Here is a 142,297-nt window from a genome sequence, read left to right on the forward strand (position 1 = left end):
TTTCACTGCTCCATATTGTAAAACTCGTTTTGTGCAACATCAACTTATGAGCTTTTTAAAACTATAAACTGATTTATAGTAGGATTGTGTAAGTATTGTGAAAATTCGTTTGCCAGGATACTTAATATAACTTTAACTTAATTCCACAACTAGTTTTCTTACAAAGTAAACAGGAAAACAAACAAAGCCAAAAAGTCAAATCAGTATTTCTTGAGATGATCCTTCGCTTACGAACCAACAGCAGTGGTACACTTTGTTTTTGATGTCATGCTACAGAATGAATTTGCCTCCTGACAGAACATCTGGTAAGCACAAAAGAGCCACATTCTTTCATATAATACATTCTTCAATTATTCAGTACAGGCCAAAAGTTTGGACACATTTTCCTATTCATTTGAATGAGAAGGTGTGTCCAAACTTTTGGCCTGTTCTGTAAAAATAGTTGCTTTTGATTCACTTCTCTTGGCGCTACTTGTAAAACCTCTTAGGGTTGTAATATATAACTCCCCGGACTACACTTCAGTAATATATCTCTATTTAACATTCAATCTGACTATTTATCAACGTTGATATGGCAGCATTGAACAACAAATGGCTTTAATGAGGCTTTAATAGCTCATTTGAAATGGAGCGTAGAGCAAACCGATGAGCCTTATCTGAACTAAAATAAGAACCAGATGAAATGCCACAGTCCAAAAGCAAAATATCCATTTAAATTCATTTATTTGGTCTTTTTAAACTCCACTGGCGTATCTCAGCTGATGAGGAAACAATGAATAGGGATGGCACTTCAGTTGTCTTGTGGTTTGTTTTTTATGTTTGGTATTTTTCATGATAAAATAACTTTTTCTGTGTTCTATTTATGTCACAGAGGACTTTTCATACAACTTGATTTCTTTTTTTCTTTTTCTTTGGAGCCATCTGTGTGTGGAGATAGTTAAACACCAAATTTTCAAACCAGTCATATATAAACACAATGACATACTGGACATGCATTGACAATACAGTTTCCTTGGCTAAATATTAAGCAACAAAATTTTACATCTGCACAGCATAAAAGGAAATGACGATGACTTAATCAAAGGGGGAAAATTGCAATTTGCAATTCATCCCTTTTCTTCATAACTTTCATTGTCTCATTCTTCTTCCACCATAATTCAGTTGTTTATAAGAGTTATTAAATAAAGAACCTGTTGAAAAGCGACTAAAAGAAAAAAACGAAAAGTGTCATACAGACAAAAATTATCTATTGGGTGCACCAGTGGAACAGTGGGTAGAGCGCATACCCCACAAACAGGTGGCTACAAGGGCCTCAGTGGGAACGCCAGTTCAGTTCCAGCAATTGGCATTTGTCACTCATGTCCTTCTCCCCTCTTGCTCCCATTTCCTGTCACACTTCAAGCTGTCCTATCCAAGAAAGGCCAAAAAAGGAGAACAGTCTAGTTGATGTCTGTGAAGTAAAGTGACAAAAAGTCTGATTTAACAGTATCAAAATCCTGCAGCATATTGGCTCAGGTTCATAATAAGTCACCATGTACATGTGGGTGAGAGTGTACAGAGCAAAATGTAACAAACACATGCGAAAAATACAGGTTTGTTCATTATATCAGAACATAAAATATGGAAATGTAGACATCAGTTTGAAGCCAGTGTTGAACAGGAGGATATAGCTCCTGCTGCTGCTGCCTGCTGAGTCTTTTTCTTTTATGTTTTTAGTGTTAGAATTCATTCGCATTTGCATTTTTCATTCTATAAAATGTTCACGTTTTCACATAACGCAAATGGAAAAAGCCCAGTTTACACAGTGATTTTTACCACTTGACAACCAGAATAATGCTGGAAGGAAAAGGTTGTCAAAATGTAATTTGTGAGCAAACTATTTATTAGGCTATCCGACTTAATTATTGGTTAAATCATGATTTGTGTGAGCCATTATAATTCAATAGACCATTTCCTAATCAGCTTTGTTAATTGATTTAAAAAATTAGCTGCATTTATAGGAACATTTTACAAGACTACACATTAACCCTATTATGACCTGTAAAGTTGACTTCACATTTGCATGTTCATGAAATAAAATTGCAGGTTGGAGTTTGATCTTTAGGTTTCAAACACACATTTGTTTTTTTCCCAGATTAAATCAAAAAGCTGGTTTCCATCCACAGACGTCTGACTGCTGTTCAGCCCAAGACGGATTCTCTGCTTTCATTGAGACTGAAACCATTAATCATTGAGGAATTGTATTACTAAAGACTAACTATTCTAACCTTATATATCCACTGTGAGCCTCCTCAGGGTGGCAAGAAGATGAAAAGTATGCCGGTTTTCATTCTTGAATCCATTTCCTTCATCCTTTTCTGTTGTTCCTGTATTGCCATCACCTGAAATACTATCAAATGTCCGGCTATAGAAGCATACAAGCAAGGGAGGAACTGTAGCTCATCCGGCACAAAAGGTCTGTTGCTGGCTCCATGTCTGGCTCTGCCTCTCTGGCCTTGTAGAGCAAGACACTGAGGGGAAAAGGAAAACTTTGGCCAAAAGAGTCTCACCATTGTCATTTTTACAAAATTTGGAGCAGACAGCTCAGGGATTGTTGCTCTTGTTCCACCTGGAAACCAAAGTCAGTGCTAGTGCGACTGTCTTGTCAGAGCCAAAGGAGCAGTTATTGGCCCCCGACCTGCAATTTACCAAGAAAGTTCCTGGTTCTCTCAGGCATAGCGGGGATCTGCAGCCGTCAGCGACATCCGCTGAAGGTAGGCTGGCTGCTGGTAGCAGGGAGCCCATGACATCTTCATGAATATTGTGGATGAAGTGAGGCTTTTGCGGTCTTTTTTGATGTTGTGTCTTCCCTGCCAGCGACAGAGCAGGACCTCCAACTGCTCTCTGAAAAAGCTGGTGGTCAAGGTGTAAATGATGGGGTTTAAGGCGCTGTTGATTGGAAGGATGAAAATGACCACCCAGCTGGAGATGCTTTCTATAGGAGACCAGCAAAAAAGTAAAATAGGGCACTGGTGTGAGGATGATTTAGTGATTATGGACATGTTAAATTGATTTTTGTTCAATGTCTAAGATGTAGCCTTAAACACCAAGCACTGCTTCATCTCTTACCAGGTATCTCCACCTTCAACAATGAGAGGATTTTCACCAAAAATATAGGAATCCAGCAGAGGGCATCAGAAAACACGATGAAAAAGAACCTGTTGGCCACAGCCACGTCTCTGTGCAGCCGGCTCCTCAGGTCTGTTGCATTGATGCCTGTTTTATAGATGGAGCAGAACATGCTGGAGTAGGAGAGGACGATCACCAGGAACGCCACCAGGTTCAGACCTGCAGAAATGCACATGCTGCTCACACACATGAATGCAGGAGTAGAAGAAGCATTCAGACTTTAAAAAGTACTAATATCAGTTACTTTGCAGCAAAACATTCAGTGTGTCTATGCCACAAGCAGGAAGGTATGCAGGTCCTTACACAGACTGATGAATACTACATAGACGCATCTTTTCAAGTAAATTCACAGAACCTTCATCTCGACTGTCAGATGATGTCAATGCTCACTGTTGCCAGGCTTCCACTGATGAGAACACTGAGTAATAAGAAGTGAGAGTGAGGATGTATTGGTGATAGAGTTATGGTTGTTGCTGTGGAATAGCCCAGACAGTGCAGTTGGTTTGCGTGTGCTAACATTGTGTAGCAATACCAGTTAAAACAAGATCCGTTCCAAAAAAATAAACCTGCATTGCTTTGACCTGCACATTATTAAGTGAAGTTTTAATTGTTATGATAAGATACTGTATGACTTATTGGTGCATTTGAAACTGCGGGGTGTGCAAAATTTTATATAACTACTACATACCAAGTATTGACAGTATTTATTTTTTTTTTTTACTTTTTTACTTTACTTACTGAAAAGTGCAGAGACACAAAAGTAGTTCTCTTTACTGGTGCAGGACAGCATGCAGCATGCAGCATGCATGCTCCAGTGCTTAGGTCCAGGGCTTACTGCTGCCATCAGTAGATAATTTTTCTATCATGCACTCTGCATTTCATCACCTCTGGTCTCTTGTCTGCCATCCCAGTCAATCCTATTCAAAACTCTACGCAGATTGCCAGCAAGAGAAGAATAACTGACTGCTCATTCATCTCTTCCTAGTTTTCCTTACAATGACATTATCCCAGCACCACCATCAGGTCACTGCTTCAGCAGATGCCCCAGATGTTTGCTTGTGCCTACCTATAAAGTCTGTGCACATGTGGGAGAGTGAGCAACAGGTCACTGACTGCAGTTCACTCTGGCCGCCTGTCAATAGCGTGTTTCCTGAATATTATATATACCTTTGATTTCTGAAATCTGCACCGACAATGAAATAAGCTCTATGGGAAGAAAAAAAAAAATTTTGTTTTCTTAAATTTACCCAGAAAAATCCCTGTGGAATATCCTTGGGCAGTGGGTTTTTCTTGCCTGCCAGAGTGCAGGGGGAAGCAGACTCCATTACGTCCATAATAATTTCCAAACACGTCCTCATTCATTAAGGGCACAGCAGCAATAATGAAGCCCAGTAGCCAGATAGAGGCCAGGACCACCTAGCAGTGGAATGACAAACATGTTGTTAGAACCTCCAGCTGGGGACTCTTCAAAACCATTAAAAAATGATTGAAGCAAATTGATGACTCATTTAAATTCCACTCTTTCTCTGACATTTAATTAGCTGGAGCACACCAAGTTCAGTCTAGCTGTCTCCTTTTGACTGACGTGAGATGGTCTCGGCTCAACCTCCATCTGGACTCTATGAAAAAGCAGACAGTAGGTGGCAGAGCCTCCTCACAGAGCAGACAAACCCCTCTTCACTCTGATGGATGCCTGGTTTTTCAAGCAAAAAGGCTACACAGTTGGATTTGGCTGAAAATGCTCAACTCTTTGATGCAGCGCCTGAAGTACCCAAGCAGCAATGATGATTCTGCTGGAGGGCTAATCCCATAACAAACATTGAGTTTGATGATGACAAAAATAACAGAAATATAGTAAATTAAGAGGAGGCTGGGTTATGAGAGAGGGAGCAGCCAAAGTAAATGAAACATATTTTACTTCTAAAACTACTTTGTGCTTAGCTTCTTAAAAGTTGAAGTAAGCCAAAAGAAAACCAGGACATTTATTAAAAGGTAAATTTAAAAAAAATTAACTGCTGTTGAAATGAGTCTTCTTTAATCTTTTAATCTGCATTTTAATAAAGCGTTCTAAATGAAATGTTTTGATTTGTTAGTGAGGTGTTTCCATTCATCACAGTTTAGTAGAATATGTGTGTGAGTAAAACTGTGCATGGCGCACACAGCGAGGTTTACAGACTTTAAATCTGTGGAATTAATCATGAAACTGTCACTGCTTCTTGCCAATTCAGCATAGTATCATGAGCAGAAAAGGGTGACAGTCAAGTTCTCCCAGGAGGAAACTAGGATTAGTGCCTGTAAGTGAGTACTGGGCTGACAAAATGCTGCAGCAGTGGCTGTGGTGGAATCAGTGAAAAAGCAGGTTCAGCAGAATTTAAGAGCTCAAAAAGAAAACAAACGGGTTTGAAAGATAAAATGAACACATATTACTGCATTCAGAAAAGGATCACATGTGTTTCAGTGTGCACGCACATTTGTATATGTTGGGTGATGAAGGGAGGTTGCTTTATATTGAGTTGGTTCTGAGGAGAGCCAGGCCAGGAAGCTAACGGCCTTTCAGCGGGGTGTCACTGTTGTGCCACCCATAAAACTTCACATGCATAAACTTTAAATGCTCAGCTCTTTCAGACAGCCCTGCAAAAATCCCAGCAACAACGAATCCCATAACAAACATTGCTGTCAGTGATGTGAAAAAATAACAGAAATATAGCACATCAAGAGGAGCCTAGGGTTATGATGCAGCAGTAAAAGCAAATGAAACAGCTGTTATGCCTGAAATAACACAACAGTACGTTCATATATCAATCGTCTGTTATTTTGATGTGCATTTAAAACATGTGCAGTCTGTAATATTTTTCATCTTTATGTGATTAACTTTTTCAATATTTGACCAGAATTTAATGTTCATGTTGCAACATGAGGTCAAAAAATGTACAACTTTTTATTTATCTTTTAATCTCCATCTTGATTCAGATTTCTTCCAAACTCGTTGATTTCACACAGTTTACTGAGAGCATATTTGCCTCAGCTGTACTCCAGATGATTCTGCCACGCCTTTCACATTGAATTTAGCATTTGCATTTTTGCATTTATCCAAACATAATGCTGATGAAGCAAAGGATCGCTGACTACAAACTGAGATACTGTACCTCCACACATTAAGCAGCCTTTCTCACTCCACCTTGATGCAATTAGGATCAACTCTGCAGGTAATGTGTCCTTCTCTAAATGCAGCTACCGCTATATTTTGAGTGTTTTATACACTTAGCATAATAGCGCATTTCCTTTGTAAAGACAAACTACAACAGCAGTTTGTCATAAAATCATGTTACACACCAAGGAATAACTTGGGTCCTGCATATTTGTGAGGAAATGAGACTGGGAGACTATTGAGAGCACAGCTCACCCCAGTCTGAAGTTTTCCGGGGCGCAGGTTGCTGAAGGGAAAGACGATCACCAGGAACTTTTCCATAGTCAGGTAGGTCAGGAGGAGAACAGACACCTGAGAGAAAAAACAAATTGATCCAGAGATGGGCAGAGACTGTTTTCATACCCTGAAGATTGCTTTTCCTTGAGCTAATATGAGGATTGAAACTTCACATAAACCACTGCCTCAGCTTGAGTTTGGTTTAATGCTCCTTTCTGTTAGTCAGTAGATTCCCAATGTGTATAAATGAACTGTCAATTGTTGGTGTATTTAGGTGCTTTTGAGTCAGCTATTAGAATCAATCTCTTCAATGCCCAAAACAAATCAACGTTTATTGTTTATTGTCTATTGTCTGAAAAAATTATAGCTTGCGAATGTTCATTTTAATTAGTATAATGAAGGTAAATTATAAAAAAAAACACTGCTATGGTCCATTAATTATGGCACAGAAGAATATTTGTCTCATTTATAAGATGAAGGACTCAGGTGCACAGACTTACTCTAAAAGCTGTACATGACCTACTGTAAGCTTTAAATCTGTCAAACAGAGGCCTGGTGTTAGATCGGTACTGGGCTGCCAGATTCTCTGATGATAGATTTCTGGAAAATGAATTGACACTCACTAGGGACATTCAACCAAATACTAGTTGGCCTGTATGTATAATTTTGACCTCTATAATTTAGAGGAAACCCAAATTTCAATTCAAACTAGATGTACATTGTCTAATCATTCCATGACATTCATTCCCGTGATGAGTGTATGTAAACTTTTGACCACAGCTGTGTGATACCTCTGAGGAGAGCATAGCCAGGAATCCAATGGTCCGACACTCTACACTCTCCATCCAGAGGAGGGCGTTACGATTGTACTGTCCACGAAACTTTACATCAAACACTCCAACGAAAAACAGGTACACACCCATGAGGCAGTCTGCACCTGGACCACAAGAGAACACAAAAGAATCCATTTAAAGAGAGTAGTGCTCTGCCTGGGTTTGGACGTGGTGCAGTTCATCTGTCAGATGGTGGCACGTCCTGCAGCCAGGACCTGAAAATGTTTCATGCAACTGACAGTGTAAAGCTACTCACAGCAGAGGACTTTTATGCAGGCAGCGTGCAGATTGTTCTCTGCTCTTATCAGTGACCTCATGCCGATGACCAAGAGGTTCCCAAAGCAGGTAATGAACGCCATGACCCAAACAGACACTCGCAGCACTATGTTAGCCAGCAGGTCCTCAAAGGACGAGATGCCGTCTGTGTTGGGCTTACAGGACCTGACATGAGGTGCATAAGAGCAGTACTGGAATGTCTTGAAGTATCTGTCAGAGAGGAGTAGATAGAAAGTGAGGCGACATCGTGGTTAGTTGGTCACAGAAGTGGGGACAGAGATAGTTGTGTGGGATTTTACATACATGTGGGAGAGGTTTCTCATTGGCAGGAACATCTTAGTTTGGATGTCCAGGATCTCTATCCCCTCCAGTGCCCTGTACAAAAACACAGAAGATATCATTACCGCAGACAGGCTGGAGCATACAGGGGAGTGTGTGTCTGTGTACTTACAGAGACTGGAGATGTGCCAGATGGTGGAAGTGAGTGGGGTGAATCAGGAGAAAGGGATTGTGGGAGATATTTCTGCAACAATACAATTGATATAATTCTCAAATGAATGTAGTGCAATAAAATGAATTAAAAAAAAAATCTAATGACTAATATTAAGGAAGAAAATAAAGTCCAAGAAGTACAAATTTGTAAATATATCCCAAAAGAGTAAATGTAGTTAGTTAACTTGGCAGGACGAATAAAAAAATGTCACATAATCCTGATATAAATGATACAACTCTGCACTGTCAAACTTTTAGGTACTCACAGTTTAAGGAGGGACTTGGAAAGGCTCTTAAAGGTGTTTTTTGGAAGCTCCCTGATCCTATTGCTGGAGAGATCACTACCCAAGATCAACGAGAGAAAAACAAAGAACTTAGATGAAAGCTAAATGCTGAAAAAGAACTAAACAAAGATTTACTTACACAGTGAATACTTCTTCAGTCTTCAAAACGTATTTCATTTATAGAGTTGACAGGCATTTTTTCTTTAATGAAATCAAATGAAGAAGCACTAATGATCATCATGAAGAAGAGAAATTATTTGACCATTTTATTACAAGTTTTTTTTTTTATCTTCCTATTCATCCATAACACACTGCATACAGTAAAACCAAGTCATTTGGCATCGCTGCATTGAATCATCTCATCTACCATGATGTTTGTTTTTTTTGCTAGCATGACTGCTGATATATTTGTTGGGAATCATTTTACATACATTTCAAATGTGTTTTCCAACATTTCATCATTTTAATCCAAGATCTTTATTGTTCCGACATTTAGTGCATTTCGGCTTCATCATATCTCACTTTCTAGTTTATTATTTATCCTATTTATTTACCTAACACCACACACATTTTTCTGCAAGTTAAAACCAAATCATTGCTTTTGTTTAACTTGCAGCAATGTGGAGGCAGCTTAATTTGATAAAATGGGGAAATAGAATTTACACAATTCTCTAATCCAGACCCAGTGTGGTTTCTCAAACAATTTGGAAATTAATTCATCCTTCCCACAAATTAATGTCAAACAACAGCACCATGCGTGTGATTAATCTCTTTCACATAAACAGATGTAAACCATCAATCACTGCAACATGTTTTCATGGCTAATCTAACTGTAGAGCTACAAAAATGTCTGCTGCTGCTTTAGAAATTAGCCAAATTTGAGAAAAATCCATTCACAGTCAGTAAGAAGCATAACAATAAATTTGTATTTCATTGTATTTCATTTCATGACATTTCAGCTTTCACTGAAACATAGGGACTGATTAAACCTCTTTTTATAATTAATTTTATGCGAACAAAAAGAGAGTGATATCAACAACCTGAGTACTACTCACAGTTCAGCCAGTTTCCACAGAGACTGGAAGGTGTTTTCAGGAACCTGGTGTATCCTGTTGTGCGTCAGTGATCTGAACAGGACAGAGCTGCTGTAAAAAAAACCATTCAGTGCTAAAAACTAGAGTTTGGATCCTTCGCAGTAGATTTGATTTGTTGCAGTATCTGAAACATACAGTATGGCTGATACAGTCACATAACCATCAAGCAACAGCAATGGATGCAGAGACAAATACTGGGCCTGTTAATATCAATTAAAGAGAAAAAGGTACTGTCATGTTACTTCTTGGCAGAAGGTTAAGATATTGACCTTCCTGCCATAGTCCTATTTACAGTCATCTTCTGTTTCTCTAAAAGAGACACGGCTACCATATTTTTCGTAAAACACACACACAGGTCAGTGTGTCTGAATGACATCCTGTTCCCTTAATTTGTTCCCAGTGAGAAAAGGCTTGCATCTAGTTCAAAAACCATTTCCTCTGCTTCCAGTGTTAGAAAAACGAGGCCTGTAAATGTTTCTGAGGATATTGTAACTGACTCACTCTACTGATCACTATGCTGATTTATATAGACACTGGAATTCAGGCTCGATGGACCTTTGAGATTAATGATAAAACAACAACACTGGGTGGCATGAGAACTGGGGGTGGAGTGTACTTAAGTCTTAATTCACGGGAATCAGACAGCTTGATGAGTAAGTCAGTCTTTTTTTTGCTTATTGTTACACAATCAACAGGTACAGATGTCAAAGAATGTTTTAAGGGACAACAGTCACGGTTAAAGCCAAAATAATTACGGCCCCCAAAGTCCAGATTAAAGGAAGTTACACAAATTAAAGCTTGTTCCAATAAATTATGTGACATTTCCCAGTTGGTCAAATGACAGATGGGTCATTTTGTATAGTGTGATTTATGAGCAGAAAGTCAGAGTGAGAGAGGATCAAATGAAAGGACCTTAGGCTGGACTCAAACCAGGCCACTGCAGTAAACACCGGACCACTGCGGCTTGGGCTCCTCCAGCCTACCAGAGTGCTCCAACATCAGGTTTATTCATTTAATGTGTCTCAACATACTGTAGTGTATCCTGTTTTATTGGTTCATGCTTTCGTGTTTTGTTGTTGCTGCCATATTTTCTTGAACTGTTTATACACCAGCATCACGATGAGGTCACAAACCACATGGGCTCACATCCTGTTGCTTTTCATCTCTCTACTTTCTTTCTGAATTTCCTGTCTATTTCTAATGGTCCTATAAAATATAGACAGAAAATATAACAACATAAATAACTTAAAAGAAAGGATAATGAGTTTTAACAATAGTAGCTTCAACTCTGTTTATGTTGAACTATATGCAATGTTTTTAATAGTGAGCCTGCAGGAGTCGCAGTCTGACGTATCCAATTTTTTATTAGAAGAATTGACGTGAAACACTTTCATGTTCACTTGAAGAAGAAAATCTCTTTGTTCTTGAAAACATTATGGTGTAAGCGATAGCAGACCCACTTTCACAGAGGGACCAGTTGTGCATCACAGAAAAGCAGCATTTTATCTTTTGGGCAACTTCAAAAGCTCCCAAAGAGGAACCGTAACTTATTTTTTTTACTCTTTGTGAAGTCTTTAAAGATATTATGTTTGAAACATTTGGGTTTTTAAGATATTTATAAGAAGGAGGACACTCACAAAACTTCAAGCTTGCTGCAGGTCTTCAGGATGGAGGAATTGAGAGTTTGAATCTGGTTTCCCTCAAAGTCCCTGAAATCAAGTATGAAAATAAGGAATGGGAAAATATTGTGTAGAGCTGACACACAGAACACACAGAAACACACACGGTATTCAATATTTAAACTTTTAATCTTCGGCAAATGAGCATAAAATTAGGAATAAAATATCTAATTTATGTGGTGTTTTCGTGTTCATCACAAAACAGAAAAGAAGCAGAGAGGGAAGGAAACATGGTGTGAGACATTGTTAGATTGTGGAATTGAATTGAGCGAAGTTTTTTTGAGTGCTGAGAGGCAGCACAATGCTGACAGAAAGATAGAGAAGCTACAGATTAAATGAAGTCATTACAATGTCAGACTCATCTTGCAGGTTCTCTTCAGTCCACTCTCACACCAAAAATAGCTGGTCGAGCTGACCGACCACGGTGACATCAGCCAAGGGCACTTCACCGCTCATGCAGGCAGGAGGGCCTCTCATCCCATATCCCATATTGTCAACTAGGCAGCCCCGTCACTTCCATCTGCCAGCCCTCATTGGTTTTTATGGCACAAACCACACATCTGTCTGTCTGCAAAATTCTTTAGGACATCTACTGAATCACACACATGCACTACACACCTGCACGCACACAAGCACACTGTCAGAGAAGACTCACAGCCAAACCAAGGCGGGCATGTGCTGACAGAAGCTCGGCTGAGGTAACTGCTGCAGGGAAGTGTCCACCATGGATCTGTGAGAGCAGCAGAACATTTTATTACCAAACTGAAATAAAGAGTAATGCAGCATTACAGAGCACAGCTGGGAGTCTGTCATTTAAGGCTCATAGACCTGGAAACAAGATCAAGCTCAACGAGTCATGAGGGTCATAATTTGAAAATTAGAATATTCAGTTAATAAAGGAATCAGGCACAAATAAATCAATTCAAAATTCAAACGTTCATGATTTTGAGATAAAAACAATGTAACTCACAGATATATGAGAGATTGGAGCCCAATGAACATGTCCTGGGACAAGCTGCTCAGTGGGTTATGATCCAGCACCCTGCCACCCACCCACCCACACACACACACACACACACACACACACACACACACACACACACACACACACACACACACACACACACACACACACACACAAACAAACACACAAAGCATTGAATAAAAATAATAATGTGGATTTACTTGTTTGTATGATAAATAGGAAACTACAGCAGGTCGGTATAATGTGATAGCGAAAACAGTGGAGCATATGAAAAATATAAATATATTTCCTGGAGTCAACATTTGTGTGTGTGTGTGTGTGTGTGTGTGACTCACAGCCACTCTAACTGATGGAGATCCCTGAACACACCAGGACTGAGGGATGATATTTGATTTTCGCTGAGGAACCTGATCCACACAGGGTACAAAAACAGACCTGCAGTCATAATTTTTTAAGTGAAAAACAGACGTGCTGCAGCAAATCATGTATCAGCTTCTTGCTGGTTTTATTTGTAAGGATAGGATATCTGTAAATGTCATTTTAATAAAAACACTGAAATAACTCAATAATAAAAAAAAGAATAAATTGCAGCCCTGGAACCGAGACCAGGACTTTTCTCACACTGGTTAAAACACAATAAAGTGACTGCAGTTATTTATATGTTACCTTCACAACTTACAATTTCCTTAAGTTGTGCAGGCCACTGAAGGCATGTTTGGATATGAACTGGAGACTGTTGTTCTGAAGAAACCTATAAAAAGAAAAAACAAACAAACAAAAGCTTTATGCTGGGATCATAATGAGGAAAAGATGCTTGGATTGTTCTTTCATGCGAAATAGTACCAGGTATTGGTGAATACAATCATCATTCACACACACACTTGACTTGTAAAAGTGATTAAAACTTCCTGTTAGAGAAATATCATAATTATTAACCAGTTCACGATCGTTTCTTTTTTAGACAACAGTGACAGGATAATAGATTCATTAGCGTATCTCTCCACATCGACACAAAGGGGACACTCATCTGAATCCACAAAATGTTTGCAATTGTGTGTGTGTGTGTAACCTCCTGTCGTTTAAAAACTATGAATATTCACGATTCTGCAGAAAGATCCAGGGAGCCATTTATCACAATCCACATTATTGAGCATTTTTAGCACCAGCAGACATGAACAAAACCCTCAAGAAAAAAAAGAAGAAAAGGTCTGGAGCTGCACTGAGAATGGCAGAATTCTTTCATCCATTTATGGATTAATTTCCATGATATGATCTATAGAAAAGAAAAGCAGAAAATTACTCACAGCCTCTGCAGTGCAGTGTATTCAGCAAAAACATAATCTGGCAGCCCTCGGATCTCATTGCTCCTCAGCGACCTGTAACGCATGAAATGCACATGTTAAAAAAACCTGACAGTAAATTTGTATAAACCTGGAGTACTGACATGCCCAAATAGGGACAGAAAGAATGAGAGGAGTGAAGGTCTGCAGCTTTACATACAGAAAACGGCCAACAAAACTCTACAGTTGCTGCTTTGTTCACAAATGGCTTTTAAAAGGCTCCTGCTGCCAAATCCCCCCAGGAACAGAAGCAACAAAAGAGTTTTATATTCAGGCATAAATATAAGAATGTGAACATATCAATACCAGCTATTCAGGAACAATCCCATTTAGCAGTTCTAAATTTTATGTACAGCAAATGTTCTCAAAGAAAACGTCTCCATCATCCATTTCTTCAAGAAACAGACGACGGAGACTGGTCACACAAACATAAAGGTGCAAAGACACACACACTCACATTCATTAAGAGGACACTTACAGCCAGGTAACATTTGAGGAGAGCAGAGGAACATCGTGCAGGTTGACGTCCACACACTCCACATCTGTCTGGATACAGTGACAAGTCTCCGGGTACTCCTGCAAAACTACACACACAGACACACACACACACACATTGTATCAATTGATTTTTAATGTAAATGCTGATTTTATTAGACTAATGATTCTATAAGACAACTGATGAGTCAAACCAATAATTATTGTTATAATAAAATTAATTTATGAATGAAAGAAGAACTCTGAGAAGCTAAAACAAATACAAAAAGATAGAAAAGGATGAATAATGAATTCAGAGGCTTCAGAGGCTGACTAAAAAAAATGAGCCTCACTTTGTGATGTAGAGGGACAGCTGGGTGGACCGGCGTCTACCGCTATAGAGAAACTCTCTTGGATAGGCCAATAATCTTCTAAACCGGAGATTGTAGGTTTGAGTCCCATCTGGGGTGAGCTTATTACTGTAACTGTAACAGACAGTGTGCCGAACACACACACACACTTACAACACTCATCGAGGAAGAGCTGGTCCAGTGGATTGGCATTCTGCAGTGTTCCACCAAATAAGTCTGCCCATCCGATGTTGTCCCCTGAAAACAGAGAGCAGAAGACGTGAGTGACTACCTGTACTGTGTCTGGCATAGATGGATTATTCTCTTCTGTTAAATTACTGCAGCACAGGTACAAATATCTTTGCGCCTTAAATTACTGTCTCGGAGAATACTTTTAATTATGGAAGCAGTTATTTTGGAAACAACAATTCACTCACATTTACAGAGATTTGATGAGCAGCAGAGTATCAAACACTATAGGAACTTCATTCTATATCTTCTAGTAAAGGTCATGTTATTAAAATCAATTCAGTCAAACTACACTCTACCTCGGGGCTATTTAATATATCTATTGCTAGACACACATCCTCTACACTGAACTAACGTTTGCTTAAGCAACTGTCACAAACAATTACATGACAGTAAGGTCAGACTTTGTATTGTTGCTAATTAATGTGTTGAATGAGTCTGATCAAACACTCCCATCAATGGTTTAGGCAACTCTCCATTTTAAACCTGTGCCCCACCAGGAACAGTGGAGCAGTCCACACTGTGTCGTCTCTGATATGGGTTAATAATAACACATTTTCTTGATACATTTGTCTCCGATCAGCTGTGTGTTTTGGGATTTTTGCCTCTGTGCCATGAGTCAGAGCTGACCGTAGCTGTCAAATGCATCTCTGAAAAGAAGCCATCGGGCTCTCCCTCTCAGTCAGCTATCACTCAAAGCCTCTGTGGAGCTGCAGAGGAGGCGGAAAAGAGAACACGGTCAAGAAACAGCATTGAAGAGTCACTGTTGATGAAGAGACAAATTGATGGAGGAATATTTCTCTTTGCCTTTTGTTTTATTTTCCTGTCTGCAGGAAATAATGTAAGAAACTGCCATTTACTGTATAAAATACCAATGCTGAAATGTGCCTTACATCGTTTAATTTGACGTGTAGCAGGTTGTGGTGAGCTCCCTAACAAGTGACGCCCTTATGCAACTCTGACCTAATGATTGTTGATGAATCCTTCCCTTCCTAAAGCTAACAGCACGGCCATCTACATTACTGCTGATTCTGCTCATCTACAATGGCAACAGATCATCAGCACTTTGGCCAAGGTTGTTTACTGCATTGGTGAAAATGCACCACTATTTTCACTGGTTGGAGATGGCTTTGGTGATGTCATTGGTGTACTGATCTGTGACACAAATTCAGCTTTAGCTCATTGGTGTAAAAGTGTTCCTCCTATTCAGAATCAGCACAACCTCAGCTAATTACACGTGTCATTGAATAAAGACTCTGTTCACCCTAAAATAGGTAACAGTTCATACAGCAAAAAAGAAAAAGACAACAAACAAAAAGAGCGTTTGCCCACCAGCAAATGTTATGTTTCGCAAAACACAATATGTTGTTGAAAAACATTTTTGGTTATCAGACAGATGATCTGTGTAGTCCATCTCTTTGTAAAGTTGCCCGATTGATGAGTTCACACGATCAGCGTTGGTACTTAATGTTTACCTGGTCATTTCATGACCTAAAAAGGTCTCATACATTTGGTGAGCAACAATGGTTTATCTGCTGCCTGATGATATTAAATGAGACTTTGTATCCTGATTGCTGAATAATTATTGTGACACTTATTGCTAAGGGATTGTTATTTTGGAGAACTGTATTAAGCTTCTTTACAATGAAAACAAAGGCTCATGTAAAATAATTTGTTAAAAATTTTCCTATTACTTATTTAGTGTAGCAGCAAGACAGCATAGTAGTTATCGTTGTTGTCCCACAAAAAGAAGGGCACAGGTTCGATTTCCAGGCCTGGCGCCTTTCTGTGGGTTCCCTCTGGGTACTCCGCTTTCCTTCCACCATCCAAAGACATCGTGCTTAACTCTAAACTGCCCGTAAGTGTGAGTGGTTGTTCGTCTCTGTCTGTCTCTGTGTGTTGGCCCTGTGTGGCCTCGTCCAGTGTGAGCTGGGATTAACCCTGACCCCCCCCACACACACATACACACAACAGGGAAACGGATAAGCGGTAGAAGATGAATGAATGATTGAAAGATCAGGCCTCTTTATAATAATTACCACAGCGCTGCTCGTCGGCTCCATTGGGACAGTCTTTGTGTCCGTTGCACTGTAAAGCCTGAGGAAGGCACTCACTCATGTTCCCACATGGAAACTGGCCGAGAGGGCATCCAGCTTCTTCGTCCCCCCTGCTGCTGAACACCACAGCTGAGGAAGAGATGGAGGAACTGAGTAAGTTTACAAAGACTGTTCTTAGATTATGCAAATTCCAGAAGGGCAACATTTTTAGTAAATAAGTGAGTAGTAAGGACATAAAAGTCAAAGTTCAGTTAAATCATTTAGGAAACTTCAACACTGAAAAATGGATGCTACACTGCACTCATTTCATCTGCGCTGTGGTGAAATTAAATATTAAGAATGAATGTCATTTTTCTGGCTTTCTGATGGATAACATAAATGCTTGGTTGGTAAATTAAGGTTCTGCTCTCCAGCACACTGGATTTGAAATTAAGAATACTGTATTAGCTTCAAGTGCTGATATTCAGCTCGACATATGGGCCGGGGAGTCCTCCAGTTTGCAAAGTTCACGTAAAAACAGTCAACAGTGAAAATCAACACTGTTCTGTAAAGTAAAATGGCGAGCAGAGCCTGAACGACATGCAGGTGGGAATGTGTAAGGAAGAGATTTAGTGTGCTAAATGAGAACACAGCATGCATAAAAATGACATTAAGATAAAAAGACAAGCTGCTCAGGAGGAGAGATTAAAGGAAGGCCACAGAGTCAAGAACATCCAAATTCATAAACCCTCAGACAAAAGCTTGAACTGTCTTAGAGCACAAACCAGACATTAAGATATCAGCCACTATCTCAAATGAGAAATATACACACCTATAGGAGGTGGTGTCATGACTGCATTTATATAATGATCCACTAATTATCTACAATTCAGACAGGTCACCAGGGCTGACTTACAGACAAACCACCAACATGTACATGTCTTTGCACTGGTGGAGGAAGCGGGAGTACCTGGAGGGAGCACGCAACATCCACCCAGAAACACCTTGGACGTGGAGTTTAAACCTAGACAGGAAACTCTCTGACAGATCTCAACAGTCATTGTGTGGCAGCGTTACAGTGTCTGAATACTCCATCTGAATTTGTTTTGAAAACTCTTCCTCCTCCCTGACACTAAAAAATGTCACTCTGATCATCGATCATCATCCAACAGATCTCTGTTCTTCCGCCACCACTGAACAAATGTGATGAAATAAAAACAGTTTGATATTTTATGACACTGAACAAAGCCCAAAAGTTTTTCTGGATCATTGATATTGTTCATATGTGTTTCAACTCTCTCAAGAAGCTCACCTGCATTATTTAGTTTTGGATCAAATTAACTCATAAGCACCCTGTGAAAGAAGAAACTTTGTTTGCTTTGATTCGTGTGAGGACAATGACCCCACATAATAACAACAATAATTAAAAAAAAAAGGTTATTAATATTAATAACAGTAATAATGTTCTAATTTGTATGTTGCACCTGCTGCATGTTTCCAGTAAAAGGCAGATCACAGCAAAGAAAATCAAAGGAACACAATTCACAGAAAATAGACACCGAATGATCATAAAACTGATGAAATTATATTATTTATCTCACCAAAGATAGAAAATTAAATTGAACACATTACGTGAAAATAGAAAGGAATAAAATATAAGAAAACAGAGTGTAAACTATAACCATCAACCATTATAATGTTAAAACAGGTAACTGATTTATTTTTAGAAAATTCTAAAAAGATTTTTTCACACATGATTGAAACAGACACTGATCGATCAAAACATTACAAGCTCTTGAAATGAGGAGGCTGATCAGTGTAAATAATCATATTAATGAAATAACAGATTAATTTACTGTTATATCGATCACCCTCCATTTGCCTTTACCTCTAATCTCAGTTTGGGTCCAGTGGATGAGCAGAATGATGACAGGTACGTCCATCCGGACACACAGAAGTTTTCCTGCACTCATTTTGCTCCTCTGAGATGGCTCAGACCGATCCAGATCAGGTTTCCCCTTGTGAAAACAGAAAAGTGGGTTCAGGTCCCAGTGGATCCGGTATTTTTGAGCATCCTTCACTCAAAAGGACCGGAAGGGGAACTGAGCCATCGGACGGATACGCTGAAGTCAAAGTCAAACAGAGCCAGTGCGTAAAACTACACTGCTCTCTGTAGAATCTGTGTAAGCCACCGTGCCCTCTCTCTCTCTTTCTCATCCCCACTGTCTCACACACACACACACACACACACTTTCAGGGACAGGCTTATGCACCAAGGCTCCCTCCACCTCCTCGCATTCTCTCCCTGTTTCCTCCAAACTTACTTTACCACCCTCAAAAACAAACACATTATTTCCGTATCACACATGCAGAGGTTCAGTCATTCACCCCAAGCAGAGCAGGATGTAAAAAAATCAGAGGATAACAGAAATGCTGGACCCACCTGGTGCGGTCCAGGCAGAGGGAGCACAGTTCAGATCAGTTCAGCTCATTGGACGTGAAGGGCAAATGGAAATGGAGCATAACTGTATATATTATGGCATTCAAAAAAATAGTTAATTTCTGCTAGTTGGCTTCTGTTCTCTGGCTTTGAAGTCACACAACAGCTCTTTTCCTTGGCTGTCTATGCAAATTTCATCAACTCCTATTGAATAAAAGCTTTTCTAGCCTTCAGAATATTTTGAGAAACCCCTGAACTGCTGTGTTACTTCCTGCCTGGTCTGACATATCTGTCGCACTGCACATCTCCAAGATTCAAGATTCTTTCCCTTCATTTTCTCTGGACTCCCAGGGAAAGTGTTTGACCCTGCTCCCATAATCATACATCATACTTATGTCATGAGGAATCCAATGCTATGTGAAATATGAATATGTATCATGCATTGTTTTTTGTTTTTTTAAATTGAAGATTAAGTGCAAGTGTGTTTTTTCCCTTCTTAATTATATTCAGGTATTTAAAGACCTTGTTTAAGGTTAGGAACAATTCAGTCTTTGTTTAATATTGAATAAAGGATACTGTTCAATAAAATTGCAAATTTAATATAATTAAAGCGTCAGTGAGCTGCACTTATAATTACATTTCCCTCAGAAAACAGATTAGTTTTATACATGAGAGGAATTACAAAGTGGTGGAATTGAGCAAGACTCTCCTGACTGTGTGCTGATTCTTAAAGTCACTTTGTGTGTGAGTATAAATGGCCACATTGGGTTGTCCAAAAATAAAAAACTATTCTTAATTAATGCAGTTCACTGACAGCAGTGGCTGCAGATAAATCTGACTGAAGTTTTGCATTGAAATTATTACATTGGTGCGACCTTAGCGAGCTCATTATCCAGCATGTCTGTGAAGTCTTTACTGCTGCACGACAATACACTTCTACAGTGCACCACAGCACAGTTTCTGATCTTGTGCAAAACGTGTCCATTGGCTTGGATCAAACACGAGACTTTCTAAAAACCTTCGCCTCAAAAGGTTTCCCTCTGTCCGTTAGTATTTTTATAGGCTGCGTGAACTTTTACGAGATCCTCTCTGTGATCCAGGAACAAGATAGTATCTTTTGTTAATGATTAGCTCAGCTGTGAAAAGTATTCTCTCGGCAGCGCAGCAGAGGAGGAACAGGATTGGGGGGAAGATCACGAATAAGGAATGGAGGACACGCTGCACTGATACTGTGATAATGAGACTCCTTGGTGGACTACATGAGAGCAGCGCAGAGCCAGCTTTTTGACACAGAACAACACACGGCGAAGCACTGCTCTTGGGAATGGTAGGTACTCCATGAGCTAATAGAGAAGAGCAAACACCCGAGTGATCTAACTTCTCCATCTGCTCATACACATGCCCTGCAGCTGTTTAGGAGATATGTCAGTGACAAATTAGGAAATTCAAGATTCAAAATCAATCTCGGAATAAGAAGCCTTTCAAATCTATCCAACGTGTTGGATTTCAGACTTAATCTGTGAAAGTTCCTCTTCATCATTGGTCTGTTTGACATCTGTCCAGGAGTCACTGAGGGCATTCAAGGTGACGACAAAACCCAGAAATGTAACATTTGCATGTTGTGTCCATTGTATCAGAGGTTTTAATTCATTCTTTTTTCATTGACCTGGTCTTGAGCCACTGTCAATGATTTTATCTGTGTTCTGTTTGACAGTTAATAAGCTGCTGATAATTATAATCTGTGACCTGAATTTTCTTATAAAATCCTTCAACATTGTTGCAAAGATTACTGCAAATACAAAGTGGGTGAATTTATTTGTCTCCCTCAGGAAACTCCCAGGTGTTTTTGCCACAACCACAATTGTCTTCTTCCTTTTCAACTTGTGAGAACTTTTTTTTCTGTTTTTCAGAAATTTTTCACTAATCAACTCAGTTCATAACTGCTTTTGTCAAACCAGAGAGGGCCTGTGCTTTCAATCATAGTCCATGTTCAAGACATTTCCTTCTTGTCTGCACTTTTGCACACTTTTGTCCCTGAAGTTCTCAGTAGGAGCAACACATCTGTGCGGCACTGGAGCCCTCTGGCCTTCCTGCCCACACAAAATGGTCATCGCCCCGTTGTAATGCAGTGCAGCCAAGAGAGCAGACAGATTAGCAATACTGAAGTACTTGGCACCAAGACTGGGAAACTCAGATGTGTGTCACTCTTGTCTGTCTTTTGTCTCATCAGTGGTTACAGGTGAAATCACCAAAATGCCCCTGTAGCTTCTTCTGTGGAGCTGAGCCTGCTGATCTACGCTGCAAGTTGCTGCTGGCACATTAACACTGTGATCCCAGCTCACATTGGGCGTGGGCGGGGTCACCCTGGACCAGTCCCCAGTCTATCACAGGGCCAACACAGCACAACACAACACACAGAGACCAACAACCACTCACACTCATATTCAGACCTACAGACAATTTACAGTCACCAGTTAACCCAAACATGATGTCTTTGGACGGTGGAAACCAACGCAAACACGGCGAGAATATGCAAACTCCACACAGAAAGGCTCCAGGCCCGGGACCCAAACCAGTGACCTGGTCTTGTTGTGGGGCAACAGCGCTAATTACTATGCTGCCATACTGCTTACCAGTTTCGACATTCAATAAAATGCTTCATGTTCACAATACCATGCAAACCCTGATACAGATGTGCTGATGAGAAGACCAAGCAAAGGCATGGCATTTGAAAGTGAAAATTGCTGGGGTTTGGAAAACACAGTGTGTGTGTGGAAAAAAAAAATGTTTTTTCCAAAACTGGAAGCGTCTTGTGTGTGTCCGTGAGTCTGAAAGAACTCAGAAATCTATAAAATCTCACTGCATTTCAGAGAATGGTGTGTGTAGATGTGACTGTACATTGAAGTGTGAGGGGAATATGGTGATCCAGGCTGTTACATTTAAACAAGAACAAACAGTGTAATTATAGGCCTGGCTGGAATTCCACTACATCCCTGCAGCTGCATCATAAAAACAAAGCTATTGAAGCATTTTATTACTGCCATTTTAATATCGAAGCTGCTGCAGTTATTATCTCTGGCACACAGCACATGTAAATGACACATCATATGTCAGCAGATACTGCTAACAAGTCAATCCTGCTGCTATGAATAATGTGACAGTGATGTAATTTATCTTTCTGCAAGAATGGATGTTGAATGTATAGCTATCTATCATAATCTGTCATCTGACAAGCACCAATTCATTCAAAGAGGGGTTATCACTGGGGGCGCTTGGCATCCTGTTGCTATAATAACTAATGCCACAGTAAGCACATGAAAAGAAAGAAAGTGCCACGTCTCTTATAATATCCCCCAACAGTGATATTGACCACATGGTATTCAATCAATGACCTATTGGCTTTCTTGTCAATCTCCAATCCCCTACACATTCAGACAAAAAGTCAAATTTTAGACCATTTCAGAGTGGTGATTAGATGGACTGAGGAATGATGTGACTCTGCGCTAGTCCTGACGAAATAACTGACTGCATCATTTTCTTTTATTTTAACTCTAATTAAAAAGTTCTTTTTTAAGCCTGCAACTTTGTCTCCAATGTATAACAAACCAATACCCAACCTTTTTTCATTTCATGCCTTCTTCTTCCATATTAAATGTCAACAGACATGGAAACAATTAAAGCAATTAATGTCTGCTAACATTTTTATCACTGCCATGCTCACGTACCACATGTACATTATACATCATATGAAAGACAGCGGAGCAAGTGAGGCCAGCTGCTATGAATAACGTGACAGTGATGTAAATGTTTTTTCTGCAGGAACTGGTGCTGAATATAAGTAAATATATGAAACCTTCCTGTTCCCCCTCAGCCTGTCACTGTCTTATGTTCCACCACACAAACATTTTTTTTTTAGCTAAAATGGATGGAGCCAATGTCCACTTCCCGTTTTCCACACACTCATAACAGACTGGATCACTGATTTATGACCACACCTGGCTCACTGATGGATGACTACACCTGGATCACTGATGGATGACCACATCTGGCTCACTGATGGATGACTACACCTGGATCACTGGCTCACTGATGGATGACCACACCTGGCTCACTGATGGATGACCACACCTGGATCACTGATTTATGAACACACCTGGATCACTGATGGATGACCACACCTGGATCACTGGATCACTGATGGATGACCACACCTGGATCACTGGATCACTGATGGATGACCACACCTGGATCACTGGATCACTGATGGATGTCCACACCTGGATCACTGATGGATCACTGATGGATGACCACACCTGGCTCACTGATGGATGAACAACCCTGGATCACTGATGGATCACTGATGGATGACCACACCTGGATCACTGATGGATGACTGATGGATGACCACACCTGGATCACTGGATCACTGATGGATGACCACACCTGGATCACTGATGGATGACCACACCTGGATCACTGGATCACTGATGGATGACCACACCTGAATCACTGATGGATCACTGATGGATCACTGATGGATGACCACACCTGGATCACTGGATCACTGATGGATGACCACACCTGGATCACTGGATCACTGATGGATGACCACACCTGGATCACTGATGGATCACTGATGGATCACTGATGGATGACCACACCTGGATCACTGATGGATCACTGATGGATGACCACACCTGGATCACTGATGGATCACTGATGGATGACCACACCTGGATCACTGATGGATCATTGATGGATGACCACACCTGGATCACGGCAGCATTATCCGGTTCCTTCGCTCCACAGATCTTCCCAGTGGTCACTCGTAATATTACAGAAATTCAGCCGCCAGAAAAAAGTGACACCTGTGAAACAGCAAAACAGGACACATTCTAAAGGAAACACAGGCTGGCATTAATATTTGCTTTTACTTTTTTATTACTCTGTGTGTTTGCTCCACTACCTGATTTCCATCTTCGCTTCCTCCAACACGGAGGAATTCAATTTTGAAAGTTCCGGCGGGGATTGAGAGTATGTTTGTTTTCGTAACTCAAGAACTCTAGGTATGGTGGTGGAGACCCCACCTAGAGATTAATAAAAGGAGACTAATTCCAACTCTGACAGAAAACCTGCCGACTCTGTTCGTCAGTCCCTCCGGTCTGTTTTAAATCCAGAAACGTTTTAACTAAATATTTAACGGCGGGGAACATTTCCGGGGACAGGTCAGGTGATACGTGACGTCACCGTCGGTCCGTTGCCGGGCCAACGCTTACCTTTTATAGATTTTGAAAATGGCTGATTGTTTAAAATGTTTTAATTGACTGAAAATCTAATTAACCGAGCTTTTTATGTACATCACATTATTTTCAGCATTGTCAAATATGAAATAGGTTTTATTATTCAACTAAATTCATATTTTATTCTTTTTAGTTCTTTTCAGGAAGCACAAAAATCATCAAATGCTCTCAAAAAACAGCTGCAAAATGGCATTTCATTGCAGGTTGGCCAGGTGTGGGCGCAATTACCTTTACAGCCACACTAACGGGCTCACATACCCCCCCCCCCCAAAAAAAAAGAAAGAAATTAAATCATAATTAAATCATAAACTATTGAAAATTGCAGTAGAGGTTCATTGACACATTTGGGCACAGAGAAACAGTATTTCATTCCAGAAACACAAACACAACAAGAAAAAAACAAAAAACTAAAATGTGAAGAAACTAAAATGCATAAAGAGCCCATTTCCTTTGTATATTCTGTATATTCTAATTCTAATATTCTGTAATGAACATAAAATACAACAAAATTTAATTATCCTTAATACTGTATACAATTTTGTAGGATTTATCTTGGCCTGGTCTGATCTCCTTTGCAAAGGCTTCCAATGTCCAAAATGACTAATCTGGATAAGTGAAATGAAATAAAATGGATAAATTATCAATACTGATCACATAGCAAACTTTCTCCCTTTAACACTTGTTTACCAAAATGTAAAACAGTCATTATAACAAATACAGAAACTCAATCTTTCTGAAAAAACTTAAACATCTTGGTTCGCTGTTTTACGATTTATTTGGGGTGTGGCGTGACAGTTGTGTCACTCCTGACCTCAGGTTGAATCAGTCTGCGCTTTCAGATGAAGTCCCTTTACCAGCTGTGAAACACAGAAAAGACCAAAAGCTCTTCATGATAACAGGAAGCTCTCCTACAGCTCTTTGGAAGTGTGACGTTAACACATCTTTAAATAATAATCAGATTTTAGTATCTAATTTCACTGACAACTCTTAAAAGTTATGGCTCAATTGAAGCTGCACCAACGCCTTTATTAGAGGGCAGGAGATCTTCAAAACAAGATGAAACATTCACTAACTGAGCGTTTTTGCTCTAACAGCTAATATGCAGGCTATTAAATCAAGATGAGTTAAACCGATAAAATAAAAACCGAAGAACATGGATAGTAATTCTCTGAAACACATTGCACACAGCACTCATTAGATTAATGCTGATATCAAAATATTGATTAATGCAGTTATTATATCTTGTGATAATGTGTCTTCCAGCTCTTTTGTTGGATGTTACAGCCATCATAGTTGGAGTTGATTGTGTGCTGAGCGCTCAAAGCTTATCTCCAGTGTGTTATACATACTGTACACGCACAGCTTTCTCTACAGTTCGTCTCGTGGGTGTGTGTCCTGCAGCCAGTGTTTGTAGACAGCCACAGGGTCTATGTTCCAGTGCTTGTGAAAGGAGATGGCCTGTTGCATGGAGAGCAGTGTCTCGGAGTAGTCATCTGGTCGGGCCTATAATATCAAAAACAAGTGCTTTGTTTTGTGTGTGTGTTCATTTATGTGTCGGCTAAATGATTCATGTTTCATCTATCCAGAGTATTCCCACTGCTGCAAACATTTAAACCTGTAAAATAGCCTTAGCTCGCTGATTTTGTTCTTATTCAGTTAATCTGGTCATTTCATGGTTTCCTCTCACAAATATACTGTGTCTGGGCATAGTACATGTATATGTGTTCATGTGTGTGTGTTGCTCTGTACCTGGTGGAACAGTGGATTGTGTGTTATGGGGACACCCAGGGAAGTGAAGCACCTGCCCAGCACCATGTCGTCAGGAGCATCATCACTGTAGCACCTGCAGCCACTGGAAAGTAACTTCGACACTGCCACCTTACTGAGAACCATCCTACACACACACACACACACACACACACACATTTATTTAAATTAAATTTATTTTGCGTCATTTGATTGAGTCGCTTCCTTCTGGACACCATACAAATAATCAATGCTTTGTTTCTGTATAGTCACATCCAAAAAGTGTTTCCTTTATTTTTTAAGTTTAAATGCAAGTCACCATCTTAGGATGTCCAACAATATAATAAAAAATGGATATGACATTCAAGATGATGATGTTATGGTGCCTGAAAAATGCTTCTATAATTCAAAATATTTAAAAAAAAAGGTCAGCTGCAATGAATCGATATGCAAACCATTCATACAGACTTATTTTTATTAGATAGATTTACATAGCAGATTTTAATGTTCCGCTCCTCCTGCAGCCTCACCCTCCTCCTCCTGTGGTGTAGCTGTATCCATTCTGAACCAAGTTGTAGCCGTATCTCTCCCCAAGGGTCACTGCTTCCTTTGGGTCATAGCATCGCAGCAGGCGTCGCAACCTGGGCAAACTGCAGGCAGACTTTTTTTACCTGGACATGCAAATGTTACTTTGCAGTGCAGCTGCTGCAAAATAGATCTGTATGTGTGTAAGGGTGTGTGCAGTATCTTTTAATTAATCCTGTAACAGAGATGCAACACAAGGGAAATAATTAGTCTTATTAGTCACCACTGCAACATTAATTGATTTGTCATGGCTGCATACGTTTGTTGTTCTGAGTTATATTCATCTTCTAGAAGAGGAAATAAAAGCTCCTCTCACAGGTACCTGATGAGAGTATCATCATCAACAATGAGAAGCCAATCAGCCTTCGGCACAGCATCACTCAGGAACCGGTGCAGGATGCCAAATGTCTTCCCACAGTGTCCTACAGGGACACAACATAAATCAGAAAGCGTACTAAACAACAAGCATATCATATTTGAAGTAATTTACATAACAATAAACCAAAAGTTCTGACTAGTGCACAGTTTTCATGTCCATTGAAAATAAATAAAAATCCAATCAAACATAAAATGATTTTAAAATCAAGTCAACAATGGACAAATTCAAATTTTGATCTGGTGAGTGGCTCTAAAATAAAAGTCTCCAAAGTCGTTAGGATGTGAACCAGAAATGTATGTACAAGATTTTGTGGAAAAATATCAGTTAAGAGCCGGTTCATTAATATCGTCACCCCAACATATCCTACATGTGTCCTGCAGCCGTCAGTAAACAGATCCGCTGACCTCTCTCAGTGTTGGCCACTCCCAGACTGATGGTGGGTATGGAGGCATCGGTGACATCGCTGTAATATTCCACATACCCCGCATCTTTCTCCCAGGTTGCCTTCACCACTGGTACTGTGAGGAGGAGGAGGAGGAGGTGGCTGATTAAAAATATAATTAAAACTATATCCAAGTTTTAACTCAAAGGGAAGAGTGTGATTAAATTGCTGCTGTCTGGTGAGAGAAAACAATCACGCTGTCTCTGAATGCTGGTTAATTATGTGTTTAAAATGAAAAGTACAATACCATGACTGTCAATCATAATCACAGGTAATTCGTTTTAACCCTAAAAAGTAGGAGTCAATTCTACATTAATTTCTTCTGACAACACAGTGAAAGCTTGTTACTTTATTCCAATAACATGAAATGAAAGGAACAGCTGATGAACAAATTCATCAGAGTGAATCACACACTGCTGTTTGAGCTTCTGATTTTGTTGATGGCTTTAATATATTCAGTCCATGACTAGTGGCTCATTTGGAGACTGAAAGCAGACATCAATGTTTTGGATAATTACACAAACTGTCAATTTAACCGGGTAGTTTGAGCCTGGCAGGCTAGCAGGGACTCACTGACCACCAGACTGTTAAGTCAGGAAACAAAACAGCAGTGATCAATTAAAATACTGCAGTGAAATTCTGAAGCTAAATTTACATAATATTTTTTGGTTTGGTTAATTAAAAGATGAATTTCTCTGGCAGAGGTCCAAGTTGAAAATAGAAAATGAAAGAAGGGCTTTTGAATAGTGGACTTGTAATCATTTATATTTACATGCAGTTTTTTTACTTAATTTTTTGACATTTTTAATTGATGAAACCGTATTTTTCAAACTGTTAAGTATGAGAAACACACACCTCGGTCAGAGTGGAATTTTTGACAAGTTTTCACAGCAACAAACACGTCTTCCTTCGGGAGGGGGGCTCCCTAAGAAGAGAGAAAAACAGAAGCAATGCCCACACGAACACGGTGGGATGGTCAGAATATGCAGAATGTGATGGACTCAAAATTGAGTCAGGATGGCAGAATGAGGCACTCTCAGTCTGGGCTCACAGCTCACAGCACTCTGTCAGTGTGCCACTTAGATTAGCTGCCTCCACACATCAATACTTTCTTTGCTACTGAAATCCCATTTCAGACACACACATATATACACTCATATATGTAAAAACATGAATAAGCCAAATTTATTTTTGCCTTCATCCCAGTCTAACGGCGTGAAGCTCCTGAAATAGAGTTGTACATACACAGTTGGGCAGGTAGGTTTTAAATGTCGTCACACAATTATCTCCTGGCTCTGTACAAAACTCTGGCACTGCTGTCAGCGCTGGGCCATTTCCTTCCTCCCAAATATACAAAGCAATCTGGAAAAACAGAAATAAAGACAAATGTAGGTCATAAGGACAGTGACAAAAGTATATTATGTAAAGTTTTTAGTTTTAAAAAAAGGACAGAAAAAAATGTCTGACTCTTGTGATGTGTCAAAGCAATTATTCTCAATCTGGGACAGAGACAGCAGCTCATTTTGGGTAAATGCATTTAGACCTTTCAATTGTACCAAAGGACTACAAAAGAAAAAAAAGAAATGAAGCTCTTGCAGTGGTGACGTAGTGGTGCCATCGATCATCATAATATGATCAGGAGGCTGCCTTAGAGAGGACACTGACGATGATGATAATGATGGTGACACATGAGCGTAAAACTCCTGTAAATAGTTTCAAAGCACCTCATGACTCAAGTCGATGGTGAAATCTGACTTGAGGTGCTCGTGTCGGATACGCTCAGCAAGTCTGAAATGCACAAAAGTGAAAGAAGTTGAAACAAACAGATGGCAGAGGAAGAGGAACCTTCCTACACTGTCAGTGGCTCAAACTACAACAGCGGGACAAAAAAATGAAAGTTCTGAGCATCCCTCTTATCCTCCTTTATATTTACAACAAACAAGTTGTTAGTAGTTCAGGTGTCACTAAACAGACAACAAAAAATTGCTTCTGCAAAAGATTTGAAATGCAAAGACAGATTTTATCCTTTGACCATGTTCAATAGCATAGAAACTTCGACTGCTGGCTTTTTATGAATTAACGGTATGTAATAGTTGTAATGTTGTGTACTTTGTTTCTCTTTCACACACCTGTGGAGCAGCGTTGCGCTAAGAGCCCAACCCGCTGCAGGGTCAGGGTAACCAAAGGAAGGGGGGTCCTCAGAGAAGGCATAATGGTGGATGATGGAGGCCTCGTTGTCATGGATACGCTTACCCAAAAACCATTCCTGTGCCTTTCAAAGATTAAAAAGCAACAAGAGGATATCACAAGAAGGTTAGTCAGTCGTTATCTTTGCCTCACTTTATGGTCCACATGTGACATTCAGACCACCTGAAGAGCTGAAGACCGAGTCATGTTGTGGTTTTTAGAAACGTTTGGGCAAATTACTGCAAATATTAAAGATCAGCAGGTCAGGAGCAGTCATTAGGCATCCGCTGATGGTTATTAACTGACTCTTCAAGCCTTCTGGTGATGCTCAACAACTATGGGCTCCTCTGAGAAACCAAGGGAGGATTTGAAAACAAATTAACAAATAAACAAATAATTAACAAATAGAAGATGAGGGAAATAGCTGGTTTCTGCAGCTTCAGGACCAAAACTAAATCTCAAAATCCATCACAGTGTCACACGTGTCCTGACCACTCAGCTTCTGGGTCAAACCTGTATTAGCAAAACATTTTAATACAACAGTGTAAAACCAGTGTTGTAGGGAATGTTGTGTTGTTTGCGCATCTCACCTCGTGCACTCGATATCTATGGAGGACCTGCAGAAGAGCAGCCAGTGAAACTCTGGTTTCTTCCTCTATGAAGAAAAACCAGGATGCTGACGGGCCGTAAGAGGCCGACAGACTGGAAAGATCCACAAGAAGCCAGACGCTTTATTACACCCCCACTTTCCCCACAGGAATCATTTATAGCTAGTTCCTACTACATTTCAGTGAGTTTGAGTTGTTGGTCATTGACCGTGTGTTTATCACTCACTGGGGAAGCGCAGGGAGGATGCTCCAGTCCCCGGCATACGCTGACAGCTCATGGAGAAGAAGAACAATAGGAACTCCCTGTGTGACACAAACGAAAAAAAAAACAATGAAACTACATGTGTTTCAATGGAAACTGCATGAAATACACCACACCATATTTACTTTAGTGTATTTCATTTATCCTAAAGCTTCTCTGTCACTCTCGCTCTCTCTGTGCATCCAAAAGTTAAAAGATGCAAAAGCAAAAAACATAAATAAATTAGTAAAATAAAGTTCTCGGGTCAAACAAGTATTTTGTGTACAAAGGCAAACAAAGTTATGAAGTCAAATATGTTTAAATAGGTTTAATATGTTCAGCCTCAACTGTAAGGTATTTGTTGTTTTAAATTAGGAAAATTGAACATTTTCACTATCGACATGGCATTTATGTTTGTGATATAATCTTTTTAGTTTAATATTGGCTTGAGGTTAAAACATTTAATGAATTTAGTATGGATATGACTATAATTTGGTGTAATACACACTCAATCCACATAAAAATTTTATGTATTTATTTATTTTATTTTTTTTCAGGGAATAAATCCAGCTTTTGTTGAATATGCATTTATTAAATCAGTCATGGCTCCCACATCAGACAGGACAACCACCGTTTGAAAGTAAGTTACTTCACTGAATTGAAGGAAATAATCTCACATCCACTGAACAAACCTGACAAAAGACACCACATGACAATCAGAGAACAAAGGCCCTTCTGGACAATAATGTCAATGTTTACCACTAGAGGGCCGGATCAAAGAGCGAGAGGAGACTGATGGAGCAGCCGAGACTCAGACACACTGCTGTGTATTTTAATTAAATCTAAAAAACAAACTTCAAATGTTTTTTTCTTTTCTTCAGAACTGTTCAACGATTTATATTCATGCAGAGAGATCACGTTTAAAATAAGAGCTCGACCAAATGTTATCATCAATCTGATCATTTTTAATTGGAAGGAAAACTCCGATTTTTCACCTCAGTGTAGTCCTGAAATTAAAGTCCACTTTGAGGGAAACTACAAATACACCAACTGCTCCTGGAAAATGGCTCTGATTATTATCATGTCAGTTGTGATGGATTTGTGCATAATTAGCAGAAGATGTTTTTAAGTTGGGCAGCAGAGGTTCGTCTCTTGGTTTCCTGGTGAAATGGGTCTCTAAATGGTCTTAAGATAAAAATGAGATGAAGAATGAGACAGTAAAAAAGAAAAAATAAAGTCCTGTTCCACACATTTATATTAATATATGTTGAGTGAAAGATTTGATCATTTTGATATTTAACTGAAACCATCAAAGGGGGAAAATTCTCTTTCGCCTCTTTGCTTGTTGACATCTGAAACACGACAAACGTGGTTTTTCTTCACCCTATATTATAAGTTTAGTATGTGGCTTTTAAATCCAAAATCAAATTTGGAAATTTTGTGGGGTAAAAAGTTCACCATTTCTCCAGGCTGGGAGTTGAAGTCTGAAGCAGAACACAAAGAGAGTACTAAAGCAGAGTACAAGTATCTGAGTTCTTTTCGACAGCGGCGGAGGAAATGTGATGAACACTAACACAACGAGCAGGACTCATGGCTGCATTACTGACAGACAGCCTTCTGAAAATGATAGATGCTCCGCTGACACTGACAAATGATCTGCTGAATACAACAGAACATGCTGGTGGGCGACAAGATCATGACAAGAAGCTGGGACTAAATTTTCTAACACCCTGCTGTGTGTACTTCTTGTTTTATCTGAATTCAGTCATGATTTTTGACAAGAATAGGCTCACAATAATAATTATTACTATCAAATCCACCATTCTTAGCACTTGTACAGGTACAGTTGTAATCATTATTATAGGCAAATACATGTCCGAAGTAAAAGTCAATATCTGCTTTTTCTACTTCGCCTGTATGACAAACAGTTTCATGACAATGCAGATCCTATTCCAAGCTGCAGAGCTTGAGATGAGCCATCTGAAACAGCAGCGTTATGTCAATATAACAAATCAGCCGCTGCATCAGTGAGCCATGACAGCGTAATGCAGAACACTCTATCTCTTCAGGGGACCCTTCATCATCAGTTTATCTCCGGGGACATCACCTGCCCATTTAAGAAGGAAAGGCACACACTTAAAAAGACCGCCCCCATTTCTTAACTATTTCTAGCTTTGTGTCTTTCTAGTGTCCTTGTCACCGGCTGCATGTGGTGTTACTCGCAGCACAATCATGTTGCACAGGTTCTGCAGCAGCTGCAGGATGGCAGGAGATTTGCTATGGCCGATGTCTATGGCTAATAAATACTCACTTCATGAGGGTGATACTCAGCTTTTGTTTAAACCGTTGGTTTAAAAGTGGGATCTTTTTGGATGCTGCAGTTTGTTTTGCTGTTGAACAGAGAGACATGTCTGTTTGGTGGCCTGATATCACTTGTATGAGCGTGGTTGAAGCTAGTCTGGTGAATACCTGCCCATAAAGCAGCAGAGGTGACTGCTCAGTTTCTCAGAAATTGCTGTGCTGTATAGCATCAGTCATGAGGAGCAGTACGTTCCTTGACCCATATTTCAACTCAGCTTTACAGCTTCAAACAGCAGCTGCTTCTCTGATAGCACGTATTTTTACCTTCCATCCTCACAGGTGCAAACTACTGAAGCTGATTCTCACAGTCTGTGGCTCCTACTCTATTTCTATATATCTTTATTTCTCTGCATCTGTCATTGCTGTGCTCCCCTTGTTTCTTTTGAGATAGCAGCAGCAGTCCCTCTTTTTGTTTTTACAACCATTGGATGTCAGAATTACTGCAGGGGGTCGTAAACGTTTCTCTGATATAACGGCAGCATATAAAACAAAGGAGCTTATGGCTTTTGCAAACATAACAGTCAGGGAGAAAGAAGCCTGGGGCAACTGTAAGTTCAGTTCTTGCCTCTGGCTGTTCATGCTCTGAACATATGTGTTTATGTTTTCACCCACGTCAGCCTGTTCACATTTTCTCTGAATTAGACAAAAAATTGTGAACTGATTTGCATTTGGTGTTTTGATGTTTTTGATCCTGGTCCAGGGAAGAACCTACAAATTTTGAGGACAGATCTGAATCATTCTCTGCATGTTTGTTTTTTCTTTCTCTGCAGTCTGGTGCATGTTTTTTGGCCGAGTGCCATTCTAGTTAAACATGTCTTATTCTTCTATTCCTGTTTGGCTCTTTGAGATCAGTCTGGACCAAAGCGGACTGACTGACTGGTAGACATCACGCCACCGAGACCTTTGCTGCTTCAGATCCTAAAAAGTGAAAAAGCCATGTGACACAGTGCTATTACTGTCATCATGAGTCTGAGCCACATGATGAAAGTCCACGTTTCTTCGCAGGTCCACTTCAGAGCCTGAGGGTGGACGGTTTTTCTCACAGCCTGCTCTAAGTGTTGTGTTGAGATGTGAGCAGGAGCCAAACCAGATGACTGTAACGAGGCTGGATGATCAGGCTGACGCAGCACCAGCACTGACATCTTGGAATAAAGCCACATACTGACAGCCCATAATGAGCCTTATGACACAAACCAAATGTTTAGCTTTCTCTCCATATTTTAAAGCAGGATGGGGAAAAATAGCCTGCTCGTGTACTATTGACACCATGACCATAGCTGAGTACAGAAGAATTATGGCACGACAAAAGCCTTTTAGGCATCAACAAGCAAACAATAAAACATCCGAACGCCATAAACAAGCTGTCAGCACATCAACAGGTTTTTAATCCACCTTGACTTTCTCTCCCAACACCTGGTTACATGTTGTTCAACAAAATGAAGCATAACCTGTCCTCTCTCCAAGCTGTTAGCTACAATCAAGATCAATCTGGCGACAATCAGTCCACCAGCACACATGCCGAGATGATTGTGTGTGAGGATGCATCCAAATGTGCTATTTACCAAAACTCAGCATATTCTAATCAGCACTTCCAAGAAATTGGAGGACCTATTCTCGCAGTATGAAAGTCAAATTTTATATTGATTTCTATTATTTAATATGAGCTCTCCACATTTCTGTTCCCCAAATGAAAATGATTCCCTCTGATGATTCCTTTTTATTCAGCATGTTTCTTGTGATATTGTGGATGACTCTTTCGACCACCAATAGCTTCCTTATTTATTTCTTTGTCTCTTGAAAAATTCTGTTATAAGTGTAAAAGGCCTTCAAATGTGATCAGATCTACATCAAAGTTACAATTCTGAATAAACACAATTTAAACGAGTGACATGCAAAGCATTTTATTGTTCCTGGCCACATTAAACAGAGCACAAGCAGAGGCAAATCAATGACACGTGTTTGGAGACGTGGGTTCATATATCTCCAAGTAAGCCTGTTCACTCATTTTATCCATCTCTACAACAAAATTCATCTTCACAGCTCCCCTGCAGGCTCATATTATTTAAAAATCTACAGTGGTAAAGTTTGTTTCCTCTCACCTCAGGTAGGACAGCTGTATGACAAGGAGGACACCTATTGGTATCAGAATAACAGCACAGTGATGTCAGAAGTTGGACCCCAAAAGTCACCAGGACACATGAGAATGAAGACGCAAGCAGCATCCTCACATTGTTGATACCAACACACTACATTGCCTTCACAAAGCAGGTACGCACAACCAAATCTGCCTGCAGTGGGTGCAGTTTTATAAATCCTGTACCTTTATTGAGGAATCATAAAGATTGTTTCACATCACAGCTGCTGACCATTTAACATACAAATCTCCAAAGTTGCTGATAGTAAGATATGCTGCATATACCAGCTGTGAAAAATTGGTATATAAACAAACCATGCATGTGTGGACACATGGAATATATTCCTCCTTTGAGCTACCCATTGCTGACAGCTAAACCCCGCAGCACCTTTCAATGTGTTACCTTTCCGAGTTCAGCTGCTTGCTGCAGAATCTCCACCTTCCTTTGAACACCTCGACGGGCGTGGTAGGAGTTTCTCTGACTCTGGATCACCAACACCACCTGCTCCAATCCTGACAAAGACACGCACAGAAAAGGCTGAGGACAATGACAAATTAGGAACAATCATTCAGGAACATTCAATGTAATATTTGTATTGTGCTCTATTTACATATTTTCTCCGAATATTTATCAAGAATACTGTAAATACTCTTGTTAAATTTTTATTTCAATGCAGTGAAACGTCAAAGGATTTATTTTAAAAATGATTTTGATTCTGACTATGGAAAAGCAAAGAGACCGGGAGAAATAAAAGAAATTAATCAGACATGAATATAATGATTCCTTTTACTATATTTATTTTGTGCAATTTACAATAAAGATGTCAGTGTTAGGGTCAAGATTTGAATTCACACACTCAACTATAAATGGCATGGGAATTAAAGCCCTGTTAACATGCACCACAACACTGCTTTACTTTCCTCTCTGACCATCTGTGATGGAGTCCCTCACTCACCATAAGAGCGCTGAGCAGTTTGCTCCTGGTGCTCTGCCGCCTGCGGAGAGTCACAGTTCATTTATTAGAGCTGACACAACCCGCTGGGCTGCATGACGGAGCATAATCACATCCAGAATCTGAGGCTGGCACTTACATGAGCACGACCTGAGTGTCCGTCTTCAGCAGAGGGGCCTGAAGGCAGAAAAATTATGTCATCCAAATGCATAACTGTGCTGATGTCATTTGGCCAATCAGTGAACTGACAGAAAATGTTAATAAGTAATGAGTGCGGGTCATTAGATTAGCACACTGGGTGTCTACATCCAGAAAACTGGGTCATTCCAAAGGGAACAAATGCATCCGTTCCTAAGTTTTAATTGAATAAAAAATAAATGAAAGTTGTTTTTTTTTTTTTTTAAACAGGAAAAATTTGGGAATTTTATCTGCTGATCAACACCTTCACTAGTGCACTTCATTTGATGATCTTGTGTGTGTTATTCCAGCACAACTTAACCCGCCTGACCCGATCAGACGCCTAATTGTTCAGATGTGGTTGATTTTCTTATTGTGGTTTCCCTTCAAGTGCGCACATTTGTAAACTAAGGAAGGAAAAGGAAAGGAAAACTAACCATCAATTTCACTACTGTACTGAATTTCAGGTCAGCTTCATGCCCTCCTCCTCTGAAGGCTTCTGGATTGAGCTACATGTGGACAGTTCTCAAGGTGCCACCAGGACATAAAAAATGTAAACTGAATAATATAATAACAATAATAATAATAATTACCTCTTCACTTCTGTTTACCCAAAAAAATCAGCTGCTCAATCTTCTAGCAATTAAATAATTATTTCCGTTTACGAGCTTCAAAATAAAACATTCCAATTTTTTCCAGCAGGATAAATACCCCAGTGGTGAGCTTAAATGTCTTTCCTGTGAAGGTTTCCTTTATCTGACATCTACAGATGTATTCCCAGCTCTAATCTACTTTTCCCATCCTTGTGCTAGATTTATAATATCTTACTTTGAAGGCCGGATCGTGGTGACTTCCCGTCTCTGACGCTGTGGATGCTACTTGATGTTAGCGGCTAAGCTAAAAGGGAATCGAACCCACTCACCGATCCACAGGAGCACAGCGGCCAGTGCACACCCGGTGACCACACTGCGGTGTGACATGACCTCCGCGGAAGTTTCCAATCACCGTCTTTTCATGGCTAATCGATAAAAGCAAAACGGGAAACAGTTGGTTAGCTTTAGCCGGGAGAGCCGGCGGACTGACGCTGACTGCCAGTGCGGGGCTGCAGCGACCTCCAGCGGACACGGACCGAGCAGGCTCCCGCCGGGACGACCCGGACACCCACACCGGCTCCGCAGTCCAGCTGAGCCACTAATGACTCACTGAAACCGACCGACACGAGCAGCAGACACCGGCACGGTCGTGATTCATACTTTATGGGTCAAATAAATAAAAATGCTTTCAAATGCGCCACCTTTGAAAATCCATCCACCGCCTTCCTCCCTCAAACTCAACCATCAGAGAGTCTGTGTTTTTAGACACAAACGAGAAAAACTGGAGAAACCTTGGAACCATTGGTGAAATGATTAATACTGAATCACCACACAGCACAACAACGACAGAAAAACTCATACTCTTATCTGCACACATACACTTTCAAGGTTAGCCGCATCTTTTTAATTCTCCTAATTCTTCTCCAGAGTAAACAGCATACATCTGGATTTCCTTCATCAGTGGACTGATAAATGGTCTTTTCTTATTTGCAGTACACTTATGAAGTAATGAAGGAAAATCAAATCTTCCTGTGGGTGAGACTGACCTTAAACCAACTCTGCAACACTTTCTGTCGTCGGCTGGTGTGACTTTTGCAAGATTATATAAAATAATTTCTAGTTTGGCACAAAGCAGAATGAAACAAATTTAAAACAAATGGTGGTGTAAGCTTGATGAACATACTGTGTTGAGGATGTAACGTGAGGAGAAAATGCATAAGAATGTCCTTGTCAGTACTCGTAAAAATGATAAATGATAAAAATGAAGACATGTAATGAAAAGTAAAGACAAAGTCTCTCGGGAAGATAATGCAGGAGTGGCTGATCAAATGGCTGTTTTGGTATTCTGAAAATGTAGGTTCAGTCCTGAGGGAACCTCATGATCTATAGGAGCTTATAACGGAGAGGAATCCAGACAAATGGGCTGAAGGCATGGCTTTTTGTCGAAGGCCAAGCAGACTGCTGGAAACATCCAGAGTAAATGAGTCAATAGTTTCCCGACCACAGAGGCTAAACATGGACTTCTTGGCCACACATATGAAACAGACTGTGCTGTGAAACCACAGTTGTGAGTGTTCACATTTTTCTGCAAAAAAAAGGGAACTGTGCAGAAAGAAAACCAGACAGGAACTGCACTCTATGGCAGCTCTAAGAAATGAGGAAAGTGTGTATTTGCAGAGGTACACACTGTTTTCTATCACTTAAACACAACAGGGCAAAGCAAGACGTTATCAAATGGCTATAGGCAAAGAACAAAAGAAAACAGATTATGATTTATACTTCATACTGTTTAGTCTGCAGAGGAAAGTATTCGTGGCCAACTGTGTCATTTACTGGAAAAAGGGAAAACAATATTTTGAGCAAACATTCTGTTTCAACAAAAGCGGTTGAAGCATTGAGACAATATCAGAAAGGTTGCTGATATGGAATGCAAACATGCAGAAAATTAATGACACTGCACCACAAAGACTCTCTGGTGATTCATACTTTACTGTTTCACATTAGCTGCTGTAACTTTCCTCTCTGAGTTCAGCAGTGATGTTTTTCCAATAAAAAGGCCAAGTGGTGCCTACAAGTGGCTTCGCATCAAGTTGGATGATCCACCTTCTTCTTCCTCTTCACTTCCACCTTTGCTAATTTATGAGTGTGATTGTTCTTTTACTTATGTTTGTGTTGTGTTCAGAGAGAGCCCTCCAGGCTCGACACGACCCTCTGTCTAGTTGTATTATTGTCAAACAACTTCTGGCTAAAGAAGTGATTGTATTTGCCTTCAAAGTAAACGCACAACGACTGTTATTTAGGAGGGCAAGAACAAAGGCTTAATGAAAAACATCTATTATAAATATTAAATATCACACAAAATAAGACCTGTGTACATATCAGAAACACCTGATTCATTTTTTAAATATTGTCCAACTTCATTTCTCTACTTTGTATTGTCTCCACATTATAAACAACAATTAATGCTGATTATTTTCACTATTAATTTATTAATTATTAGGTGGTTATATTAAAAATACAATTACCATTTCTACAGAGTCAGGGCTGGTTGTCTAAAATTAAAATTTACAAGAGACACAAACGTATTTTTAGAGTTTGTCCTTTTGTTTGGCTCCATAAATAAAACCCATTTTCTTTCAATCAATTCTTGACCTAATGAGAACAAGAGTCATTTATTTTAAATATTATTGTTATTATTAATTATTAATTTGCATTTAAATGATTTAAAATGCTTTACCACGATTTAGATTGGACAAAAGCAGAAAGTCCTCACATATCTGAGGATGAGTTTAGCTTTTATCATCTTGATTCATAATTTATGGTGTATTTGCTGCTTTGATGAGTTCAGTCAGTTTATTGTCGGCTGCATGATTGATGGCTGCACATACTTTTATTTTGTAAAGTGGAGAGCGGAAGTCTCCATGTGAACTCGTCTAGCTTGACTTCGGGTGTCGCTCTTAAAGATGGTGATCAGAGTCCAGCCAAAGTCAACTCAAGGAGGACTCACTGACACAATGACGCCCAACAAAGAGTCCCAGACCAGGACCAGGACCAGGATCCGGGTCACGGAGCTGGAGAGCTTCCTCAGAGACCCTCCGGCAGGTTTCTCCGTCCAGACTCTCGGATCCGGGTACCGAGTCCTCAGCGACCCGAACCGGAGCCTGGTGCTGATCGATGACTTCAGCTCCTGCAGAGGGAGGATAGTTTTCCACAACTCGCTGGGAAGGTCAGGAAAACACATTCATATGAACTCTCTTACATGATGCATTAATATCCACCAAGAGACTCACGGTTTCATTTGTTGTTGTTGTTTTTTTTTTTTGTTGTTTGTTTGTTTGCTTTTTTCCGCGACAGAAAAGTGAAAATGCACAATTTATGGGAGTACAGCAGCATGAGGAAGGGCCTGCTGTCCAAGAGGATCTATCTGCTCATGTCTGCCTGTCAGGACCAGCTGTCAGCCAGAGAAGTCAGAGGTGACCTAAACTTTGAAGATATCTTTGTGAGGTTAAGAGACAAAAAAAAAACCTGCTAAAATCAGTGGTCCTTGAAGGCATCACTGCTGTTATTTCAACCAGTGTGCAGGCTGACTCATGTTGGCTGTGAGACTTGTGATGCTTTTAATGGGTGGGGTGGAGAAACATCTGAATGGCAGCTCAGTGGCTTCTCTGCAGACTTTCAGCCCCTTTTCCTGTTCCTCTAAGCTAATTATCGCCCATCCTGTTTCAGCGGTGAAGCAGTACGTGGTGTCCATTGACGGCAGGGACCCTCTGGTCAGGTGGCAGCTGGAGAGAGGCCTGGACTGGACCATCTCCTCTGTCGCCGGGGAAAGCTACAGGGTGGACGTGAGCAGGCTTTTATGTTCTTTCTTGGTCACTTTATTTTGCTGATTTGTGGAGAAGTGGTCCAGACTTTTTCTGTAATCACTCTCTGCCTGTCAGGTTGACTTGACTGAAACTCTGGACAGCTGGGCAACAAAAAACATCCACATCCACACTGACAAAGTCAAACCTGTCTGGAGAGACGCCTCCTTCACCCTCAAATATTACTCTGACGCCCTCTTCGATATCCCACATTGGTTCGGCTTCAGCAAAAGAACCTTTAAGGTAACTGTGTCACAGTAATCTACATTTGCTCGATTTGTCAGCGTCCCACAGGCTTCTCTAACTCACTCTCTGCTTGTGTCCTGTACCATTAAAGCTAATGCTGACATGATCCAGCGGTTGGAAGGACAGGCTGGAAAAGTCATGTTTTTGGTGGAGGCTTGGGCTTTCCTCAGGAAAATGATGAAAAAGGGTCAACAAATATTATCAAGCTACCAGGCCGGCCTCTGTGGACTTCAGTAACTCACTGACACCCTCCTTCTATTCTCTGCGTGGAAAATACCGACAGCAACTGACACGGAAATTCTGCACAGCACGAAGGTTGTTTAGGCAAATTGGATGTCTCACTTGAATTTTAAACATGTTTTTTGTAAATAACTGTATTTACATTGTGGTTTAAGACTGTTGTATAGTATGAAAGGTTACAGGGGTCAAAACATTTTTTCATTTTTATTTTTTATCAATGAATCGGCATTTGTTTATGAGTAGTTTTTATTTTTTACCAAACTGAATTAAAATAAACGATCTTTTTCAAACAAATAATAAAGAGAAGACTGTTTTCATTCAACAGGCATCATATTAAAGCTAAAGGTGGGTGTGTGTTGTTGCCTTTAGCTGACATGCGCAGGATTAAGGGATGAGGAGCAGAGTGGATGCAGCGCCGGTGATGGTCTGCACGTATTCCTTGTAGTCGCTGCCGTAGTAATGCAGCAGAAGGTAGTTGAAGATACCCACAATGCACATCAGGATCAGGAAGGAGATGATGCGTTTCCCAAACAGGTAGCCCGGGATGCTGTGCAGAGATGAAATCATTAGTTACACCACAGCTCGTAACACACACACACATCACAGAGCCATCGTGCTCATTTACCACTGAGAGGTGTGTCCCATATATCCGATGAAGTACTTCTGCCTCACCAGAAGGTAGATGATCCCGGCAAAGGCAGCAGGAGCTTCAAACAGACAACAAGGGAGAAGAAAACTGAAGCAGGACATCAATGTTTTGTAAATTCCTTCTAAGAATCTGTTGTGTGTTTAATTGTGAATGTTATTCATGTGTTTTATTTCCTGGTTTCATTCATTAATAGACTAGTGAAGCGCTCTGGCCTTGGTCGGTACATTAATAAGAGTTAATGGAGTATAGAGGCCTGACCCCTGAAGGTAACAGTGAAAATATCAATGAGTATACTGATACATATACGAAATGGAAATAGAATAGTTATTTTCAGATAAAACAGAATTGTTCACTTCAGAAAGTGGTTGCCTTGATAATGATGAGCTCTGCCACATGATAACTGAAAAAGCCACAGCTTGGTAAAATCCTCTTCCTGTTTCAGCAACCATCGTTTGCACACAGACAGATCGGTGAAGAAAGGGTTTACCTAATGTCAGCCCCATCGCATACCACGAGGATGATGCGAGGCCAGAGACCAAAAATCTCTAATGCTCATGTTCAACGTGAGACTGCCTTAAAATCTCAGCTGAGCTCTGAGCACGTAGAAGAGTTTATCTCCACATTTACATGTGAGCTGCATTTCGGGTGGGTGTGTTTGTATGTTTTACCTACAACACAAGAGTGTGACTGTCTCCTTTACAGTCACTGATTAATGATTACCTTGACTGAGACACACACCGGCACACCACATCACTGCCAGGAAAGTGGGATAGGCATCCATGCAGTTACGGCTGGGGTAAAGAAAACAAACAAACACAAGCAAAAAGAACTGTAATGAGCGCGTATCCAAACTGTCACCTGCAACTAGAACTTACTGAGCAATCACTGATGTGTCAGCAGTGGATGATACCAAAGAGTGTCTTTTTTTTTTTTTTTTTTTTACAAATGTTTTGAAACTACAGAGCAGAAGTGCCTTTAATAAGGCAAAGAAAAGCTTTTTGGCTTTGTAAGTGTTAAATGAGTAGAGCTGAAGTGGAAAGCCAGGAAAAACTGAGCCTCCTCTCACAGTCGGCACGAACTGGCTGGTGCAATAAATTGAAATAATCAGTACAATATGTTGTGTAGAGCCATGACCCGCAAATGCACACATTGGGGGAGTTATCCAAAACACACCCCAGTTTACGAGCTGATTTAGGAAATCTGGCCAATTTTAAACCATCACAATAACTTTGCATCACATTTGTCTTTTTTTTAAACCTAACGTTTTGTAAACGGCAGGATGTGGCGCAGTTATTTCCTTCTAAAAACAAGAAGTACATTATTGCTGGTGGACTACTGAAGTCCATACAGAAAAGACTGACCTGTTAGAGTTATTATATGAAAATAATTCATTTTGACTCCTGTCTTAGTTGGACATCTATGTGATTAATTGTGTGCAGCCAAAGTGTTTGTGTCTCTTGTGTCACAACTCATGTTTATTTTTATTAGAGATAAATTTGTTGGCTATTCTTACGATTGATATTTCTGTTTAATTGTGTGCTTTATAATGTGTGAAAATCCTCCGGAAGCCGCAGGTGATGAATCCAGCTGAGAGTGTGCAACCAAATCATCATGACATAGAACTGAACGAAGAGATGAATTTCCGCTGATTAATTGCTCAAATAACAGATAAATCAACACAAAATGTCAGATGACATGGGAAATTGAAGGAGGAAATGTTTTCCTAAAGACTACTGCTGCTTTCCCAGCAGACATACAAATGAGCCCTCTGCTGGCTTCCCCCTGTTCAGGCAAATGAGGCCTGACTGTCCATGAATGTAAAAATAAAGAGAGGGACAAAGCAAATGGAAAGTTTGTAGAAGGAAATAGTATCACATGAAGTCTCTGACTGTGTCACTGTTTGATGGGATTATCATAAGAAATGAGGGTAGAAGAAAAGGCTCTTACTTGGCGCAGGAGACTCGCTCGAATGTGGTAGACTTGTGATTCTTGCATTCCCTCTCTACCTTCTGGGCAAAGAACGCTTGAAACACAAAGCAGCGCTGTCAAATCAGCTGAAAGTCATCGTCTTCTGAAAATGTGGAGAAAACAACGCTGAGCATCCACTCTGACAGAAGTGCTCACCGTTCTGAAGCACACTGATGACGGTGACGATGACCAGGAGGTAGATGTTTCCCACCACTTCATGAGAGTCCATGATCGGCGCTGGAGCTGCAGGAGCAGGTGGATGCTGCGGCTGAGGGAAGAAGAGTGTGAATGCATATTGCAGAGCACGAACCTCAGCTGACACGTTATGGCATCACGTAGTTCCTATCTCTTCTTCATCATTTGTTGCTTCCCTTTTATGTAAATGACCCTGATACTTCCTCTGTATATATTTGTGCCGGACTTAACACCGCGTACACAACAGGCAGTTTCAGGCCTACAAAAGAAGCCTGTAACGCTGTTACTCTATATTTTTCTGGTTATCCTCCAGCTGTTTCCATTCAATGGTTGTCAACCTCATCCTCCAATGATGCTCAGCTGCTGCGGTGCTCATTTCAGTGGAATTACAAAAGAAAGCATTCTCTTACAACTAAAAGCAGGAAAACGTACTTCATCATATTTTACAAGTTGATAATATGATTTTTGTGTAAAATCTGTATCTTAAAACTAAAAACTAATGGTTTCTATCAAATGCAAGAAGAAGAGACATCTTCAATAAGAAGTCATATAAAATAAAGTGCCTAAAATCTGTAGTTTATCAGAGTGCTAGAGCTGGTTAGTGTGCACTTACTCAACAGGCTGAACCTGTGAAAACCACTTTGAGCACATAAAGTGAGACAAAACTGCCAACAAGCTGTCGGTGTCTGGATTACTGCGGCCCACCTACAGTCAAACAGCACCTGCATGTGCTTTTGAATGGAAATGCACTTTGCTTTTCTTCTCCTGATTGATTCTGCACAATTTAATTCAGCAGACAAAAAGAGAAAGAAGAAAGAAAACCCCATGAATCTTTTCCTTATGAAGAATTAATTCCCGCTAAGTCACTTTATTCCCTCCCCAAACTAAATAAACTGTTCCATTAATACCTGTGTCTGTGGTTTGGATTTCTCTCCGCTTCCATCTTACTTCAATGATGTGAAATTGATCAGTAAACTAAACTAAATAGGTTTTAAAGGTCAACCTATCGCAGAATGATTGACAGAAAGACTGTAAACACTTCATCAAATCAACTAAATGTATGCTGCTGAAAAGTAAATAAATACAATTTTCACTCATTGTTAATTCGATCAACACAATGAAATGCTGAATAATTCAAAATAATGTCCAGATTAAGTCCTTATGAAGTTTAATCCTCCTGCTCCAGTACTCAGAGATCAACTTTTAGCTAATCTATATAAACAAAAATGATGTGAAAATGGACTTCTGCAGAAATCAGCATTTTATTTTATTTTATTTATTTATTTATTTATTTATTTTGTGTGTTTGATTGCTGTCAGACTTTAATCTCCTGGTCTTTACATCCACTGATCTTTCTGTCTGTCTGTGTTCAGGAGACATGACTGTATTTGTGTTACCTGATGGAGGAAGCCACTTCCTGGAATGATGTGAAATCAGTGTTTCTATAAGATGAGTCATGTGAGCTGCTGACATCATGTCCCATATGGTCTAGCGGTTAGGATTCCTGGTTTTCACCCAGGCGGCCCGGGTTCGACTCCCGGTATGGGAACACACTCTTTTTGGTTAATTTAAGAGAAAAAAAAAAAAAAAGTTTGGATCATGATCATTTTTAAACTTATTACCATAAAACACTGAATTGTGTTTCTACGCAATTCAATTACTTCAAAAAATTTTAGTTCATGTTCGTTCGTCTGGATGAGGACTGACCAGGAGAAATTACATTTCATGTGTACAATTATTTTGGGTTTATTCAACAAAGAAAATGTCGAGTTCACATTTTTGATTATAGCCTGATGACATTTTTATAATAAAACTCATGTTTTATTATATTTATGAGTCAGAGAAAATGGGGGAGGAACTCACTGATGCAAATTTAAATGTGTGCAGTTCATCTTATTAGTTTTTTTAAACTCCAGTACATCATTTGTTTTAGTTTTGTTTTTGAGCTAAAAAAGAAGCATGACTAATAATGACCTATTAAAAAACCCCAAATTTTTTCCATATGCCGTAAATTTATAATAATAATTATTATTATTAATAATAATATCAAAACTGAAAATATTCATATTTTCTCCTGGCTGGGGTAAATATTAATAAGGTAAAGGAGCCAACACATTCCTTTGAAGTTTAATATCAAAACCATAATTATTTTATTTTGTAAATATACAAGTCAACTAAGTCATTAAATGACAATAAAAAGAAATTTCTTGCATGAAAATCTTCAAGTAATTTTTCAACACAGCGCAAACAGAGCATTTCCGGAAAGAGGACAGCGCCATCCAAACCACGTCCTTACAGTTCATACAAAATACAAACAGCCATATTTGCAAATAACATTTTAAGATTTCCACATTTCAACCAAAGTTGAACATATCAACCCCCACATTGTTGCCACTAACAAACTTCATGCAGGTATTTAAATTATCAGCAACATAAATACACAAGAGGCTTTCTCTACTTTAACCGGCAAACTGTATCGGACAGATCAGCAGGAATGGGGGCCAAACGGGTGCTACTGAGCGTGAATCCACTTCACATTCTTATATTTATTCTGTTTGGATATCTGAGCAAGCATGTATTCATCCCCCAAGTTTTTCTGTCAGAAATTTCAAACTTTGTGTTAAAAATGTATCTTCTTCTGATATTTTACAAACAAACAAAACAAAAATTTATTATCTCAGATTAAACACTAATAAATAACCATCAATTCCAGACAATGGTGATACTATGACGTTAAACTATTTTAAAGGTATTCCAAATATATTTTCTAACACAGTGAAACACAGACAGAGCTCGTCCTCCTTACGTTATTAAAAATACCACAAGTTCTTACTTAACGTTAGTTAGTTGTTAGTTGGCAAGTATTTAAACAACTGACCCTGGACTCCATGTTTTCATTGCCATTTTATGATTCTCTCTTTCTTTGACCATTGAAGAAAGAAGATTTACAGACGAACAAAAACACAAACTGAACTGCAGGAAAATGACGGCTGATTGTTGATGAAGCTTTGGCTGTGGATCTTATATATCGTCGTTTTACCAGATTGGAACCAGATGCTACATTGAACCTGCTATGAGACCTCATTCCCACTGATAGATGGTTTGTTCGATTGTCGTTAAGTTTTGCATAATTTCCCTCAAAAGTTGACAAAAGACAAAAGACACCCCCCCCCCGCTCGCTCAAAAGAACATTTCAAGTGCACTGAGCGTTTCCCTCTCTAGCTCAGTCTGTTGCTGTGCTTCAGCTTGTAAAAGAAACTCCTCCAGGAAGTTCTCAGTGTGTGCCTCATTCGTCTGCGATGCTGCTGCTGCCACGGCATCGACCCCGCACTCCAGCTGCTGCTCAGCTCCGTCTTGTCCACCGAGCATCTCCAGGAAGATGGTGCTGTCTGGTGAAAAGTTGCTGGCTGTCGTTGCTGGTGTGAGCAGGTCTGAGAGGAGGTCGTCGCAGGCGGAGCCATCGTACGTGCTGGAGGTAACGGTGCTGGGAGAAGTCAGGTTAGTGCTGTCTGGTCGAAGGCTGGCTCCCCCCTCCTGGCCCAGCAGTAGGTTCAGTTTGGCCAGCTTCTTTTTCTTTGCTTTCAGCTTCTTCAGCAGCTTGTACCTTAGGACTTCGGTGTCACAGAGACCAGGGGGAACCTTTGAATGGCTGCGCTGTTTCTTGGAGATCTCAGGGGGCAGCTTTGTTTTAGGTGTCTGGAAAAGTACACCAGGTACCACTGTTGTGTTTGTTTGTGATTTTTGCAGATGAGTGCTGATGGGGTGAGGCAGATATGACATGCCATTAAGAAAACCAGGGGATGGTGGGAGGGGGCTCGGTGGATTTGAGCTCCTGGTGTTGAATGAATCGTACATTTCTGCAGCCTTCATTGGGAGACCCTGACTGCCCTCTGACCTGATCTGTGGTTTAGGGAACTGTCCTCCGGGAACCAGCTGTCTTCTCCCAGGGTTGGGGGTAAAGTGGGTGGGTTTTATTTGTTTCACTGATGTGGGTGTGTGGGTGGGAGTCGGTTCTGTAGCCGTCTTCTGAGCTTGGATTTGGGGGTGTCTGCTGAGCAGGAAGGACCAGCGAGCCTTTTGATCTAGCGTTTGGACCACTGGGGGGCTTGTCTGACTGGTGGGCAGGGGGGACTTATCACTAGAAGGCAGGGGAGGTGTTGGCTGTGTGGTTTCAACAGGTTGATGATTTCCCTGAGCAGCAGCCACCTCAGGCTTGCTAGAGATGACTTCAGAGGGCTCGGAGCGCAGAGGCAGTGTAACACACGGTGCTGCCTTTGATGACGTTGCTTTTTTACCTTTTTGCCTCTTCACAGCTTTGCCTCTGCCAGCTGGTCTTCCTCGTCCTCTTTTGGCACCAGGCACATATGTTGGATCACTAGATGAGCCATCTCCAGATTCGGGGTCAGATAAGCTGGGGGCAGTGGGGAGACCAACCTCAGGGCCGTGAACCGTTTCACTGCCTGTTACAGTGGAAGAGCTGTCAGGTGTTGAGTTGGGTGTTTCAGTGGGAACAACCAAACCATCCTGGGGTTGGTTGTTGTCAGTTACAGGCTGCATTTCTGCATCAGGTTTTATTTCCACCAGTGTGAGTGTAACAATTTCATTATGACTGAGGCCCTCAAAGGTGTCGAGTAGCGTTGTCGAACCTATCGACATATTATGGCCTGCCTCAAGGGTCGTGTCCAGGAGGTTGCTATCTTCTTCCGACACTGAGAGTGCAGACAAAATGTCGATGTCGCTGTGAGACACAACAGACTGATCTGGAGAGCAAGTTGAGATTTTGTCTGTTGCAAAGTTTTTGTCACCTTGATTTGGGTTTTTAGAGGGGGTGCAGTCAGAAAATGTGCTGGTGGGAGAGCAGACTCGAGGGTCTTCATCCTCCGCTTCCCAGAAGACAATGTGCATTTCTCGAGCAGGGAATGGAAGTTTCTGATGGGTCTTACAGTCTGGATGCTTCAGGTCATCATATTCCATCCATGATCCTGTGAGGAGAAGGTACACAATTACAACAAAGTCAGACCCCTCCTGTGTTATGATTAGATTCTGAGCCGAATGCTAAGGATATCATCATCACCCTTTTTCGGCAGGGGGAAATAAATAAATAAACAAATCCCAACAAGAATGATAACAATTTTTATGCACACACACACATATCTATACATATATACACACAAATGGGGCAGGACACTGAGGCCAATAATCCCTTTCACAGCAGAATTTGGACAAAGAAACAGAAAAAGAAGCAGAAGCATGTGGATACAGCAAAATAAAACCAAATTAGTTCAACTTCAGGTCGATAAATACATTCTGAACACATGAAAGTGAAACAAACCCTCCATAGCTGGAGCCTTTGATAAGACATTACAGGAACTGTCCAGCAGAATGTGCTGTTGCTGTTACTCTTCTACTGTAGAGGAATAAAAATGTGAACTTTCGTTTGACTCAACTATAAGCTTATGTGTCTGTTGTTTCACACCAAGAATCAACCAGTAAAGAGAAACAAAAATCTATTTCTGTCATTTGACCTCAGTTATCCACAGAAAGAGTCTGCAAAAATTAACTATGGCAGCGCTATTCATTGAACATATTTAATGTTCCTCTTTCACGTGTAAAACAAAACCTCCACAAAGCAAACACTACTCACCATCAGAATTACTAATCCAGGAGACAAAGTGCCTTAGCTGATGGTTGTACTGTATCACAGTGGTGATCGAGTAGCGTTTCCCTTTGAAGTTGAAGGTGAAGAGTCTGACGTTGTTATCAGGAAGCCCCTCAACAAAGTGCAGCACGAACACTGGAGGAACACTGGACAAGAAGACACACAAAGATCTGCTGAAATGGATGAACCAGTGACTTTTTGTTTTTCACAACCAATTCATGTGAAATGTGTTTTTACTGGAGTGTGTGTAATTACACGGATCCTGCCTTCAACTTTATTTGTTAACATTGACTTTAAATGACAAGATAATTCAAGTATGAGTCATTAATAATGAGCCATTTCAGACATGCTGGCAGTCAGTTAGTGCCACTTTAGCCAGACAGTTCCAATATATTTGTTAATCTTTGTCGTGGCTTTTTAGGCAAAGCTTCCTTATTGTGTCCTGTGGGGACACTTGTTATCTGGCTAACCTGATGATTTATGCTGGACAAGTGATACAACAGCTTCTGATGTGGATAGTCTGGAGACAATGGTTGGACATGCGCAAGCTTCATTTATTATTCAAAAGCTGATAGTTTGTTAACATAATTCAGACTGGGGTTGGATGTAAAGATTTGGGATGCCCGAGGCAAATGACTTGTGAAAAATAAACAAATACAACTGCAGGTAATGCACATTAGGGAAATTGAATTCAAAAACATAAAAAAAAAAAAAAATAATAAAACAAAACATGAAGTCAGTAGTTAGTCAGCCCCACTTTAGCGGATATAACATAACAATATAAGGCAGCTATAGTCTCTGTGCTGTTCTATTATTATGGTTCTTCTATTGTTAGGAAGTTTCACCCACTCTCACTGTGCATCACTTGAACTCCTCAGATATATTTAGGTTGTATTGCACACACATCTAGTTGAAAATATACTCATAGATTTTCAATAATCTTCAAGTCAGGGAGGTTTCAAGGGCTGTTCCAAAACCTTCAGCTTGTGTTTTTTGAATATGTCTCTGGCGGCTTTTGCCGTTTGCTCTGGTTGACTGTCCTGTAACAGACGCCAGCTGCTTTTCAGTTTCACTTTCATGACTGTGTGATTTTTGCATCCATATTTGTTGAAATTTAGTGGAATCCATTTTTCCACATTCTCTATCTGTGCGGGGTTTCGTCTGCCAGACAACCCCAGAGCAGATTATTTCCAGCCTCATGCTCAACAGGAGGGCGGCCAAACTTTGGCACGTGCCACAACTGTTTGAATTTTCTGCATTTTACATTTGTGAAATATTAGAGTGAATTACATTTTAAGAAAGGCTGACGTCTGTTTTCTGAAGGAGTGGAATTTTCTTCTTTCCATTTCAGAAATACATTGGAATCAACAAATTTTTGACAATCAATTGCAAGTGTAATACTTGGAAAGTCCAAGTCATTTTTAAATATACTGTCTGGTACACACAAACATCAGTAAATGTGAGGCTCTGATGAAGTAAATGCATCTTATTTAATAGTTAAACTGTAAATTTCAGACAAGTCATTGTAAACCCTCAATTAATATAACACAGTTTATGCACAGCATAAACAGCATATGCACGTGTTAGAAGTTTGGTCTCACCTCTCCAGCAACATCGTCCTCCTCTGATTCTTTTTCTGGCATTCGTTGCAAGGGGCCGAATGAACTGCATGAAGTGGGTGCCAGTCGGGCATGATGTTTGTGAAGGTGGGAAGAGTTTTGCTGATCCTGAAAAGCAGAGCATCATATAAATTTATGATTTATACAGTTGTGGACCCCCCCCCCCCACACACACAAAAAAGGGGGGGAAAAAATGTGTCAATAATAATTCAATTTTCCTCACAATGTAGTCATCACCTACCTTTCTTTGGAAGCGATTTTGCAGTCACTGCACGTGAACTGCCAGTGAAAGGTCGATCGGAATAGAGGCCCCACCCAAGAGTCCATCTCCAGCAGAAGCGGCATTGCAAACACAGGTGTTTCCCTCTGGCCTGAAAGCACATGCAGTAGTTAGAGCATGACCAGCTACCACTAGATTCCTCATTTACAACATTTTTTTTTTTTTTTTAAAGAGCTGTAGTCAGCAGATGACATGTGGGTTCTTTTATGTATGTCTGCACACCTGACAGTGCATATCATATGTCCTTGGCTTCACTTAAAAAGATATCTGTACTCCCTGCTGCATAAATAGCCTACCCATCCCTCTGCACAAAGACAAATGACAGCTAGGCAAGCTCCCCCACTTTCAGATCATGCAAAGATTGGGAGCAAGAAGCCAGATGTTTAGACCTTTGGCTTCTTAGCATGATCAGATGAGACTGGTTGATTTAAAGATTACATAGAGCATTAGATATTCAACAGAAGTCCATGACTCAGTAAAACTTTGTGGTATGCAAGTGAATTGCCAGGTATACAACGCATGATACAGAGGTAGGAAAAAAAGCCAAAGCTCCTTGGGTAATTGAGTGCTTTAGCTGTTTAACATTATTACGTGAAGCCCTTAATATTGTCTGTAAAGCAATGTGATTATATCTTACAGGGGCAACTTGCCAAAACAAGGCAGCCTACTCCTTTATGTCCATTTTTGTCACTGTAATTTCTTTGTTAAACAACGTTGCGTTTAGGGTAAATGAATCTAATACTTATGCAGTGAAGGCTTGAGGAGCCTGTAGAAGAATGCCCTGTTGAGTTTTAAACGCACTAACTCAAACATGTCTCCCATGTGCACAGCAGCTTGGTACAATTTACATATTTTTCTAATGTAGGACTGGTTTCACTACCGACGACTTCAGAAACACTATCCAAATAAAACTTTTATTTCCGTGTATTTGTTCACTTCTTTACATCCATTAAAAATTTGAGACACTCTGCTTGCTGCATGAATGTAAAAACCCACATCAACTGCTGAACTGTCTCTTTGTGCCAAGTCAATGAAAACAGACAGCAACTAAGAACATCTGCATTTTTTTTTTCTCATACTGGACTGACTTTAGTTTAGCTGTAGCAGGATATGTCTTCAGTAGCTGCTCTTACCGAGTTTACATTGCAGCTTGGGCTGCAGTAGTTTGAAGGCTGACATCCTGAGAGCCTGCAGGTCTGCATTGGCCTTTTGCAACACATGCATTGGCACCATCACGACACCATCTAAACAGAAACATATTACGATAAGTGCATCAGACTTCAATCAATTGCAACATATAAAAATTAAGGTCACCTGCAGATTATCAATAAATAAATAAATAAATAATAAAAAAATTGGTGTGTATCAAGCTAGCTCAGTTTTACGAGCCAAGAATTTGATGGATTCACCTCTCAAAACAAGTCAGAGATTGTTTTTTTAAAGTATATTTTAATGGTATACCTCCCCTATATATTGAGGTTGCTGAAGATTTTCCACAGATGGCATCTTAAAACCTTGGCAACTCAAACCAAAACAAACTTCTAAGACCAGACATCGCTCGAATTACAGGGTGAATCATGAAACAGACGTGACTCAGTCGCATCAGTAAGCTTGCAGTTTGTTTAATCTAGTTTGACAATTAAGGACCATTTAAGCAAAGATGTAGAAATTAATCAACTTCCCGTGGAGTGTGGTTGCAAAACCAAATAACAAAAACACCCCATAAAAATAAAACCTGTTGAAACTGAACTTACCTCTGCCAGTCTGTTGATGGATTTGAATGGAAGCACAAATGTCTTCATATCCTCCAATTAGCTTCCAGACAGACGACTGCTGAGGCTCAGCTCTAGGTTTACACTTTCTTAAGCTCTTGCAGTTTACAAGAGCACAAAGCAGTGAGTCCAGCCAACACAGGTTATCGCTGTTCCTCCAGAAAAGCTTATTTGGAACAGATACAAGCTCATGTGACTCTGTCAAAGAAGAGGTAGAAGACCGATCCTCAGTTTCTGACTTGATGCTTCCTCTGCCCTTACATGTGCTGATAACTGGAGTCTGTGATTTCTGTTGCGTCTTTGCTGTCTGCTCCTTGAGCTGGCAGGATGGAGTGATGATTTTAGTTGAATAAACGTCCTTGTCCGTGAAGCCCGACTGATTGGAGGCCAGACTGCATGGTCTAAGCATCTCAGGGTGACTCTCCCCCCGTCTGGTGTCATCTTCTGATATATCAGGACCACCATAATGAGGAGAGAAAGCAACCTCATCGCTAATAGCAGACAAGGATTCTGATGAGCTCTGCCAGTGTCCAGCTGAGGCTGAGCATGTAGGAGGATCATTGTCTGATTCCTTCTCCAAAACAGCGTTGTCATCATGTAGTGATTCCTGTCCTGTTATTTGTTCAACTCGACAATCAACATCCCTGTGATGTCCATTTACCTTTTCACCATCTGTCCTGTGGGGTTCATGTTGGCCATTACTGACAGCGTTCACGGCACAGTGCACTGTCTGGCTGATAAGTGTGTCAGTAACGCTTTGTCTGTCAATTTCATTTGATCGCAGGCGTTTGGAGGAGCGTTCAACCAAATTGTCAGCTTCCAGCAGCAGGGGATTTTTCCTTTTGCTGCCAACTGCTGGCTCCACAGGGCTCAAGCTCGCCAAAATATCTTCCAACGACCGACTGACCAGAGGGAAAAGGCACTATTTGGGAATGGATACAGAAAGGTTAATGTTGAATCTAGCAAAAAAAAAAAAGAGTGGATGTTCAACTGTGTGCATGACTGTGTGTCACAGCAGCATCGGGACTTGCCTGTGGGTTTGTACAGAGGCTGACAGACTCCTGGAAGTTGATGCGGTAAGAGCGCAGCGCATACTTCAACCCCTTTGAAGTACACCAAGGACAATGCTCCAGTGAAGCAGCTCTTTCCTGAACCTTTAAATTTTTTTAAAAAGAACTACATTAATTACATCTGACCTCTACAAACCAAGGAAATCAAAGTTATTCAAAGAATGTGCAAGGCTGGGTAAAAATTTACCTTTCATTTTTGACATTTAACACAAAAATTTTGGCTGCACAAATTCAATGTTGGCACCTCCTTTCACCTCCAAACAACATACTGAGTTTTTTTCTTTAATACACATTTAAACACTTGTTTGTTCATACACATTTGCAAATTATAAAGGGTTTTCTTGATTTACCTTTCAAAAGTGGTGCATTAAAGACACTGAAAGAGCTGCTAAAACAGTTGGGAAAAATTTAAATTTCAGTGTTTGTCTTTAAACAGTTGCCTTGGGCCCATCCAGATCAGTGAGATATTAGCACATGTGGATCAGTATCAGTACATGCGAAAAATATGATCAAGTATTAAACCTTTTTTTTTTTTTAACTTAATTAAATACTTGAAAGAAAAAGAAATGTCTAACATTCAACATATCTCATACAACTACAAACAAATACAATTAACAGCATTTGACATTGGCACCATTCAGCCAACTGAAGTACTTTCGCCTTTTACTACCAAAGATTTCCGTTTTTTTGTTTTCCTTGGTTGAATTTGGATTGGTACTGCCCAGTCACAGTATTTCTCAAATTTAATTCAGCTTTGCGCAGGTGACAAGAGAGGAAAGCTTAAGCTCTACTGACTTTTCCCAAATACCCCGCCAGTGGTGAGGCCAAAGCCTCCAAACCAGTGTCTTCACCAGTCATTGGCAAACCACTGCTGCTCTTCTGCTCCACTGTCCGGTGCCATTCAGAAAGTATCACCATGTCACTTCAACCTGGCTCACATCCTACGGGGCTGAAGAAAATATGGCAACACGTGGGGCATGTTACTGAGATCTGACAGCAAGCTTCAAATCCAACACTGCATGAAAGAACTGACAACAATTCAGGAAAGTGCCTACTTTGCCAAATCGTTATATCACGGATTCATACCAGTTTTTACTGGAGAAATAAAAGTTTTGGTTGAATTTATTCTTTCATGACGGTCACTCTGAGGGAAACTAGTGTCAAATTAAAACTATGCAAACAACTTGCTAAACAAATTCCCCAAGCACGGCACAACGATCACATGATTACAGGCCAATAAAAGGATCGTATGAGGATTCATGTTTCATTGTGTGATCATTGTGTGATGAGCATTCAGGGTAGTAGGGCACATTCACACAACGCTACAACGTTATTTTATTGCATTAAAGCGATAAAAGTTTATTCTGGCTCCAGCATAGAAACCTCTTAGCAGATAGCATGCTAACACAATAGCCCGAAGCCGAGCGTTAATGCCAAGCACTCCGGGCCTGTTTTTCCGGTTTTAGTGAATAAATATTGTACGTACCAACACTGAAGATACTTTATGTGCACCAGGACCATGTCGATCGGTGAAATCCATCCACACAGAGCTGAACTTGCTGAGTTCAGATTGAGTCCATGTGCACCGTCCTCTGAGTGCGTATAGCAAACGTCCGACTTCCGTTTGGCGCCGGCTGTGCAGCAGCTTTTGTCTTCCCCCATGTTGCGGGTAAAGGTTCCGCAGAGCCTCGGCTGGTCGCTGAAGTGAAGTGCAGCAGCAGCACATGAACTTATTGTTCATGTTGGTGTTAAACAGCAGGGCTGGAAGTCACTGGCCGCAAAAACAGGGCATTAACCAGTCAGAGTGTTATAATTATTTAGTGGCCGTGTTGCTTAAAGAAAGAGTTTTTAATTTTTCTTTAAAAGGAATAATTTTAGATATTTAAATATGAATATACACTTGGCTAATAATGAAAAATGTCGGAAGTGAAATATATAAATAGCTTAAAGTAGGTTGCAAGTATTATTTTTATGAAATCTTTCACTTTTCATTTTAAGTAAAATGATCCACTGATCCTAAACTACTGTCTTTAACTCATTGGCAACCGCCATCAACAATCATAATCATCTATACAAAATTGCACTGTCATACAGTTTACATTAATTTGACTGTACTACCCATATTATTTATTTATTTATTTTATAACTGATGTATGTGGCTTTGGGATAAGTAGAGGGGTGGGGTTAGGTGGGTTAGGGGTTACATATGTCCCTCACTTTGGTTCTATAATACAGCCCAGCTCTGAAACCTTCTGCTCTCATATCCCCCCAACCCGTACACATTCACAAGCATGCACACACACAGCATCTTCCTCCACCCAATCCCGCCAATTGCATGTGCCCTCCTCCCTTAAGCCCCTCCTGTATCTGCTGCTTTCCTGTCCTCTATTTTTCTCTTGATGACAAAATGAATTTGCATATTTTTCCCAGGGAGCGCTCATTAGAATGCATAAACCGGCCGCCTCCAAGCCTCATGAGCAGGCTATAGCTTTCTGCCGTGGCATCTCCTGGTGCAAAATGAGACACAGACAGGCAGCATCACAGGCAGACATGTGGCCTGAGTCTGGCTTGTGATTGGCATTTGGAATCAGTTCACCCTTCCCATCCTTAATTCAAGGATAAGAATAAACTATGTGTCAGCCATTTTCCTTTGTTTCTTTATAAGCTGTTAAGCAGAAGCATATTAATTATATCACCTTTACTTAATATATTTAGAAATAATTGTCAATTTTTCAAGTACATAGGATTACAAGATTATCTTCAGATATATGACCAGATTTCGTTAATCATGAGGAACATTGTCTTTATTTTACCGCCATGCCCCCCTACCACCTCATTTTAACACAAAGACTAGCCTTTCATGACAGACCCACTATCTCTGAGCAAAGTCGGCACCATAGTGTTGAAAGATGCCCATTTCGCAATAATATATCATTGTCTTAAATTTTAGTAAGCCGACTTACTTCAGGGATGATCATTTCTCCCCTGAATTCTTGGCCTATTGGTGGCGCTAGAACTCAGGTCACTAAGTCACAAAACTCAGAGATATAAATTTAAGCAGAAACATAACTATGCAAATTTTTTTTACAATCATGTTAGTTATATTATTAATATATAATAACAACAAAAACAACAACAATAATATTATTATTAATAATACTAATTATTAATAATAATAATAATAATAATATTAATAATAATAAACAGCCTCACCCTTAGTTATGCCCCACTTAACTTGCATGATACGTAGCATACAGCAAGTGATATGTCTTTATGAGTTGTGAGTCAGTAGATACCATGAATGTACAGTTTATGGGACATGCTTGTAAAATAAATTCCAATCTCTGCCTGATGGTGGCGTTAGATCAAAGTCACAGGGTCGTGATCTCATCAGGGATTTTTTCAATAGCATGATTTATAAATTTTGTGCAAACATGTCAAGATTGTCTAATTTCTCTTATTGATTAGACAAACACAATCATGTGACCTCCTGACATCCCTTGACAATGCTACTGTCTGAATTATTCAACTCTATAACAGCAGAGTGTTGCTGAATTAGCATCAGATGTGTGAAAGGCAAGGGGGAGGAAAAACCATAAAAGTCTTGTCTGATTACATATGTATTCTGGATTGTTACCTCTGTTAACAGATGAAAGAGGGTACTGACATGTAATGAATAACAAAAATAACTACACTTGTTAATCATTCAGGAGAACACAACTTTTCATGAACTGTTAATATAATTTGGCCGGCAAAAATGTGTGGTTTTAAAATGAATAGATTTTTCATTGCTGTCTTTTTTTTCTGGGAAAGTACACTTTAGGCATTTCACCGCTTGTATCAAGAATGTGTCTGAAAAAAACTCATCTGCAATGAGACCATCATGCAGGTGTGTTATATCTATGGGACCTGCAATTAGCAAGTTTGAATATATTATAGCAAAGCAGGCCAAGCAATACTGCTCACTGTCTTGCTGTATAATATGTATCCTGTAGTCTTAAAACAGCAACCTCCTTCATACTCTAAACTTTTTTATCCATTCACTTTAGCTTAAACTTAAGAAGATCTGTAATCACTTTAAATTTGGGTTTTAGTTGAGCGTGAGCACACATTCATCTTCAAATCATCTGTAGAAATTAAGAAAAACAAAACAAACATCCGCGGTGGTCCAGGCCTCCTATACATATCTAATGCATCTATCATAGGTTTGATGTCTGTTGAGCTTTATAACCCCTGCAGCTATATAAGTAAACACAGTTATAGCACCTAACGAGTTGCCTGCTCAACTCAATCAGCATATACACACTTAAAGAAAAACGGCTTTATATACTATGTTATGCCATTACCGAGGTAATGGTTTGAAAAAAACAAGCTCACAGACAGAACCGGTAATCAAAAAGCCATAACATTAGCTGCATCTGTTGCTCTGTTTACGCAGATCCTTCAAAAATGTCACATTCGTTGCGATGTGGGACGAGCAACCGCTTCCTGAGCCACGCACACGTGAATCAACGATGTCCTCTTTGTGCGTCTTAACAGGTGTAATTTTGCAAATAAGCTCAAGCGGGTTTTGTTTTTTTTTAATTATTATTATTTTATTTATTTTTTATTTAGCAGCGCAATCCGGCACGGAGGTGGCCAACGAGGAGGCGAGGACATCCCGTGCAGCGCGATCGCACGTTATTTCCCGGCTGCTCCGCTCGCCGGGTACAAATGTTGTCTCATTCATTTAACTTGCCTACTGTACACTGTGCTCAACGTAGTGAATTCAATACTATGGCAAACACACTACACTACTACCAGCTCCGAGCACGCCGCTCGCCAATGTTTTTGTATCCACGCGCCTCGCAAAACTTCGGTGACGTTTCACAAAAGACGGCCAATCGCAGCTCGTCTTCTATTAGGACAATGAAAAGCCTCCGACCAATCGGAGCGCCGCCAGACCGGGCGCCGGCCAATGGCGTGCGAGCCCCGCCGAGAGTAATGTTAGAGAGCCGAAGACTGAAGACATTGCGTATCGCCTGTGTTCCCTCATACTCAGCCATTGCAGAGCATTGAGATCCAGCGATAGTCCCTAGGTAAGTATACCACACACACGAACATGTAAGTGTCCGGAGCGCCGGGAACGACGATAACACTCAGAAAATATCCCACTTACACGTACGCCATGATTTAGTAAAAAAAAAAAAAAAAAAAACTAACATTTTCTTGCGAGGAAACACACGAAGAGAGAGAGAGAGAGAGGAAAAAAAAACAGACAACAACAGCGAGAGAGAACAAAAAAAAAAACAAAAAACAACACAAAAAAAAAAAAAAACACAGATAAACAGAAATAACCGGTAAACGGGAATCGTTAGATTACTCTGTCTGCGAGTGTGGAAAGCGACGCTCCGTTTAAAAAAAAAAAAAAAAAACGAGAAGAAATGATTATTAACATTGAGCCAAATCGACGAAAAGCGTCGATTCTATCCAAAACGAATAATTTTACATATTGCTGTCGTGTGTTTTTTAACAAAATGGAGTCCAACCGAGTCGTCGTTATCGCGCAAAAATCCAGGAATGTCTAGCGGACAGCACAGTTAGCGACAATGGTAGGAGACTCACCGTTAGCTAGCCGCTGGCATTGCAGTGCATTGCGAAGCTGAACGCCTGTCATGTGAAGGCTAAGGGGAGCGTGTTGGGGCACAAGCGGTGAAAACATTATTTTATTTTCCAGAAACACGAGAAAAAGAGAGACCGTCTCAAAGTGCACACACGCGTGCGGTTCTCCGGGCCGAAATCCGCCGACAAGACGCCGAAAAAATTACCTCACGATCTGCGCTTCTACTGTAATGGCTGACTGTATTCGCATAGGAAACAAGGCAGCGAGGCGAACGGGCGGCCAGCGACGGAGGCGCAGTTCGCTTCAACTTTTTCTAACCGTGTTTTCTCGCCAAGCAAACCCGCAACTGTGGCACGCAACGACGGCAAAAGAAAGTCCAAACCCTCGCGGTTCCAACGACGCCCTTGCGGGATTTTTCCCACCCCGGCGAGGCGTTTAAATCCGGGCTCGAAGTGAAGTGGTCGCCGCGGTCGCTCTGCCCTCTATTGCATGCAGTGCAATGGCTGTGCGCTGACACAAAGAGAAGGAGCCATATTCTCCATGTTAGTGGATGAAGACGAGCGGCCATTAGGAGCTCATAGAAACCAAGTCAGTAGCACAGCCCGCTCATAGACACAGCACAGACCCAATGTATTACTATACAAGGCGGCTAGTGCAATGGGAATCAATCGGGGGAAATATTTTGTCAAGATCGCCGGCTTTCTAAACATATTTGTCGTGTTGCAAAGCGAACTGGGAGGCGGGAGGAGACATTTGAGGGGGACTTTCTTTCATGAAGAAGGCATTCTCACAAAATGGAAGAAGAAATATTGCCGTCGTTGTTGACCTCCTTTTCCTCAACGAGAAGCCTATGCGCCATTACTACTTCGGTCGACGCAGCTTTACTTGGGGAGTTACAGTAGCATTTAATGGGGAAAATGTAAAAGGGCCGCTGGGGGAGCCGGATAATCAGTTTTAAACCGATTTTTTTTTTTTTTTGGTGAATTATTTTCAGGTTGACAGAAAAAGGGAAGACTGATGGCAGATGAGTGTTAAATCATGTCGGCTCGCAGTTTTTTGAGCGACATTTTCAATAAATACGTCTTTTTGTGTAACGTGTCTTTTTTGTGTGTCAAAGTTATTTGATTGTTAAAAACATAAGGATGAATAAAATGGAGAGAGGGGGGGTCCCCCTGAAGGCCCGTTCTTATTGCAGATGAGGTTTGATGATGATATATACATTAATTATTTAATTTATTTTTATTTTTATTTATTAAATTTTTTTTTTTACAGAAACACGAGTCATGCTTTTTTTTTTCTTTTTTTAAATCCAGCTCCGATGTTATAGTCCCACAGAGGGCTTCGGTTCATGATCTGCAGTTCAACTTAAGCAACTTTTTTTGCAGTTTCGCGTGGAAGTGACCGGAAAGTGAATCGCTGCGACGAAAACAAAAAACAATATTTATGGATGCTTGGCGTTTAAAATAAATAAAATAAAAATCCGCGAATCTGTAGATAAGTCAGTTTTAACCGATATAATGGGGATTGGTCACGGACCACTGGGTTTCATGCAAAAGTCAACAGGACACATTTCATGAATAAAGAGTCATTTTCATCGCCTGTCTGTGCGGACTGCAGTTTGACAGGAGGGCGGGTCAGTAAGTAGAGTATCAGTAGTACTGATCAATGGACAGGAATAAAAAGGCATGCTGCTTTGTAGATGTACCAGAGAAGTGTTGCTGGGCAGGAAGAGTGAACTCAAACATACCATAAATGCTTTACACGATTTTAACTAACCAAATTTGGACTAATGATTTTATAAGATAGCAAATGAATACAATCTTATAACTTATGAATCAATCTGGGCCATTTAGCACTTTAACTCAGCTAATTATTTCTAATTAAATGTACGTACTTTATTTTCAGATTTCAGCCATAAGGATGGGGAAAGATCCAGCCAAGCCGAGGGGGAAGATGTCCTCCTATGCATATTTTGTCCAGACCTGCCGGGAGGAGCACAAGAAGAAGCACCCTGATGCTTCAGTTAACTTTGCCGAGTTCTCCAAGAAGTGCTCTGAACGGTGGAAGGTAGGTGATGGGTGGTGGTTTTCTAAACTCGAATTCAGATTTTAATCTGAAACTTTCACTTATGCACTAGATGCCACTCCCTATTCATATATATGAAGATATTTATAGTTTTTTGTCCCCTGTTAGACAGTGTAAGACACCCACAAACTTTGGGAATCAGATGGGGGAAAATGAATACATAGGTACTAAGAGTATCCTCTAATTAGTAAGTTGCTGCTCTGTTTTCAGACAATGTCTGCCAAGGAAAAGGGCAAATTTGAGGACCTGGCCAAGCAGGACAAGGCACGCTATGAGAGAGAGATGATGAGCTATGTTCCAGTGAGGGGAGGAAAGAAGAAGAAGTTCAAGGACCCTAATGCCCCCAAGAGACCTCCGTAAGTATTGCAAGCAAACATTTGTTTCCCAAACTGTCACAGAAATGTTTTTTCTGCAACAGAAAACAAATCTGACTCATGACGTGAAAATTATGGTGTTGTTTAAATTTGAAAGTCATTAATTTTCTTGTTCTTTTTCCAGCTCTGCCTTCTTCATCTTTTGCTCAGAGTTCCGCCCCAAGGTGAAAGGCGAGAGCCCTGGTTTGTCCATTGGTGATGTAGCCAAGAAGCTGGGTGAGATGTGGAATAGCACCTCTGCAGAGGATAAGCAGCCCTATGAGAAAAAGGCTGCTAAGCTGAAGGAGAAGTATGAGAAGGTAAAGAATCAGCCATCTCTTCTAACACATTTAAATGATGATTCATTCAATAAAAATTATCACGAAAGGCTGAGTCTCAACATCATTTGGAAATCTTGCCTTTTCTCCACCGCAGGACATTGCAGCCTATCGTGCAAAGGGCAAAACAGGTGGTGGAGCACCAGGAAAAGCCCCCTCCAAGGCAGAGAAGAAGGATGATGATGACGATGATGATGATGAAGATGACGAGGAGGAGGATGACGACGATGATGAGGATGATGACGAGTAGATTGCAATGACGTATATAGTGGTCATTTTCTTGTTTATAAAGCATTTAACCCCCTTGTACACACTTCACTTACTGAAAGAAAATACATTAGTATTCAAGGGGTAAAAAAACAACAAAAAAGGCTGTGTATATCAGTTGTTTTTATGCTGTACAGTTTTTTTCTCCTTTTTGTATAGTTAACACTACACAAGTATCGTGTCTGTATCTTTCTGCCAGTCTTATTTTCCAGTGGTAGTTCCTAGGCCACTATCCTGCCTGGTACAGTGTAAAGGGGTGGGCTTGCAGTATTTACCCTAGCTAGAGGTGCACAGCACATAAAAACTGTTCTGAAACTGAGTTAGAGCTGAGTGTTTTTTCTTTTCTTTTTTTCTCCTTTTCTTGTGTGTTTTTATTTTAAATGACGTTATCAAAATTGACGTATCACAGTTGTTTTACTGATCTTTATGTACCACTGTAATAGCAAAAAAAAAAAAAGCCTTGTTTATTGTTGAAATTTAAATTGCTTCTGATGTCAATAAACATTTTTTTTAATAAACATGTTTTGAATTGCGTCTTCAAAGTTATTGTGCATGGTATTTACAGGGTTCCTTAAATGGTTCCAAAAATTAATTTAAACAAACCATAATACACAATCGACTGAAAGTAATATGGCTGTTCCAGAATAGGAAATACAATAAAAGACAGCAGTTGTGGTGAAACAACGGGATATCAGCAATACCAATCGATGTAAAATACAATAAACTGGACAGCACTGTTGAGAAACTAGCATGTGACTTGGACAATACACTTTAAAGGGATTCACTTCTATCTTTTCTGTGGGAGAGGCGTGTGTTAACTTGCACGGCTGTTCTTAAAGTAAAGCTGGGCTGATGTTGCTGTGCCCGGGGAAAATGAAATAGAGCAGGAAAACATTGAACAACACAGGCTGTGATAAGCTGTTCCTATAAAGAATGACTCATCACCACGACTGTTTATGTATCCTGTGTTTCTCAGCCTACTGTGGTTGTATGCAAACAAGCTCTGTGTCGAGGCTCTTTGGCTTGGTGGAGACCGAAAGTTGAAGAATTGTCAGCTCTTCATGCCAACATGCATCACTGGCTCTTCCTGTTTTATTTAGATACAGCTGCTTCATTGCTCTCGTACTCTCTAGGTCTCATCCAGGGTGAAAAAATAAGCAATAAATAAATAAATAAAGGACCATTTATATAAGAAGGATTATGGGCTTTGAAAAAAACCCGGTGACATAAGAATATGATGTGTACAAACTGCTGCAGTCCAAACCTAAATAGACACACACATACACATATTGTACATCATGGTCTTAACAGCACACATGGGAGAGAGCTTATTCATTTGGGGGTTACCCACTGTCAGCCTGAGCATGCAAAGTATTCACAGAAATGAGCGAAGCAGCACAAACACGTCTCTGATCTGTGGTGGAAATCACAAGGATGTGTCTTCTTCTGTGCTGCATATCTTCCCCGTCTCTGCACAGATGTCAGCCTTGGCCTCCTGAACGATGCCTGGTATCAAGTGGGCCAGAGGACAGGCAGACGCAGGGGCAGCAGCTGACCTTTGCACTGCTCTGATAAAGACCAGCCAGTCCCTGAAGGTGACATAGCTTCCTGCTATCGCTGGTCACTCCTGGCGCTCACTGATGATGCCTGTCTTTCCTCTTAGATCTGAATCCATTGGACGGTGGAATTTCTTAAACCCTCAACCTTGGGTCATATCGTGCATGTGTTGTCTACATTTGTTGTTGTTTCTGAAAATGAGGAAAGCAGAATGGATTACTAACCATATACAATTACTAAACATGTGACAGCTGCCAGCTGCTGTCACTGCTGAGTACCATTTCCTACTGTTTTTTTTTTTTTTTTTTTTTTGTGTATGTCTGTTTTTGGTTTTTTTTTTTTCGTATTAGGCAGTGTGGGCTCTTTAGGGTCCTCGTGTTTGAGGCAGGCAGTCAAAATGGAGCATGTTTGCACACACACCCTGTGTTGGCCAACAAATGGTCCTGTTCCTATTGCAGGAAAGGGAAACTATGCTGAAACAGTTGCAGCGCCTCGTGGCTGCTCTCAGCTGTTGATCTGTGTCTGTGTGGGCCTAAAACACACCACAAGTGCGCATACAGTAAAGCTGCTTTAGCTCCACAGCCCCAGCCTGCTCTAATCCCAGCCACCTGGTGTCCACTGTACACACAGCGCCCAGACATCAGTGGTCTCTGGATGACACCCAGTGGTCACATCTCTGCAACTGCATCACAGACCGGCCTCATCACGAAGACGCTTTACCAACATGCTTCATGGCTATAACATGATCAGGTCTTCTAATAATTGTTTTATTTCAGTCAAACACTTGATCAGTGTTGCACCTGCTGAAACACTATTTGGGAAGAATAGTTTTAGTCAGACATTTAGTGGCAGGCTTTATTTAAAAAATCAATCAGGCTTATATACAAATGAAAAAAAAAAAAAAAAACAACTATCTTTATTGGCTATATTTGACACTTTTTAGTTGAGCATAAGGTAAAAATGCCAACCTCTGAATACAGCCGGCCCAATTCCAAGTATAAACTTTCCTAGTTACGACAAAAGCATTGAAAGAATTACAAGTTGAAGCACCTGTTAGGAGGCAGAATTCTGTCCAAATGAAATATTATTGATTGATTACGGTCAATGGTCAGTGTGTCATGTTTTACTGTTGGCAGGTGAGGATTTCTGCTTTACCTTTTTTATTTGTAAGATATTAACAAATGTAAAATCTACAGCTGAATTGCGTATTTGCTGATTTAACTGTCTTGTTCTGTTTCATGAAATATGTTTTATGATATAGTGAATATACTGAAGTTTTAATGATTTTTTGTTATTTAATGTTGTATAGCACTTTGGTCAGTTTAATGCCGTGTTAAATTGTTCTCTGACCTGAAAGGTCTTGAAAATGGAATTATACTTTTGAAGGACGGCCTGATTTTTGTTATGACGATGGTTGTTATTTCTAATTGGGGATGTAAAAAGGTCCCTGTAGCCGTGGATTTAACCTCCTCTCTCCTGTGGTAACATTCTCCTACCTTCTCGTTCATCAAGCATGTGAATTATCAATATTTTTACCTAATATGACAGAGGGCACTTTTTAATTCTGTTGTGTGTCTTCACGTACTGGCTCAAAGTACTGTAATTGTGGGCTATGTGTAAATAATAATAGTTTATCAAACATGAATAGAATTAAAAAATACAACAACAATAATACATTTTTTGTAGAATTTGATACAATTAAATATAAATAAATAAATAGATTAATAATCATAGATCCACACTGGACATGTTGAACAGAAGTAGGTGTGTATGTGTTTGTCTGAGAGACCAATCAGGTGATTTATCTCCGTACCAGCCCACTTCTGGACCAATTATGTGAGTCCTGGTTCCCTCACAATCTGTCTGAGAGAACCTGTGTATCAAATGAATTTCATTTGATAACCGTTTACATGAGGGAATTTATTCAATGACAGTCTGAGCTGCTTTGACTGCAGCAGTGTGTGAAAATGTTTTACCAGTTTTTCATATTCGGTCAACTGTTGAACAGAAAGCAACTGGATTTAGGACAATTTTCCAATTCCTGTAATTAATATGTTCGTCCACTGGATGATGCTGCTGCAAAAGAAATGTTTCAGGAGAGTCACAGTCACTGCCTCACTGGTTTCACATTTTCATTCCACAAAAGCTTGAAGAAATAATCCTCTTTCATCACTTCATAAGAAAGTGTGAGCATCAAGTCTGTGTTAGTGCAATGACAACTCAGAGTTTAAGAAATGAACGTTTTTAGAGAATGAAGAGATCAGCCAGTGTTTCCCCTTTGACTAATTTCTACAATGCAGGAAAATACAATACTGGTAGAAACTGTTTGAATATTGTCACAGAACAAGAATTAAATTACTGAATAATTTAAAAAAATTTTTTTCAAAGACAGAAACAGAGCTGGAGAAATCCAGCTCTGATCATAATGAAGCAACTGTAAATAACTTGTGTGGGTACAAGGTTGCACTTATGAAAGGCAGCGGTGGAGCATGTGTTTGCATGTTCTTGTTCTTATGAAATCTTATTTGTCATCCTTAATTTTTTCATGTATCTCATGAGCAGTTACCTCTGCGCTGGGGAAACATACCAGAGAAAAAGAAAAACAGACTAATGCAGACGAACAAGAAGGAAGTGAGCAACGGCATGTGGAACACCGTCATCAATGAGGTGTCTTCTGCTGAAGTTAAGGAAGATCCACCATAGCAGACATTTGACATGCAAATATTTAATATACTTCGCAAGTTAAAGGGGAAAAAAAAAGATATTCTGTTTTGATATTCCTTAAGCAGACAGGCATTTTTGTCTAAAGCAGCTAACAGGCGAAGGACAGTAAAGCTCGGCTTCTTTGCGGGGAGAGCAATGCTGGAAAACATTAGCAGGAGTTCAAGAAGGAGAAGAAGAAGAAGTCACAAACAGCAGTGACTTGAATGTAATTCATGCAGCCATAGTTAGCCAGTATAGGTCAATGAGTAGCAGGGTCACATTTGCACTTTTGGACTGAATCAATTCTACTTCTACTTCTACACACTGGACCAGAGTCCACCAGGAGAACAGAGCAGAAATCAAAACCACCAGGCTGGGTAAGGCCAGAGAGGGACGGCTGACACCCAATTTCACTTTCACCTCAACGTGAATCTTAGAGAGGTTTAGTTGAAGGTGGTGTTCATCCATCCATGTGTATATCTCACAGAGTCAGGCTGATATCTGCACTGAGACAGCGGGGTCTCATGGTGGGGACGGCAGGTATAGCTGGGTGTCATCAGCATATATCTCCTCTTTACATCCAGCCAAACAACAGAAAGAGAAAGACAATACATGCATTGGACAATAAGAAAATGGCTCAAAGGTAAAGTGTTTCAGACTATTTAAACAGGTGCTGCATGGTGCCATCATGGTGGAGCACCATATCCACTCTGTAGAAGACTGCTGGTTGGATCCTTTGCTCTGGTGCTTGGTTTGCCCCGGCTCGGCTTCACGCTGCTAGTTTGGCCCTTGAAGTATTATGCACGGGTGACAGAATTGATGACTACAGCTTATAAGTGCTTTGGTTGGTGGACTGGACCAGAAAAGTGCCATGTAAGAGCAAGCCATTTGTAATCAGTGACCTTATAGGTGCAGAAGCTCACATACATTCACCTTGTGGCTTTGTTTTCGGAGCTTGACATTTCTTAAACTACATTTTCAGGCCAACCAGAACTGACTTCCTAGTTGACTCATAGTCATGGGATTTCACAGATAAACTTTTCTAACTTCTCTATTTATTATATTTTACTGTACTGGTTGGAGTTGAATTTACTTTACATTGATAAAACCAACATGTTTTGCTCGTGCATAGTAGAAGCCCTTTTAGCAGAAGAACCTTCACTCATCTTCTGGGGTGGATGTTTGAATTCAGATTGATGATCAAGAATTTGCAAAAAGTGAACACTCTGGAACAGATTGGAGACAAAGGAGGGGGAGCTTTGGAAAAACAAGAAATGTGCTTTTAACAGCAGTGCTAAAAAATCCATTCATTAACCTGTAATCAATAACTTTGTCTGTTACACTGTCTGCCAAGTCCCTCCCTCCAGAGTTTGCACTGTTGTTCAATTATTCAGTAAAACTAATCAAGTTTGGGACGAGACTGAAATGTCCGAGGATTTGCAGAGTATTATTTTAACTTAATATTGAGAGAAGACCCATGGATGATTACATTTACAGAAAAATGTTGAAGGAGGACAAAGAGGTGGAGAGGAAGGAAGGAAACAGGATGTGGATAAATGTGATTGTTATTGATACAGTGAAATAAGATAGATAATTAGAAAAAAAGTGGAATAAGTTCTTGTTGGCTGCTGCTGCAGCCTGTGAAGACAGGAAAGGTTAAATAAGGTAGTAAGGTCTTTACATCAGCTGCGTAGCCTCATACATTGATTAGATAGTAAGTACTGCATTTCAGCACTTCATACGGGCTAATAAATAATAAATAATTAGAGGCTCTGCATGGTTTCATGCATTTGACAGACTAAATGAACATGCCTTCATGGGAAGTAATGTTATTATGTAAGCATGTCTCATCTCTGTGGGACAGCTGGTATGGTTTGCATAGAAAAATGACAGAAGTCATTTTTGATGTGTGAAGTCTCAGAAAGTCCAAGAAAAAACCAGGCAAACAGCACAATATGCTACATTACTGACCCGGTTGAATCACAACAATACAAATGCGTTATTGCAGAGTTTAAAGCTGCATTCATTGAAATCTCGATGAATAACACTGAATTGCAAAACATAAAAACAAACAGCAATAATCACCCAGGTTTGCAGCTCTGTTTCTTTTTAGCTTGAGGTTTGGCTCCATATTTCGGGCAATACAACACAACATAATCCTGCAAAAAGACACGTTTTCCACTGACTGTGCCCTTTAGTGGCTGTAGGAATAGTGACTGCAGTAAAGCAGGAAATCAGGTGGAGAAATGGAGTGCTTACTTTATACAAGGTTGAAAGTTTCAACTAAGAAATGATCCTCTCAGCATGAGTTGGGGGAATATTAAGGATTTAGGACTGCTCACAAAATCAGAGTGAGGTTTCTGTGAATAAATGTGTGCCAGAGGGTTACATGATGAGATACATGACGGTCTTCTGTGCAGAATTAGGCCACAGATTTGGTACTTTCATGAATGGGTTGGTTCACAGCTAAAATCATCAAACTGATTAGAATTTACAACTTGATTGGATATTAGTTAAACCTCATTATCGTCACAGTGAAGAACGCCAGAGGTCACAGCTTCCTCCCTGGGTGTCTGTCTTTGTGTTACCTGCAGCGGTCGGGTGATCAGAGGAGGTAGGTGTGGCTTCTTGTTCAGGCACACCTTTTCTGTTAGTTTCAGTACCTCATTAGTCAACCTATTGAGTCACCCAGCAGCTATGCAGTTCTGGTCTCCATTACCTGGCTGATCCCTGGTCTCTGGTTCCTCAAATCCACTCACCTCTTTCCTGTATTAAAGACCCTGAGACATTTTCAGCTCTCTTCATGTTTGAATAAACCGTTCACTCACCTGCTGATGGTGTTGTGTGTCTCTGTTCTGAGGTCTACTTCCAAAATGTGTGTAACCAACTAATAATACAACAATAGCAACTCTAGGACCAATAAAATAAAACTATACCATTCAAATATAATGTTCATTCATCATCTTCTACCGCTTATTGATTTTCAGGTTGCAGGGGGAGCTGGAGCCAATATCAGCTTACACTGGGCGAGGATGGGGTCATCCCGGACAGGTCGACAGTCCATCGCAAGGCCAACACACAGAGACAAACAAAGACCAACAGCAACTCACACTTCCAGTCAATTTAGAGTCACCAATTAACCTAAACATGCATGTCCTTGGATGGTGGGAGGAAACTCACGCAGGCACAGGGACACAGAAAAGAAAAGGCCCCGGGCCTGGGAACCGAACACACAAACTTTTTGTTGTGGAGCAACAGCACTTACCACTATGCCACCGTGCTGCCCGCTAGCAAGCCAAGCTAACTGGCTAACTGTGTGTGGGGGGTGGGGGGGTTGTGATCTTGTCCCAGGTCCAGGCAAGACTGTCAGCTACTGCTGCCCGGTATAGTGTGCAGATTTAAGCAGTATTAAATATAAGACATTTGATGTGTTGATGTTTGGGTTTGTAAAGAGAACCTATCCTGGTTTATTGTATAAAATGTCTGGACTCATTATAATGTCGGCCATATTTGTTGATATTTAAATTTTTCCAGTAGAGGTCAACTTGGTTACAGGAACCCTGAGCTCTGATGATGTCATCACATGATCCTCCTGGAATCCTTTGATGATGTCATAAAATCAAAGGCAACAAAGGAAATTGGAAATTTCAAACAGAGAAACACTCTCAGTCCACAAAATCTCATACGCAGCAAGTTCTTCACTACGACCAGACAGAAAAAGTTCTTCATTACAGCCAGACAGACAAAGTTCTTTACTACGACCAGACAGACAAACCCTGCAGCCGAACGTATACAGAGAGCTCAGTACAGCTTTCACTAAAACTCCACAACTTTAATCTTTGTTCATCTACAATGGAAGCAATTGCAAATTCAGCTGAACAGCATCCCAGACCAACTAAAATGCTGCATGCTCTCCGACAAGCCCTTATCAACTCAAAGAGGGAAAATGAGAAGCTGACTGCAGAAATTGCAGCTCTGAAGGAGAAGTCCACCAGCCCTGATAACAGCTGGGAGAAAGAAAAGGAGGAGTTAATCAGTGAGAGGAACATCTTGGTTTCATCACTGAAAAAGACCAAAGACAGCTTCAACACCCTCGAAGCCAGAGAGCAGCTGCTTCAGACCAACCACGAAATGGTTGTGAAACAACTACAAGAGACAGATGAGCGAGTCTTCCTCTTGGAGGAACAGCTCTGTGAAGCCCAGACTGAAGCAGAGAATGCTCGACACCAGTTGAATGCAGAAAGGGAAAATCAGCTGGCTGCAGAAATCGCAGCTCTGAAGGAGAAGCTCACCACCCAAGAGAACAGCTGGGAAAAAGAAAAAGCTGAGTGGGACTTCGTATTATCAACATTGAAGACAACCCAGAACAGCTTCAACAATTTTGTAGAAAACTTTGACCCTGTCAAAGCCAGAGAGAAGCGACTTCAGAGCAAACATGAAGTGGTGGCAAAGACAGAGACAGAGGAGCAGGTCCTGCTTTTGGAGGAACAGCTCCGCGCAACCAAGACCGAGGCAGAAAGGAAAAGTCAGGAGCTGGCTGCGAAAATCACAGCTCTGAAGGGGACGCTCACCACCAAAGAGAGCAGCTGGGAGAAAGAAAAAACTCAGAAGGTATTCAAAGTACCAACATTGAAGACGACCAAGAACAACTTCAACAACTTGGTAGAGAACTCTGACACTGTCAAAGCCAGAGAGAAGCGAATTCAGAGCAAACATAAAGTGGTGGGAAAAACATTAAAAGAGACAGAGGAGCAGGTCCACCTTTTGGAGGAACAGCTCCGTACAACCAAGAAGGAGGCAGAAAGGAAAAGTCAGGAGCTGGCTGCGAAAATCACAGCTCTGAAGGAGAAGAACAGCTGGGAGACAGAAAAGATGGCGTTGATCAAGGAGAGAGACTTCTTAGCCTCAACACTGAAGACAACCCAGGACAGACTTGACGCCCTAAAAGCCAGAGAGAAAAAGCTCAACGCTGATTTTGAAGCCGTCACCAATCAGCTGGAAGAGAAACATCAGCAATGCATCCAACTGAATGAACAGCTCAGTAAAACTTGGATTGAGGCGGAAGAGCTCTACAACACCGCACAGACAACGCATGTGACGTTAGAAGAAGCTAAGGTTTATTTCCAAAACTATGTTGCCGAGTTGGATGCAGATGGGGATAGCAAGATAGTTGACATCCAGTCGGAGGCCATTGCTCAACTCAAGCATATTGAAGAAAACTATAACGAGATGGTGGCACACATCAAAAAGAAGTCACGAAAACGCATTGACAGTGCCAAGAATGAAGCCGTGAATCTGGCCAATAAGAACTTTGAGTGCATGAAAAAAATTAGAAAACTGGAGACCGAGCTCCACCAGAAGGAAACTGATTGGCAGGCAAAGCTTGACACTCTGGAGGAAACTATCAGGTGTGAGAGGCAAAAGAAAGAGCAGCTGCAGAACAACAAGGCAGACATGGAGGAGAAGTGGCTCGCCAAAGAGGAGGAATGGACAAAAGGGACCAGCGTAATGGAGGAACACATCCATCACCTCACTGTGTCGAACACCAAGCTTCAGAAGCTGGCCTCAATGTCTGATAGGGAAAAGAGAAATATGGAAAAGGAAAAAGAGAAAGCAAAGAAGGAGGCAGAGAAAAGGATGATGAATGAGGTGAAGGAGCAGAAGAGAAAGGAGAAGAAAGACGAGGAGAGACAGAAGATGGAGAAGAAGGAGAGGAAGCCGAAGCAGAAGCTGGAAAAGAAAGAAAAAGAGCCGCTAAAAATGAGAGAGAAGAAACAGAAGAACCAATGAGGGGAACAGGAGGGAGGACGCTCCCCCCATCCCCACCCCTCTGTCTGTCCTCACCCCTCACCCCTCCACTGATACAGATCTTTCTCTCTCTCACCCTTTTCCCTTCACCCTCCAACCCCTTCCCACCTCACAGTAATAAGGTTCTGGGTTCGAACGCTGTGCCCGGGCCTTTCTTTGTGGTGTTTGCATGTTCACTTTGTCTGCGTAGGTTTCTCCAGGTACTCTGGTTCTCCTGCAGTCCGAAGACATGCACATCAGCCTGACAGTCTATCTTTCACCACTTTCTATCTTTTTTCTTCTATTTACTATATATAAAAAAAAGAAATCAATAAAAAAATATTTGGTCCATCCATTTATTTCTGTCTTTATAATAGATAGTAAAAATACATGTGCGACAACGTGACCAGAGATAATTTAGTCATTTAAATGAATTGACATCTGTCAAACTTCAGAGAAATACTCCTCCAGTGGTATCACTTTAGCCTTACATCAAAGTGTTAAGGTCTGCGATCCTCAGGAAGGAGAAAAGGTTTCATTCATTCTTCAACACACAGAGATAGACAGAAAAAAACAGCCACTCACACTCACCCTCCGATCTAGGGGCAATTTAGAGTCACCAATTAACCCACACGTGATGTCTTTGGACGGTGGGAGGAATCCCACAAAAGCACGGGGAGAACATGCAAACTCTGCAGAAAAAGGCCCAAGGCCCGGGAACCAAATCCACAGCCCTATACCAATGTTATAAACTTAAAATTTGATATATGTTGCAAAATAATAGAATCATGCTGATTTTGCCTGTTTAACTTTGTCAAGTTGATATAAACTAATTTGTGTTACTGTTGTTTTTGTGTGTGACTTTGTTATACTGACGATGAGAAATGACTGTGTCATATATCGCTGAGTAATTTTCCAGGTTGGCTCTTTTTTGTATGTATCATGAGGAAGTGATCATTGAATTTGGGATCTTCCACAGTGGGAGGAATTCAATTAGCTCAAAGACCCTAAATCACCCACCTAATTCGAGGCCATTGGTGCCCAATCAACTTTGTGTGTGTGTTTGTGAGTGTGCATGAGTGTGTGTGCTTGGGTGCAGACAGGCACATCCTCTCTTGACTTTAAGCCATTTCATTTCAGCTGATGGAAACCAAAGCAGGAAGTAAGGCGCTGACAGCACAAGGAACACACACAACCACACCTAACAGACAAACAGCTCCCTTATTTAAAGAGACTGAACACAATTCATCATTGGATTCGAATTTAACAAGATGTTTTGGATTCTGATTAACAGAGGGAAAAATAAAAGGTTGCGTGCACCCTGTCACACGCTGTCCAGTCCACTCCCTCTGATGTGGTGTTTTTCAATGTGTGAACTGGAACCAGAAGTTTTTGTTGACTTCCTGGATTTACCGTGTATATCTCTGCAGATTATATTCTCTTCCCTGTTGGCGAGTCTGGCTCGAATTTGTTTTGCTGTCTCACTTTCTCTGCCTGTGTTTTTCTTTTACTTTTTCTTGCAAACACCCTCTGTTTGCAGGACAAGTCTGCTATGTTCTGTCTGCAAACCGCCCCCCCCCCCTTCAAAAAAAACAAAAACAAACAATAACAACAACAAAAAAAGACCTAAACGCTCACCCGAGATGACTCACAGTGGCATCCTGAAAGAAATACCAATCAAGTAACCACCCAAAAAACAATAACAACCTGACGACTGAGCCTTGTAAAAATAACACATAATCCCATTATGTACTGTTGGCAGAGAGACGTACACCGGTGAGTGACGCAGAGGACGCGGACAGAATCGACTTTTCTATTGTATTAAAAAATGAGTGAAAGACAATCACTGAGGTCACTATCAGTCCTACCTAACAGTGTTTTTCTTCAGGGCCTAAGTTCATCCTGAGCTACAATAACTGGCTGATGTCTACATGACGTGCTGCCAACCGTGCGCCTGCCTAGTCACCATGAGAGAGGGATGAATGGACGAGGCAGAGCAATGGGGGTGGGGGGGGGGCTGACTCAGGTATTTGGAGGTTGACTCTGCCTGTGGCTTGCTCTGAAAACACAGCTGCCAGTCCACACCCTATTGGAGCGTGACTTTGATGGTGTGCTGACTGTATGTGTGTGTTTGTTTTCAGCTGGGTGTGTTTTCCATTTAATTGTTCCATAACTCCAACTGTTGTTATGCTATGGAAAGGCTTCCAAACAAAATCACAAGAATAGAGATGTGACATCAGGTGCAGGCTCTGGCAGGTAAGTTGATAACAGTCTCTCCAAACATCCACACTGTCATTGTGACTTGTCTTTTATTTTCTGTACTCTGTTACATTTTAGGTGACCTGCCTGACATCATGTGTCCACAGAAAAAAACGCAACAGTGATTGGTGGTACTTTTTCTACATTTAGAGGCGCATTCGAAGTTTTTCCAAAGACACAGAGAGATTAAGCTATTAAACAACAACATTCCAAAGAAAACCTCAATTTGTACATGATGAGCTGATGAGCCTGTACATGAATAGCACAGAGGCAATGATGACTGGTGGTAGTTCGTATTTTCGAGAAGCATTGTTAAGTCCCATGAGTGTGAGCCTGTCTGCTGAACAGGTTGAACGGGTAAAAGGATGTACGCATATAAACGCAACCTCTCTGGGACAAGTTGTACTCATACTCATAAAAAACCCAGAAAGACTTCAAACACAAAATATCTCCAACTCAAAGGCAAACAAAGAAGCACAGGCAAGCATCTACACTATCAGTGTCAGGCATGTGTACATACTGTGCTTTATTCCAGTTCTTTGACAGACACACACAACACCGCAGAGTTGTGTTGTGAGTGCGGCCCTTCTCCTTGTACACTACTCAACAAAATGCAGGTTCCAAACACAGAGACTGAAACGCTGCAACTTTTAATCACAGCCGCAACTTATATCTCAGGTTTGGCCTCTATCAAATGATTTATCAGAGGCCTCTCTCAGGACAAATCCCTTTGTATATTTACCACTGAGTGTGTTAGACAGGTGGGCAGATTAGAGGAACGCACACCTCCTCCCCTTCCACTCAACAACAGTTCATTGTGGATAAGTTCAGGCTTAGGCTGTCTTCTGGTAAATCTGAACCAAATCCAACTCGGGTTTAGACCTGGGCCATTGAGAGGGACTTCATTCTGAGTCTGAGTAATAAAGACAGCTCTTTGAGGATTGGTGACATTGTGACTGAGCTGCCAGTCACAGAAAAATGGTTCACAGTAGCTGTCAATAAGAGCAAGGGCTTTCAAATGCAGGTGCCAGAAAAAATCTGACGATTTATGTTTTGCCTCACTTCAGTGCCACCAACATTACTGTGAAACTGTGGAGGGTTGGACTGATGGCATTCATTCATTTCCTACTGATGCAAGAAAAATTGTTATATTGTCATTCAGTCATTATTCATGATAATTAATTTAAGAGAAAAAGAAATGTCGGTCATATCATATGAAGTAATATTTCTACCATAGGATAGAAAATGCAATGATACGTATGGTGGCTTTATTTGTTAAGTTACATATGTCATGAAGCATAAATGATTTCACTACGAAACACAGCAGAGAGGTAAAACCATTTCCATACACTATAACATTTTCACTTACTGTTACAGACCCAGATTCAACACTGATGTGTACTGGAAACTGATTTCCATTGTAGTTTGTCTGTTTCAGAGATGATAAATCTTCTACCACAACTATCTGGCTGCGCACAAAAAAATCAATGTCAGACTTTGTTTATCACGTAGGTGAGAAAGATGGACAGCCAGTGGTTCGGTCTGTAATTAGCACAGGACTGATGGGCATTAGGGCAACTGTGAATGAAAGCTGTGGTTATGCCAGTGAATTCATTGCTGGCACCTCCTCTGGGAGAGGCAAACTGAATTGTCCTCCCAGTCTGGGGTTGTGAAGCATCTGTGGCCCACAGTGTCAACCTTTGCACCTCAGTCTGAGCTCCAAGGCTGCTTCAAGAGCTCAGAATAGCTGACCACAGACGTTCACAATGTGTGAGCAGCATGGGGAGGCAGCAGAAGCAAAGCAGTGGGATGTTTGAGTGCTGTGCTGACAGTCAGTGTTTATATATGGAGCAGTGATGACCACCAAGTGTGTTGCGCATGCTGCCTTTCCAAGCCAAAAAGAAGCAAATGTTTTGTGGTGACAGTGGAAACAGAAATAGATCACAGTTTATCTACTTCTCTGACAGTGGGGAAGTGGATACAGAACGCTGGTTAAACTCGAACCATGACCTTTGATCTTTGAATCACATGGAAGGTAAATCCACTTTCGTGTTGTCTCTTGGTTGATGTATGTTTGTGTTTCATGTGTACAACATGTCTGTGTGTGGTCAGCGCAAAACAGCAGGTGCTCAGATGAAAATCTAAATGAGAACATAGTCAAGAGGCTTAGCGGATTACTGAGTTGTAATGTCTTAACACAAACTGTAACATTTACAGTATATTTAATCAGCAGACCTTAAAGAGAGGAGCTGAAGGACTGTAAAGGTGACCTGGCTGATCATATTACACAGACCTGCACCGTCGAGCAAATACAAGCAAATGCTGAGGAGGGAATTAAACAGAGGCTGTATGTTGTACACACACTGTACAACATGCACACACACACACACATACAAACAAACGCATATTTGATCTAGGTATATTTTGGTTCTATTTGGACGGATATGAGATGGCCACAAAATCAGATACTGGTTCAGTGCGACATCAGGATGCACAGTCAAGCAATCAAAGATCAACGAAAATCAGTTTTGCATCCATTCTCATGAGGCCAGAATAAACAAAATGTCCTGTTACATCCTCAAACAAGGACCAAAAGAAGACATGACTAACGCTGGCCATGGTATATATATACAATTTTTATTGATTTTAGTAGGTCGTTAGTTGTATCCTACCAATCATTTTTAATGTGTTGCACTGCAGAGAAAATATTTTAGCATGGTATTTATTATTGTTATATTGTACTGTTGACGCGCAATAAGAAGGTTCTGTCTTTTTGTCCTCCCACCATCCAAAGACATCATGTTTGGGGTAACTGGTGACTTTGTCTGTAGTTCTGAGTGTGAGTGTGGGTGGTTGTTGGTCTCTGTCTGTCTCTGTGTGTTGGCCCTCCGATGGTCTGGCGACCTGTCCAGAGTGTACCCCGCTCTCACCCGCAACATTGGCTGGGATTGGCTGTGACCTGGAAACGGATAAGAGGTCGAAGATGAATGAACATCCCATTCAATCCAAGTCTTTTGTCCTCATATTTTTTGTTTAGTTAGTTTACTTTTGCCATCTTCATTATTTCATACATGGAATGTTAATCAACCAGAAATAAACAAGAAGTAAACTGATGATGACAATAATATGTCCTAAAAACTCCTGCTCCACTTGTCTCACTTGTGCACTGACCTTAATTTCAAAAATGCGGCCAACAAAAACACATTCACACCTCACTCTCTGTGCAGACAAGGTTACACTTTTGTGTGTGGGGGACTCTATCCCCTCTCCACTCTCCCTTTATGATGGGGAGATTAGGTAGTTAATCCTGTAGATCTCAGAGAAAAAGCTACTCCTAATGCCACAATGGATTTCACTCAGGCCACCAGAGAGAGGACAAGCCTGCTGCTCATAGGAATCTTGACCTCTGACAGAAACAGGGCCCACACACACACACACACACATGGCAAAGCACTTTACCAAAGTCAGGCTATTACATTACATATGAATGGAATGGAAGCTATAAGTAATCACACAACTATATTGAACCAATATTATAAAATGACCATGTCTTTATCAAAATACTTTTTCAATAACATATAATACTCACCATCCCATTATAGATACATTAAAACCAGTCCTTTACCCCATCAAATCTCTTTGCTGAGTAATAAAGGCCATTAATCTCCATCCCCCATCACTGCAACTGTAATTGTGAACCATGTAGTGAACCTTTGAGGACTTGGCTTGAAAAAAAAAAAAAAATCTGTAGTAGTGCTTTTCTGCTGCTAATTCTGACCTTTGACCTTCTCTGATTCCTAAAAAAAAAGAAAAAGCTTGATTATGAAAGTATATTTTCTCCATTCGGTTTGTTGTCCTGTTGGGTGTTAATATGTGTCATGATGAAGTTTATTAGCTTATGTGTCTTTTTTATTTTTTTTATTGAAGCACTATTGTTGACAGCTCTTTAGTAACTGGTGACTTTAGTTCACTGAATACAAATCCATTAATAAATGATGATATATATGTATATATTTACATTTATTATGCTATGAGGTAAATGATGATAGCTTTAGCAACTTTAATACATATATATGTATATATCTATATACATATGGATATTGGGAATGTGGCATGCTGAACGCTTAATGATTAACACCACTAATTGCTGACATCTCAATAACTTACACATTTAGAAGAATGTATACATATATATATATATATTTATATATAGTAATGCTATACATACATGTGTGTGTGCATGTATTTGTAGATATCATCATTCATTAATATTGTGTATTTCTGTTTTAGTGAACTGTATCTAAGTAAAAGTATCTAATCTAACAAAATGTATGTCTATATTGTGGCTGGATGGAAGGATAATAATAAATACATTTATAGATAATACTCAATAATTAAGATGTAAAAAAAAAGGGGGGGGGGGCAGAAGAAAAGAAAAACGAAATAAAGACTAGTGCTTTTATTTTGGAAGGCTGCGACCGGACGTCCGGTGTGTGTGTCCGTCAGCTAGCTTTCCGTCGGCTGCAGGATGACAGCTGAGCGGCCGGGAAGGAGCGGCGACAACAACCTCTGCTGAGTCCTGCAGTCCAGACACACACCGGTACCGACTGTGACCGTTAAAACCGGAAATATATCTCTTCATTTCGGCCGTGTCTCCTTCCAAACGTCGCACAGAAACGGGTCCGGTCCGGACGGGTCTGTAGCGGTCGGCTCTTTCTCCTCCTCGCATGGCGTAGGCACCTTTTCTCCGGCAGGATATTGTTGATGTTCGGCGGTTCGGAGCAGGCCCCCCGGGTCCACAGCTGCTCCCGATAAAAGGACACAATCCCTCCACATTTTTTTTTTTGTTGTTTTATTTAAAAAAAAAACCCAAAACATTTTTGTTGTTGTTGTTGTTGTTGTGGAGGAAAAACCGACCGACGACATGATTGTGCAATAGCGAGGAAGAAGCTCCGGACGTCTTGACTGTTGGAGACAGAGAGAGAGATTGTGTTATTACTTTCCCCCTTTAAACAACAACAAAACCAACAGCAGAGCCAATACGAGGGAGACGAATATACAGGAGGAATATTTGTGTAGTTGCCTTGTGTGTGTGTGTGTGTGTGTGTGTGTGTGTGTGTGTGTGAGTGTGAGTGAACCCCTCCGAGCTCCGGGGAAAGCTTCACCATGACAGGCAGCACTCCAGCAGACATGGTGAGTGTGTCTTCACCCTTTACACACATTTATTCCCACAGGCCCGATCAGCGGTGACCAGAGCAGCTTTTCACACACTTCCTCATTCACTGAGCCAACTTCCTCTGAACTTTAAATCCCAGTCAGCTCTCCAGTGATCTACCCCCTCAAATGGAGTATAATGATGGATTATGTTATTCTCCTCTCAGATCCAGGCGGCCATTGGCTCCTATTGATTCGTGAACAGTATAAAACTCTATTAACACACTCCTGAATCAACTTATTGTTGGGTGCAAAAGTGTTTTAGTCAGAAAGATGTGAAAAGATTAAATGGCATCGATCGGTAGAAAGAGAAGATTGTTGTTCAGTAATTAGGTTGTGCAAAAATGCGCTTTCATATTGTTGTATATTGATGATTGGGATATAGCGCTGGTGTCAACTTCTGGGTTTTTTCAGAATTGTCTCACATTTTATAGATAGTTAGTCATTGCGTTGCCGCCCTAATGGTCACAGTGATAGACCGAACGAGTCAAGCAAGTTGAATTTAATTTGGAAATCGGTGGAAACCAGCAGACATGTATTACGTCCTCATACGTCCTCATAATGAACATAACATCATTTATAAATTCATAAACTGTGATGTTCAGTATTCGTCATTGAATGCGTTACTTCAACTGTCCAAATCTCTGTCTGTATTTATTGATATGTCTCAGTTTATTTAGAATTTTAGACATTTTGTGGATGTAGAGCTTTTCAGACAGCACGGCTGTGAGGAAACTGGTGTTCAGGAGAAGATTGTGTGCTCGTGTGCTGTTTTTCTGTATGCTTGTGTGCTGTAACTGGTGATTGCATTGCTGCTCCAACCCATTATGTCATAAATGCTGGTCTGTTGGTGCATTAATAAGGAGGCTTAACTGTGACCTTTAGTTTGTTGTCATCAGGTGATGTTAGCAGGTTTTTTTTATAAGATATTATCCCCACATTATACCCCCATGACTTATGTGTCTTACACCAGCATACTGACTTACTTATAAATGTTTATGACAACCTCTCATGGTTATGCCAGTCCACAAATTAAAAGGAATCTAGGACACATTCAGTGTTTATTCAGTCTTAGACTAATATTTCCCCTTCTGTCTATTAGATCATTTCATCATTTTTGCTAGTACGTGGTGGCTCTAAGAATACTTCCAGATCTATGTATAGAAAGGATAAACCATCAGCTATACCAGCTGTGCCTGTACTTGTGCCTTTCCCAGCTCAGCTGATATCCTGAACAGCAGGCCCATTATGTTGTCAGGATGTTGGGATAATGGTGTGAGGAAGTTCGAGGTGAGCTGGCGCCTACGTATACTATACGTAGTCCAGTCAGAGCTAAGTCATCTAAGTATAGCACATCACAAGACATTTCCATGCATTATGTACACGAACATGAGCAGAATCCTCGATTTCCTGATATGTTATGACTTACAGTGAATCCTAAAGAACACAGAAGGCGCTGTGATATCTGTCTGTATGGATGTGTTGAAGCTCCATATGAACTTCAGTGTAGGTGTTATGGCTCAGTGTGCATTTTTGTTGATGGGCTTGATAGCGGCTTGGAGTCAAACAGAATCCTTGCAACAAAGGCGGGAAACAACAAGATTTATGTTTCCAGGTTTTCTGTCTAGCATGTTGAAATAAGAACTTTTTGTTCACTTGAAAAAGACAGGTGCAGAGCAGTGCCATGATATGTGATATCCAACAACCACACAGAGTTAGTGTTTGATAGTTAATTCCCATAGTCCCTATTTGCTAATTGGTCCTTATTTCACAATTCATATGATTAGTTGTGTCATTAATTTATGTCTTAACTATCAAGTTACATCCTTGGGCAACCCAGGGTAATTTCTTTTTTGGCATTGGCCTTTATTCCCCACAAAACAAACTAAATTAATTAGATGTAGATTAAGATTCAATAAAAGGTTATCAAACCCCATCTCTAGTGTCGACTGTAATATCCCTCATGTCTTTGTATATAAGAGCTGTAGCATAAGATTGTCACCCCGCCAGGGAAGCTTTATTCAAACCTTCAGCTGAACTGCTGAAGTTTCTTAAAGCAACGCACTGAATCGCTGCCAGCTGCCTCATTCCTCAGCCTGATATGTGTTTCCCTTTGGGGGAAGTATCACATTATTATTGCATCATTTATGCCCGTGGCATGAAGTTGGTTTCTCCGATGGTAAATTGGTAATCTTTTCTTTTTCGAATGCCAGCGTGTGGAAAGAGTTTAAAATGGGTTTTCATTCAAGCCAGAGCTGCTGTCTTCAGGCTCATGTTATTAGCATGCCTGCAGCAGAAACATAAAGGTCAAACTGCACATATGTAGGACATTTCAGGATTTCTGCCCGGGCTAAATCTTCATGGCATTCGTCTCCCTTTGTGGGTTCACTTAGTCTACACATCAATGTAACTCATTATGTTCCCCAAGGAAATCGGCAGAAATATAAGCTATCTGCATTTAACTCATCTTGTGTGGCTGAAATCAGCAGCAGATGCGCGCACACACACACACACACACACACACACACACACACACACACACAAAATCTGTGGAAAGACTAAGTGTATGCACACACACTTATAAAGGCTGTATAGAGTGGGAGTGAGAGTGGGAGGGGAGGAGATTGCTGGTGCCAAACATTGTGGCTGAATGAAGCTGAGAGAAAAGAAGGGAGGAGGAATAGTCGTGCTCCTTGAGAATGGAGGATGGGATTTTCTTTTTGAACGGAGAGAATAAAAAGGAGGGGTAGGAAGAGAGAGGCATGGGGAGGAGGCAAATTACCTCACCGCAGGCAGATCTCAGAAGTGCTGACAAGGACGAAATGGTCCCCATGGCAACTGTGGGACGCTTGGATTGAAAGTCAGGGTGGCAGTGTGAGTGTGTGGAGGTGCAGGTGTGTGTGTGTGTGCGTGTGTGTGTGTTTGTAACAACGAAACAACAGAGATGAATAAAACACCTCAGTGCAGATAAGCCTTGCTGAATGAATATATTCCAGACATGACTGAATCCTGCGGGGAGTGAATTTCTAACATGACTGCTTTTGAAAAGTCCCAGCACAGCACAATGAGCGGGAGATCCATGTACAGAGACGCACACAACCACATGATAAGACAAAATAAAAATATATAATTTAGATAAATATGAATCACAAATTGAGAGACTTTCACTGGTGTGGATTGTGTCATCAACTCTGTTGCTGGGGTTTGACCTAACATTACCAAAAGAGGATTCTTTGGAAGTTTAGCTGTTCATGTTTGTGCTATCAGTTTGAGAGTGCAGGTTTGTATCTTTTTTTTGAAGGGCAGAAGGTTTTGTTGTGTTTCTTTGTCCGCAGGTTGCAGGCAGAACTTGTTAAAGAAATTCTTCTGCTGTTTCTCTGTTTCTTACACTGGACCAGACCCAAGTAAACAAAGGCTGAATTATAAATCGGCAAAAGTAAAGTGCTGATAAAACTGGGCAGAATATACAGGGTGTCCATAAAGTCTCTTTACAACTTAAAAAATACATTACAAAAGCAAATGAACAGACAAATATGTGGAAATTATTACAGAATAAGAAGCAGATATTGAAGTTTTTTTAGCCTCATTTAATACAGATGCACATGGACACCATTAATTGCATGAAGCACATGAAGATGATACTCCATTTCTTGCCAAGTTCATAGCCGCACCAATGGTCACGATAGCATCAGTGATCTTACGCTTTAGGTCAGTGATGTCCTGCCCTTTGTTTGATCCATGATATCTTTAACATAACCTCACAGAAAGAAGTCCAGGGGTACATACAACTGAATCACTGAGTACATACAACAAATCTGATTAAGATATCTCATCAATTGCCTTTATAATCATTTTTTTTTTATGTAAAGAGACTTTATAGACACCCGTTATAGTGACATCTTGCCTTATTAGAAAGAGGTAGCAACATGACTGTGTAGCGTCTTCCTGGTCCGAAGGGTTCACTAACAGCCCACAAGGTACAAATTTGATCTGGACATCATATGAGGAATTAAACAGTGTTATCGGTGGGCCCATCATTTGTGCAGGGGCGAGAATGTATTAATTTATGTCGGACGTGTTGATCACAGCCCTGACTCAACCAGACCAGGAGGAACGATAGAACGTGTTAACCCTGTATAGCGGTAACACTCGTTGGTTTTCCTTGACTGAAATTTGAAAGACATTTCCCTTCAACTTCTTTCAGGCTTGAAGCTCTTGCTGTGTGTTGGATCATAAACTCACAACTGAGACAGAAACAAAAATATCTGGCCTATTTGTATTCGCTTTTAGTCCTTAGAGTCATTCAGTCATTCATCAACAACCTACACCACATGACCATTTAAAGTCAGTGAAGTTCTCCATTATCATCTATAAGCCACTGTTGTTAAGAAAGTTAGTACAACTGGTTTGGAGTGTCTAATGTTTCCTTAAAAATAAATTTTCTTGCAGTAAAAAAAAGGTACAATTATTGGTCATTAATTTTCTATCAGTCAGCTAATCAATTAATGGAGTAGTCTTTTCAGCTTTATTGTTATTTATAGCTTTCAAATAGTAACTGTACCGCTATGTCTGTATTTTTCTTTTTGTTTTATTTTAAGAACATGTTTGTATCAACTTCTTTTCCGTCTGTGGCTAATTGTAATTTTGGTGCTTTGAGAGCAGTTCATTTTCACATTGTTAAGAATCCCCCCTTTGGACACAGATACACAAGGACACATGCCCACAAGCACACACACAAAGGAGTCAAAGGTTAAGGTCAGAGGTCAGATGTGTGTTGGTCACGGATGAAATAACAATGGGTTTGGGAATCCTTGGTGCTGAAAACAGCACTCCCAGTCCCTCATCCCACTCGCTCCTAGCTCAGCAAGTATGACACTGAGCTGGAGGCAGAGAGAGGCCTGCAGGCGTCCTTCAGCCTCATGCAGGAGCCGCTAACGTCGTTTGGATTGGCAGACTCGGACAGAGGTAAAGAATAATGTTGAGTCCTTGCAGTGCCAGTCAGATGAGGCACGTCAATGAATACGTGTGTGTGCGTTACTGATGCCATGTGTTGCGAGTCTGAGTCACACAGAGGGATTACATCATCTGCCTGAGCACAGGAGTTGATGTATTGACTCTGACATCGGCACATGGAGGCCTCGGAGTGCCACAGATAGTTCTAGCAGGAGCTCTGAAGGTACAGGAGCTGTGGTGTATTTGTGTTCAGGCATTTGAGGAGACAGTCGATGCAAAGTTGAAAACACAGAGGGACTGAGTAATGCGGCAGCTAAAATATTTGTTCTACTGAAGATTACTGACACAAATTCTTGGTTGTTCCTGGGATGAATAATGTGTGTGGTTGTGTTACTGTGCACACTGTTGGTCAATGAGTCCCTGATGGGTCTATTGATAATATATAATGAATTGTTTTATACTTATCAGAATGGATGTAAAATTAATTTACAGCTGTGAATGCCTGCGGACTGCGTTGTGATTTGACTGTCAACTGTGAGACTGTGATATGTGTCCAAAAGATGGATTGTACTTTTCGTATTTGTATCGACGGCTGCTGGTATTAGTGAAGCTTTTGTCAATGTGTACGTCCAGCCGTCCTCTATGACTGTGTAGCGTTAATTCAATTGTATTGATGTATGTCTGCAACACCAACAGAAAGTCCTATTGAGAGCCTCGCGTCCATCGATTGCTTATGTAACAGTTTGTTTCCTTATGTTTGGCTTTGTGCTTTTCACTGTGGCATGTGTTTGTGCATGTGCATCTATGTTTTGATCTGTGAATATGTGCTGTACAGATCTATTTGTGCATACCTCTCGACATTCCTGCTTTCCCTTTTTCCATTTCAGATGTCTAGTTCAGCTGACAAGCTATTCATAATATGCTCTATGTTTCCTCAGTGGGAGGTTTTTGAATATGTATTAGTATCAAAGGGTCTCTGATGAAAAAATGCCCAAAATATTTCATTTCCTAAAGCTAATAATATTATCTTCCTTCAGGCTGTTGAGTTTTGCTGCTATTCTGTATTTATATACAGGTCCTTTAACCTACTTTTGCCGTGGTGTGTAAATGCCTCTGAACCAGTGAAACAATGGAAAATGGAGTGGGTGAAGAATGTGTTGCACTGGTAGCTGACACAGAGGCAAAAAAAAAAAACCCAAAAAACCTTCACTTTGCAGCTGACAAGTTATCCTGATGTTCATCATAGATGAACATGCTTGTTGGTTTGAAGTTACTCACCAAATTTTTCAGCAAATATATTTTATTCTGGAAGTCTGGCGATGTCTCAGTCAAACTAAAGTCAAGTCAATAAAACCAAAGTTAAAAGGTCTTTATCTGCAGGACCAGTCCTGATACACAAAGTAAATTTTAATAACCACTTAAGATTCCATCCCCAGGATTGGGCTTTCTATTAACATTTCCTCACACGTCAGGCTTCAAAGTGAGCCCTATCGCTTCTGTCTTTAGTTTGCATTTCTGATCAGCCCAGTTAAAAGTCTGTATGGTTCTCAAAATATTCCAGAGGGTCTCTAGGAAAAAGTGACTGTGGGAGTGTTGGGATAAGGCTCATTCTGTGGGAAATTCCCCCTCTTTTCAGCAGTCATTGTTGGCAGGTATGGCTTTGCTCAGTGTGAGGAATGTGTTCAGCTACTTCACCATTTCGAAGGCTGCCATAGTCCTCGTTCAAGGGAATGTTTGATTCTCTAAAACACTCGTGATAGTTGTATGCCTCATGTCTTTGAATATCGTAACTGAAGGAACAGGGATTGTGACATAATGCAGCCCTGAATCACAGCAGTAGTCTCGAGTACAGACTGGGCACTGAACACCTCAGGACACAAGTGAAGTTGAAGATATACTTCAGCTGTTACAGTCAGTGCATGGCATAAATGAGTGGGTGTGAATGTGAATAATATGCAAACTCTCTGATGGTGTTAACATGACAAAGTAATCTCAAGAGACACCTTGTGCCTGCAGCCACTTTTGAGGTATGTGTGTATTTGTGTGTGTGTGTTTTGTGTGTGTATTTATGCATGCACGGATTTGCACAGAGAAACCAGCGAGAGCACAACCTGTTCTTCCTGTTAGAGTGACGTGTTTGCTATCAGCCTTGCCAGCGGAGTAACACCCACTCCAGTTCACTTTTGCTCCAGATACCAGCACAAACTAAGCTGCATCTAAAGGCCATTGTTTGCGCGTAACAATGTTGTGCGTGTATGCTTTGGCACTCTGTCATTTGGTCCCTGGTGTTCCTCTGTCAAGTTTGACTAACCAGACTTTTAAAATATTTTGTCAACTATATGTATTTCTTTTATGCTTCCTACTGACACGAAGCTGTTGAAATCCTTTGTTGCAAAAGAAGGAGTATAGTTTGGTGTTGAAATATAAACTCAGTTTTTCGGTAACTGCACAACACTGATCATTGAAACTGACTTCCTCCATCACAGCTTTGCGCCTGACTCTTAGCCTAAGTTAAATTTCTTGGTTTTTGGGGAAAAAAAAAAAAGGAGAAGATGAATTACAGGAGTCACAATGCTAAAGAAACTGAGAGGATGTCTAGTCTGTCTGATCTAAACTAAAATGAGGAAGAGAAACTTGTGTTGTGAAAGAAGAGACGAGAAATGTAGAGAATACAATTTACTTTGCTATGAAAGGACTGAAGGAAACCGTGTCAAAGCAACAAAACAAAACATATGCTCATTTATTTCACTTTTATGAAGTGAGCAATTTGTGTTTTCTACCCACAGTCTCAATTGTCAATATAATTGCAAATGGGGACTCACTCAGTTAGGAGCTTATGCACTGCTTTCAGATAATATGATTGTAATGGACATTCTGCACTAATAATCTGCTCAATCAATGCACTCAGTGCATATACACCATTTATTTTAAGTTTTACATCAGCTCATTAATTGTGTCGACAAACGTAGGCCTCTTGATACTTGATACAGTCTCTGATATTTTTTGTTTTATTTTTTATTTTTTTAATTCAATTGGTATTCATGGGATGTTACTGTCAGGGAACCTTCCTTAAAGCAAAATGTGGATACAAGTTTCCTTTTTGTGTAATTTAAACAGATTTATTACAATAGCACTTAGAAAAAAAAAACTCAGCTTTTTCTGGTAAGTCTAAAAGTTGGGTAGAAGAGAGATTGTGTGTCTGTCTGTCTTTGTGAGTTCGTAGAGGGGATGGGGGTGGTGTTTGACTTGCTCAATAAAAGGAGCCTTTCAGCTGCACTGGAAACAATTTCCAGCTGAGAGGACCTTTATATTAAACCTTTGCTTTGCCAGCACAGACTGTACTTGTGTGTGTGTGTGTGTGAACGTGTGTGTGTTTGAGTGAGTGAGTAAGTGCGTCAGAGCTGCTAGCAAGCAAGAGTCAACTGTCCCTCTTCCTGAAACATTCTGGGACAGGCTGCCGTCTCTAAATCAGTGCTTAAATCTGTCCTGATATTCAAACGTCCTGTGCCAGACAATACTTACTGAGGGAATTAGAGGGTCAGTGTTGAGACTCTTCGGGTCCCAGACAGAGCAGACATGAGCCACAGAGCAGTCACCCAAAGGTCAAGCCTCATCGACTGGATGTTCCAACAGAATCAGCTGGCCTCTGGTCCTCACTGTCATGCCTTTAACCCAGACTTTTACTCTGCTGTGGCTGTCAATTAACTTTTTCCTTTTTTCAAGATGTAAATGATCCATCAGGCTTTTGTACTTGAACCCCAACAAATTGTGGCTTTGGAACATCAACAGGCTTGTTTTATTGCAGCTTGTAGGTTCATTTGTCATCATTTTTGTGGTGAATTGATTCATTTTTCAATTTAAAAAATGTCAACTCATAATATAAACATTTTTGAATGCATTCTGCCAGTTAGTTCTGTTCAAATCCAAAAGATAATCAATCTTTTTGTGAGACGTAGCGAACAAGAGCTTAAACGCATCACACTTCAGGAGGTGGAAAGTCTCTTACATTTTTTTCCCAGTTGAACCATTAGGACAAATATTGTTAAAGTTTGTAGTTTGTCAGTTTTAAAGTTAAGAAATTATATCTAGAAAGGAAAATGCAGAAACTGTGCTGCAGTTTTTTTCTTTACATGGTCAATGATTTTTGAGCCTCTGACTTAAGTGACTGATCTTCATGGGTATTGCAGTATATAATCCTGAACAAGACCTGATCTCTCAGCGTGAGACCCATATTAGACATTTTTCGTGTCTTTCGTGTCTGTTATTCCTTAATTTAAAATAATTCACCAGGTGTGCTGCATCTTCAGTCAACACAACCTACGCTAATAAAATTTATCCTCAATTAAGACTCACTTCAAGTTCACTGTAATAGGATATAAAAACCCATAAAATAACACAAAAAAGCACTTGGAAATATTTTTTATAATAACCAAAATCATCCATTATATTGACATTGTAATAACAAAAAGTTTATTTGATGAAGTTTCTATCTTAATCTGACCAGGAGTTTTGCTTAATCCACCAGTAATGGGGGTTAGACATATTTTTCCTTCCTTCAGTTTTATGAAAGCCCCAAAGGCTGTAAATAGGCTGTCTTCATCCTGTCAATATGTGTATTCAGTATTAGGTCAAAAAATACAGAATTGATCCGATTTACTTTGAATATGCAACAAACTGACCGCTAGGCCTCTGACTGAGACGCTAATGGGTTGTGACATCACCCACTGGAGCCAATAGGATTGTCCGATGTCAAGATGTGGCTCTAAAGATCACTTGAATTGAAGTTAACCTACAATCTCGACATAACAGTTCTGTCTCCATGTAAACTAAAACGAGGATATTGTTTCGGGAAGAATTCCCCATCGGGTTAACAAATAGGGGGAGGAAACCCTTCCCAGGCAGCTGCTCCTTAGCAACTACATCATCTGACTTGTGGTGGAGCAACGGTTGCTAGGCAACCTTCTCAGTAACTCGTGCGTAATATCTACAAAGCACTATCCAAACTAGTCTTCTAGTCTCCAGTTTCAATACTGAGGTGGCCGCCCTGCGGACAGTGGAGACAGCTGTAGTCCTGCTCAGCTGTTTTATATGTTACATTTTTTTGATTGTGCGTTTTTAGGTATTATTGTTGTTTGCAGTCACCAAAGAGTTAAAGACAGAGCTTCAAGATGAGGAAGTGTGTGTGTGTGTGTGTGTGTGTGTGTGTGTGTGTGTGTGCGTGCGAGAGAGAGGGAGACACTGTGGAGCATGGAGAGAGGGTATATTTGGCCTTCATGCTGTCTTGCACAAATTTGTCATTGCATGTTGGATTCTGTGGAGCGCTCTGACTATGTATATTTCTAATGATCCCAGCAGGGGTTTTGTGTGTGTGTGTGTGTTATTTTTTGTGTATGTTCTTATCTGAACAAGCTAGCAGTAATGAAGCATTGGACCTTGGACTAGAATGACTGAGGGCTTTCATCTATTTTTCTTTCTCAGTTTCCTGTAATGAGGAAGCTTGGGTTTGTCTTGAGGGAAGCAGCAGAATTCTCTCACTTTCGCAGAGAAGACCGCATTTTGCTATACTTCAGCTGAAACACATTTTCCTGAGGCGACTTCTCTGAGTTAGAGATTGTTTGACTTAATGTTTGACTCTGTATCAGGCTCAGTAATTTGGGCTAGCGGGTTTGAAGGCTTGGGTGACTGTTAATGAGTGAGGTTGTTCTGTTTTAGCTAAGTTTGGCTTACTTGCAATTTGTGCTGCACAGAACAGATCAGTCAGCTGATTTAGTACAATTACGGTTCATACTACAGCATGGTTTAAAGCTCACAACGACCATTAAGGCTCAGATGGCAGGTACAGTAATCCTGCTTTTAATCCAAAGGTCACAGTTTGAATAAACAGGACTTTATCTGGAAAGCCAAATGGGCCTCCATTTTCAAAATGGTCTTCCCTTTTCAGCTACCTTGCCAAAATTTTTATTATACTGTGTGGCTGTGGATATCTTCATTATAGTCATTTAAGACAAATTCTTTGTCATAGATCTTGATTGTGTCCTTGGCAGCACCCCACCCCTCCTCTCCACACCGAGACTACTTGTTTCCTGTTGTGAACAACACAAACATAACCAGTGGTACAATCAGATCTCAAACCACAACACAATGAAAGGAATCCTAAGAGGTAGACCACCATAGCTGGATGTCTTAAATACTGAAAATGCAGACAGCCACTCTAAATTGTGTCTGTTAGGATTAGGAATAATGTCATCATTATTTTGCTCTTTTAATCCTTACTGAATTGTAAATGTTAATGACTTTGCCCAGTGTTCATACAGAACTAGGGCAACCTGTGAGCTGTGTAGTCCAAGGTGCATTCACTGTTGAAGCAACTCTGATAATTATTGAGGCCACAGTGTTGCAATACAATAAATACACTCCAATGAAATGACAACAACTACCTTAAAACAGCCATAGAGCTGAATACAGGTGTTTCCAGCAATGTCCAAACATAAAGTCACAATTGCAGGCATCACATAATGTTTGGACAGATATAGGATTATATTATGTTATATGCAATTGAGTGGTGTGATGATTGTGTAATCTTTAATGGAACTTGTGTAACTGTTGTGTCTGTGTTTCAGTGTAAACTGCAAGAGGAACTTTGTTTGAGAAACATGTTATAGTTAGTTAGTGTGTGTGTGTGTGTGTGTGTGTGGGCGTGTGCGTGTGTGTTCATGTGCAGGGTTGTGTATGTGTGGTAATAATACCTCTGGTTGTTTCTGTCCTGTGCCATCTGGTCAATTCTAGCACAGAGGGCGTTTCAGTTTGCCAGCAGTCTCTATCCGTGTGCCTCTTACATACACGCACGCACGCACACACACACACACACACACACACATAGACACACTATTTTCCCTTAAACATACACATGGCATCATGTGAGTTATGGCTGCAGGGCAGTGCTCTTTCCTGGAGGAGAAAAGGAAATGCAGTGTTGTGAATGTAACTGCTCTCTTATAGCCATTCCTCCCCTCTCTCTCTTAATGTTCCATCAGTTTCTTCTTTAAATCACTTTATACTATCTGAGGAAAGGAACAGAAGCAGTAATGGTTTTTTTTTTGGAACCTCATTACATGCGGTATTGTGCTGTTCTTCCTTCAAGGGATGAAAATGTGTACAAAAAAAAAAAAAAACAAGACAACAACAACTTCTCAGGAACCGAGGAACAGAATTGGATTTACAAGGTGACTCGACTCTCCCGCATAATGGATTTGAAAGGTTTTCTTAACTCAGAGAAACGTGTGCCCTTAATTTCTCTCACTATGAACTGACCAAAAACCCAACTACATTTTCGCAAAAGTGGCTGTTCATGCCTTTGTCTCCGTCAGAGCTTTTACCTGCATAGATAAAGTGGGAAGGTGCGACTTCACATTGATTTTAGCTGAATTATTTCATCTATTGATTATTTTTTATTTACTCAAATTATTTAGTGTAAGTTGAATTAGGAAATCAGTGTTTCCCAGCGCACAAAATTATTTTTCTCTCAATTGACTGATCATTTCAGCCTTACTTCAGTTTCCAGCTTATTTTTAGATTTGTTTGAGTGCAACTATGATTGTAACAATGTATGAAATCTATTTGTCTGTTTTTGTTTCCCAAAGCTTAATTTTAGATGCACAGGCAAATATAAAAACAGTAAAAGGTTGTAGACGACCTTAAAGGTTACAAATCAAGCTAATCCTGACTGAGAGCCATCGACTACACATTGCTCAGGAGACCACCTAGGACAGAGGGTGGGGGAGCTGTGTAGAGGAAGAGAAGGGAGGGAGGAAAGGAAGGGGACAAGGGAAGGCGGGGGGCACAGTGAGGTAGGTAGTTGGGAGGGAAGGGGGAGAACAGCGTAGAGACCCTTTACCCTTTATTTGACTTCAGGGCTTTCACATAGTGGGGGGCAGGAAAGCATGGGGGAGGAAGTCACATCGATGAAACACCCTGTAATGGAAGTAAAGGAGAGTGAGAGGAGGAGGAGGTGCGACAGACAGGGCTGCTGCAGACCAAATGGTTGGATGAAGGAGGTAAAGGACAGGAGGTCCTTTCATCGCAGCCTTCATCAGGGATCATCAACCCTCTGTGTGGTCCCCTCTCTCCAGCAGCATGCCAACATGTGGCATGTTGGCCTTTGAGTTTGTGAGTCTGCTGGTGGCTGAACAGTAAATGATGTCCATTTTTGGGAAACTAGACTACACAGAAAGAAAACCAAGGAAACCCAGTGCAAACTAGAACACATGAATGCAGATTTGAAACTCAAAAGCTCCAGCTGGTGTTTTCTCTCAGTCTCAGCCTCCTGTTCACCGGTGGTTGTTGTATTTTTAATGTAAAAACTATAAGTCAAATTTGTTAAATAGATTTTTGTTCAAAAAAGCTTGTACAACAGTTGAAATGATGTTGTATTAAGATGTCTCAGGAGCCTCTCCTTGCTTCCTGAAGTAGCTCTGTTTTTTTATTCCCCAGCAAACAGTCAATTTTCCCTCCATTTGGCAGACACAAAAGGCCAGATGTAACCATCCACTGTGCACAGAAATTAGAGTAGGGTACATTTAAACACTATGGAAATCATGGCACTCCACACTGAGATGTTAAACGAAAGTGAGCTACTAAGTAAAAATCTGCTCGGACATCAGGAAAGCTTGAGGGTGCGCTAAAGAACTAGTCAGCAATTAATTGTGGCCATCACAGATCAGACAGGCAGAAAGATGTTTTATTAACCCTTCACACAAAATGACTTTGTTTCAGCAGTAGTAACCTCATTTAATCATCACACACATACTGCAACAGACAATAAAGAGAAAAAACTATGAAACAGAGCTATCTCTGTTATTTTTATATATATATATATATATATATATATATATATATATATATATATGGGGATAACTGTGCATGCTGTGGAAGTAATTGACAGACTGTCAGATTTTGTGAAAGAAGAGCCAGGACAGTTTTTGATGCTATTGAACCGCCTGACAAGCAGAACTTTAGGGTGCTGTAGCCGGAATGATCTTGAAACATTTTTAAATGGCTGTTGCTTTACTTTGCTTTCACACAATTTATCTGGAGAAGAAGGTGAATCAGTCCTTATCAAGCTTTATAAGCTCCAGAGGTGCGTTCCCCAGCTTACCTGCTAACTTCTATAGACATCACTTCGCTCCCTATATGACACATTTTCCTTATTTTTTTTGTTTTTGCTCAAGCAATAATGACAACCACAGTTACATATTTATTTCTGTTTGGCACTCTTCCATCCTCTTGCTTTGTGTTTCACCGGGACAGATAGAGAGGGGCAGACAGTCTAGATGCTGAAAAAGAGATGAGAGGAGAATCGATTCAAGCAATTTCACGACCTGGCCCACAGCTTCAGAAGTAGAGCCTCAGCAGCCACGTAGGCAGGCGTTTTAAGTGTTCACACAAACGTTTGTGCATTAATGTATGTGCAGACGTGTGAATGTAAAGTGTAAATTAGTCAGTGGATAATCAAAAAGAACTAAGTGGATCCTATCTCCTCATTCACATTCATATGTCCTTTCTTTGTCTGACATTTGTTGTTCCCATTTTGAATCCTCTCTCCTTTGCCTATTGTGCTCTCTCATTTCCTTCCGCTGGTCTCTTGGGCTTGCCTCCAGGAGTGTCAGCGTTTCCTATTGGGTCCTATAACATCAGACCCCGTCGTCACTGTCATGGCGTCTGTACAGCATCAGCACTTTGGTGGTGATGTCTAACACACGACTCTGCAGCTCTTTGTAGTCTTTTTCTCTCCACCAACTGTCAAACCTATCTCTTGATTGGTTGTTTCCAATTTGTTTCTTCATGTTATTTATGGTTCATGCCACATCGTCTTTGCTGTTACTTCATGAATTTATTGGGGTTTCATTCTCGCTGATTATACAGGGACAGCGGATGTGGTGATACCTTCAAGCCTGAAATGGTTACAGATGTTTAAACACACTGACAGTAATCATGTAAAGCATCTTGTTTCCATCTCTTTTCTGGTTTCCTTTTGACTTTTATAAAGTCTCCTCACTACCTGTGTTCACTGCAGGTGTTGTTCCTACAGACAAATGAGGTGTTGACATTCAAATGGATCAAAGAACACACCAGGTTGGATATGTCCAATGCTCACAGCAGCATGTTGGGCTGACATCGTGTCATTAATTAGAGCAGCTAATTGGAAATTAATTTTCCTTTAAGCAGAGTGTGACAGACACATTCTTCATAATTAACAGTACCTGGAGCCGTACGTGTACTACATGTTTGTGTGTATTTTATTAAATAGTGGCTAGTGCATACAGCTTCAAACTGTGGGATTGTTATACTGCTGTACCTTCAATGACGGTGTGATGTGTTTTTAAGTCTCACAGCTAATTCACCCCAGGCTGTTGTGTTTTTTTTATAGCAGCAGGTTTAGATGCACTGAAGTTGTCCCAGCCTATAGATTTGAAACTTGGTAATAAGTGCAAGCTATTTGTCTCAGTAATGTGTGTCGATTGCTTTGGGGTTTCATGTCATACCATCATGAATCAGTTCCAAATGTGTGAATGTGCATCAACTGGCCTCCTCCAGACTTAGTGTCAAAATGAGGAAGTTGTGGGGAGGAAATGCTGCAGAGCACTGAAGTCAAATCAATCGTCATCGCTTTAAACACTACACCCAAGTACTCATGAGTTCTGGCATCAGGTTGTCAAGTCTTTAATACGTCTAAAGCTTCTTATTGTTATTTCTTTATGCTGGGTTAAACTAACCACAGTTGGCATTTTCATAAACCTCTTGAAAAGACAGTAAATAAACACAACATCTTCTCCACACTAGTCTTTCCTCTTCAGTTTTTTTTTTGTTTGTTTGTTTGTTTGTGTGTTCTTGTTGTGGAAAAAACATCAAGCATCAAAGTGAGAGCACCCGAAGATGTTAAACCCCATATACAGTTTTTTGTGTAAATATTTACCTCTGCTTGAATCTCTTCACTGAGTTACCAAGACTGAATATTGTGATGCCGTCTTCATCAGATCACTCCTGGTCTGCAATGTTGGATGAAGCTTCCTTTGATATCTTTGCTTTCACATGCTATAAGCCATCAGAGATTAGGTTGCCAGTGGGTATTGCACAGTAGTTTACTTCAAGTTTGGCAGTGGTCCTGTTTTTAGTGAGCATTTTACTTCTATTTGGCCCTGGGATGTTGTACAGCCATTTGGAAATGTGGAGAAGCGAGATGTAGAATTGAGGCAGTGGCAGGAGGCCGCCATGCGAGGCAAACCTGTTTCCACCATTTGTGATAGCTCTGATCACAGAGAGGAAGCAAGAACGAGTGATCAAACGTGCCTACCTGACGTCTGTCAGGAGGGAGGAATGCAGCCCTGGGTGGATGGGTGCGAGTTAAGAGAGATGAGTTTTCAAAGACACCAGGAAAAGAGATGACAGCATGAAAGGGAGCTGTACCTGGTATTCTGGAGAGAGGAGAAGCAGCTGATGGATTAAAGGGTTATCTACATGTGTATGTGCAGAAGAGAATGATGAAGAGGGAGGACAGAAAGCAGGGAGCTGTCAGGTACACTGTCAGCTGCAGCACTTCTGTAACAGTTGATCATGCTCGTGACAAGAAGGAGAGGGAGTGAAAAGAAGAGTGGAGTGGTGTGCTCTGGTGAGGACGTCAGCATATCAAAGGATTGGGCTATCTGAATGACAGTAAAAAAGGACAAGGGCTTTGGGAAAGATATGAGGTATGCTGGGGGCAATTGAGTAATGAAACATACTGTAAGACTACTTAGTGAGCAGTGATAGAAGTTTAAAAGAGAAGGCAACATTTTGGTTGTTTATTTTCTTCTGGATTCAAAAGCCAATAACTGCAACAGTAAATTAATAACAGAAAACCCAATACTTTACACTGACACTTAATTTTGAGAGAAAAACTCATGCAAGAATAGCTAATATAGAATAATGAGTTGTTTGCAATAAAATTTTTAGGCCTTCCTGAAGAGCTCCAAGGGGAAGGTCTCTTTGCTTTCTTCTTTCACTTAAACTGCCACAGCATGTTTGATTCAGTCCAAAAGAAAAGATACCTCAGTTTACTAATGCTATTAGTAGCCATTAGCTGCCTCAGCCACAGGAAGTTAGCAAGCAGAGGAAGAAAGTGAAAAAAGGTCTGTGGTCTTACAATGTCTCCCTCTGAAGATACCCTCTTTAATGATTAATGGCCATAATAGAGACCAACAGGAAGAAGGTCTGCGTTTTATGTCCAGTTAACAGGCTGTTCTATTTGTTTGGAAGCACGGAACAACGGAACAACAAGGAAAAATGCTTCTGGTATTTGATTCTGGGTAGCAGGGTCACAGACGTAGCCTCAGAAGTTGGAATTTGCCCCCAGATATTGAAAACTCCTTAGCATGCAATTGGTTTACAGACAAGAAAAACCTGGAATGTTTGAAAATGTGTCTGATTGGCAAGAAATATGAATAAATTCCTGATGATGAACATGTCAGCAACGAGTTGCTCATTCGACAGATTCATAAAACAACATTCATTTGGAGTGTTTGTTCAATCTACCGTTTTGCTCTGCTTTTGGTCTTCACCAGCTCCAAAGAAAAAACATTTGGCACTTCAGCTGCAAATTTGATTCATCAGATTTCTAAGTCGTGTTTATTAAACTGATAATCTGAGCAATAATTGACTGAGAATACGCCTGGTTTGAGTCAGTGAGTCAGTTTTCTTCTGGAACATCTTGTTGTGAACTAATACAACACCGATGTCAACTCTCATTGTCCAGCTACTTCAAAGAACACCTTCCTGTTTCTTTATTAACATGGTTTATTGTCTGAGGAAATCCGAAAATCATTTGCATTTGAATCACCTCTCCTTCTTTGGAGGACAATCAGAGAATGGAAAATCTGCTTTGACTGAAATTATTGTTAAATCATTCCAGGGCTGATGTAAGTTTAGATAAATGTGCTTCACTAACAAGGCAGACAAAAAAACAAAACAAAAAAAAAAAACACATCAAATTAGTTTAAATGTCTCATTCAACCACATTCAAATAAACATATTTCTACATGACAATCATGACAAAGGAAGACAATACGATCACTGTTTGGCTTACATTACTGAAAGTGATCAGGTTACATTTGTAAAATGTTAACTGCACTGACGCATGAGCAAAAAGATGTGCCACTAAAGTTAGAGCAGCACAATTGGGAATGAATTAAATACATCTTTAATGTCATACAGCTTAAGTTGCCAAGGCCCTTACTCTGCAAGAGAGAACATATAGATAGGAAACAAATGCATGTTATGGCATCCACGTCACGTTATATCAGATACAAATTGAACTATTTCAACATACATTACTTTCAATGAATACATGAAGATTGGCATTAAAATAAAACTGAGTGATGTCAAATGTTTGTTGTATAAATATATAGACAGTCCCAGCCTGTGATCAGGCTAAAGGATTGTAAGAGTGCGTGATAACAGAATATATTATCAGTGTCCATGTATTTTCCTTTGAAATTCTGCCGACCATTTTCTGTGACAGTTTCCCAATAGGAGAGACTAAAATTAACCAACAATCCACCATTACTAATTTTTGTGTATTCACCGTTTCAGTTATTTGTATACCTCAAACCCACATCCCTGTGGTTTCATACAAAACTGAGCAGACACAAGATTTACACCTTCTTCGCAAAGTTTAACCTTATTTTGAGCCTTTCCCAGAGAGTTGGACAGGAAACTACAAACAAAAATAAAATATTCAAACACGATAAAACAAACGATTAGTTTGGAGTGTCTCCTTTTACGCTTGACTGAAAGGAACCTGTTCTGTCATTAATTGGAAGACATGTCACTGATGCTTTACAGATTTCACACAGCTTGATTAAAAATTTCCACCACTGCGACGTGACGCTGGCTCTGCCCATCCTGAAGACCTGTCTCCTGTCTGCCTTGCGCAATAGTACGGTGCATTATTACTCGGTCATGGATTACATGAGCACAGACTGAGACAACATCCACTTAGTGTACAGGCGTAAAAACGGAACTGAACGGCACAGATGACTAACTAGCTCCCTGGTTACCACGAATGTTGGCATGGCAACCGGCAGAGCATGCCTGTAGGCATAATCAGGAGAGACGGAATAAATCCTGATCTTTCAAATTGCTCGGCAGGAGCTTTATATTCATATTCATATTTATATGCCTTTATCTGAAAAGGTTGCCCTCTTCTCAGTATGTGATATACTCGGCGTTTTGCATGTATGTGAGATGCCTGTTACCAGCTGTGGGTAAAGTAGGTCAAAACAAGGCATGGCACATTAGCGACTATAGATTATCTCAATAAAGATTGCAAAGTTAATAATATATAAAATTCAGCTAGGTCAAGGCCCTTCTGTTTATTTCCAACGCTTTACTGCTTTGGAGAGATCTACTGTATCTCTCAGCACTAGCAGGTTACAGTAAGGCAGCTGTTAGGTACGAAGCACCTTTGAGTCAGAAACTATTGGGGAAGCCTCGAAGCTCAGCCTTACGTGTGATGTGTATTTATTGTGTTTTCGCCATGAAGGGTTGAAGTCTATTCTGCACAGACTCTGTAAAGCATGTTAAGGTTTTTATGGTATGGTTTGCACGGCTGTCACCCGCTGGTTATTCAAATCAAGGTTTGAAGTTTGCTGAAACATAGCTACTGCTGTAGCTGTAGTTCTGCTCTTATTTTGATCAAATTTTGTTGTACATATTTGTGCAATAACAATAAAAATGGGTTTTCTATTTCTATTTCTTTAATCCTTCTCCCCAGAATGAAAATAACCCGCTGATACTCTCAACTGGCACATTTATCTTAAGTTGTCACGTGTTAGGCTCGAAAATAAATATTAAAGAGACCACAGTTTTATGGAAGAAAATTAAACGAACATAAAAACTGCCTAAAAACTGAAGGGAGTTTTGCCCCCATCTCTTAGACACACATACCCAGAGACTTTGAAATTACAAATCCTTGCCTTGGGCTTTGTTTCTTGTATCACACTATTATCAGTCAATTATATAACACCTCTGTGTGTGTGCACACAAAGGAACAAAAAAACTATTCTATTGATAATATTGTGTTCAATATGTTGAACTCTGAATTATGTGAGGAATCAAAAGCGTTGATTTTCTTGAGCTTGTTTTATCATTTGAAGAAATTATGCTGCAGCCCCCCGAAACATGGATTCAGCTTTTTATGCAGTGACTTTTTAGTGCATTTTAATTAAAGAACACAATGAATCCCTGATATAATTTGTATGCTAATTGTTAATAATTTTGCTATAGTGCATAAAATCACGAAGACCTTGCAAAGCTGTTTTATTTGTTCAAATTTGACTAATTAAAAATGGGACAAGTGGTCCACTGGCAGCTTTTTATTCTTTTTCTTAAGGCACACTTTGTTCGCAGTTTGTCCAACAAGCCACAAATATCCTATTACTGTTTTCTGTGCTGTAGCTTTTTGTATTCAGTGAAACTCAGAAATATAGAAAGCAGTGCCTACAAGTAATTATCAATAAAATCAGAGACTGATTATTCATGTGGGATTTGTGTAGTCAAAGTGCTGTGTAGCTGCATTTTTAAATTTACTGTCAAATTTTCTCCAGGTTTAATAAGCCAGTCAAAGCGGTGGCTGCTGGATCCAGCTGGTTTTAAACAGACCACAGTCAGGCTAATCACCCACCTCCTCTCTTAAATTCATTCATACAGTTCGAAATCCACACTGACAGCAGCGGCTAACCTTACTGCTCAGACTACATATAAAGTTGCTCTAATATATTCCCACAGGAAGACTTCCCACTCTGTAATTTGTTGACTGCTGCAGAGGGTCTAAAGAGCAGCAATACACTTTAATGCTCATATAAACACAACCACACATAAACATATGCATATGTGTATCCATATGCACGCACGCACACTATATTGCCTTGAGAAAGACTTAAGAGCAGTACTCGAGGAAGAATAATTATAGGTGGCATTGAATTTCCTGCGCTCCATCATGTGCAAACAGTGGTTTATCCAGGAGGGATTGCTTAGTTCACATGTTTGCGCCATAGCGCAAGTTCGCTGCAGCCTCACATATTTGTAGCACGTCTTGTTATTTGATTATTTTGTGAAGTCGTGAAGAATAGAAGCTGCTGCAGTAGGATGTTGTAGCATTTCAAAGCAACACATCTCACAGTTTCCTAACTGCTCCACAAACTGGTCATTTTCGTAGAGCTTATCAGTAGAGAGGAGATGCTGCGTGTATGCATGGCTGCAGTAGTGTGTCCTGTATATGTATGTTTGATGCCTGTATCCTCTCCACATACCTGGAGCTCTTGTGTCTCTTCCAGTAATTGAATGTGCCTCCCTGAGATGGCTCTGAAACCACATTAGCAGCCCCTTTGTGTCTGATAGTCAGTGACCCTCAAGAAAGACCTTGATTCAGTTAGAGTCAAAATTTAGAAAATAGGATGACACAAGGAAATAGAGGAAAACTGCCCAGCAAAAGCTCATCCTAAACTGATAGAAAAAAAAAAAAACAACCTTAACATGCAGAGAGGTGTTGCTACCAGAACATCTTCAAAGCTCCTTTAAGTCTCGAGAGTTATACCAATCTTTGAGAAGATAAGCACCCGTTTGGGGTGTGGATGATGATGGAGGATGCTTTCTCTGTAATGTGTCTCAAGGAAGAAAACTGAGAGTGAAAGAGAGAGAGAGAGAGACAGAGAGGGAGATGGGGAAGCAACGATAGATAGAGGTGAGACAAGCAAGTGCAGAGATTTAAAGATGTGCACGTCAGCAATAAGCAGGGAAAAGGTGAGTTTCATACAGGCTAGCACACTCCCTGCTGTTATTCTGTCCTTGTGCATTCCTCCACTGTATATATTGTGCAGCATGAGAGATTGACAGAGTGGGGGAGAGAGATACAGAGTGGAACAGACAGAGGGGGGGTGGGGGGGGGGGGGTGGGGGGGGGGGGCGGGGTGCTGCAAGGAGAAGAAGACAATATGACACAATGGAAAATGGGCAGGAAGGAGGTGGGTGGGTACTGGTGGGTTTTTTTTATGGGGGGAGGGTGTAACGCTATCTTGTAGGTGTTATCAGGTTAAGCCACCCACCACTGGCTGTCGCCATGGAGACACCATGGTAACGGCCAGGTGTTCAACCAGGAAGGCGAAAGACCTTGGTTGTGCAAAGGGGCTTCCTCGGTGTATTGTCTCAGGGGGTACGTGATGCAGTAACATATATTTTGCATTGAGCATACGGAGTAGATACACATCATTACTGTATGTTTACGTCACTGGTGTTTTGTGTTTGGGTGTTTATGTGTGTCTGTATGGCTCTTCCATGCTTAAACCTATAAGCTGATTTGATAACATGCTTACCGAGATCTGTGTTTCAATCCGTTGGTGTTAACTCTGTTACATCACTGCAGCAGCAGTGCTCTGAGCGTGTGTGTGTGTGTGTGTGTGTGTGTATACGTATTCATGTGTGTATGCGTATTCATGTGTGTATGTTGCTCAGCAGAGTAAATTTGGCGAAGGGAGGGGTGGGGGGTGTGGATACTCGGCACATGGAAACACACTGGCAACAATGACACACACGTGCCTGTGCCATGCACATGCACTGCAGGCCAGACACACACACACAAACTACAGACCACAGACCTTCTGCTCTGGCTCTGTAAGGCACACTTTTCCACCGCTAGACACACGTCATGTCAAAGATAACCCCCTGAGCTGCATCCTAATGCCACACAATTTCATCGGCATTTAAATGAATGGTTGTGAATGCAAAACAATTCATTATGTTCAGGTCACTTCTGTATTTGGTCTGTTCAAGGTGAGAGATGAGAAATAAGATGTGGGACTTCTGCTAAAAGTCACACCAGTGAAATGTATCAATGAATTTATCTCCATCTTCATCACTTGTTGGCTTGTTTATAATGGTATGACAGGAGGAAGAAACACACATTGTGATTGTTGGGTTGATGATTGCTGTAATTTAGAAGCCCTAGACAATTGTAATGATACTGATTTGGAGTCAGTTTTGTGTATGATACTCATATAGTTGATAGTGTGTAATGGTTTTAAATGTTAGACATACAATCGACTTGCTGTGAAATGTTCATTCAGTATTTCATTTTTTTATTATTATTATTTCAGTCAAGACATGTCAATGGAAAGTTAATGTGATAATTAATAATTACTGTAAGTCAACTGCCAATCCACATCCTTGTTTAAAACAACCATTGTCAAAACAAATAAAAATAAACCAAAAAATAAATAATTTAGCATTTAGCCAACATAATTTGATCCAGGAATATGTAGGAATTTGTGTTTTTATCAAAATGGTGCTGTTGCCTGCTAATCTGTTCTGTGGAGTTCAATATTTATTCTTTTCTGTCTGCCATTGCTAAATGAATCTGTGTTGGTTGACGTTGTGTGTGCAGTATCTCGTGTTTGTGCGTCTCAGTCATGTTAATAATCTTAATGCCTGTAGCTGAGCCCATAATGAGCTGCTTAAGTGTGGCTGGTTCCCTACCAGCTGCAGAAGAGCCGTTCAGAAGCTGACTCTGACCTTTGGCCTCCGTGTAAAGGAGACAAAGGAAAGAGGACTGGCCCGTTGGGAAAAAGAACCTCACTCCATTAGTGATTTCTTATTTTCCTTACTTCCACCAAGGACCTCTGGGGTCAGCTGTTTCAGGGCGGGTCTCGTTTTTTAATAACGTTCACTGTGAAACCCAAGCAATTTGTTCATGTTTTTGAGCTGTTTTACACAGTGAGAGCAGTTGTGTTGAAATTACAAAGATAAGTAGCTGAACTCAGAAGTAATATAAATGACTCAATGGCTGCAACCCAGATATTTTTATTATTGTACTCCAAGGCAGGAAATAAATACAAAATGAAAAATAAGAGCAATGAAAATGTAATTGGAAAATGTGGTGTTAATGAATGAAACCAAATAGTGTTAAATGTTTTACTCTCATTAATAACGTATGGTGATATATATGGGATAAGGAAGACGTCTGGTTACTGAGTGGTTATGGGGAGAAGGTAGCGCTGTGCCACTTAGAGACAGAATTGGGAAATAATGGCAAGAAAACAGAGTCGGAGGGATTAGAGAAGTAAAGAGGAAGTTTTGGAGACAGATGGGAGCTGATCCCGAGGAAAGGCTCTCCTCAGGGTCCTCATATCCTTCTCGTGTTGTCTATGAAATGACTCCACTTCAGTCTGTCTGCTTCCTGATTACACAGTATCTAATGCGACATATCAGAATTGTTTCATTTCCTTTGAATGTGTCTAAATGCTTCCCGTGCACATTTCTGATGTTCTTTCCCTGGTTTTTCTGTGTGTTGCAGATAAACCTGCGGCTCATTTTAGTCAGCGGGAAGACGAAAGAATTCCTCTTCTCTCCCAATGATTCAGCTGCAGACATTGCCAAACATGTCTATGACAACTGGCCGATGGGTAAGCATCTCCGTTCAGATACCACAGAAAAAAGGGCAGTAGTTACAGAGGAAAATGCAGCCTCATGGAGACGATAACTGAAAAACGTCCTGAATAAAATCATCCTGCAGTGATGCATAAATGTCTTTTTTCTTCATTGCCATTGAAATAATGGTTGAGGTGAGGCAGAAAGTATTTAGCTGTGTAATGATTAGGAGTCAAAGTAGCATCAGACAGAAAGAGAAGAACTTAAATGGTGTTTACATACTGTACCTGCTTGAGTTGCTGCATCTTTAATGCGACAGCAGAGATAAAAACGAACTCCAGGTCACCGTTAGCAGAGAGTCTGTTGAGGTGAGCAGTGAGTTGACGGTTTGTTGGCCAGAGGCAGCAGTGATTAGCAAGTGTGGTCGCAATGGCCACGGCATTTTCCTGACAGCACGAGGCTGTGATGTTCACTGGAGCATTCAGAACTACACCAAAACAAAACTTATTGTTTCGCTGCGGACAGTGAGTCAGCTGCTCACGCTCAGAAGAATTTGAGTTACTCTCAATGATTTTATTCAACTTATCCTGCATTTTCAAACGGAGCTACAACTACATGCTAAAAGTGATAATGGTGAGTTTGCGCTGTGTCCAGGTGAAATGCTGCCAGGTTTGTCAGGCGAGAAATACGTCACCCAAAGAAGGAAGTGGTTATTTGAACCAACATTATATTTCTTTACTCATGTGTTAGGATGCACAAAGCATACCGGTCTCTGAGCTGCATTATTTAAACTCGATATCCTTGTGCTTGTGTGATCAGAATGTCTGCATCACATTAACTGAAAATATAAACCAACACATTTCTGTATGCAGCTTCTCATATATTAAATAGAACATTTGCTGTTTTTGCCGCAATCTTAGCTTTGTGTAGTTTTGTCAAAAATATAAATAATTTAGCTGCTAATGTTCTTGGAAACCAGATGATCTGCGTTATTCTGGCTATGTTTTCCACAACAAGGGTTATGGAAACGATCCCAGAGAGCTGAGATCACATTCAAACCCACTGTATGGGAATGTGCACGTCTTTGGTGAAGGGTAATTAGATCTCCTTCTCTCAGCCTGATTATCATTGCATACAGGAATGTGGGATTGCAGTGCAGCCACCTCCTTTCTATAATACACCCACTCCCTAAGTGCTGCCGCGCTCATTTGATACCGCCGACCTTAAACCACCTTCAGATCTGAACGGCCGGTTTTTCCTTTTCCCACGGTGCTCTGAGGGCAGACCTGTTCAGCAGAAGCCCACCCTGCGTGAAAAACTATAAATTACCCTGATGGTCCACAGATTCTGCTCCTCGAGAGGAGTTTTCCTTTCTAAATGTTCCTCCCTGACAACAGATCTGAACCCGGTTAGACCCAGAGCAGGCGTTCAGTCAGCACCAACACCCTCTTGTTTAGCTGGATACAAACATCTGGTGGCCAGACTCTGCTGCTGTATAACCCCCCTACTCCTCCTGCTGTTTTCTCTCTCTTTAATGTCGTCACTTTTGTCTTCAGCTCTTCCCCAGCCACACCTTTTCTTCACTTGCTTTAGGAGTCTTTCTCACATTGAGTGGTGAATTCCACAAAGCCCACATATTATATATATTCTGTGTCTAATAATCTGAAATGAAGACCATTCATTTCCTAAAATATCATCACTGCGGTGGTGGAGGCTCATTCTTTCCACAATGCAATGACAAGATTTCTTTTCATTATACACCATGTCTAAAGTCGAGACTCCTTAACTACTCATGTCACATCTGAAGTGCTTGTTTTGAGAGTGGCAGCCTCCACTTGCAACATTCAATTAGATAGTATTTCATTTAATACGTCCTTTAAATCAACTTCAGCCACAGGCAGGAACAAAAAGGTTGTGAAATGCTTATTTGTTTAGTTTAATTTAACCTGAATGTGCTGACTTAATGTTTGATAGATTATAGAACAATAAAAATGATGATGATTTGGCGAGGGAAAGATAAACTTTCAGTGACAATGAGGAAGAAAGTAAATAACAGGATGACTCTCTTTCCATCTCTCTCTGCCACATTTTTCTTTCAGACTGGGAGGAAGAGCAGGTCAGCAGTCCTAACATCCTGAGGCTGATCTACCAGGGACGTTTTCTACATGGCAATGTAACACTAGGAGGTGAGAAAACACAGAAAGTACACCCCCCTCCACAAAAAAAAAAAAGCTGTGTGTTTGTAGACATACACATAAAATCACAGCAGTGTGTTGCTGGAAAGTTCTTTGCTGTTTCATCCTTTTTCCTGAGCTGCTGAACAGAGGTACCTCAGTGCTCCAGACAAGCCTGCTTTGACGGGGGAGAGGGAGGAGAGAGGAAATACAGAAAAAGAGGGGAAAGAGACTGGTCAGGAAAGGGGCAAGGCTGGCGTTGGAGTAGACCTCAGGCAGTACAAAGAAGAGACAGAAAAGGGGGATGGATGGGGGTTGAAAACTAGGGCCATAAGTGAGCAGAAAAGGGGGGATGTCTTCTTTTGAGGCAGCTCTCTCTGCTTCCTCCTTCTTAATCCAATTTTGATTTGACTGTTGTTTTGTGTGTTTAGCGGTGTTATGGCCGTCCCTAACGCTTTTACACCCGTCACTATCACTTCCATCTATCTGATTATTCCCTTATCGATGGTTTAAGGTGTTGTTAAGCCACCACAAAAATCCCAGTGATTTGAAGACGCAAACACTGCCAATGGTCACAAACTCACACACACACACACACACACACACACACACACAAAGGCTCGCGTCACATGATTGGCAAACTGTTTTGCAACTAACTACATTTTAGTGTGTGATTGCTGAGGTGCACATGTTCCATCAAATATCACAGCAGGAATAATGTCTCTTCTTAAATTATAAAGCGTAGAATATATAATATAATATAATTTCTTTTCATTTTGGTGCAGATAAAGAGCTTTCAGCAGATATCCAGTGCAATGAGATGAGCATCATGCTCATTTCATTATTGTTGTGTAGCAACGGCAATTAAAGTGGGAGAATTTATTTGAAATCAATACCACAATATTGACAAGGATATTTCAATATTGCAATATGGAAAATCTGTTTAAATAATCACTGAGGTCCAAAGCAATGGCTCTGCTACACGTGCATGTCATCAAATTCTTCCCTCGCATTGAATGAAAATGTTGATAGATAATCGTTGATTTGGCCATGTGATTATTTCATGACTACGCATTTTTAATTCTCCCACTGATGATGAAAATTTTATTTTTCCTCTCAAGTGAAAACATTTTTGGACGTTCAGTTGTTTGGTTTGCATGAAGATGAGCATTCAGAGCTTTTCCTCACCTGTATATATGATTATTCTGAAACAAAATAACTTTACAGTGAGATGTTAAGGAGCCGTTTTTACAGATAATTCATTCCATTAATTAAGTCTTTCCAGTGTAAGGTCATTGGTATCACACCACCCTGGAGATTCAGGTGACGCTGATGTTGATTGATTTTGTAAAGATTTACGGTAGTTCACTGAATAACCTCGTACTCTCTGTCTGTCTCTCTCACTTTTACCCTGCTAGCCCTCAAACTGCCCCTGGGGAAGACCACAGTGATGCATTTAGTTGCCAGAGAGACCTTGCCTGAGCCAAATTCCCAAGGTAACCAGCTCTCCTTCTCCCTCCTTTCCTTTCAGACGGACTTTCACACTCTGAACAACCTTAAATGTTTTGCTTGCAGCCATTATTTATCTCTACACATGGCTTCTCTTTTAGGAAGAGCCACTGATCCAAATAATTGGCTCTCTTAAGTGTGTCCCCAAGATACAGCACATTGTGTTACATAGCTAATCATATTAGGTGACGAGTGTTTTGCACGTTTGTGCAGTAGAAAGTGATTTTATGCAAACATGTGGACAATAAGGAGGTGTCCCCACCCATGTCATGGTGTAGCTGTGTGTGTGTTACTGTGTGTTACTGCTAAATTTATGTTCTCCTGACAAAGAGATTCACCACCAAGATCTGGTATCACTCTTTACTTATAACCGGTGATGAACATAAAGCAGTAAGTTTCTTGTTTATGGTTTTCAAACATCACAAACCCAATGTTATATTTTAGGAGTCATTCAGTCACTTCATTAAACAACTTTATCACTGCAGACGATGTTTTCTTCCTTGACAACAGGTTCTCTTTTTGAAAGAGTAACCAAAGTTTAAACATCAGTTGAGCTTAGTTAGTTGGATTCTCCCTAAACATAACATTTGGGGTTGAAATATTTTCCTCACTGTGTCTCTGCCATGAAACATTTTAGCTGTGTTGCTGTAATCAGCAAACTTAAAGTACAGAGTTGTAGAAAGTTAGTTTAAAGAGTTCATACTTTTATCTTTCAACATATACTGATCTGTCAACTTTACAAACTATAATAATCCAAAAAAAGTAAAAATCATGATAGAAATCTGTTTTTTTTAATCAACCAACCACCTAATTGCACAAACGTGCAAAACACTCGTCACCACCTAATCAACCAACACATTCAGGCTGTTTGTGTACAAAAGTATCTGTGACCTCTTGTACAAGTGAATGAGGAAATACAGAGAAAAGTGCGAGTGTTTATTCTGGCTGGCCCCCAAAACCCCAAACCTGCACCCTTGGTTCAGAGGCACAACGATGGTCACGTGATGTCCTGTCTTCGGTTTGACTAATTTGCAGTGCATTCTGGGTAAAATGAGCGAACGATGATGTCAGGAAAAATAAATAATTATCCAAATCCAGCAGCAAAGCTGTGTCTTGTGGATGAACAATTACAAGACAAAGTTCATTTGGGACCAAAGTGAAGAAAAATGTGATTGGTGGAGATTCGCTTCAGAGGCTGACAGGAAATGAGTCTCCGATCCAAAATGGTCGGATTCCCTCTCAGTCCGGTCATGGAGCAGGACCAAATAAGATCATCTGGTAAAATCAAAATGAATGCAGATGAATGACCTTTAAGAAAAGTTATCCTCTTAACATTCACCACCTGATCAGCGCTGCAGCTCCACTCACTGCGGACGAACTCACAGTACAGTCAGTCTCATTTACGCATTTTTCTCTTTCTGCTTGCTTAAAAAGTGTAATGGAGATTTTATTGACCCATAAACTATCCGTGCCAACCTGAGCTGTGTTGATAAGATCCTGTAACTCCGGTTAATGACACTAAATCTGGGACATATTCAGAGGGGACTGATCGATGCCTTTTTAACATCACTGGGTCACAGTTATGTTTACACGACGAACAACTCAATCTGGAGCCTGTTTCAGTCTCAGGGGAGAAAAAAGAGGCAGTTTAGTCTGAATGGAGGGAAAGGATGTGTGCACCGGCTGAGCTCTGCAGAGCTGTCTGCAGAGCTCATTTAAAAGGTTTTCACTTGATTTCTCACCATGTACACGTGGCTGCTTACATGTATGAGAGTGTAGGACCGAGGTTTTGTGTTGAGGATGATGTTTGTGTGTTTCCAGGTCAGAGGAACAGAGAGAAGACTGGGGAGAGTAACTGCTGTGTCATCCTGTAAAAACACACCCCCAACCCCAGACCCCCCTCATCTGTTCTCACCTTCACCGTTCTGGACCTCGTGAGCTTGTCCCCTGTCCTGCAGCACACACACACCCACCTTCTTTCTTTTCCTTCCCTCTCACACACACATGTTGGGGCAGCAGGCTCAGGCTGATCCAGGACTCAGAGTTGCGAACAGGAAATTGATTAACAATACAGCTGATTTTTTTTTGCTCTATTTGATTTTTGTCATCACTGAAAATTAGAGGAAGGAACTGGATATGCATGTTTGTTTGTTTGTTTGTTGTTTTTTTAATGCACACCTTTTTAAGCCTTCTGCTATACACACGTGCGCATACATGACAGAGTCACACAGACCCACGCACACATCAGGCCGTCATCTTCAGCTGGTCTGCTCAAAGTCAGCATCTAACTGGCTCCTCATTCTAGCTGCTTGTAATAGTAACACAGTGCCCAATTTTGTGTGTGTGGCCTTGTTTTCTCATACAGACCGCTGAGAATTTTAACCACTAACAACTCACCAACATGTAAACACACACACACACACACAAGATGACACCCTGTCTACACATTCAGCCATATGTGCTTGTGTGATCTCCTTCAGTGCAGCAGATGCAGCTTAGACGTGCCTGTTCAGAGAACTCAAACCAGGACACACATACACACCGGTGTCCTTTGTACTGCCCTCCTCTGCGTGTGCCCTTATAGGTCACAGGGGAGAAATGATCCCACTTTATCTGCAGAGCGCCGTAGAGTCCGATCATCCTCCTCTCTCAGCCTAAACAAGCAAAACAAACAACAAACAACCGATGTTGGTGGTCTTGTATTTGGTTATTTGTTTGTCCACGACATTTGTGACTGTGTTTTGACAGTCCATGCATATTACAGACCAACCAGTGTTGTGATTAATAAAACATCACGCTAGTTCTCTTCCCGCCCCGGCCCCCACCCCTCCCCCCACTCCAGGAAAAGCTTGTCGGGCTGCCATTTTTCGTCTCAACAGTGTTGTTTCGGATTTCTCCCTGACAATGGCTGTTCTAGCAGGGAAATTAGCTCTGAATGAAAAAGAAAAAGCTACTTATTTGTCTTAATTTGCGTCTTACTCTCTCCTTAATTCTCTCTCTGCGTTAATACATCCATTTGCACAACTGAAGCATGTGCTCCTTCATCAGATTAATAAAAATGTATAAAAAAGTTTTATGGTTTTATTTTATATTTTTCCAATGGAAGTAATGCTCCAAATTAAGGTAACGTGTAGATTATATTTAATATGAATCTTATATAGAAAATGATGGCTCTAGATCTTGTTGATATACAGTATATTGGTGTTTAGTCTATGATTGTGTCTATGGTTAGCTTCTGGCCAGTTCACAGTCACTCGCTGACGTCTTGTGCTTAACAGCAGCAAAATCTCCCTAATCATCAACAGACTGACTGTTTATTTTCTTTCTTCTGTGCTCTTTTGCTATCTTTTTTTTTTCATTTGTTTATAATTTAATGTAATCCTTTTTTCTTGGTTTTGTGGTTTTTTGCTTTAAAAGAATCGCTTTGTAACAGCAGTAGGTCTTAAAAAAAAAAGATATTGTTTATATTGATCAGGGTTCAAATCTGTACAGAGATAAATGTTTTCAAACCAATTGTAAATAGCACTAATGCACCCTCTCCCTCCTCCAAACTTCAAAATGAAATACATCTGTAAACTAAATAAAGGTTATTGAAGTGCACCGCCTTTTGTCGTCACTCTCTTCCAATTAGATGCCTCAACTCACCTTCACCTTTCTGAATTTTCATGTTTTTCCTGCACCTGCGTGGGTTCAGACGTGACTCTAACTTGCTGGTTGACTTGAGTGTGAGGTGAACGGTTGTTTTGGTCCGTATCTGTATATGTCATGGACGTCTAATATCAGCTGCGATTGGCTGAACTCATTTAACACAAATTAACTCGGTCCCTAAGTAGCGCTCGACTAAAGGCACTTGTTTCCTCTTTGTGTGTGTCCGACTGTGTTTCCTATGAGTTGATAGACAACACATTCTCATCTGATTAAAGCTTGGTTACCCCATAGCTCAGGCAGACAACAATCAACATGAAAGCTGATTTACTTTCCATGCAGTTAAAAAAAGAAATGAAAAAACATCAATTGCGTAATTTTTCTGTGGCAACCGCGAGATGCTGTTGAGTCACTTGTTCAGTTTGCTTATCAGCCGCTGGGCCAACATGGAGCAGGAAAAGCTGCTGTTCTGAGCCTCCTAAAGATGCTGCTTTATTGTCGGGAGAGTTTGAATAGAAATACTTGAAATATTTGTAGTTTAATCAAATATCTGATGAAAAGAGGACTGCACTGTTCTGTTGCCTTCACTGACCTCCTACAGGGTTTTATCTTTTCTCTCTGTTCCCTGCAGTCACGCTGTGTCCACACAGTGACTAATGTGGGCCAGATATTCAACATGAATATGTGTGTGTCCCTCACACACAGTCTGGCTGCAGGCAGAGAGGATTGTGGTTACAGTAGTACCACTCAGGATGGCACAGCCTTTTTATTTGTGTGACATTAAACCCCTCAGTGTTGCTGCTGCCTGGCCTCTGAACAATACACCAGTCTCTTCACACAAACTGACGATTGTTTCAAAAACTGTGTGCGGAAACAGTTTGCAGCATCATTTAAATACATCTGACATCTACAACAGCAACATTGAAATTCATGACTCGACAGCATCTATAAACGTCGAAGCAGCTGGTATGATTTTCTGAATCTGATGCCACTGAGTGCAACAACAGAGCGGGCATGGGTGTGCATGTATGAAACTGCATAGCAAATATTCACATTCAGGTGGATTATATAGACAATAATATAATTACAGGTTGACATTCATCCAGCTAAACATGCCAAGGCCTGATTTTTTGCTGAGTGTGCAGCTCATTGCAGTGAGACATGAGGATGTTGCCACCTTCTGTCCGATTACCTGTACAGCATCATTATGTGTCATGAAGTACCAGTACAAATGCACCCCCGTGCACAGCGATGTGGAGAATAGCTTTCATCAATCTTCTTATATTGTGGGAGTTGGATTATTTCAAACTGAAAAACCTTCAGCTTCTTCCTCCCGTGATACACATTGTTTCCTGCGTTTGCAATGTACACAAATGTCTCAGTCCTGTCGCTGTGGGCGGAACCTGCAGAGGGACTTTTTTTTTTTTTTAATTTTTGAAATGAAGAACTATTGTTTCACATGCAGGAGTGAAAATAGCACAAAACGGAAGAATGTTTATGAATGTACTTTGGCTAACAACTGAACCAAAAACATGTTCTTCATATTTCTTACCATTCATACATCAGTCGTTAAATTTCTGTCTAAATACAGGGTGAGGCAAAGGTTGTCACATGCCGCTGTGACGTGGTGACAGATGGTTTGGCCGTGCTTTCATTTTGATTTCAGCCACCAGTGTCTGAGTATTTGCTTGATCTCCTTGGTCCTCAGACAGTAGATGAATGGGTTGATCAGTGGAGGGAGAATACTGTAGAAGAGGGTGGTGGCTATACGCTTGTCAGGGGTCATTGTCAGGTTAGGAAAGAAAGGTGTTGAGTAGACAAAGAAACGAGGTATGTAGTAGATAAAAATGATACAGCCCTGGGTGGCACAGGTAGAGAAGGTCTTCATTCTCCCCTGAGAAGAACAGCATCTTGGGGTTAAAATGAGTCATGAATGATAAAGTAAAAAGATGCATGTCAGAAGATAAACTGTGTCTTTCAAAAACATCATGGTTTAAAGATTTAAAAATACAGCATTAGGATAGAAAGAGCAGAACCTCACCTCTCCTCTGGCCATACGCAATACTGAGATGATGATGCAAATGTAAGAGAAGATGATGAATCCTAAAGGAACATAAAGGATGAACATCGCTGCACCATAGCCGGGGCTAAAATGTCGACGCAGCTCCCCGCACACCAGAGGAGTGAACGACATGGTGTCACAGAAGGCACTCATGATTTGGTTGGAACCGCAAAACATCATCCTGGAAAAGTTGACGGTGTTAATTCCAGGGAATACGTGCGCCACCACCCAGGAGAAGAGAGTCAAGCCTGTCATGGTTTGGTTTGTCATCAGCGTCGGGTACCTGAGGAGAGGATGAGCAGACGATGGACAGGTGAAGAAAAAAAAAAGAAAGAGCATTCATTCCAGGGCTTCGAGGTGAGGCTGAGCAAACCTGAGAGGAAAACAGATGGCCAAATATCTGTCCAGAGCCATGGTCCATAAAATCAGGGAGTTCAAGGAACCAAAATAGTGGATCATGTGCCTTTGGAAGAGACAAGTGTGGAAGGCCAGACGCCCATCATTCCACCAGTAGCGAGCAATTAGTTTGGGCAAAGCCACTGTGGCGAAACCTAAAAGATAAGAGAGAGTGGTTAAGGTGAAGCAGACGGCACGTGACGGCTCTGCCGTTTTCCTCAAATGAAAAAACAAACAAACAAAAACTAAAACAACCGTATTCATAAAAATGTACATTCATTTTCAAACCTATTGACTTAAATGACAGAAACATTAAATCCTTCACAGTCAAAAGTATAAAATACTACAGACTTTATACTACTGGGTGAATTTTACGGCAGAGTTTAATTCATTCAGGTGTTCTTTTTAAAATTTCCATTTCAGGACTGCAGGTCAGTAATTCATTTTTCAAACAGTTTCTGGTCAAACAAAAGACAGCAGGCGGATGTTGCTGAACGCAGAACCTTTGCCTCTCTGCACTCAAGGCCAGCAGTGGAGATTTATATATTTACTAAGAAAGTCTGTGCTTGTTTTGCTGTTCCAAATAACCAAGTGTTGACTTTAGAGAGTATTTTTTATTTTTATTTTTTTTTAAAGAAAAGCAGTGTAACATCTAATCCACCAGACCCTGGGAACAGAAGACAAGCGGCAGGTGTGGTCAACAATACAATATTTACCGACGTCAGAGAGGGCCAGGCTGACCATGATGATGTACATGGGCTTCTGGAGACTCTGCTCCAAAGCGAACACCACCACCAGCAGGAGGTTGCCCACCACCGTGGTCACATAGATGAAGAAGAAGAACCACGCCACAACGGCAAAATACTCGGGCTGGAGACTTGGGAAGCCCACAATGAAAAACTCAGACACACCAGTGTAGTTCTCATCCAGCTGAAACATACTGAAGGCAGAAACAATCAGGTAGAGTTAGAGCACACGGCGGAGAAGAGATGAACGTCAGCACTCACCTCAACAGATGGCTGTCACAGTGGGACAAGCAGGAGCAGCAGCTCTCATCTTTATAAAGAGCAGACAGGAAGTATGCTCATGCAAAAAAAAAGAAAAAAAGATTGCACTAAAGTTTTCTGAATAACTTTTCCAGCTCTCCATAAAATTAAGCCTTTTGTTTGGTTAATTTTTTTTTAAACTGTATCAAAGTGATCTGAGAAATAAAAAACAAGCTATCATAGCAGTGCATTCATCACATTTTAGTTGTGGACTGGAAGAGCCTTGAACCTGCATTGGAGTCTATGGGAAACTTTTACTTCACTAAATGTCTCCATGATTATTTTATGGTCTCGGACTAGTTCCAGCTCTTCCTCAAAACTCATTATTTTGAAATTATATTCCCATTTTGAGGAAAACGAACAAACAAAATCGCACCTACTAATTATAAACCGGAAGTCTGACTAATTGATGACGTCACCGCGTTGGTCAAGGTGTGACCAGGTAGGTTACTGGTATGGTATTTATTATATAACAAAATAAATGGAGAATGCATTTGTTCGGCCATTCATTGTCATTAACACTAGTTAGTCCCTTCGAAATGGACTGCTAGCTAACTGGTTAGCTGAGCATGCTAACCAGTTAGCTAACTGGTTCGGCTGACGAACTGATGACATTATTTTTGACGTATAACATAACTATTGCTTACCATTTATTTGGAAACCGGCAGAGCGCCTGCGAATGACATATTTCTGCTCCTCGGGAACACCCACCGGATAGTGGCCGTAGTTTTCATAATTCACGAACTCGTTGAACACAAGTTTGTCCATTTTACCATAAAGAACATACACTCACATGACAAACGCTCATCCTGGCCGCCCGAATGGGAAGCTGGGTTGGGAATTAGTTTATGTCCTGGGTTAGTTCAGAGTAAGTGCGTGATTTATACAAAAGTCAATGATCCATTCAATGAACACTTAAAATATTTTTTTATGAAAGCCTACACATTTTCTGTTATCTCTTGCACGACATGCCCATAAAATAGGCTATAGGTCTACATAATTATCATCAACCAGTTAAACTGTAGCATATACACAAGAAAAATCCAGCAACAAAGCATGGTATTTATATTTTATTACTATAAAAATATGAACAAATCAACAGGCGTGGACTCGGAGCTAAGAAGAAGAGGTCACGTGGGGTGGTGGAGCCAATCCCAGCTCACTGAGGGTGGTACGTCATCACGGTTAGGTCCGGTGACGTAGACGTGAAGTGGGGAAGTAGCGCAAATGTATGCTGCAACTCCAGCAGCGCTGTGGCGCAGCGGTACCGCTGCCGACCCGCACCTAGGTGGGAGGTGGTTCGATTCCTGGCTAGGGTAGGTGATGTGAATGTATGATGTAATGTAACCGCGGTTAGGTAATGTAATGGACTGTAAATATATGTAATGTAATGGTGATTGTAAATATGTATACGTGATGTAAATGTAATGTTGAATATATATATATGTATGATATGTATGTAAAGGTCCATTCCCGGTGTGGGCACCTGAACGTGTCTACGGAGTTAGTTGGTTAAGAGTATTGGACTGGGCTAATGCAGATACGGCGCCCCCCCCAGGACCTAGGCCGAACCAGACCAGACGGGTGACGGCACCCCTCCAGGAACGGACCGAGACCGGACCAGACAGGACGCGACCACAGACTAGACCAGTAAAAAAGCTAACAAGTATGGAAGGAGGAAAAGTAAACTTTTTTTAGTGAAAGATTACGTAATATTTGAGTTACAAAAGTTTCGAACTTGTGTTCTTCCTAATTCTTCCTAATTGTAACCCCCCCCCTCCCCCCAACAAATGGTTTGGCCACCGATCCTTCGCTAAGCCCCGCCCCGCTTGGTTACTGTTGCTATGCTAGCCTGTTGTCTGAAGTTCGGTAGGAAAATGTCCGGTCAGCATCAGTCCGGTGACCAGAAAGGAAAAAGAATAAGAAAATAAAGGGTTGAGAAATTTTCTATACAAATGTTTTTTAAAAAGGTGGTGACGGTGAATGTGGGACGAGAAACGTAGAGCAAGGTAAGAAACAGGGCCGTTAGCTTGTAAGCTAACTGTCCAGCTCTGATGCTAACGTCCGTTAGCCTAGCTTGTATTAAAGCCCGACACAAAACGTTATCTTTGACAGAAACAGCTGAGTTTGGGAGCTCCATCAGAAAGGAAGAGACAGAGAGGGCCCCGGCTGCAGTCAGGTCACAGAGACAGTGACGTGGGGGGCAGAGGAATTTATTTAACTTGTTGGCTTTATTTCTGCACAAAGATATTGACCGCAATTGTAGAAGAAGTACTCCACCGCTTCAGACACAACAACACACACAAGGACCGCGACATTACTCGTTGTTAATGTTTTGTGTGTGTGTGCAGGCAGACAGACCTGTATTCTGTGAGGAGTTGGGCCGTGTTGTTGTAAGTGATGTCCACAGAAGACATCCAAACTCTGGCCACAAGCTAATGCGTGTTCCAGGTATACTTAACTGGAACATGTACAGACATGGCCACGATGTATAATCCTCACCCCACCTGGATTAATTCTCCATAACGATCGGCTCATTCTACATCATATATCTTGGTCGTATTATTACCTGGTGTGTATCACCACGTTTCTTCTTTAAGTACGCACGGTAACATGGCACCTACGCACGATTCAGCAGTAAATAAGCGTAACACACACCGACACACCGGCAGACACGTTGGTTCGTACACACTTCAGATTTTAGAGAAAACTAGATGACAATGGTGATGATCTTATTGTGGTGAAATGGTTTTAGTTAACCCAGCTCCTGAAAACTCAAACAAAATCTCACAGTCAAAGCCATCATGAAGCCAGAGCCAGGAGAAGCTTCGTGTTTAAAGTTGGAGACAAACTGTTTCAAATGTGAGAAACATTTATTGTTTTGCTGAAAACCATATATACCTGTCAAACGTGGAGCAGATGAACCAGCAGAACATTGAAAAACCTCTTTTCTCTCTTAGTGAAAACATCTGATATTGTAATAGTGTTGATTTGACTGTGTCGTGTCTTTGTTTTCAGAAATAAGATAATGGTTTCACACATTCATATGAAACTTCTGGAGCCTTTCACATGACGATATGAATCAATGGTCTGATTTTGGATTAGAGGAAACTGACAGCCAACAGTCATTATTTTATAGGCCTCATATAAAAAAAGATGGCTCATAATCACAATATAGTGAAGTGAGGAATAAAGAGAGTCTTAGATCTGTTATGATCTTGATTTGGCTCTAAATTTGACCAGAGCTTAAACATGTAATCAACTGAATAAAGAAATGAAAATGGTTTTGGGCTGTTTTAAACTAATCCAATGATATGAGCCCCCCCACTTTTTTTTTGGCAATGGACTTTCTCATCCAACGTGCTTGACATGTTGACCACCAGGGGGCAGGAACACATCAGATTATTTAACATGCTGGGAAAAGGTGTCTTATTTTATTTTTAACTGTCAGTCAGCTGCCTGAGACTATTCCACAGTGATCCATGTAATCATCTATAATATCAATAACAAAAATAATAATAATAATTGATAATCAATGGATTTAAATGCTAAAACAATTGCTGGATTCATTGGTGATGAATTGTATCTTTGGCCCCCATCTCTTACAGTGGCCTCAGCTGGTGAGCAAAAAGTCAGTCGGACCAGACTGTGACCAGAGACCCTCTAAAACACACATCAGCAGTAAGTACAAAAGCCAGACAGACTTTAGAAATCACCAAACTGTCCTGTGAGCTTTGAGGGAATATGAAGGGGGTTTAGCAAAAGCATCAGATCACTTTCACTGTTAGCATTGTAAGAAGGTTTTGTTTGAAATTGATTATTAGTTCATCCAATTTGGGAGAAACAGTTTTCCATATTTCAGCACCATCAAGAATACACAAGGTATTCACAGAAATGATGGGCAGATGAATATTACGGACATATCTGCTGTGGAAATCAGGTGTCTGATATGAAGATTGGTTGGTTCCCTCAGGAGTCAACAGTTTGAACCTGAAATTCATTTCAGGCAGGCCTGAACTTTTGAACAGCTGTTTTGTAGTTTGAGAACTTGGCTGCTGTTAAAAGATCCCTTTTAAAATGTTGTGAGCAGATTTTGATATAATTGGAGTAGAATTTTATTCTTTTGGCAAAGTAGTTGTGTGTGAAATTTTGTGGGTGTATTCATTACCAAGTACTTTTGCTTCAACTCTTGACATTTTGAGGGCGTTGTCATCTGGTTGAATAAAACTTGGATGTTCACAGTTCTTGAGTGCCCACTTTGGGACCGAGCAGATTAATTTGTACAGTGTTAGTCCAGAAGATGTAAATGTATAGTGTGATTTAACTAATTATTAACAATTAGCAAAAACACCAGGTTACATGCACGTCATCAGAATCAGGAAGTCGGTGCCACTGCACTTAAAGATTGTTCTGGTATTTGAGATGAAGAGTGTAATAGGACTACTTTGAAAAAGGAATAGATGCACAAATATTGGGGCCCTCGAGAACGCAGAACAGATATCTATAGATACTGACCACAGTGCAACAATAGCTCCAATTTAAGTAACCTTCCGTATTTTAAAAATGGGGGTGGGGTGCCTTATTCTAACAAGTTTATTTTCTGTTATTCTTCTTTATTATGGCTCAACAGACTTAACCAAGACAATAAGTGACATACATCCTCATCAAAAACCACAAATATGTAAGAAAAATCCATGTGAAGGAAACGCTTATGTGACTCATAAACAAAAACACTTGAACAATAACAGGCTGCAACATCTGTCAGGCTGTCTGATAGGGATGTGAGGAGCATGAACCCCCCCAGGACCAATTAGATCGTTTGGTCATTACAGGTCTAAGCTGTTGTCTTCTGGGAAACTGGCTGTTATGATGAGGAAAACAGCTCAGGCTGCTCAGGGAGGGTGTGTGGTGGTACTGTGGTTGGATTCTCCTGGGACTGCCTGTTGACAGACATGTTTGTCATTGAGAGAAAGTACACGTCAACTCCTTAATCCACAATGATCATTTTACTCTTAATTTACTGTTGAAGATATTCATACAACTTTAAGTTAAGAGATGATGATTTCATCTCAGCGAAATGTCCCGATAACATTTGATGACACTACTAACTCTGCTGTTAGTACCACTAAAGCCACTACTGTTGAAACTGTGACTACTACAATTTTTACCTTTACTATTCAATTATGTGCACTATTGTTATTAATGTGACTGAACCTACCATGATAACAGTGATAATAATACTGCTGTTTCAATTCCCACCACATATATGTACTCCCCCAATATGTATAATACATCTAAAACTAGTAGTTGCACTAACTACAAAAGCAAGTAAAGTTGATAAATAGTTCTTTTTCTAATTTTTTTAAAATAAAATATTGACGAATTACTTCTTTACCATTTCTTATTTAGAATATTTATCAGTTTTTTTCCTCACATTTTGTTAAACTAATTAATTGAAACATTGGTATAGACTGAAATCAGCCCTGTTTGTGTTAGAAACACTGTGTTGTTGCAGGTCTCTTGGACGTCATATGAAATGTTATGTTACTGTCGATAAACAGGTGGTTACTTTTTTTTTTCTTTTGTGCAAAACATAATGGAGTTAACAGTTCCCTGGAGGCCTGATGGATTTCAACCCTTATTTTTTCAGAAAGGTCTCTCTCTCTGGGAGAATCTTACACCTGCAGTATACCCAGCAAGCTAATTTCATTAATTTGGCCACAATATCTTAATAGTAAATCCCTACAGATACTATTAATGAAATAGTTTGAGTTTAGATGTGTTGTGTCCCTGGAGATTAAACAGTCTCTTGAGGATTGACTGATACTGTTTTAGTCACAGTAAATGAAATTAATAAGAAATATTAATGTTTGTATCTCAGGAATTTGCAATGTGCTTCCTCCAAAGCAGCAGTCATGGTTCAGTTCATATCTCTCCTATTCTTAACTGACCTAACAGAGTTCAGTTTTATAGTATTTACAGATATGCACCAGACTCTGTCGATGGGATGTAAAAATATCTAAGTGCTGTTTCACTGTGCAACTTTTGAATGTTGTGTGCTGAAAGTGTTTATTCTTGAAGTCAAATTAGTCCCCTATTCCTAAGTAATTTCTCCCAGGTGAATTTCTGAGGCCTGGAAATAAGCAAATTGGGAATGCAGTTATATATTAGAAGAATGAAAAATGAATGTTATTGCCTGACAGAGTTTGGTTTTGCCTGTTAGCTAGGGCTCAGAACTAATTTGGAGAAAAGGAGAGAGTCTCATTTTTTAAGTTCCGTCAAAATAATTCTTAACTAAAGTTATTACAAAAAGGGATGTTGGATATTTGCAAATTGATGCAGAAATATAGAAAGAGGTAACCTCCTGCTTCCAGTTTGTAAAATCCCACTTGAGGGAATAGTCTGACAGGTTCATGGGCAGAGTACAGTTGTACTGAAGAGAATATAATTTCTCAATTCACTCAATTGATTAAGATTTAATGCAGAGCTGTCCTCTGATGATTTAGTTTAGTTTCACAAACAAGTAATACAATATCTTAACCAACATAAATCATTTCATGAGTCATGGAAATGTCCTCTAATTTAACTAATCCCACCTTGCTTTCTTGACTGTCCACTTTGTCCCCAGTCTGGGACAAAGTGTTTACCTAACTGTGCTGGGTGTCATCATTCGACAAGAGATGTGTCGACAAACAACTCATTAACAGCCTCATTAGGCAGAGATGTTCCAGCTTTCAACAAGGGAGAAAGGTATTGTTCAACTCCAAAAAGAAAACAATCAAACTAGTTGGAAGAAGTTGAAAGTGCAAAGTTACAGAAAGTAGTCTGATCCCGCTGTTTCCATATTTTTGTGTAACATTAACATTCCCACTGAAATAGAGTATATCCTAAAATACATATCAACATATCATAATTGTGGAATATTAGAATCAAGATGAGAATTAGTTACCCCCCCAACATGAAAGGTTCCACAAAAGGCTTTGTCATACATTACATTAGGTGTTTATCAGTCCCTCCAAGAATTTGAATTTCGCAACAATCAGCGCAAATTCAGCCAGTCCCCAAGATATCTGGGCACCCTTTCAATTTTATCCCATCACTGCAACTTTACCGCAAAGTCAGCCAATCAAGTTAGTTCACCCCTGCGCAGCAATGCGTATTAAAGAAAATGAGTAGCCGAGGAGTTTCAAAACTGGCAGTCCCCACCAAAGTTAGAGTTCCAGCCTTTCACTGTCACTTCTGGCTCCAATAAATGAATAAGAAGACAAAAACAAAAACACATTGTGGTCTGTAGTGCAGCAATTGAGAGTAAACGATTCTGGGGTCTGCACAACTCGAGGTCGGCCAAATCTGAAAATTGGGAATGTTTAGTCAGTCTGTATTTAGTCTGTCTCTCAAATGGTCTGTGTGTATGTGTGTGTTTGTGCACAAGAGCTAGTGAGTGTAAGAAGGACAATTAACAAATTGAAATGATTAATGTCAGAGTAAACCAAAGTTGTGGATGTCATTATTGACTTTCACCTGCAGTAGATAAAAGTAAACTTCTGTCAATGTTAAAAAAAATCTTCTGCACTTGATTTTAATGGGCAAATAAAGCATATTTTGTTAGAACTTTTGAAATTATGTGCTTTTGGAGATTATGGTTTAAAAGAATGCTTAAAACATTTATTCTAAATGAAATTGAACCGAACACATGTGACACTCCAAATCAAAATAGGTGAGCAACAACTGTACAATGAAAGTCGTGTCTTAGAATCCTATGGGTAAATTGCACAAATGGAATAAATTAACCGGATTGGAAAGACTTTTTTTTCTAATGCTTACATGCAATGGACTCAAGGGGATCAGATGCTGAACTTTTGACAGTAACAGGTCATTGCCAAGAGGTTAAAGCTCATCAGAGCTTCATGCGTGAACAATGGAGACAAGCTCACCATAGCAGAGCAACACTTTGCCTTCTTTTTGCAGTAGATAATATAGGGTTGGCGAAAGTTTCACTATGGACTTGTTCAACTCAGCTTTAGGTAAAAACATCACCTTTGTCCGTCCAGTGTATTTTATAATAAGTGGATTTACTGGCATAGCTAATGCTGAGTATTATTATATTTTCCTCTGTTTTTCGTATATTGTTTCGGTGCTGGGGAACGCAGCTGTGATGGCCATAATAACATTGGATCGTAATCTGAGAACTCCTAAATATGTTGCAGTTTTTAACTTGGCACTGACAGACCTGTTGAGTAGTTCTGCTTTGGTGCCAAAGGTTCTTGATATCTTCCTGTTAAACCACTACTACATCCCCTACAACGACTGCTTGACATTTATGTTTTTCTGCTACAGCTTGCTCTCAATGCAGGCTCTTAATCTGGTCGTGCTTGCTTATGACAGACTGGTGGCTATCATCTTTCCTCTGCACTATCATGTGAAGGTGACCCGCAGGTTCATGTTTTCTTTGATAGCTTTTTTCTGGCTCTTTGTCATTACTGTCACACTTATTGCAGTTGGGTTGCTAACAAGACTCTCCTATTGTAAATCTGTGGTGGTTAATAGCTATTTCTGTGACCACGGCCAGATATACAAGCTGGCCTGCAATGACAGAACTCCAAATGTTGTCATTAGTTATCTGTTGCCTCTTCTTATTCTTTGGCTTCCTCTGGCATTTATTTTGACAACTTATTCATGTATTGGTTACGCTCTGAGTAAAGTGGCCACATTTCAGGAAAGAATTAAGGCGTTTAAAACCTGTGTCGCCCATCTGTCATTAGTTGTAATCTATTTCTTCCCAATATTAGCCACATTTATTATGAGCGCAAAGATCCATCCAAATGCGAGGATCATAAACCTGTCCCTCACCTCTGTATTACCTCCCATGTTGAACCCAATTATTTATGTTCTGCAAACACAAGAAATCAAAGTGTCGCTGAAAGCATTGTTGAAAATTAGACAGCAATCTAAATGGCAGCAAAGAAGGTAATCAAATGAAGATAACAGTTTGACTCTCAGTGTGGAACTACACATACACATACTTCCAAATGATTGCATAAAATAAACAAAGTGCCATCAACGGCATTTTCCATACTTCTTTCATAAAATTATTTATAATGACATATTTTATTATGAATGATGTTGAAATTAAGTAATTTTTTATTTTTTACCTTTGCTCTTGTGTGATAACTACAGTATGTACTGAAAATTATTTTGTCTTCATTTGTTGTCTTGAAAGAGCCTATTATGTATTTGAATACTATATATACTGTTATTAATAATATTTTTTATCATTTATATTAAGTAAATACATTTGACACATACAAAGATGATATTTCTGTGTAAAATCAGCTGTTATCGAGAAAGTAATTTTTTTCCTTTCTTTGTCATAGTGATGGAAGTACAGTTACAGTTAAGGAGTAGTTTGTTTGCTGGACTTTTTTGTATTAGTCATATATATATTTAGAAACAGACTGTAGTTGGGGATACAATGACGTTTTAAATTCGCTTTCAAGTATTTTATTGTGAAGCAGCCTGAGTTAAAGCTCTCTTTTGCTCTTTTCTCTTGCTTCTCTTCCCTCTCTTCATGTGTGCCTAATGGGATATGGAGGAAAAAATGTTTAATGTTTGTAGACATTGCCTACAATTTGGATACAAAAGTATCCGAAAGGTTTGACAATTTCACAGCACTCAAGTAATCAACAAGCTTGTTGAAAGGAAGGGCAACCTTATCTGTTGCCCGTGTCACCTAAAAAATCTAATTGCAAGCAGTGGTGATGGTCAAAGAGATAATACAGTGGATCTGCCAATCAACAGCAACACCTTTGACCTTGACATTGTATTCCCCCAATTTACACTGTAGATGATTGAATAATTGAAATTTTTTTAAGTTGAGCTACTTCTCAATTAAATTGGTTGTGTACATTTAGTATGTAAACTCCAACTTATTGAGCCACTCATAATTCAATATAGCACCAATGTACATTCCTTTTTGCAAAAATAAATAAATAAATCGTTGCTACAGTCTGCCCTTAATAAAGAAGTTATCCGGTTGATAATAGTTGACATCAGTGACATAAACCAAGAAACAGTTTGACAATGACTCTAATTACTCGCAATGTGACGTACCTGCCTGGATTTCTCCTCCTCACAAATAAAAGCGTATCAAAAACAACTAATTCAGTGGGCTGCACACTTTGTCCAAGGTGAGTTGGGACACAGCAGATCCTCTTAGAAAACTTTTTTCCTTTTATCAAATTTATGTCCTTCCTTCTTTGACATCCAGGAAAACAGGGAATATCTGTGATGGACTTGGAAGAGAAAACTGCTTCCATATTTAACTTAACATTTGTTCGTCCTGTATATTTCTATCTCAGTGGATTTTCCAACATCCCTCATATTACTTATTACTATGTGTTTCTGTGTTTTGTCTATATCATGACTGTCATTGGGAATGGCCTGCTTCTCTTAGTTATCTACATGGTCAAGACTCTTCATACACCTAAATACATGATTGTGTTCAACCTGGCTTTGACAGATTTGTGTGGCAGCACAGCTCTCATCCCAAAACTGTTGGACACATTTTTATTTAACAGGAGATATATTGTCTATGAAGCTTGCTTAAGTTACATGTTCTTTGTTATGTTTTTTGGTGCCTTGCAGTCATGGACACTTGTAACAATGGCATATGACAGATTCGTAGCAATATGCTTTCCTTTACGGTACCACAGCATCGTGACTAAACCAGCTATCACTGCAATGCTTTTATTTTCATGGGTTTTTTTAACATGTCAAGTTGCATTTACTATTGCACTAATTGATCGCCTTTCCTTCTGTGGATCTGTGGTGGTGAACAGCTTTTACTGTGATCATGGACCAATGTATCGACTGGCCTGTAATGACACATCTTTAAATAACATAATGGCATATGCAGCTTTTATTGTAGTCATCTGCTTTCCTCTTGTATTGATAGTGATCACATATGTTTCCATTTCCATAGCTCTGAGCAGGATAGCATCAGCAAAGGAGCGACTAAAAGCTCTGAAAACTTGCAGTGCTCACCTGATCCTTGTGGCTATTTTCTTTCTGCCAATTTTTGGCACCAACGTAGCTGCAGTGACTTCCTCCATTCACCCTAATGCCAGGATCATAAACTCCTCTTTGACACACACCATACCAGCTTTCCTCAATCCTATTGTGTACTCTTTGAAGACAGAGGAAGTGTTGAACTCCATGAGGAGGCTTTACAAACAAAGTAGGATTACCAATATAACCTTGTCCAAAAAGGTTAACAGTTTATCACTGCTGCGTTGACACAGCACAGAGTAACATTTGTAACATTGTTGTTATCATCCAGCAATAACCAGAAGGACTGGATGACATGGGCAAAATTTATACCACAATATGTGTCAGTTTTTAGTTGATGCGATATAATTCCAATATGAACACTTAGAACTGATGTCTGTACCTACAAGCTTCTGAAAATGAGTTTAAGTCTATAAAAAGTTCTTGTATTAAATTAGATAATATTTTATACTTCACAAAACAATGATTGTTCACCTGTCATTTGTATTCAGCCTTAATATACAGACAAGAAGTGTGGCAGCAGCATCAAATATACAAAAGCCTCGGCTTTGCCAATATGAACATCTTTAAACTAACTTTAAACTATGGAATAGGCCGATTATCTTACTCTTGTGTAAATGGATCGTACTAAAAATGCTTAGGCAAGAATACAAAGCCAAAGAGCGAACAAAGAGTGAACAACATTTTATAAATATATATTCTCCGTCAAAGTTTGCGGCACATTGAAACCTGAAGTTTATCTGATCTCTGATAGACAAACGACTTCCACACAGCTGAATTATTCTCTTCTCTCTTATAAACTACTTTGTCTGCTTTGACTTGTGGAAGCTCAGTCTCATTAGTATTGCTTTCAGGGGTCACATTTAGCAGCTCACGCTTATCGATTCAGAGCCTGCTACTTCTGAGCGCTGGCTGTGGGCCTGTGGTGTACCTCAAGACGCACCAGCTGAGCCTGTTGTATCTACTCTTTCAGCTTATTCTGAATGCAATGAAGCGACTTCAGCGGCCGGTAATTAATGTCAGTGATTGATAGATTCTGTAAATTATTTATATCATAATATTGGATATTGCTTTAAAAACCATATCACTGTTAATGAAATATTTTCTAACGCATTATATATTGATATTGATATTGAATCATTGTCCATCTCTATGAACAATACAAGTTTACTTTTAGCTTTTGGCTCTTATGTGAAGTCTTGTAACTTGGTGTATTTTACTGTTGCAGGAGACAGCAAGTCTTTGTATTTATCAAAATGGCTGTTATATGAAGAAAAATAAACCTGATCCAACCAGTCACTTTGCAATTTTATAGATGTTCTTTATTTGAGAAATATGTTTCTTCTAGGGAGCCAACAATTCCATGGTGATTGATATCGATAAGGTGATTGCTGCATGCTTGTATAATCATCTTTTAATATGTACAGCTGACAAATAGATGGGTTGTCACAGTTTTCATGATATAACAAAATTAGATGCAACAGGAAAAAAAGTGAAAAGAGGGGAACAAAAGATAAACACGTGTGAAACATGAACCCACACCCCCCAGTGGTTTGATAGTCCATGACGGTTTGCTGACTTTGTTTGCTGGAGGCTAAAGAGGTACCAACAAAATAAAGTATTACACACAAAGATATCACAGTCCAGACTGTCAGTGGTTGCCAATGGTTCCCCCAGTCAAAGGAGGGGGTCTTTCTCTCTCCTCAAGACTGTTGTGAGAACTCTTCTCTTCTGAGAACATCAATTAATGAGCAGATTGTGTGTACTTTTCTGTTCGATTGTGCACCAAAAACAAACAAAAAAACAAACAAACAAACAAAAAAACAACAGAAAAAGAGGCATTAAGTACTTACATTAAGTAGCTCTCTACCAGACCAAAGCTGTAGTGATGACCCTCACGTCTCAGTTCTGTTAGATCAAAGTTTCTGGCACATTAGCAAATGTAAAAGTTTTTACATTTTCAACTTGATGGAACATGGATGCTTGGAGAGGGTTTCCCAGAAATCCTTCTTAATTTTGCTGAAATATTTTCCCATGTATTCAATAGGAACAGCAGTGGTTGACTTTCACGTAGAACACTGATGTTTATAGAAATAGTTAAAAACAACCCAGCAACTAATCTCTTGCTTCACATACGCAGTGACTGATTTTTTTTTCCCGGTTTGTTAGTCGGCATTTAACAGAAAATCCAGTATCTTGGCAACTACGCCAAGACTCATCACAACTCATCACATCAGCACATTAATGACAAAATCTATGTGACAGTCACACATTAGTGTGCAGCACGGCGGTGTAGTGGTTGTCGCTGTGGCCCCACAATAAGAAGGTCACAGGTTTGGCTCCTGGGCCTGGGTCCTTTCTGTGTGGAGTTTGGATGTTGTGCCCGTGCCTGCGTAGGTTTCCTCCCACCGTCCAAAGACATCATGTTTGTGTTAACTGGTTACACATCAGTGTAATGTTTTCCTGACCATGTGACACAACTCCTCCATTTATAAATGACAGCTCACAGACTCTCTTTATTGAACAGCACACTTGACATTGTCTTAGGTGAGGTTGGTTACAATGGATTCTTTCAAGCATTTGTCACACTTTTATTATATGTAAGTTAATATTGCAACTTATTTCCTTTTTAGCATCCAGGAAACAGTGAATATCTGTAATGGGCTCAGAGGAGGCAACTTCTCCCAGATTTAATAACACATTTGTCCGTCCTGTAAATTTCTATCTCAGTGGATTTTCCAACATCCCTCATATTACTTATTACTACGTGTTTCTGTGTTTTGTCTATATCATGACTGTCATTGGGAATGGCCTGCTTCTCTTAGTTATCTACATGGTCAAGGCTCTTCATACACCTAAATACATGATTGTGTTCAACCTGGCTTTGACAGATTTGTGTGGCAGCACAGCTCTCATCCCAAAACTGTTGGACACATTTTTATTTAACAGGAGATATATTGTCTATGAGGCTTGCTTAAGTTACATGTTCTTTGTTATGTTTTTTGGTGCCTTGCAGTCATGGACACTTGTAACAATGGCATATGACAGATTCGTAGCAATATGCTTTCCTTTACGGTACCACAGCATCGTGACTAAACCAGCTATCACTGCAATGCTTTTATTTTCATGGGTTTTTTTAACATGTCAAGTTGCATTTATTGTTGCACTTATTGATCGCCTTTCCTTCTGTGGATCTGTGGTGGTGAACAGCTTTTACTGTGATCATGGACCAGTGTTTTATCTGGCCTGTAATGACACATCTTTAAATAACATAATGGCAATGGCAGCTTTTCTTCTATTCATCTGCTTTCCTCTTGTATTGATAGCGATCACATATGTTTCCATTTCCATAGCTCTGAGCAGGATAGCATCAACAAAGGAGCGACTAAAAGCTCTGAAAACTTGCAGTGCTCACCTGATCCTTGTGGCTATTTTCTTTCTGCCAATTTTTGGCACCAACATAGCTGCATTGACTTCCTCTATTCACCCTAATGCCAGGATCATAAACTCCTCTTTGTCACACACCATACCAGCTTTCCTCAATCCTATTGTGTACTCTTTGAAGACAGAGGAAGTGTTGAACTCCATGAGGAGGCTTTACAAACAAAGTAGGATTACCAATATAACCTTGTCCAAAAAGGTTAACAGTTTATCACCGCTGCGTTGACACAGCACAGAGTAACATTTGTAACATTGTTGTTATCATCCAGCAATAACCAGAAGGACTGGATGACATGGGCAAAATTTATACCACAATATGTGTCAGTTTTTAGTTGATGCGATATAATTCCAATATGAACACTTAGAACTGATGTCTGTACCTACAAGCTTCTGAAAATGAGTTTAAGTCTATAAAAAGTTCTTGTATTAAATTAGATAATATTTTATACTTCATAAAAGAATGATTGTTCACCTGTCATTTGTATTCAGCCTTAATATACAAACAAGAAGTGTGGCAGCAGCGTCAAATATACAAAAGCCTCGGCTTTGCCAATATGAACATCTTTAAACTAACTTTAAACTATGGAATAGGCCGAATATCTTACTCTTGTGTAAATGGATCGTACTAAAAATGCTTAGGCAAGAATACAAAGCTTAAGAGCGAACAAAGAGTGAACAACATTTTATAAATATATATTCTCCGTCAAAGTTTGCGGCACATTGAAACCTGAAGTTTATCTGATCTCTGATAGACAAACGACTTCCACACAGCTGAATTATTCTCTTCTCTCTTATAAACTACTTTGTCTGCTTTGACTTGTGGAAGCTCAGTCTCATTAGTATTGCTTTCAGGGGTCACATTTAGCAGCTCACGCTTATCGATTCAGAGCCTGCTACTTCTGAGCGCTGGCTGTGGGCCTGTGGTGTACCTCAAGACGCACCAGCTGAGCCTGTTGTATCTACTCTTTCAGCTTGTTCTGAATGCAATGAAGCGACTTCAGCGGCCGGTAATTAATGTCAGTGATTGATAGATTCTGTAAATTATTTATATCATAATATTGGATATTGCTTTAAAAACCATATCACTGTTAATTAAATATTTATTTATATATTATTTTCTATTGCATTATATTTTGATATTGATATTGAATCATTGTCCATCTCTATGAACAATACAAGTTTACTTTTAGCTTTTGGTTCTTATGTGACGTCTTGTAACTTGGTGTATTTTACTGTTGCAGGAGACAGCAAGTCTTTGTATTTATCAAAATGGCTGTTATATGAAGAAAAATAAACCTGATCCAACCAGTCACTTTGCAATTTTATAGATGTTCTTTATTTGAGAAATATGTTTCTTCTAGGGAGCCAACAATTCCATGGTGATTGATATCGATAAGGTGATTGCTGCATGCTTGTATAATCATCTTTTAATATGTACAGCTGACAAATAGATGGATTGTCACAGTTTTCATGATATAACAAAATTAGATGCAACAGGAAAAAAAGTGAAAAGAGGGGAACAAAAGATAAACTCGTGTGAAACATGAACCCACACCCCCCAGTGGTTTGATAGTCCATGACGGTTTGCTGACTTTGTTTGCTGGAGGCTAAAGAGGTACCAACAAAATAAAGTATTACACACAAAGATATCACAGTCCAGACTGTCAGTGGTTGCCAATGGTTCCCCCAGTCAAAGGAGGGGGTCTTTCTCTCTCCTCAAGACTGTTGTGAAAACTCTTCTCTTCTGAGAGCATCAATTAATGAGCAGATTGTGTGTACTTTTCTGTTCGATCTTGCACCAAAAACAAACAAACAAACAAACAAAAAAACAACAGAAAAAGAGGCACTAAGTACTTACATTAAGTAGCTCTCTACCAGACCAAAGCTGTAGTGATGACCCTCACATCTCAGTTCTGTTAGATCAAAGTTTCTGGCACATTAGCAAACGTAAAAGTTTTTACATTTTCAACTTGATGGAACATGGATGCTTGGAGAGGGTTTCCCAGAAATCCATCTTAATTTTGCTGAAATATTTTCCCATGTATTCAATAGGAACAGAAGTGGTTGACTTTCACGTAGAACACTGATGTTTATAGAAATAGTTAAAAACAACCCAGCAACTAATCTCTTGCTTCACATACGCAGTGACTGATTTTTTTTTTTCCCGGTTTGTTAGTCGGCATTTAACAGAAAATCCAGTATCTTGGCAACTACGCTAAGCTCAACTCATCACATCAGCACATTAATGACAAAATCTATGTGACAGTCACACATTAGTGTGCAGCACGGCGGTGTAGTGGTTGTCGCTGTGGCCCCACAATAAGAAGGTCACAGGTTTGGCTCCTGGGCCTGGGTCCTTTCTGTGTGGAGTTTGGATGTTGTGCCCGTGCCTGCGTAGGTTTCCTCCCACCGTCCAAAGACATCATGTTTGTGTTAACTGGTTACACATCAGTGTAATGTTTTCCTGACCATGTGACACAACTCCTCCATTTATAAATGACAGCTCACAGACTCTCTTTATTGAACAGCACACTTGACATTGTCTTAGGTGAGGTTGGTTACAATGGATTCTTTCAAGCATTTGTCACACTTTTATTATATGTAAGTTAATATTGCAACTTATTTCCTTTTTAGCATCCAGGAAACAGTGAATATCTGTAATGGGCTCAGAGGAGGCAACTTCTCCCAGATTTAATAACACATTTGTCCGTCCTGTATATTTCTATCTCAGTGGATTTTCCAACATCCCTCATATTACTTATTACTACGTGTTTCTGTGTTTTGTCTATATCATGACTGTCATTGGGAATGGCCTGCTTCTCTCAGTTATCTACATGGTCAAGACTCTTCATACACCTAAATACATGATTGTGTTCAACCTGGCTTTGACAGATTTGTGTGGCAGCACAGCTCTCATCCCAAAACTGTTGGACACATTTTTATTTAACAGGAGATATATTGTCTATGAGGCTTGCTTAAGTTACATGTTCTTTGTTATGTTTTTTGGTGCCTTGCAGTCATGGACACTTGTAACAATGGCATATGACAGATTCGTAGCAATATGCTTTCCTTTACGGTACCACAGCATCGTGACTAAACCAGCTATCACTGCAATGCTTTTATTTTCATGGGTTTTTATAACATGTCAAGTTGCATTTACTATTGCACTTATTGATCGCCTTTCCTTCTGTGGATCTGTGGTGGTGAACAGCTTTTACTGTGATCATGGACCAGTGTTTTATCTGGCCTGTAATGACACATCTTTAAATAACATAATGGCATATGCAGCTTTTCTTCTATTCATCTGCTTTCCTCTTGTATTGATAGCGATCACATATGTTTCCATTTCCATAGCTCTGAGCAGGATAGCATCAACAAAGGAGCGACTAAAAGCTCTGAAAACTTGCAGTGCTCACCTGATCCTTGTGGCTATTTTCTTTCTGCCAATTTTTGGCACCAACGTAGCTGCAGTGACTTCCTCCATTCACCCTAATGCCAGGATCATAAACTCCTCTTTGACACACACCATACCAGCTTTCCTCAATCCTATTTTGTACTCTTTGAAGACAGAGGAAGTGTTGAACTCCATGAGGAGGCTTTACAAACAAAGTAGGATTACCAATATAACCTTGTCCAAAAAGGTTAACAGTTTATCACCGCTGCGTTGACACAGCACAGAGTAACATTTGTAACATTGTTGTTATCATCCAGCAATAACCAGAAGGACTGGATGACATGGGCAAAATTTATACCACAATATGTGTCAGTTTTTAGTTGATGCGATATAATTCCAATATGAACACTTAGAACTGATGTCTGTACCTACAAGCTTCTGAAAATGAGTTTAATTCTATAAAAAGTTCTTGTATTAAATTAGATAATATTTTATACTTCACAAAACAATGATTGTTCACCTGTCATTTGTATTCAGCCTTCATATACAAACAAGAAGTGTGGCAGCAGCATCAAATATACAAAAGCCTCGGCTTTGCCAATATGAACATCTTTAAGCTAACTTTAAACTATGGAATAGGCCGATTATCTTACTCTTGTGTAAATGGATCGTACTAAAAGTGCTTAGGCAAGAATACAAAGCCAAAGAGCGAACAAAGAGTGAACAACATTTTATAAATATATATTCTCCGTCAAAGTTTGCGGCACATTGAAACCTGAAGTTTGTCTGATCTCTGATAGACAAACGACTTCCACACAGCTGAATTATTCTCTTCTCTCTTATAAACTACTTTGTCTGCTTTGACTTGTGGAAGCTCAGTCTCATTAGTATTGCTTTCAGGGGTCACATTTAGCAGCTCACGCTTATCGATTCAGAGCCTGCTACTTCTGAGCGCTGGCTGTGGGCCTGTGGTGTACCTCAAGACGCACCAGCTGAGCCTGTTGTATCTACTCTTTCAGCTTGTTCTGAATGCAATGAAGCGACTTCAGCGGCCTGTAATTAATGTCAGTGATTGATAGATTCTGTAAATTATTTATATCATAATATTGGATATTGCTTAAAAAACCATATCACTGTTAATGAAATATTTTCTAACGCATTATATATTGATATTGATATTGAATCATTGTCCATCTCTATGAACAATACAAGTTTACTTTTAGCTTTTGGCTCTTATGTGAAGTCTTGTAACTTGGTGTATTTTACTGTTGCAGGAGACAGCAAGTCTTTGTATTTATCAAAATGGCTGTTATATGAAGAAAAATAAACCGGATCCAACCAGTCACTTTGCAATTTTATAGATGTTCTTTATTTGAGAAATATGTTTCTTCTAGGGAGCCAACAATTCCATGGTGATTGATATTGATAAGGTGATTGCTGCATGCTTGTATAATCATCTTTTAATATGTACAGCTGACAAATAGATGGGTTGTCACCGTTTTCATGATATAACAAAATTAGATGCAACAGGAAAGAAAGTGAAAAGTGAAAAGAGGGGAACAAAAGATAAACACGTGTGAAACATGAACCCACACCCCCCAGTGGTTTGATAGTCCATGACGGTTTGCTGACTTTGTTTGCTGGAGGCTAAAGAGGTACCAACAAAATAAAGTATTACACACAAAGATATCACAGTCCAGACTGTCAGTGGTTGCCAATGGTTCCCCCAGTCAAAGGAGGGGGTCTTTCTCTCTCCTCAAGACTGTTGTGAAAACTCTTCTCTTCTGAGAGCATCAATTAATGAGCAGATTGTGTGTACTTTTCTGTTCGATCGTGCACCAAAAACAAACAAAAAAACAACAGAAAAAGAGGCATTAAATACTTACATTAAGTAGCTCTCTACCAGACCAAAGCTGTAGTGATGACCCTCACGTCTCAGTTCTGTTAGATCAAAGTTTCTGGCACATTAGCAAACGTAAAAGTTTTTACATTTTCAACTTGATGGAACATGGATGCTTGGAGAGGGTTTCCCAGAAATCCATCTTAATTTTGCTGAAATATTTTCCCATGTATTCAATAGGAACAGCAGTGGTTGACTTTCACGTAGAACACTGATGTTTATAGAAATAGTTAAAAACAACCCAGCAACTAATCTCTTGCTTCACATACGCAGTGACTGATTTTTTTTTCCCCCGGTTTGTTAGTCGGCATTTAACAGAAAATCCAGTATCTTGGCAACTACGCTAAGCTCAACTCATCACATCAGCACATTAATGACAAAATCTATGTGACAGTCACACATTAGTGTGCAGCACGGCGGTGTAGTGGTTGTCGCTGTGGCCCCACAATAAGAAGGTCACAGGTTTGGCTCCTGGGCCTGGGTCCTTTCTGTGTGGAGTTTGGATGTTGTGCCCGTGCCTGCGTAGGTTTCCTCCCACCGTCCAAAGACATCATGTTTGTGTTAACTGGTTACACATTAGTGTAATGTTTTCCTGACCATGTGACACAACTCCTCCATTTATAAATGGCAGCTCACAGACTCTTTATTGAACAGCACACTTGACATTGTCTTAGGTGAGGTTGGTTACAATGGATTCTTTCAAGCATCTGTCACACTTTTATTATATGTAAGTTGATATTGCAACTTATTTCCTTTTTAGCATCCAGGAAACAGGGAATATCTGTAATGGGCTCAGAGGAGGCAACTTCTCCCAGATTTAATAACACATTTGTCCGTCCTGTAAATTTCTATCTCAGTGGATTTTCCAACATCCCTCATATTACTTATTACTACGTGTTTCTGTGTTTTGTCTATATCATGACTGTCATTGGGAATGGCCTGCTTCTCTCAGTTATCTACATGGTCAAGACTCTTCATACACCTAAATACATGATTGTGTTCAACCTGGCTTTGACAGATTTGTGTGGCAGCACAGCTCTCATCCCAAAACTGTTGGACACATTTTTATTTAACAGGAGATATATTGTCTATGAGGCTTGTTTAAGTTACATGTTCTTTGTTATGTTTTTTGGTGCCTTGCAGTCATGGACACTTGTAACAATGGCATATGACAGATTCGTAGCAATATGCTTTCCTTTACGGTACCACAGCATCGTGACTAAACCAGCTATCACTGCAATGCTTTTATTTTCATGGGTTTTTATAACATGTCAAGTTGCATTTACTATTGCACTTATTGATCGCCTTTCCTTCTGTGGATCTGTGGTGGTGGACAGCTTTTACTGTGATCATGGACCAGTGTTTTATCTGGCCTGTAATGACACATCTTTGAATAACATAATGGCAATGGCAGCTTTTCTTCTACTCATCTGCTTTCCTCTTGTATTGATAGCGATCACATATGTTTCCATTTCCATAGCTCTGAGCAGGATAGCGTCAGCAGAGGAGCGACTAAAAGCTCTGAAAACTTGCAGTGCTCACCTGATCCTTGTGGCTATTTTCTTTCTGCCAATTTTAAGCACCAACGTAGCTGCATTGGCTTCCTCTATTCACCCTAATGCCAGGATCATAAACTCCTCTTTGTCACACACCATAGCAGCTTTCCTCAATCCTATTTTGTACTCTTTGAAGACAGAGGAAGTGTTGAACTCCATGAGGAGGCTTTACAAACAAAGTAGGATTACCAATATAACCTTGTCCAAAAAGGTTAACAGTTTATCACTGCTGCGTTGACACAGCACAGAGTAACATTTGTAGCATTGTTGTTATCATCCAGCAATAACCGGAAGGACTGTACTGACATTATGTAAGTGTTAATATATTCAGCTACATGTAAAAACTAAAGAAAATTCTTTAATTGCACCTTAGTAATGCCGACATAATCTTCCATGTAATATGAGTTTATGGGTTTTCATATGTTACCTATTTACACAGTAAACGTTGATATTGTACACTGAAGAAAATAGAAAAATAATTGAACTCCCCACCCCCAACAACTGCTATTTCTCATTACTGATCAGAGTTTAAGAGTTTCTGCAGTTTCTACGGTTTCTACACTTAGTGTGAGTTGCCAATAACAGTCACAACTTTTTTTGAATTTCACAGTGCTTAATCATTTGTGTGTGTGTCTGTCTGTCTGTGTGTCAACACAGTGCAGTACTGTCATCTAAGACTAATTTCCCATGACAGTCAATGAGAAAGCGGTTTCAAACTCAGTGTCTGTTTAGGTCAAAACTGTTTACAGCATGTAAACTTATCGTTCGTTAACTTTCCAAGTGTGAATTCGCGTTACCTCTGGATGTAGTGATCACCTTTAGAGTTATGCCCATTTCCTGGAAGAGAATGGAATATCAAGATATAATGTGATGGGAACTGGGGGTGGATTATCATGTGTTCCTATTTCAGGACTGTTTCTGATTTTAACCTTCACAAAGAAAAATGTAAAAATTTATTGCAGGCCTGTTGCATCAGACACCCTGAGTTTTTGCTAGGTGTTCCTAATAAACTTCCAACTCAGTGTATATATGATATATCAGTTATATGCACAAGTTCCAAAGTACCTGACTGGAATTTACAGGTTTGTTTCTCACCTTGGATGACGATGATATTTGGATATCAGCTCTGGCAATGACACATCTTTAAGTAACATAATGGCATATGTTGGTTTCACTCTGGTCAACTCATTATTATGTCTGTATTGACACATTCGTAGAATGTTGCAATGGCATTATTGTATTTCATGACTTTTTAATAATGTCCCAATAATAAATACTGTAGTTTTACTTCTAAGTTGTGGATGTAATGTGAATCTTTATCTGTTAAATAATATGATTGCAGTTGACAGCAGTTAAACAGAAAGTTGGTCCATGTGTTTTCGGAGTGCACACAACACAAAAAGGGTGACAGTCTTTCACAGATAGGACCTGACATAGGAAAAAAAAATCTGCCATGAGGTGCCGCAGGCCTTGGAAGGTTTTCAGATTCTGCCTGTGCTCATAATATACAGCTTTATTCTCAGCTATACTCTTCTCAGCTTGAGTGGTCGATCTAGGGAGAGCAAGCTGGGCAATTTCTGTTGATTATCTTCAAGTTGAAGGTTTGTTTATTGGTACCTGACAGTAAATTCGTTATACAGACAGATCTCAGCAGTCCAGAGGAACAAAAAGATAAAACAGGACATTAGAACACCCGGGACGTCAAATTCATATTTTTAATGTGATGTGCCCTAAGCCTAAGATATTAAGAATTTAATCTAGGGTGGTCCCCTTACTTGTCCAGTCTTTCATCCCAACCCTGTCAGATATAGTCCTGGTTCATGGAAAGCATAATTGGACAGGGGATGAAAATGCACACATAATCAGTCATATTAATTCTGCAGAAGGAAAACGGTCTGATTATTTGTCTCATCTGCATGGCAAGCAGTGGACCTGTGATTCAAATGTTGCAGATGATCATTTAGTCCTGGCACAGATACACAATCGTCACTCATGGCAGAGATTGCACTGTAGAATTATCCCCACTGGAGGGCAGGATTTAATCATAATGCCAGTCTCTAATGTGCATCCACCACTGTACACTGTGTGGCTGTTCCTCAACCCTGAAGGGTAACAAGTTTCACAAGCTATTACATCTACTGCAGTGCATTATATTACACTACTCATCACAAATTACGGCACAGTTCCCAACACATTTATAATGGCGTTATTTTATTCAGATACAATGGAAATCAATGACATAATTTCGATAAGAAAAAACCCTTTATATTAATTTAACTTTAACTTTGCAATATATTCAAAGCGACCAAAGTGCAGGCATTTATGCTGTCATTCTGTTAACAATGGAGGGGCACATTTTTCTTTCTTTTGAAAAGCTATCAAAAGTTTGCTGTTACAATTTTATTTTTTCTAATCAGTGTCAATGCCCTGGTTTTAATCTCTTTAGTTTTTAAAGAGTATACAATCGGGTTGATGCAGGGTGGGAGGCAAGAAGCCAGTGACAGACTAAGCACACGCTGGTCTGGGTCAATGAGATGCAGATAAAACCCAATGACAAAAATCGTAAAAAGAGGAAGGTAAAATACAGCAACCAGAATCAGATGCTCAACGCAAGTTGCCAACGCTTTCACTCGACTGTCCAATGATTTCATCCTGAAGACTTGCACAAGGATGGTGACATATGACAGAATGATAAAGGTAAACGGTCCTCCAAGGAGCAACACAGTGAGAAAAGAAGCTGCAAACCAGTGCAGTGAGTAATCATTACAGGCCAGTCTGAACACAGGCGCATAGTCGCAGAAATAACTGAACACTTGGAGAGAATTACAAAAAGACAATTGAGTCATTATACCTGTTGTGAATGCTGTTACTCCCAGAGCAAATGTCCAAGTCAAGCTGACAAGACAAGACATACTCTTCACTGTGTTGATGGAGTTTTGATGCAGAGGGAAACATATTGCGATCAATCTGTCATATGCAAGTATAGCAAGTGCATATGACTCCAATGATACAAATGAGTAATATACATACATTTGTACTAAGCATAAGTTGAATGGAATGAAATTGTCCTTTGCAAGAAATATCTTTATCATGCCGGGAATAGTACAAGTATTCAAAATTACATCAATTACTGCCAGGTTGACCACAGCCAGAAATTTAGAGGTGTGTAAAGAATGATTAAAGACAATTATGCAGATCACCAAACTATTAAACAGCACTGTGACCACATAGACAAACGCTAGGAAGATGAAGTAGATGCCCACATAGGGAAACGTCTGAAATCCAATGATATAGAAACCTGGAGGATGAATGATGACAGAGTCGTTCACAGCAGTCCTGAGAAAAGACATAGTTGAACAGAGAATATGTTCTGGTAAACAGCCTCTTTCTAAAGAACAGGGAGCCACATCATGTTGCCGATTAGACCCATATCCAATGCCTTGGTCAGGCAGCAAGTCAATTACGTGCTGCATCCAAACGCAGCAGCCCCGTCAGAGTCAAGGCCAAGGACAGTACAACATATACTTTCCTTATTGATCCCCAGAGAACAAGTTTTCCTCTTATGCAACAAAACTCATTTGCAGTAGCCTGTTAGCGATGCTGATTTGATCCATTGAGAGCATACTTTGACTAAATATCCAACAATGGTTCTGAATAATTAGGGAGAATTCATTGTGTTGATGTTTATGAGCGCGGTTGGACTGCATGATTATGATCGTAGAGAAAATTTACAACAACTGACCTGACATGAAAAATAAGCACGCTCAATTTAACACCATCTGCCCTAAACGACAAATAAAGACAGGACTATGTAGCTGCTTAAACTTTATTTTCATTAGTATTAATTCAATTATGTACAGTCTTGTGAATCATCCACTGTGTGTGTGTGTGTGTTTAGCTTGGCGTAGACTGAGTGGCGGCTGCCTGCTGCTTCATTAGCTGTTCTTTCCTGGCTTTTTGGAAAGTCATCATGCAGTCTTTGAAAGCCTGGACCTGTTTTTGGCACGCCCGCCAGTCCTGATGCTCAGCCATGCACTCCTGAACAGCATAGTGCAGCTCGGTGCAGCCAGTGCGAGAAATCATCTGCTCAACTGGGTCATCTTCGTCATCTGTCCTTCTGCGGTCATGGGGCGAGTAGGATGCCATCTTGTTCACATGAACCGAGAGTCTGCTCGGGAAAACACGAGAAGTTATTTCTCAATATGTGATTCAGTCTGATTAACAACTGCACACAGTAGGATCAGTGTCAGGGTGCCCCTTCAGCAGCGTTTTAAGTCAGCGTCATACATGGCAGAAAGCCCTTTTTGCTTGGGCCAAAAAATAGTTTTTTTTATTGATGATAACTCTATTTGTGTGTAATCTGATTGAAAAGGTGTTTGCAATATAGAGGTATCGCTGCAAGAGCTGACAGAAGAGCCTTATCAGCTTCTACATTCACGTTAGGTTGCAATGAAATAAGTGACAGAATGAGCACTCTGATGTCTTAACTTTTGTAGGTGAAATTGAATTTGCATGTTTTGACTTCAAAAGTGAACATCGGATTTATTGGCCAAGTTTCCACACACAAGGAGACGGACTGCGGTTGTTACACGGCCCTCAAAATAGATTTATAAAAAACAAAAGATACATAATGTGGTAAAAAAAAAATAATAAAGAAATGAAATCTCCGACCGGCACAACCTGATTACTGTCTCCGTCTCTGGACTCTGTCCATCGAGGTGTCAGCGTGAAGTTTCAGTCAGTCACGCCGTCAATGTTACGGTGACTGGGGGACACATTTCAGCGGAGCACCGAGGTGTTGCCTTGAAATACCTCCGTCCATACGAACATCTGTTCCGCTTCAGATGATGTTTAATTGAAGTCACACATTTAACATCAAGCCCTGCCTTTAGTGTTTGTGGAGTAAAATAAGATTAAATATTTCTGAAGACATTTGAAGTCAAATGTTGAATTCTACTGAGTGAAAAAACAGCATTAGGTACATTCTGCTTACTGTCTGGTATTGTCATTGTGGTGATCGTGATTGCAAGTGAATAAAACATGCTTGGATAGTACAATTTAAACCATATTGGAAGTATACAAGGAATATTGGTTACATTACAAAATGTTATATAATGTGTGGTTATGTTTATATATTGCTAATATACACC

General features: G+C 40.2%; 15 protein-coding genes and 1 non-coding gene across 18 annotated transcripts; 9 read left to right on the plus strand and 7 right to left on the minus strand.

The window, feature by feature from the left end:
- Positions 1-2,708: 2,708 nt before the first annotated feature.
- Positions 2,709-18,672, minus strand: rxfp2a (relaxin family peptide receptor 2a). Its single transcript, XM_029519438.1, has 20 exons — positions 18,573-18,672; positions 16,688-16,834; positions 14,574-14,657; positions 14,054-14,159; positions 13,540-13,611; positions 12,915-12,986; positions 12,571-12,642; positions 12,221-12,292; positions 11,906-11,980; positions 11,209-11,280; positions 9,533-9,604; positions 8,460-8,534; positions 8,153-8,224; positions 8,005-8,076; positions 7,682-7,911; positions 7,384-7,529; positions 6,572-6,667; positions 4,416-4,584; positions 3,109-3,327; positions 2,709-2,974 (listed from the first exon to the last, which is right to left on the minus strand). The coding sequence occupies exons 1-20, from the start codon at positions 18,655-18,657 to the stop codon at positions 2,709-2,711; spliced, it is 2,274 nt and encodes a 757-aa protein (XP_029375298.1). The 5' UTR covers positions 18,658-18,672.
- Positions 18,673-24,597: 5,925 nt separating this feature from the next.
- On the minus strand, positions 24,598-37,320 carry b3glctb (beta 3-glucosyltransferase b). Of its 2 annotated transcripts, none has more exons than XM_029519527.1 (15): positions 37,160-37,320; positions 36,200-36,237; positions 36,064-36,103; positions 35,511-35,620; positions 30,598-30,674; positions 30,354-30,465; positions 29,706-29,842; positions 29,301-29,364; positions 28,822-28,938; positions 28,432-28,501; positions 27,539-27,652; positions 27,078-27,177; positions 26,701-26,820; positions 26,174-26,318; positions 24,598-25,927 (listed from the first exon to the last, which is right to left on the minus strand). In XM_029519527.1, the coding sequence occupies exons 1-15, from the start codon at positions 37,215-37,217 to the stop codon at positions 25,793-25,795; spliced, it is 1,437 nt and encodes a 478-aa protein (XP_029375387.1). In that variant the 5' UTR covers positions 37,218-37,320; the 3' UTR covers positions 24,598-25,792. The 2 variants fall into 2 exon arrangements, with proteins under 2 accessions (XP_029375387.1, XP_029375385.1); XM_029519525.1 differs by having other exon boundaries at positions 29,706-29,848.
- A 2,458-nt stretch (positions 37,321-39,778) lies between these two features.
- Positions 39,779-41,471, plus strand: medag (mesenteric estrogen dependent adipogenesis). The gene is made up of 5 exons (XM_029519522.1): positions 39,779-40,056; positions 40,185-40,303; positions 40,557-40,672; positions 40,769-40,933; positions 41,028-41,471. The coding sequence occupies exons 1-5, from the start codon at positions 39,794-39,796 to the stop codon at positions 41,040-41,042; spliced, it is 678 nt and encodes a 225-aa protein (XP_029375382.1). The 5' UTR covers positions 39,779-39,793; the 3' UTR covers positions 41,043-41,471.
- On the minus strand, positions 41,155-44,123 carry alox5ap (arachidonate 5-lipoxygenase-activating protein). Its single transcript, XM_029519523.1, has 5 exons — positions 43,950-44,123; positions 43,773-43,848; positions 42,546-42,616; positions 41,802-41,883; positions 41,155-41,723 (listed from the first exon to the last, which is right to left on the minus strand). The coding sequence occupies exons 1-5, from the start codon at positions 44,020-44,022 to the stop codon at positions 41,561-41,563; spliced, it is 465 nt and encodes a 154-aa protein (XP_029375383.1). The 5' UTR covers positions 44,023-44,123; the 3' UTR covers positions 41,155-41,560.
- Positions 44,124-45,465: 1,342 nt separating this feature from the next.
- On the plus strand, positions 45,466-45,537 carry trnae-uuc (transfer RNA glutamic acid (anticodon UUC)). Its single transcript has one exon. It is a non-coding gene; the product is annotated as a tRNA-Glu (tRNA).
- A 547-nt stretch (positions 45,538-46,084) lies between these two features.
- Positions 46,085-56,030, minus strand: uspl1 (ubiquitin specific peptidase like 1). Its single transcript, XM_029520085.1, has 9 exons — positions 55,875-56,030; positions 55,184-55,337; positions 54,350-54,472; positions 53,301-54,240; positions 52,680-52,790; positions 51,508-51,637; positions 51,249-51,374; positions 49,633-49,793; positions 46,085-48,970 (listed from the first exon to the last, which is right to left on the minus strand). Exons 2-9 carry the CDS (start codon positions 55,304-55,306, stop codon positions 47,169-47,171), a joined length of 3,516 nt encoding a protein of 1,171 aa, XP_029375945.1. The 5' UTR covers positions 55,307-55,337; positions 55,875-56,030; the 3' UTR covers positions 46,085-47,168.
- Positions 56,031-59,341: 3,311 nt separating this feature from the next.
- Positions 59,342-63,553, plus strand: hmgb1a (high mobility group box 1a). The gene is made up of 5 exons (XM_029519137.1): positions 59,342-59,466; positions 61,896-62,057; positions 62,286-62,431; positions 62,574-62,748; positions 62,864-63,553. Exons 2-5 carry the CDS (start codon positions 61,911-61,913, stop codon positions 63,014-63,016), a joined length of 621 nt encoding a protein of 206 aa, XP_029374997.1. The 5' UTR covers positions 59,342-59,466; positions 61,896-61,910; the 3' UTR covers positions 63,017-63,553.
- Positions 63,554-79,850: 16,297 nt separating this feature from the next.
- On the plus strand, positions 79,851-112,240 carry ubl3a (ubiquitin-like 3a). Its single transcript, XM_029519473.1, has 5 exons — positions 79,851-80,532; positions 104,884-104,992; positions 107,057-107,143; positions 108,550-108,627; positions 110,462-112,240. Exons 1-5 carry the CDS (start codon positions 80,506-80,508, stop codon positions 110,512-110,514), a joined length of 354 nt encoding a protein of 117 aa, XP_029375333.1. The 5' UTR covers positions 79,851-80,505; the 3' UTR covers positions 110,515-112,240.
- Positions 112,241-113,936: 1,696 nt separating this feature from the next.
- Positions 113,937-115,682, minus strand: or30bu1 (odorant receptor, family 30, subfamily BU, member 1). Its single transcript, XM_029519727.1, has 4 exons — positions 115,460-115,682; positions 114,721-114,898; positions 114,327-114,630; positions 113,937-114,179 (listed from the first exon to the last, which is right to left on the minus strand). Exons 1-4 carry the CDS (start codon positions 115,680-115,682, stop codon positions 113,937-113,939), a joined length of 948 nt encoding a protein of 315 aa, XP_029375587.1.
- Positions 115,683-123,788: 8,106 nt separating this feature from the next.
- On the plus strand, positions 123,789-124,760 carry LOC115054483 (olfactory receptor 1C1-like). The gene has a single exon (XM_029519728.1). It carries the CDS (start codon positions 123,789-123,791, stop codon positions 124,758-124,760), a length of 972 nt encoding a protein of 323 aa, XP_029375588.1.
- A 1,316-nt stretch (positions 124,761-126,076) lies between these two features.
- On the plus strand, positions 126,077-127,084 carry LOC115054490 (olfactory receptor 1-like). Its single transcript, XM_029519739.1, has one exon. The coding sequence runs from the start codon at positions 126,077-126,079 to the stop codon at positions 127,082-127,084; it is 1,008 nt and encodes a 335-aa protein (XP_029375599.1).
- Positions 127,085-129,515: 2,431 nt separating this feature from the next.
- Positions 129,516-130,523, plus strand: LOC115054491 (olfactory receptor 1-like). Its single transcript, XM_029519740.1, has one exon. It carries the CDS (start codon positions 129,516-129,518, stop codon positions 130,521-130,523), a length of 1,008 nt encoding a protein of 335 aa, XP_029375600.1.
- A 2,434-nt stretch (positions 130,524-132,957) lies between these two features.
- LOC115054492 (olfactory receptor 1-like) lies at positions 132,958-133,965 on the plus strand. The gene has a single exon (XM_029519741.1). It carries the CDS (start codon positions 132,958-132,960, stop codon positions 133,963-133,965), a length of 1,008 nt encoding a protein of 335 aa, XP_029375601.1.
- A 2,412-nt stretch (positions 133,966-136,377) lies between these two features.
- On the plus strand, positions 136,378-137,385 carry LOC115054493 (olfactory receptor 1-like). The gene has a single exon (XM_029519743.1). It carries the CDS (start codon positions 136,378-136,380, stop codon positions 137,383-137,385), a length of 1,008 nt encoding a protein of 335 aa, XP_029375603.1.
- A 2,140-nt stretch (positions 137,386-139,525) lies between these two features.
- Positions 139,526-140,947, minus strand: LOC115054494 (olfactory receptor 2AT4-like). The gene has a single exon (XM_029519744.1). The coding sequence runs from the start codon at positions 140,618-140,620 to the stop codon at positions 139,526-139,528; it is 1,095 nt and encodes a 364-aa protein (XP_029375604.1). The 5' UTR covers positions 140,621-140,947.
- coa4 (cytochrome c oxidase assembly factor 4 homolog) lies at positions 140,939-141,938 on the minus strand. 2 transcript variants are annotated; one of them, XM_029519191.1, is made up of 2 exons: positions 141,828-141,938; positions 140,939-141,315 (listed from the first exon to the last, which is right to left on the minus strand). In XM_029519191.1, the coding sequence occupies exon 2, from the start codon at positions 141,291-141,293 to the stop codon at positions 141,042-141,044; it is 252 nt and encodes an 83-aa protein (XP_029375051.1). In that variant the 5' UTR covers positions 141,294-141,315; positions 141,828-141,938; the 3' UTR covers positions 140,939-141,041. The 2 variants fall into 2 exon arrangements, with proteins under 2 accessions (XP_029375051.1, XP_029375052.1); XM_029519192.1 differs by having other exon boundaries at positions 141,819-141,919.
- Positions 141,939-142,297: the final 359 nt, after the last annotated feature.

This window comes from Echeneis naucrates, chromosome 14 (genome assembly GCF_900963305.1).
Source record: "Echeneis naucrates chromosome 14, fEcheNa1.1, whole genome shotgun sequence".
Taxonomy (NCBI): Eukaryota; Metazoa; Chordata; class Actinopteri; order Carangiformes; family Echeneidae; genus Echeneis; species Echeneis naucrates.

Bases quoted from the DNA above. Each gene is read 5' to 3' on its own strand.
- rxfp2a (XM_029519438.1), bottom strand. From the start codon at position 18,657: ATGAGTGCAGGAAAACTTCTGTGTGTCCGGATGGACGTACCTGTCATC. The intron at 12,643-12,914 runs GTAAGTTGTGAA...TGTGTGGATCAG, and splicing joins CTGCACAACTTAAGGAAATT to GTTCCTCAGCGAAAATCAAA. The intron at 8,077-8,152 runs GTAAGTACACAG...GTTTTTGTACAG, and splicing joins CTGGCACATCTCCAGTCTCT to GGCACTGGAGGGGATAGAGA.
- b3glctb (XM_029519525.1), bottom strand. From the start codon at position 37,217: ATGTCACACCGCAGTGTGGTCACCGGGTGTGCACTGGCCGCTGTGCTC. The intron at 36,104-36,199 runs GTAAGTGCCAGC...GACTCTCCGCAG, and splicing joins GACACTCAGGTCGTGCTCAT to GCGGCAGAGCACCAGGAGCA. The intron at 26,319-26,700 runs GTGAGGCTGCAG...GTGTGTGTGTAG, and splicing joins TACACCACAGGAGGAGGAGG to GATGGTTCTCAGTAAGGTGG.
- medag (XM_029519522.1), top strand. From the start codon at position 39,794: ATGGTGATCAGAGTCCAGCCAAAGTCAACTCAAGGAGGACTCACTGAC. The intron at 40,304-40,556 runs GTGACCTAAACT...ATCCTGTTTCAG, and splicing joins GTCAGCCAGAGAAGTCAGAG to CGGTGAAGCAGTACGTGGTG. The intron at 40,673-40,768 runs GTGAGCAGGCTT...TCTGCCTGTCAG, and splicing joins GGGAAAGCTACAGGGTGGAC to GTTGACTTGACTGAAACTCT.
- alox5ap (XM_029519523.1), bottom strand. From the start codon at position 44,022: ATGGACTCTCATGAAGTGGTGGGAAACATCTACCTCCTGGTCATCGTC. The intron at 41,884-42,545 runs GTAATCATTAAT...GTCTGTTTGAAG, and splicing joins CGGTGTGTGTCTCAGTCAAG to CTCCTGCTGCCTTTGCCGGG. The intron at 41,724-41,801 runs GTAAATGAGCAC...ATCTCTGCACAG, and splicing joins ATGGGACACACCTCTCAGTG to CATCCCGGGCTACCTGTTTG.
- uspl1 (XM_029520085.1), bottom strand. From the start codon at position 55,306: ATGGTGATACTTTCTGAATGGCACCGGACAGTGGAGCAGAAGAGCAGC. The intron at 51,638-52,679 runs GTAAGAGCAGCT...ATGTGCTTTCAG, and splicing joins CAAGCTGCAATGTAAACTCG to GCCAGAGGGAAACACCTGTG. The intron at 48,971-49,632 runs GTGAGTAGTGTT...TTCTCCTCACAG, and splicing joins CTGGATTAGTAATTCTGATG to GATCATGGATGGAATATGAT.
- hmgb1a (XM_029519137.1), top strand. From the start codon at position 61,911: ATGGGGAAAGATCCAGCCAAGCCGAGGGGGAAGATGTCCTCCTATGCA. The intron at 62,432-62,573 runs GTAAGTATTGCA...TTCTTTTTCCAG, and splicing joins AATGCCCCCAAGAGACCTCC to CTCTGCCTTCTTCATCTTTT. The intron at 62,749-62,863 runs GTAAAGAATCAG...TCTCCACCGCAG, and splicing joins TGAAGGAGAAGTATGAGAAG to GACATTGCAGCCTATCGTGC.
- ubl3a (XM_029519473.1), top strand. From the start codon at position 80,506: ATGACAGGCAGCACTCCAGCAGACATG. The intron at 107,144-108,549 runs GTGAGAAAACAC...TTACCCTGCTAG, and splicing joins TGGCAATGTAACACTAGGAG to CCCTCAAACTGCCCCTGGGG. The intron at 108,628-110,461 runs GTAACCAGCTCT...GTGTGTTTCCAG, and splicing joins GCCTGAGCCAAATTCCCAAG to GTCAGAGGAACAGAGAGAAG.
- or30bu1 (XM_029519727.1), bottom strand. From the start codon at position 115,682: ATGTTTCAGCTGGATGAGAACTACACTGGTGTGTCTGAGTTTTTCATT. The intron at 114,899-115,459 runs GTAAATATTGTA...CTTATCTTTTAG, and splicing joins CCTGGCCCTCTCTGACGTCG to GTTTCGCCACAGTGGCTTTG. The intron at 114,180-114,326 runs GTGAGGTTCTGC...TGTTCTTCTCAG, and splicing joins TGCGTATGGCCAGAGGAGAG to GGGAGAATGAAGACCTTCTC.
- LOC115054483 (XM_029519728.1), top strand. From the start codon at position 123,789: ATGGACTTGTTCAACTCAGCTTTAGGTAAAAACATCACCTTTGTCCGT.
- LOC115054490 (XM_029519739.1), top strand. From the start codon at position 126,077: ATGGACTTGGAAGAGAAAACTGCTTCCATATTTAACTTAACATTTGTT.
- LOC115054491 (XM_029519740.1), top strand. From the start codon at position 129,516: ATGGGCTCAGAGGAGGCAACTTCTCCCAGATTTAATAACACATTTGTC.
- LOC115054492 (XM_029519741.1), top strand. From the start codon at position 132,958: ATGGGCTCAGAGGAGGCAACTTCTCCCAGATTTAATAACACATTTGTC.
- LOC115054493 (XM_029519743.1), top strand. From the start codon at position 136,378: ATGGGCTCAGAGGAGGCAACTTCTCCCAGATTTAATAACACATTTGTC.
- LOC115054494 (XM_029519744.1), bottom strand. From the start codon at position 140,620: ATGCAGCACGTAATTGACTTGCTGCCTGACCAAGGCATTGGATATGGG.
- coa4 (XM_029519191.1), bottom strand. From the start codon at position 141,293: ATGGCATCCTACTCGCCCCATGACCGCAGAAGGACAGATGACGAAGAT.